The sequence below is a fragment of the Lepisma saccharinum genome, unplaced genomic scaffold (assembly GCF_977018435.1).
Source record: "Lepisma saccharinum unplaced genomic scaffold, izLepSacc3.1 HAP1_SCAFFOLD_444, whole genome shotgun sequence".
In the NCBI taxonomy this organism is placed as follows: Eukaryota; Metazoa; Arthropoda; class Insecta; order Zygentoma; family Lepismatidae; genus Lepisma; species Lepisma saccharinum.
In genome coordinates this window covers 123,007-246,479 of record NW_028143141.1, presented here as the reverse complement: position 1 = coordinate 246,479, position 123,473 = coordinate 123,007, and the positions used below count along the sequence as shown (strand labels likewise).

Here is a 123,473-nt window from a genome sequence, read left to right as displayed (position 1 = left end):
ATTGTTAAAATTAATCCAAGAGAAAATATATATTTTGTGTTGACATGGGAAATATGCAATAAAAAAATGCATGATTAATAGTTAAGGTCAAAATCTAAATAAACAGTGAGGGTGATACACGCAAGCTTCCAGGCATGTGATTTGCACAGAATTAAATATAAAATGAGAGATGGAAGGTTTTTGTTACTATTAGAATTTAAGGACGGAAAATATGTACAGCGAATGAATACTACGTTTGACTAATCGTGAAGATGAGTATCACAGTACGTTTTTTATCGTTCTTATATAAACGTTGAAACGTTCTTATACGTTCTTAAACGTTTCAACGTTTATATAAGAACGATAAAAAAACGTACTGTGATACTCATCTTCACGATTAGTCAAACGTAGTATTCATTCGCTGTACATATTTTCCGTCCTTAAATTCTAATAGTAACAAAAACCTTCCATCTCTCATTTTATATTTAATTCTGTGCAAATCACATGCCTGGAAGCTTGCGTGTATCACCCTCACTGTTTATTTAGATTTTGACCTTAACTATTAATCATGCATTTTTTTTATTGCATATTTCCCATGTCAACACAAAATATATATTTTCTCTTGGATTAATTTTAACAATAATGATGAAAATTAGAGAAAGAGTAGAGAGAGAGAGAGTCCTCCTCCGTAGCTGAGCGAGTTACGGCGTTCACTCGTCTTGAGATTGTTCGCTGCGAGACGGCATAGGCTCGAATCCGGCTCTGGTCGGAATTTATTCGGCCTACGTATAGGGCCGGTAGCAACCCACTATCGTGAGAAAATTGGGGGAGCTATGAGTGACTAGTGTAAGCTGGTTTCAGTTATCTTCTATAACAGCTGAGGGTTCGTCGTGCTGACCAAGATCACCTCGTTGCCAGTTAAAAATAACTCTAGGTAGGATTCCCTATCCAAATTTTTGTTTCGTGTTCATGGCGATAGTGGTGCCCAATGCTACAACTTTTTCTCCCAAAAAAAGCGTCTCTGCTCATGACCCTCCTGAAAGCGACATGCTCCAATTTCTTGTCTGCTTCGTGACGTGCATCCAAATTCGTGTGCGTGTTGTAAGCAATATCGTGATCTTTGCATGCCGCGTCCAACGGATTCACACCCCTTGTCTCCTCTCTCCAATCTTTTCTCGAGTTTGGTACCCGGTCCGCAGTATTGGTAGTCAGGTAAATGCATCTCGAAAAATAACTTGTTGATGATGTCGTTCACGAGTCCCTTTCCTTCGGCAACGTTCCAGAATCTCGGAGGCAGCGTGTTGATAATTTTTATCAGGTAGCCGATACCTTTGTCGTCGTTCACGATGAAGTTGGAAAGTTTGCCAACATTGTAATTGGAGAGTGATGTTACCCCTACAGATTTTACTTCACAATAGAGGTTGTTGACACTCATCGAGACACACGCCCCAGAAGACAACTGGTGGATAGATAGTTGTGTATGCCAGCCACCAGTTGGGCCTGCGATGAGTTTAGTTGTTTTAAATTGTGAGTGTGTGTGTGTGTGAATTGAAACACTACAATTTCTTACCAAGTGGTAATATATCGACGTCTTGTAATCAGTGTGTCCTATTCCGAGTTCCAGTCAGGTCGCATAATCAATATTTCAAATTCCATTTTAAACGTATCCCGAGTCGTGATTAGCCTATGTGTGCAAAAAATAATGTTAAAACAAACTCTTGACCTCAATAATACAAGTTGTGTATTTTCTTTCAGCTGTGGTTCCCTCTTTTTTTTCGCGAGAAATAACAAATTAACCTAATCATTAACTCAACAAATAAAAAATGCATCTCTAAATTAATTAATAAAAAAACTGTTATTACACCCAAACCTCTATTTTATCGTAAATATAAATAAAATATCATCTCACATAGTGAAAACAATGTGAAAATTGTTCTAGTGAGTGATATATGATTGTCAAACACATACATAAATACATTATGTTACAGATTCCACCGATGTAGTTTCCGGTGAAATAATTATGATGAAATTACTTTCCGGTTCTCGTCGGTAAAACCTTTGATCGCACACCGGACACGTTTCAATGTTATTGTGAGATTGAAGTTCATCGCTGGATAATAGGAGCATTTGGTTTCGATTCGCGTAAGAGGCTGCCAATAGTCTCAACCTCTTCAACTATCTTTTCAAAAAAATGTTTGATTACGTCTGGTCCTCGGTAAACATACGGTTCATCTATCCTATCCTGTCGCACAACAACAATATCCGAAACTCGAGGCTTCGTGCGATGTTGTGGAAGAAAATTCGGGGATGAAGAATATACATGACTTGATTTATTTATTTCTTCTCTTGTTTTTTCTGAGGGCATATGCGAGTCTTATTCAAGAACTAGAATAATTGTGCCTTTCGAATCGAATTTATGGAGGGGTAGAGAGAGGGCCAATATGAACAGGTTAGAAACAAGTGATATTATGATGATAGCCGTCGCCATTTCAGAGTGGCAAATGTTTAACATTAATTGTTGAATTTTATTTTAGGCTAGGCATATTGACTTCGTCAATTTTATCAAAAACAACCATTATTCATCCTCATCGTTGCCATTAGCCAAAATAGCCTTGCTTCTTTTCTTTTCCCAATTTTCGTAGTAATCTCCGTTCACACTTGGCTTTTGTAGATTAACAAAAATCGTCTGAAGTTTGAACACGTCATACAGGTGCAACCTGTTTTTGTGATTGTTCTCATCGATTATTCAAAATGTCTAATTTTCGCATATTCAAATACACACAAGTGGAGGGGGTTCATGCCACATTAGTGATTTTAAATTGTATTCTCGGAGCCATGCACACATTTCCTAACATTGTTGCCTTGTAGTCGATGAGTTGTGCAGGTACAGCTGTGAAGTTGTTAATAAGACCCAACACAGACAAGTCACCCAACATTGCTTTTCGACATAGATTTTTAACTAGAAAAATTGTTATGATTACAGTACACCCATATCAGTATTCAATAACATGGTGCCATTTTTTCTGTTTCTGTTGCCAACAAAAGCAAATCTACAGACCACAGGTTCGAGAAATAAGACATTAACTATATTTTGCATACATGTAGGTACGCCCCCGCGAGGTGTGTTAATGGAAGACTCAATACATGTGAGCAGTGGAGTAAATTTTTTTTCTTTTATTTTGATGTCCATGTATTTATCTGAACCCCCTTGTCCAACCAAAACAAAAGCTCCGGTCCCATCTGGAGACTGCAAAAACTGATATGTATGTTTATTCAGAAAAACCATCCATGGACAATACCGTTACGCCCTCCATGTGCATTTTCCTTGTTGGCTGAACGCAAAAATGCCCGAGACTGCTTTCGAAATTGCTTTCAGCCTCGCATCACGATACAGCCGTTTTCTACAATTCTATTAGCCTACTATTATTATCTAAAACTATTTCATCACACACAATCAAAAAAATAAAAAATAACATTTCTCTCCTTCACTCGCTTTTAGCCATCGTCCAGTGTCCTTCTAGATAGCAGGTGAATCGTGACTAGCAAAAATATTGAAATCGAAATATGAATTATCCGTTATAACCCCCCTCCTTTTTTTTCTCTCCCCTTCTTTACATGCCCGCTCGATGACATTGAAATAAGCAAAAACACATCGCTATGCTTAAAAAAAAAAAACATCCATTGTACAACTCTATAGGTCGAGGTTCATAAGCCTCGTACATCTCATGCCAGAGGTTGTATATCTTGTTTACAGTTTATAGTGGCATCATATTCCTTCACTCGAGAGACTTGCAAGACAGCTCATTACTAGATCTGTTTTGTCCATATGACAATGCTTGCTATCAGTAATAAAATATTTATGCTGTTTAACCTAACAGCTGAGGGGGCGGGGCATTCCACATTTACCTTTGCTAGTGCAATAAATATCAATATTTTTAAGTTATGCAATAATTTTTGACATTATATTCATGTCCATTTCCAAAACTAGATTTATATACACAAACAACTCGCTCTTGCAATATATTATCTATTGTGAAAAATTCTCGCATGTTCGCGAAACAGGAAATACACGTCATAGCTTCCGTGAATCGAGCGCAAGGTTACTGGAGCACGCAAAATACCGTATGCCAAAAATTAAATATTCCAAATGCAGGCATCATGCACAAATAGAATAATCGGGTTGAATTTACAGTCTAAAACCACCATGTTCTGGCAGCAAGTATCAAAAACATGTGGTTAGAAGATTTTGATAGGGAGTGAGTGAAATAGTTGTTGCAAGTTACCTTTTAAACCCAGTACATGTGTAGGAATATATTGCGTATAAGCTGTCTCACTCTCTCCGTATGTGTGTCAGGTAGTCGTGTCGATCGTTAGTTGTATGCCACAGCTTAACTGTACTAGGTAATATTTTTACATAAGAGTAAGTTGGCATACTCTGCGAGGGTATATGTTTCAAGCTTCTAGCTGTAGAGCCTATTTGAGTTTGGCTCGTCGAAAGCAACTCAAACAGTGTTGCCAGCTGTAGGTTAATTTTTTCGTTATACAATTGCAAGAGGTGAGTTGCTTATACCCTATCTGGAAAATATGTCCATGGCTTATGTCGTAGGTTAATTTAGTTTGCAATAGATCTTGTGTGTTGCCCCTTACAAGTGATATAGCTGCCTTTCTGCCTTTGAGTCACCTGTAAGGCTATATGTGAGTGGGCGAGTGAGGTTAGTTTAGTTTACGATAGATCGACCTGTCATGCTATATACTACTTCCTGTTTTTTGAGTTACCTGTAAAACTATATGTGGGTGGGTGAGTGAGGTTAGTTTAGTTCACAATAGATCACACTTTGAATTTGCTCACACTCTCTCTGTCTGTGTGTCAGGTAGTCGTGTCGATCGCTAGTTGTATGTTACAGCTTAACCCAAACTAGGTAATATTAACTGTACTTCAAAAAATAAAAATTGTGTGTATCTCATATCAAACTAGAAATAAAAAAATCAAACATTAAGCATTCATGCAGATTAATTAAGCCGTAAATTCAAAATTTTGACCCCCACACAAATCGCATTACATACATACATACATGTGGAAAAACAGAAGTATGCATGTTTTTTCGCTCCCGTAGTGTTTACAAGAGTCCCCTGTAAGTAAGACTAATCAGGGGTGGACCTACAGTTTCAAAAACCACTTGTGCGAGTATCAAATCCTTAAATACCACTGCACCATAAGAGGGAGGAAGCCCGATGAGAAGAAGTAGAAAGCTGGAAACATTAACACCGCTATTGCCAGTTAGCATCTTCTTCATCTTATTGCATACTTATCATCTTATAGAAGATTACGCCGTCAACTTGTAACTTGTAGGTTAGCCTCACCTGTAAAATATCATATATTTAAAAAACAAAAAATTTGTGAAGCAACTAGTCAGTGTTGCCAACTCCTATTGGACGAATCTTCGACAACAACTCTCTCGCATAATTCAAGCACGAAGACTTTCGCGACAGACCTCGGTGCGAAAAATAAATTTCCCTACTGGTCCAAGCACACTCTTCCACGCATACAAAAACATTTCGACAAGCACATGTACAATTTGGATTTCACCTCAACAGTGCTGCAGAATAACAACAATCCAGCCGATAAGGCACCTCTGATCAAATTAACACTGCACACTACGATCAAAATCCAATATAAGTTAGTTCGAAGCGCAAATTAAAAAAAAAATAATAACTCACAAAACTCTACAGAGGCATTAGGCTTTTGATAGCTATGACTGTTAGAACTAGTGTTGAGCACCCACGCACCCTGGCGAGGTTATAGAGGCCAGAAATCCTAAAAAAAAAAACAATTATTATTTGTTTGTTTGCATCACAATACAAAAATAATAAGAAGCACGCGCACACATGTGTGGCACATCGTTCCCGCGAGAGAGGTTTACAAAAATCCCGATATACATTGGCGCCCGGGACTTGGAAATAATGCATATTCGCTCACCACTGTTGCCAGCTATAGGTCTCTCTCCCTCCTCATCTTACAGCAATATTGGTGTGTGTGTGTGTGTGTGGCACATTGTTCCCGAGAGAGGTTTACAAAAGTCGCGATATACAAACATTGGTGTCCCCGGGACTTGGAAGATTACGATAAGGTGCATTCATACTTCAAAAATAAGAAAGTGCATTTACTCATCACGCTGTGTCAGCGCAACAAATAAATGCGCAGAACATGATCTACCCATGATAGATAAATAGGCGCGCGCGTGTGTGTGTGGCACATCGTTCCCGAGAGAAAAAGCCGTGTCCGGATTGGCAAGCACTCCATCCCGTTCTCTCCCGTTGCTCTCGCATGCCGTCGAAGTCACGTCCAAGTCGTCCGAATCTGCATGTCCCCTTGTAGTACGGCTGTCACTTTTCCCGCCAGGTGTCAGCCCGAACTTCACCCACCGCGCTCTGGGGCGCAAACAAACATGACAATAATTTCCACCTATTTACTACTCATATTAAAAATATAACACGCTATTTCATCATTTACAATTTTTCTGCATTCAGTATTATCGATAAAATATTAAAATATAACTGAGTTTTACATCCTCTAATCAGTAAATATTGTCTGTACAAAATAAAAGTTAGAATATGGCTGCCAAGCGCAGCGTCACAGCGAGTTCGTCGCTCCTCTCTGCTCTTCCCTCCAACTCCATGTCTACCGCAAATTCGGACAACAGAGATTGGCTGAGTCCCGGATGGAACAGCGCTCTAGGTGACATCTGTTGCTGATTCGGACGCAGCCCCGGCTACCTCCACTAGTCAGTGTTGCCAACTCCCATTCGTAGGTTAGCTTCGCCTGTAAAATATCATATGGTGAAATATTCTTGAGGTGAGTTGGCAACACTGAACCGCAATTGATGTTGCCAGTGTTGCCCGGGACTTGGAAATAATACGTATTCGCTCACCACTGTTGCCAGCTTAGTCTCTCTCTTTATCTTACAGCAACATTGGCATCTCTATTTTTTTAGTTATAAGCAAGTTGCCAACACACTCTAGTTAATAATGCTACATATTATACACACACACACGCACACACATACTGTGCTACCATCCATCCATCCCTCTCTCTCTTTTACGGCAGTATATATTTGTTGCCGGCTCTCTTGCCCAGTGTATGTTACGCCAGTATATAAATTTGGCTAAGCCCTTGCCAAGTAAAAAAAACTGAAGGTAAATATTAGCAACACTATCGGTTGTTTAACTCTTCCCTCTCTCTCTTCTCTCTTTTTTTTTTTGTAAAAAGCTATGGCAAAAATACCAGTAGGTTGGCAAATTGCTTTATGCACTGTAAAGCCACAAGCAGTATTGCCAGCTCCTTGCTTTAGGTTAGGTTAGACCCAAAAACAAAAACCTTGGTGACTTTTCAAGTAAGATGTTGGCAATACTCCAAGACAAGCCTCAAGCAGTATTGCCAGCTCCTTGCTTTAGGTTAGGTTAGACCAAAAAAGAAAAACCTTGGTGATTTTTTCGAGTAAGGGGTTGGCAACACTGCGAGCCCCACGGAGCCCCAGCTGGCAACACTGCGAGAAAAGCCTCAAGCAAGGTTGCCAGCTTCTTGCTTTAGGTTAGGTTAGACCAAAAAAGAAAAACCTTGGTGATTTTTTCAAGTAAGGGGTTGGCAACACTGCGAGCCCCACGGAGCCCCATTTTCGGTTGGTCAACCGGTGCCACTACTCTACTGCCAGTGTTACCGCGGCGTCTGTTGGCATTACAGAATACAAGCCACACACTGATTTAACATAATTTATGTCTCTTGCTGTCTTCCTCTCTCTCTCTCTCTCTCTCTCTCTCTCTCTCTCTCTCTCTCTCTCTCTCTCTCTATGTCTCTCTCCATCTCTCTCTCTCTCTCCCTCCCTCCCTCTATCTTATTCTCTATATATCCTTTCTTTATTTCTGCTGTATGTAGAATTGAGATGCTATTCATTACTTACCGACAGAGTTTTCTTCAACTTTGTAAAGAAGTAATTTGGGAAACTTTGTTGGAGAAACGAACCTTTTACACAACTCTCTCGTTTTCTACCGAAATAAATCCCCGCGCGTAGGAAAGCTATAAACTGTGTTTGTGGCTCAACGCTCGCTCCACTGGACACGATGCAGACTACCTCTTGAAACTCGACCACAAATAACTCCGCCAAGATCAGAGTTCTGGTTGTTTATGAATGTAGTGAGCTGCAAGCTGCCTTCCTTGCTTATCTTGGTTCGTGCTACCGACATGAGCGTTTCCGGTCAAGATGGCGGCTCGCTCATGTTTCCTTTGCGTTTCGTGCTGGTTTGGAGTTTTAAACAAGCTTAATTGTACAATTGTTCAGACAGGACGTCTCGAAGTCTTTGCCCTACGCACAGGCTTTCTTTTGTACTTTCTGGGAACCTAATTTCTGATTACCAGATGGCAAAACTGGTTGTACTGTAGCTCTCTCTAATCTCCATTTTAAAGAAAAGTACATAGAAAATAGCCAGGTACCCCCCCCCCCCCCATCAACTTTGCATTGTATTACGTATCATACAGTTAACATGGGACAAGAGAACATGTAGACATGTAGGAGTGTACTTTTCTGAAGCCACCCAAATACCATCTCTTCCACGCGGTCGACCTCCGTGGCGGAGTGGTTATCACAGCGCGGTGCGACACCAGGGGCCACGAATTCGAATTGTGCCATGGTTGTCCTTTGTGAGTTTGTATCAATTTCATCCCGATTAGCTAAACGTGACAAGAAAAACTGTGCTAAATAATAAAAATTAGATAAAACTCTCTTCCACGTATACTTTGTTCCAGTTATCTCTTGAGCAGCCGAACGAAAACAAGTCTGCGCAAGTAGTGACGCGAGACGGCTCCACCAATGAACACGTGAGAGGAAAGCGACTGCAGTTACCAGCGTGTATTGCTTCACTCTGCCCCACTCGATTTCCTCCCCTTCTCTGACGCTATGCGCGGCCTTGCTCCAGAGATGGGTGGGACAGGGTATAGTACATTCTGGACTCCATTCTTCTAGATTAACCCAGGCCTTCCCCATGGCGTAGTGGTAGCGTCGTCGGCTTGTAATTAAGGGGTCCCGGGTTTGATTCCCAGTGGAGGCACATAGTGGTTAGGATCCCACTTTAAACTGTAGGTCCAGTCCCGATTAGCCTTCTGTGCATAAAGTGGACTTAAAACACCAAATCAATCAATCCAGATTAACAAGACTGGCGTGTATGCGTCGACCTACAGCTACAACCAGTGTAATCCTATGTGACGCTTGTACTGCCACGTGAGCTTGTTCTTTCATCAAATTCAACTTATCACCACCGTCACTCATCTTCCATCGTCTCGATCAGCCAAAACTGGCAGAGAAGCAAAGGGAAATAAATCAACAAGAGAACATATATTTAAAGAAGAAGTCATATTCCGCAACTTGTGCACAGTATCTGGTTGAATGTGCATTTGTAAAAATCATATCATGGTATTTTTTTTTTGTAACGAAGTTAATTGATATGCAATTTCTATTTATAACACATCGACGACTGTGTAAACTAAATTTAACATTTGCTCTTTCTTTTCAGGAGACTAGTAAAAAACTACCAACCAAAGAAAAAGGACGAAGAAGATTATCAGTACGTATTTTTTCCTCGTTTTTTCATTAATACATTAACATGTAATGCTTGGTAGCACGGCTTTTTATTCTATTGCATGTGCCATTAGTACAAAAACATACCTACTAATGATGACATCTTGATGATAACATAAATTGTTCTTCCTGGTTGAGTTCTTTGGATTACATGTTTTTTTAATAATTTGGTTTGGAAAGAATAGGAGCTTAGTTTGATATATCAAATTTTAAAATGTAGGAAGTTTATAACCAGTGACGTAATTGATATCGTCATTGTTTTGTTTCACATTTGCACATCTTATCTCGGCATGTGTCATGGCGTATTTTAATTACAATTATAAATTATGTCTGTTTGCTTTTGTACTTTATGACGACGTAATTGCGCGAGAGGCATACAAGTATCATGAAATGAAGTGGTAGGTTTTAGCAGAAGAGAATTCGTGTACAAATTGCAGTATGCACCTTTGGTTTTTACTAAAGAATTCATAAAGGAATCAGTCTTACAGGCAAGACATGTGCAATATCAAAGCGAAACAGAGACTGTCCGAAAGTAGAGCCTCATTGTGGGAAAAAAATCGCCTACGTCATTGTTTACTGTGCTACTTATTCAGGCGTACCGAGAAATTGCGGTGCGTAGTTGGTAGTAAGTTCCTTGCCAGACGTAAGATGGCGTCACTGGCTCTTTCCATGTGGTGCTGTGCCTTTGATGACATCCTGTATATATAATGTGTGCGTGTGTGTCTCGATAGACAAGACTTGAGACTGCAGTTTAGAATGGGCGGATTTCCTAATGGATTCGGATATCTTATTTCAGAGGATGCGAGATCCGGGTATTGATTCCCACGGCATTCGTGATTCGGATAATATTCGATTCAGATAATTCGGATTAACATACTTACATGGCCATGAAATTATTGCGAATATCTAGACAACAGTGAAAGCAAACCACATGGAGATTCATGTTCATGCTCTAGAATACAAATTTCTGAACCAAGTAAACCACATCCAAATGAAATAGTGTTTGGAATTCTCAGTTGATGTAGTTTTTCAGTAAGTCTTGAAGTTTTTTTGGCCACATATGATAAATGGATTCTCTCAGGCCATCGACTACTATTGATCTTCAGGGTAGAAATTACTTCTACCCATGGCGTTAGTTCTCGAAAGCCTGGAAACTCCAGAACTCCCTGGTCGATAGCCATAGAGAATCTATTCATTGTCGTAATATCATAATGGTTTCTCAAAAGGAGAGGAAATTTCGAACTCTCTTCGACTTGCAACGAAGTAGAATTAAGCAAGCGAGGTCCTGTACCACTTCGACAGGTGGCAAAGATACAAGTGAAGAACACTTTTCAGTTTCGTGCAGACGGACAGGTCAGAAGTGTTCAAATGAAACGAACTCTAGTGTTTCTGGACCGTTAAGTTTGCAGGATGAGAAATTGAAAGGTGAGGAGAGGGAGCAGGAATCGCTCACGTGCTTGCTCCTGACCAGTTCCTCGTCTTGGAACCAGTCTGACTGGACGCCATCCTACGCCCCCCAGTGATGCAGACATCTTTGCATCAAAAATAGCAAACCAAGTGCAACTTTCCATGGAAATCTTCTTTGTCTGGGCTTCAATAATATTCAAAGGATTGAAGTTTCTGATCATTATTTATTCCGTAGATCTTACTTGCTTTATAAAGCAGGATACGTGTATTGAAGCTTACCAGATGATGCTTGAAGACAGTTAACAGGTGCCTGCAGGTATATTTGAATATGTGTGTGTGTGAGAGAGAGAGAGGGGGGAGGGGAGAAAGTACTTCAGACCACATTGTTAACGGTAGAATCCTGTCTGAGTTGTGAACACCACGACAGCCCACAGCTTACAAGGCATCCCATATGAAGCACGCAAATGGCCATCTTATGTATTTTCCGCATGAATGGTAATTATACATGTCTTCCTTATTGGTGCTTCACGCGTTGCGCTCTGATTTCGTCATTCAAATTGCAATTCCGTCTCTTATGTACTTTTCTGCAGAGTAAGATTTTCCTTTGTGGACATTATCTTTATACCACTTTCTGACATACAATAAAGTAATGCGTAAGTTATCTTGCTGATAAGACGTTGCGTCGCCTACCATTAATGCTAGGAATGTGATGCTGCATTGGTGATTGTACGAGACGAGGCAGCACTTGGCATATTCCGATCTCGTCTCGACTCGAATCTAAATGACACACAATAAGGTATGGAAATATTTATTCAAACAAACCAAAAGTAGAAGTTTTTTTTTCCACTATAACCTGACCAAACACACATTGATATGCACGAACAAGTTTCATGTTAAAGGAGTTGCGTTAGGTAAAACGGCGACAGCGAAAAATCAAGCGAAGGCAGGGCTGACTAGGCAGCTCAGTTGGTAGAGCAATGGCAGGGTATGCCAGAGACCCGGGTTCTAGTCCTGGTCGAGCCTGCATTTTTCGTTGAAATTTCTACTTAAAGAAAGTGTGGTACCAGAAATTTTCATGTAAATTATCGAATGAGAATCTGTATTGATTTTCGAACGACAGTGTCACTGTACCCTTCCTAATGCTAAGTATTATACACATACTATTGTCCTAAATAATTGCAATATATGAGATTAGCTCGATGAAACAAAAACTTAGTAGTGTCAGATGATTTGAATTCATATTCAAACCCTAGCACAGTTTTTTATTCATTTTTTTCCTCTGAAAAGTGTGTGCAGGATGGAAGTAATGGTTCTAGTCCTGTGAACATTTCTCATTCAAGGAATCCCATGTTCGATACGGTGGAGGCACATAGTGGTTCGGATCCCACTTTAAAACTGTAGGTCCAGTTCCCAATTAGCCTATCTGTGCATAAAGTGGACGTAAAACAAAGTGAAAGCAAGTTTCGACAGAAGTGCGAAAGCGAAAATGTGTGTGGAAGATACACTGAAGCGTAACTACTTAATGGACACCAAAGTCCTTGTACAGTCACTGACACTTCTGGGTTGTAACTACCGCATTCATTTGCAGTGGAATCATTAAAACCAAGAAGTGCCCGTGACTGTACATGTTGCTACAGCTTTGCAAAGATAATCGCTGATGCATGCTGGTGTGCGCGCTCTTCGATCTTTAACCACATGTCGTGCAAGCTTGCCTTTTCGTGCTCAACTTGAAGCTCAAGGTTTAAAAATAAGAATTTAGACAATGCACGACTAAATGTGTACTTTTTTTTAGTTTTTGAATTGAGTTGCATGTCACAGAGAACGAAAGGGACATGCAAGGCGTGCTGATAACTAGATGGCGAGTTTATGTGCACTAAAATTGTCAAAATGTTAGTGGTGCTCCTAATTACAACTGCCATAGTAAGTCTTTTTCTTTTTGATATTGCTTATTGTCTTATCAGAATAAAGTAATTTGGGGGGCAGCTACAATTTGTGAGAATATGTGCCCTGAAAAAAAAAAAGTTTTCGCTGGAAGGCAGGCACCTTGAGGGAGTTGCATTTACAAAACCCCATTCATTAACCTAAGGAAGATTTCAGACGTGTCGCTTGGGAACGAGCCAATCAAGAGCAACGTTTCGTACCGTAACAGCTTGACACGCCACACAAGCCTGCGTTCGATTGGTGAATATACTTCAAGCGACACATGTCGCGCGTCGCCTTATTGTGAAATCTGCCACAAGTGTCATAAAGCAATTAGCTTCATTTTAAACCCACATACAGATATATATATATATAGCGTCGATTATCCGAACGTCGGTCAACCGAACGACCGCTTAACCGAACTGTGTACTCGCTCACTTTCAGATATCTGTAATGAAAAAAGTACATGACTTAGCTGCTCGTAAGCGTGTAGGCTTGCTTAGACAGACCAAAATAAAGGATTTTTTTAAACGTTAATTTTGTGTACTGTGTGTATTGTTCATGCAAAATGCGTATGTAATATGTACATATTTTTGTTTAATAAACTGTACCACATACTATATATTCCTACTAAAGTTGCCTTTGTACGTTACTTTGTACAGTTTGTAAAAAAATAACTGCATCACTTAGCTTTGTGGCCAAAAAAATCCTTATTTGCGTTATATGAATTGTGCGATAGGGTATAACATATTTTAAATGTAATCAGGGTGTAACTGGATATTTATTGTAACTGTTGAAACATATTTTCTACATTTGGCTACAAATGAAGTATGCATGGCAGATATATACTCGTATATACATATGTTACACAATATACGCTATACAGTAATTGAGAAAACTAACGTATAGAGTTACATTTATCGAGAAAAAAGTTTCTCGTGATGTCCATGCGCATGAATAACAATATTTTACCACACATACCTCATCATTTGTGAAACTGTCCTTCATTTAGTATTTTGTATGGCCTCCTTTAACCTTCCTGACAGCCTCAATTCTTCTGGGCATGCTGTGAACAAGATTGCGGCATGTTAAATTATCTAAATCATGGTACCAAGTGTGTACAATTGCTGCCATTAGCTGGTTTATGTTTTCAAGTTACCTTTCTCGCAGTTTCTTGTTCATAATATGCCACAGGGTTTTGATGGGGTTTAAATCTGGTGAATTAGGAGGCCACCAGATTCTCTGTATACCCATCTCCTTAAACCAATTATTGACTGAACGAGATCGATGGCAGGAGGCAATGTCATCCTGAAAATAAAATTTGTTCAAATTTGCACCTGAAAAATAATTCCTAGCTGTGGGAATTAATTTATGATCAAGAATGTCTATGTACTTTTCGCTGTTAACAGACCCAGTACAAATTTCAATTTTCCCAACTCCTCTCGATGTGAAGCAACCCCACAACATAGCACTTGCGGAGAACTTCTGTGTCTCAGATACACATTCATCAGTTAATTCCTCCCCACTACGCATTCGAAGCTTCACTCCAGCATCGTTTCCAACAAGATTAAACTTCTTTCGTCCGAAAAAATCACACAATCCCAGTCCTCCTGTGTCCAATCTCCGTACCTTTGCACAAATGTTTTCCTTGCATCCTTATGTTTCTTTGTCAGGCGCGGCTTCTTCTTGTGAAATCCAAAAGACTTCAGTCTAGACACTACTGTTGAATGGCTTACTTAATACCGGTCTCCAGTTCAATTTGTGCAGCCAGTTGACTTGAATTTATGCTTCTTTTTTGTAACGACGTTAATGACTTCAGTTTACGATCAACCCTCGCAGATGTTTTCTTTTTCCTTCCACACCTGTTTCTCAAGGAACATTTTCCGAACTGTTGTTGTTTCTTAATGACTCTTGATACTGTTGACTGGTTCACGTTAACTTTTCTACCAATTTCTCGTTGACTCACCCCTTCCTTGTGTAGAGCCAAAATTTGTCCTTGCTTGCGAGATGAAGTGTCTTTCAAACTCATCATTCCTCAAATCAATCACAATCCACAGCACTACTTAAACTGCTTATGTGTTCGTAAACTTCACAACACTATAAAAGCAAACAATGCAGCAACAATCAGGCAAACAATCACGCGATAAGAACAACATTCGATACTTTGTCAATCTCCCGCCGAGCCGTATATGAAGTTTCTCAAGGACACTAGCCAACAACAGAGACACCTGGAGGGCAAAAGAGGTAAAAACAGACAACAAAACAAAAGACGTGCTAGAGGACCCCACGATATTTGTTTTTATGCACATTTATGAATGTGCATCCCTTCTACAAGTAACTATTGTTACTCTTTAGATGTCCTGCCATACTTTTCCCAAGTGATGCAGTTATTTTTTTACAAACTGTAATACATACTTAAAGAGATGCCTGTTTTTATGAATAAATTTACTGTACAGTACTTCTTTTTGGCAAATAAACATGTACAGTTCGATTATCCGAACAAACCAGTTTTCCGAACACCCATGTCCCCCAATTACTTCGGATAATCGACGCTCTACTGTGTATATATATATATATATATATAACACGTGGGTCTTGTTGTTTTTCTCTCATCTGTTTCATGAGCTCGGTATCCTTCTGTTTGAGATTGCTTCAGAATGCTAGATGGCGACACAAAACCATAGAGAAGAAGTGTAGTGTCATTTTTTAGTTAATTTGTAGCGTAGTAAATCTAGCTGCATGCCGGAGTGTGTTTAATTTTGCTCTTGTGGCCCACATCCTGGCTCACGACCTGCATCTATGCAGAAAGTACAAGTCAAACTGAAAGCCCTTACTTCATGCACCAGTTGAGATCGTGCAGCGTTCCCAATCGTGACTTTGGCAGCCTAGAACTTCTTGTTCCCTCGCTCGAGATCATACGTGAAGTGTCCTCCGTCGTGGTTCAAGTGGGAAAAGCGTCTGAATTCCCAATTTAGTGCATTGTTTTCAGAGTACTGGTTAGCTAGGATGACTAGAATACTCCAGTCCTTCGATGTCCACACACTATAAATGGCGGACGAAGGGGAATAGGCGGATCCCAAAGATTGGAGATTTGGATCTCGAGCAACGAGATTCGAAATTCCAAGTCACTTGTATCTGTAATTTCATTCAAACAGTTAATATCTACATTGAAATAAAATTTTGACTTCCCTTTGTTGCCTTGATTGCACATAACCACTTTTTAAAGTTTGCATACGTGATATCCATGGGATATCCAGAAGTGGATATGTTATGAACATTTCCGGATCACTTTTCGAAGTGGGACGGTATCTGGACATTATATGCTTTGATTTAGACATTATTTGTACGTACTTTGGATATTGTATGAATACGAAAAGTAAATTTTTTAGACGAAATTTGATCTTATCTGGACATTATTTAGAAATGCAAAGAACATTTTGGACTTGTATTTAACATTTTCTGATGTTATAGGGTTGTAAGAAATGTGTTTTATTGATTGGATTGGAGCATAGTCGTATGTCAAAAGGAATGCTTTTTCATAACAGAAAATGATATCTCTACTTCGATAGAAGTAATTTGAGACTATACTGAAACAAGTTATTGTAGCTGTATTCATATCGTCAAGAAAAAGAGTTTCGACCTTTAAGAATATCATAAATTCTTTTCAATTTTTCTGAGTCCACTTTTGCACTTTTCTGCAACAGCTGCTGCACCGATTTCTCGAAGACTTTCATGGATGCTGGAAGAATTTCACCCCTTTTGTTCCAGCTTTGTAATTCTCTGGCAACACCAGAATGATTTTTCTTGTATGTACGCATTGCTTGCATTGTAGAATTATTTCTCTTGTAGTTTGTGGTTATTACAAGCATAAAAACACAGTTTTTTGTTTCGGGAATGTACGTACCTCTCTCCCTGTAATAGATGAATAATGTATAAAACTAAAAATAAATGTCCGATGAAGGGAGCGTGTGTTCTCCTGAAACGTCACAACGAAAAACTGTTTTTATGCTTGTAATAACTGTAGACTAATAACACCATAATGCCATTAATGTTTCAGGAAAAAAATAAGTTGTATACATTTTTTAAAAAAATCAAATTTTATTGAAAATGGCAAAAGAAGCATTAAGATTAAAGTTTGGAAAAGCTTCTAAACATTAGCAACAACATAAGAAATATATATATCAAGGAAAATTTTTATCACTAAATGTAGCATTTGGCCAAACTTCCTGGCTATAGTAATAATTGTTTGACAATGAGCAAAACTTTTTTTTGGAAGGAGGAAACACAACACAGCGCAGGAACTCTTTCAAGTTTATACTTTTCTTTGTCCAAATTAAAACACAAGAGATCGATCACCTCCGGAGTTACCTGTGATGGAGGCTGCTAGGGGAAAAAACATTGTGTTACCATCTGTCTGCAGGCACGCGCCCACAGAGGGGAGAGTGACTAATCCAGTCGCAGTTGCTACTCTGTCACACAAACTATATTTTTTCACCCGAGTTGTCGGGATGAATCACAAGTACTCTCTACCCCCCTTTCCTCCCTGTGCATGTGTTTGAACTGGGAACCACGTGTGTCGAGAGGATGTGAGAAGACGTTGAATCACGCATCCCTGGGTTCGCATGTGCAGCGTACTTCAAGTGTAAATCCAAGGTCATTGTAACGTTCGAATATTTTTTTTTTATCTCCCTTGCTGGAAACTGCTGAGTTGTGTAGTTTTGTTCAATATGGAAACTCATTGTACAAAAAAATCAATAATTACGATGCATGTACATGTACTAGAAACAATCCCGTAATAAGTATAAATAACGGGTTGAATTCCCGTAAAGTAGTTTTTTTTTTCTGATAACGATGAACCAGTCCCAACTATTAATCAAGGCTCTGTAGAAATATGGGCAATGATTACGTATAAATCTTGACAGCTAGACCTAGACTATTATTTTTTTTAAGTCCGGACAGTTGCGACCAGAAGGGCTGAACTCATCTCCCGTCCCCAGTACTCTATAAACCACTTCGCTCTTTCGAAATGTATTTCTTTGTTTTCTTAGGTATTGATTCGCCAACCTCCGTAGCAGAGTGGTTATCACAACACACTACGACGCCAGGGCTCTCTTGTTCGAATACCGACTTAGAGATTGGTGTGTTTGAGTGTCCATTCATCAATTTCATCACTCATCTCCATCTTCGCAATTAGCCAAAAGTGGCAGAAAAGCGAAGTAAAATAAACCAAATCAATAATCTTTCCGAAAGTGTAAGGAAAGCGACGATAAATAACAAATGAAGTGTTGATTCTTTGTTTATTGGTAATGAATTACAGCCGACTTCCGTCCTGGGCATGGATGTTCTTTGTGAGTCTCCCTTCATTGATTTCATCAAATCATCACTCATCCCCATCGTCGCGATTAGCCAAAATCGCAGAAAAGCGACGCTAAATAACAAGAATCAGGTGAGATTGTTGCTTACTTTTTTGATGTCGAGGGGCTAAGGAAGAGATGGATCGTCTTTTGTAAACGCCCCAGGAGGAGAGAGTCGTCGCTCGTCATTTATGTTAATTGTTAGTTTTCAATGTCTCGGGGGTCCATGAATTATTCACATACTTAGATGAAACCTGTACGCTACGAAGAAGTGAAGGAAGGCAAGTATATGCTTTAGAAGTGTGGCTATGGAGAAGCGTAGACAAAGTAAGAAATAAAACTGTGTTGGAAAGAGTTGGCGAAGAAATACCTGTTAAAAGAGGAAAAGGATCCGGGGAAGAAGATTATATCAGATGATAGATGATATTAGATTACGTGGATACTACTGACACAAAGCGACAGATAACGATGAATGTACGATGATGATAATGAACTTCATAAAATGTTGGTTTGCATTGTTTCATTATAACAATTGGTATTTGAAATAAGTCTTGAACCTTTCCTCGCGTGAATAGTCTCTGGCTATCGACCAGGTGAGTTCTGGAAAAGTTTTCGAGCTTGAGACCTTCTAACCTGAAGATGAGAGTGACGTTAGCTCTCGAAAGCTCGGAAACCTTTCCAGAACTCATCTGGTTGATAGTCTTGAGAATCTATTCCCAACAATTGGTATTATTATTCGCCTTGAAGATCTGAACGTATACTTGAATTTTATAGCTGGATCATTGAATAGTCACCCTGTAAAAACATTTGAGTCCGATGAAATCGTGGCTTCAGCCCATAAACGCCTTTTGAACGCAGAAATGAGTGTCAGTGCTCATACAGTAGGGACGAGTTTAATAGCTATCGTCCCAGACCTCCAGGTGATGTCATAATCATCATAAAGTGTTTAATTCCGACAGCGTGTGTACTACTATCATATTACTGAAAGTCACTTTTTTTAGCTGTACTGAATACTTGATCGCCCTCACTAAATTATTCCTTTCCTTCATCTAGTGGCAAGGATTGTCAGATTTATGAAAATGTACAAGTTAATGGTATTTTCTGTTAACCTCCTGGAAGCTGAGGAGCAAAATAACGAGTAATTTTTATGATTTTGCAAATGTAACAGTTACTTATCAAAATAGTCCTGGATGATAATTTTATGGGCTTGGAAACTTTGTTCCCCTCTCCCACAAAGTTCGATTATGCCCCCTGCCCAAAGTTAGATTTCACGTTACGTATATGAAATATGGTGCACTTTATAGCAAAAGTGACTTGGAACCAGCTAAAGTAAATGAATTATTATGGAAATATATTCTGATTCCCTCCTCAGTCTTATCTCACGTATTGCACCATGGTGCCAAGGTGTGACCATTTTGGCATGAATTTTAGAAAATGTATACATGTTGAATGTTATATTATTTTAAGGAACTCTTCCCTAATGGCGTGGCGCCATTACCCCCACCCCCTCGAGGGCACCTCTCGATCTACGTATGACAACCACTCTTGCAGGCAGAAATTGGGCCCAATAAAATAAAAAAGATTGCGAAGCGAGCGTGGCATTTTATCGAGATACATCGACACGTCAAAACATCTTTGGAAAGCACCCCCGGAGCTTTGGATCGCAGAGAAAGGAGAACGAGCTACATTTTGAAGTAGTCCCGAGCTCTTCGCGTAGAAAGGCTATGAAAGTTTCAAATGTGTTTTCACATGTGCGTGCTTTTTGGAGGGGGGAAGTGGCACAGAAGGAAGCGTTAAGGTCGTAGCTTTGCTGTGAACAAAACATATGAAATGAGCATGCGCGTCTCGTAGTGCAAGTGCGTGGAGTCACGTGACCTGCTCTGCGGCGAGGCGTTATTCGGGCTCACACAGCACACTTGTAAAAATGTTCTGCCGTTTGTTTTGCTGCGGCTTTGCAATTAGGTTGCAACGTGCTCAGGAGGTTGGGTAAGAAAGGAAACGTGATATTTCGCGGCCACGAATTTAAACCCTGAATTATCACCAAGGCCTATTCGTTCGCTGTAAGAACGGAGTCAGTGTAAACAAATACATGTGGTTTCTGAGAAATCCTATTGGATGTTCCAATGAGAGCCGTGGAAGAATCTCGCACGTGATAAAGCTATACCACTCAAAGCTGCTGTTGACCTCCGCGGCGGAGTCGTTAGCACAACGCGCTAGTCGCCATGGGTTTCGAGTTCGTGTCCCGGATTGTGCATTGGTGTTCTTTGTGAGTGTCCCTTCATCAATTTCAGCATATCATCACTCATCTTCATCGTTTCGATTAGCCAAAAGGGCCAGAAGAGCCCAATCAATCACTCAAGGTAGCTGCTATGTTGAAGTTGTAGGAACTTATATTATGAGCTGTACAGTTACTACCAATAGCAAACTAACACATAAGAAAGGAACTTTTCTCAGAAGTCACGTGGTTTTGTTTACATTAACTTCGTTCTTGCCGTAGATAACAAAGTAGTACATGATCTCTTTATAACCAAATTTAACTCCTTAAAATTACCCCATATTGAGAATTCTTGCCGAACTCATAGCCATATTTGTCGTATCAGTTAACTCGGAAACCACCCTACGCAGCTTGGGGTTCCGAGCGTGTTGACTAGTCGACTCACGGTGTTGGCATGAGTGTACCTTTGTGAGTGTTTCTTCATCAATTTCACATAATCGATTCATCTTCGCCGTCATGCATGATTAACCTTGAGATGCAAGACGTAAAATAAAAATACATACGTGGAACTGTTATGTTTGCTTGAGGTCACAACTCATAACCAGAGCTAGGAATTTTAGGTGCTGCACCTTTAATTTTTTTGTGTGAAAATGGGTAAAAAAGTGACTCATCTCCAAAATAAACATGTATTGAACTCTACTGATGGTGTTTCGGTTGCACCTTTTTGCACCTTTTTCACAATCTCAGAACCTTTTCCACCTTTTTCACAATCTCAGAACCTTTTGCACCTTTTCGTCCTTTTTGCATCTTTACTATCATTTTTTTTAATACAACTCGCACGCTGTTTAACCCCACCCACATTCGAGGCACGGCTTCTTGGCACGCAATTCTTGTTTACCGTACAACAATGAATCGTCTTCCTTCAGTTCTTGGACGTTAATGTAGTAAGCGCGCGGACTTTAAACAGTGCCAACAATGACGCGTTACAATTGCTAGAAGTTGTGCTCTTTTTGTCCTATGCTGTATTGTTTACGAATTGTTGTAGGAAAGCTGTTTTGTTTTAGTTTCCTTCTCCCGCCTCAGCTAGCAAGGTAACTGGAGTCTGTGATCGACTGATCGATGCATCGGATTTGCTTGTTCATGCCAAAACATAAAGTAAATGTTGGGAAACTGCAGGACATTGTTAAACAGTTTAGCGGTGACGGCATTCAGAGTGATGGATCTGTTCTGAGGTGTGATGTGTGTGATATTTCTATTGCTGTTGATGACAAACACCAAGGCACTCTGGTTGTGCAGCATCTACAAAGTGGGAAGCACGTCAGGAATAAAGAACTACGAGATGGTAAAGGTGCGAAGCGACAGCAATTCATTGGTGAGATGCTTGCATCTTCGAGTTCCAGAAATACAAATGAATTTTTCAGTGAGACAGCAAGGACATTTATAGCGTGTGGAATACCTCTTTCGAAACTTAACAATCCTGTCATGAAATCATATTTGCAAAAATATACTGGGAAGTCAGTTCCAGATGAGAGCACCTTAAAAAAATCTTACCTTCAATCTCTTTATGAAGCTAAAATCTCGCAAATCAGGCAAGTAGTAGCTGACCATCCAATCTATTTCATATTAGATGAAACCACAGATAGGCAAAACAGGTATGTTTTGAACATTTTAGTAGCACCTCTCAATGGACATCAAGTGAAATCCATGCTTTTAAAAACTTATTTTCTCGGCAAAACAGATAATGCAAGTGTAATGCAAAGTTTCAATGATGCATGTTTTGTATTGTGGCCGGAGGGCGTAAAATATGATAGAGTGTGGTTAGTTCTTACAGACCAAGCATCTTACATGTTAGCTGCATTTTCTAATCTGAAGAATATGTATCCTAACTTAAAACATGTGACCTGCATTGTTCATGCTTTGCATGGAGTTTGTGAAGCTCTTAAAGATGAACGAACGAATTTGTTTCTAGCATTAAGAAAATACTGAAAAAGGCTCCTTCTAGAATACAGAAGTACGTAGAAATTACGAAACTTCCACTACCACCCTCTCCCATCCTCACTAGATGGGGTACATGGTTAAAAGCTGCAGTGTTTATTTGCAATGATTTCCATACAATATCGAAATTTTTAGATGCTTTGCCTAGTAATTCCTCAGCTGTAGAAAAAGCCAAAAAACTTGCACTTAAACAGGAATTGCAAGATGAACTCTATATTGTACATGGCTTCTCTTTCCCTACTACTGCAATCACAAAACTGGAGGAGCAGTGTCCTGAAAAGGAAGCGCAGTGGGCTGTTTTGATGGATGTGCAACGAGAGCTGCAAGGGGTTGGGAAACAGAAGTTAGAACAAAGTTTAGCCAAAAACCCTGATGTTCAAGAAGTCGCAACCAAAAAGGATGTGGATTACCGGTTGAAAACAAAATACGCACCAATTGTGTCTGTTGACGTTGAACGTTCTTTTTCAACTTACAAGTATCTGCTTAGTGACCGCAGATGTAGCCTCACTCAGAAGAACATAGAAATTTTGAATGTAATCTATTTTAACAGTTTTCTAGATGACTAATTCTAAGCAAGTAAGAAGAAGCATGTTTTCCTTTATGTCGCTTTTTAATGTATCAGAGAATTTTCTTTGCTTAGTTATATTAAACAATTTAAAACCAGAGAATACTCTATGTTTATCCAGACAAGTTGAATCATGTATGTATGCCTTGCTCACAATAAATTTTACATCTGAAAATTAGCACCTATTTTAGAACCTTTTTTGTACAAAAATTGGCACCTTTTTTGCACCTTTATTGGCAAATTTTTGCACCTAAAATTCCTAGCTCTACTCATAACTGCCACAGCATAGAGATCATTATCAACTTCGCCTAGCACTGACGCCAGAAGGGCATAGGACTCTGACCCCTTGACCATGGGAGTGCGAAGGGGAGCACCCCTTAACTTCCACACCCCTTCATCACCACTTTTCCAAAACCTATGTTCATCCGAAAATTTTAATTCTTAGTGTCATTCTATGTCATTGTCACATTGAGCAACGAATGTTAGGTATTGAAGTGAGACAGTTGTTCTTAACCTCTCTGAAAAACTCCTCCGGTCGTCCATGCATGTCATTGACCTCCCTTTAACAAGCTGTTCCTTTCAAATTTCTAAACATGTCGTTGCTGTGCTAAAATCAATCAAAAACTATGCAAGTCGCCAGTTTCATTGGCATATTATCATAGATGCCTACAGCGGCGGCGCTAAAATTAATCATCTAGGGGTGCTGAGGGTGTGCGGAATGATATTTAGGGGGCACGATGTTGAAAATAAAGAAAAATCCCTAAATTTCATTCCGCACCCCCTCAGCACCTCAAGATGATTAATCCTGGCGCCCCCGCTGCTCTACTGACAATTTTCACGGAACCAGTTTATTTTATCCGTTCCACCCCTATTTTGCCATTGGACTCGTCCAGTCAGCGCATGCGCACCTGCGTCCATGTCATGACCAAGGCAGACTGACTATATATTCTCCCTATCGGCTTCTAACACAGTTTCCATTCGGCTCACCCAGAACACAAATTCTAGTAATCTCGTGCCATGCATATTATGAAGAACAATTAGTTACAGAAAAAAATAGCTTTGCTCGTTTTATAGTGTTGATACTCTGAATCCACCTCCACCCCCTGCTAAACCACCCCACTGATAAGGGAGGAAAAATTGGTTGTTCTGCCCCTAACACATCAGGGAGGTCCCTCGAGCACTAGCGGGTTGTAAAACACCTCGAAAGAGCTGACCTTCATAACTTTCTCCAACTTTGTTCTGTAAGGGGTGACCTTCTCTATAACCGATAACTCAATCTCCCTCACTTCCACGCAGTACACCCCTGTAACTGGAATGTTGCAGGCCAACGAGACTCTGGCGTCTGGGCCTACAGCCAGTACAATAATCTGTAGGGTTGTGTATGTTCTGAGTGCCCTTTACAGCCTCAGCTTTTAACCTACGTAAGGAAATTTTTGTCCTCTTGAGACAGATATAGATTTTAGCTACGCTAAGGGGCTTGACCTTATTTGTATTAATATTGTTCTAAATAAAATGTTGTATGGCTTAATTGTAACCCTATTGAGATAATAATAAATAAATAAAAGGGTTCAGACAACCAAAGTACTGACGCAGAGCTTGTCTTTCAGTTAAATAACATCACTTTGCTATTTCTATAGGCTAATCTAGACAGGGGGTTAATGATTATTAAGATCGAAAAACACACATTGCCTGGAATTCGAATAACTCTCGATCCATTATAAGAACGAAGTAATGTAAACAAAACCACGTGACTTCTGAGAAAGAGTTCCTTTCCTTCTGTTAGTTCTGATGTTATTTTGCACATGAATATATTAGTCGTGCCTGAACAGCTCATAATTTAAGTCTTATGGCTTTATCACTGGCAATATTTCTGCGCAACTGTCTTTTGAATAACCAATATGGTTTGTTTACACTGACTTCGTTCTTACGGAGGATGGAGAATAGAGCCGTATACCTTCATCAATTTCACCATATCATCACTCATCCTCATTTTCGCGATTAGCCAAAAGTGGCAGAAAAGCGAAGTAAAATATACCAAATCAATCGATCATAATTAGTAATAAGTGCCGCTTATACAGCTTGCCACATGTGATTGCCGATGACCGCGCAGGCAGATAAACACCGTGGGAGGAGCACCAATGATGATGCTGGAATTCGTGGTGGCCACACCTTCGCTGAACTAAGCTTCAATAGAAGGGACGCGGATTGGCTATCGTAGTCACGTGACTCAACTGTGTGTCGCGCATACGCTTTTTTTTTTTTTTTTTTTTTTTCTCCGGCCATCATGTATGGGGAGCTGTATAATTTTGAGTTTCGCCGTTGTCAACACCTGCCCTCAACATGTTTACTCCACCTGCCGGACATTCCGGGTGGCAGAAGGCACTATACCGAAGTTGAAGAATTCTGCATGATGTTCAAGTCTTCGTCGAAAAAACAAAACAATATATATATATATATATATATATATATATATATATATACACAGGGGATGGACAAAAATATGGAAACACCTGGTATAAAACAGGTAGCCATTTCAAACACGATTTGCGTCTGAATGGTAGGTGGCGCTGTGGTCACTGGCACTTCCTGCGAGGTGTACACCCTGGCCAACCTGACAGATGGGCCATTTACAGTTCAGCGACCGATCCGTGCAGGTTATCGTGAATCATGTCTGAGCTGACAGTTTCAAAGAGGGCAAATTGTGGGTGCGCGTATGGTGGGAGCTTCCGTGACGAAAGTAGCGGAAATGTTTGGCAAGAGGCACAGTCTCGAAGATCATGACTGCCTACGAGACTTCCGGAAAAACCGCATCAGCGAAGCACCAGCGTAGCACCAGCGTGGACGCAAGTGTGTGTTGCGTGACAGACAGACGCACATTGGGTAGGATTGTGACCAAGCAGAAGATCACCACGGCTCCAAACGTCACTGCTGAGCTGAATACAGTGCTTACAAACCCTGTTAGCGTCAAAACAGTCAGAAGAGAACTCCACAAGCAGGGTATTCATGGCAGATCTGCAATTCCCAAACCACTCGTGACTGTTGACCATGATGCTAAACGGAGACAGTGGTGCAACGCCTATAAAAACTGGACAACGGAGCAGTGGAAGACTGTAATCTGGTCGGATGAGTCATCCTTTACATTGTTTCCAACTGCTGGCCGAGTGTACGTATGGAAAACGCCATCACAAGCGTACCGAGAGTGAAGCATGATTTGGGCAGTCATCTCCTGGTATTCTGCCGGACCCATCATCATCCTGCATGGACATATCACTGCCAGGGACTACGTAACCATTTTGAGTGACCAGCTGCATCCCATGGTGAAAACTTTGTTCCCAGATGGTGATACTGTGTTTCAAGATGACAGAGCCCCTGTTCATACAGCTCACATCGTCCAGGACTGGTTTGATGAGCACGAAGATGAAGTGTCACATCTGCCATGGACTCCACAATCGCCAGACCTCAATATTATTGAGCCCCTGAGCCCGCTACCCACCATTGTCTCTACAACAACTTGCAGCTGCTTTGGAGGAAGAATGGTACAACATCCCTTTGACAACCATACGCGACCTGTATTTGTCCATTCCACTTCGACTGCAGGCCGTTCTGCGTGCCAAAGGTGGTTCTACTCGATATTAATAAAGGTAATGTGCATTTCTGCAGGTGTTTCCATATTTTTGTCCACCCCCTGTATATAAGAACCAGAGTTGCATGTGAAATTTATACGAGTCGTTCTGCATATGTCTGCTGGTCACAAAGTCGCCCTGCAGGCAGAGGAAGTGAGGTATATTTTTGGTCATAACTTTCACAGACTTATTTTATTTATTGATCAAAGCGCGGAGGGGAATCGATGACAGGAAGGAGCTAGTCGAGTGGTCGGCTCACCAACTCGCTGCTATCGATTCGAGCCCCATAATTGTCATCCAATCATCGTTCAGCGTCATCGTTGCGACTAGGCTATACAGAAAGATAGATGGTGCAGTCACAGATAGAAAGAAAATAAAACGTGAAGCATATATTTTAGGGAGTTTTCAGAGCGAAGCGACATGGGGATTTCACACCGGAGTGACAAGCGACAAGGACGCCATGCAGTGGTGTTGGGGGGGGGGGGGGGAATCACTGCCAATAGACCGAGGCGACACGACGCACAATATTAAAAACTGTCAAATCCGAGCGACACACAAACGACAAGTACAGCTCGTCGTGTTGCTTCGGTTCGAAAGATTTAATTTGTGGAGAAGCGAAGTTCTTCGCTCACATTATCTGCATAATATTTCCTTAGTGTCAGGTGGAAAATTAAGCATTTTCATAATTATTGAATAATCTTGAAGGGAATGTACAGAAATGTCAAGCGTGAAAGAATGGTTATACATTGTATTTGTATTGTATTGTATTTGATCAATTTACCTTTTCACTTCGTCGCTCGAAACTAGATGCAATAATTGGAAGCTAGCAATTCATATGCTTCTGCGTGTTTGTGTACACTCTATCCCCCCCCCCCCCCACCTGAACCCCATCTGACAAGTATATCAAAACATGATAAATCAATTGTGTCCAGGTGTGAGGACTGGCTTTAAAAGAAGTAAATAGTTTTTGTTGTTTTTTTGCATCCTGAACTTCCCCGGTCTCCAGTGAGCCTAATTTGCTGTCCTTTCTCTTGAAGGAGTTACGGCTCTGAATGATGCAGTATGCGTAAGTTGCCTGAAGCAAGAGGGGGACACTTTGGGTATTTTTTAGGGCTATGCCGATGTATTGGTATCGGTATCTAAAAGTATCGGTTGGAATCCATCTGCCGATACCAGCCGATACTTATTCGGCATATTGGTCTTTCACAAGGTCCGCAAAAAAATGCCGCGCGACACTTTCAAGAAAGAGAGAGAGAAAGGAGTATAATTATCCTGGAAATTATGCAAAATTCAAACTTTCTTTTCATTTTGCACGAGAAACTATATTTTGTGACTACATAATATATAATTTAATGCAATTCTTGAATATTCTAAATCAAATTTCTTGGTAAATTGATGCATATAATTGGTGAAGAATATTTACACACCAATATTGATCAATATTTTGAACAAATTCCCTTGTATTTTTTTTTAACCTTCTGGAAACCGAGGTTCATATTCTACCCTCACCCCCCCTCCCTCCTACCTCCTCCCCTCAGGCCTTAATTTACGCTGCAGGTTGTTCGGTGATTTGGGCACGTGGTGGTTACAGATCTTTCCACACAGTTGGACTGCCTTTCAGGAATCACATTCAGTTCTTCTGTGAAGACTCCCATTATCGATTCCTAGAAAAGGCGCTCGCTTTCACAATCTGCCGTCGCCCCATTGTCTTGGCTACTCAGGCGTCAGGTATGCGCCATTGTCTCCAAGTAGTTTGTGCCCAAGGTTCATGTTGACACGTCGCTGTATGCATCGCCCGAACGAGCTTGCGGTTTGCAAATAGCAACAAAGGTGGCAGACAGCGAGGGGAGGGTGTGTTGGTTGAGGCACATCTTTTGTGTTCGCGAACAATGCACGTTTCGCTTTTCACGCATAAAGAGCATTGGATTCTTACTTGTGTTCAAATTTTAACGTGACTTCTTTCCGGAAAAAGGAATGGCAGTTCATTAAATTTGTGTGCATAAACTCTTTGACTATTTGCCTGACTATTTGCCTCTGCCGCATTTCGGAAAGAAAGGGCAGAAACAAGAATTATCTAGTGGTTGGCAACAATGACGTGTTTGATGGACGTATTAAGGGTATTTTTATTAACCTCCTGGAACCTGAGAAACAAGAGTCCTGAATTTCATTTTTATTGGGTTGAAAACTATACGATTCTGTCCACCCCCTGAAGTTAAGCTCCAAATTTGATTCTGTTCCCCCATCAAGATACGCCCCGGGTATACGCTGGAAAGGATTTATTTTTCCAACCAATTTGAACATAATTTTATATTTGTCAAGAAGTCTAAACATAAACTATTCAGCTGCTATTTATGATTATGCCATCAATTAATGGATAAGGTTAATTAGTAAGATATTTACGAATAAAATTTTAGAATGGGGGCATTTGCCTTAAACAAAATCTGGCCACCGTCTCACAAAGATCGAGAACCAAGGGTATAGACGACTAAACTGATTGTGTATGTGGGTGGAGCTCACGTATATTGTTGCTACAATCACAGGAGCAGTTTTCCCTTTTAAAGGTGCTAAAATATCCCCTCTTCATCTCTGGAAATTAATATCCACAGTGACGTAATGATTTGCCATATCCCGTGGTCACGACTGAATTTGTTCGAAGGTTTAAGTATCTTCATGTTTCTGGGAGTCCGTCTCTGTAATGTGATTGTTTCCATTTGGTGGGGACTTTGACGTTTGTGACGTTTGGACCAGGCAAATGCTGTGTGTTGAATGGTACCATGTAGTGTATAGAGGTTATTGGCTGTCCCTCTTTACTTTTTTCCATATGTGGCAACGTCGAACTTCTTTCCAACCGCCTTATTTTATGGACTCTCGTATAGCTTCTACAAAAGCCGCTCAAATGTTTCGTTTGACTCTATTCTTAACTATTCATAAAATGCTGTTTTTGATAATTGTGTTCACAATTCAGACGCGCATCGAAGTAAAGGACGAACATTAGTAACATACAGAAAACATGGGCACACGCTGTCTGTACCCCTGTAGGTATAGGTCAGTTTCAGGTAGCTTATGTTTGCTGTTCGTTTAGTCGTATTACCTCATTGCTGGCAACACTGGCGTTAGCTTGTCCGTCAGTTACTTTCTGCTTCATTTGCGTCGTTAATACAATTTGCTGCGCTCATTGTCACGGGATATGTTTATTAGCCGTGAACGAGTCCGCTAAATTTCATGTAAAGGTAGCGGAAGTTGGAAATTCCCCCACCCCATTTGTATTCTTCCGTTGCGAAGAACGCTTTTCGACATGAAATGCGGAAATTTCTCAACAGCCCAACTCGACTTCAGCCAGGTACGTAAATTGGCTGTTCAAGCTTGACTAGCGTTTAATATGAAGTTGTTGATTTTACGTCGCTTTTTCTTCCGCTTTCGGCTAACCGCGACGATGGAGATGAATGCTGATGAGGTGATATGGGTGAAGGAACAGTCGCAAACACAAAACCCAACAGAAGATTATCCTGGGGGTGGGTCCTGTCGCCGGAGTCTCGTTAGCCTGCAATGATTCAGTCTTAATCCGTACTACGTGAAAGAGAGGCCAACATTTAGGTGACTAGAAAAATACATCCCGTAATTTTCGTGTTTTAAGTGGAGATTAGTGCCGATACCCAGTGGCGTACACAAGATTTTCGAAAAGGTGGGGTGTTAAGTAGATATATATTTTTTGTAGTTATCATTTTGCCATATTTTCCTGCCTTTGACGTTCTTTTTTTAGGAATGCCGGGCCAAAAGGGTGGGAGTATGACTCCCACCCCCTTGGGCACTCCACACCCGACAGCAGGTATATTTTATGAGTTTGGGAGCATGAGGGCTATGCAGAGCGTGTGTGCACAAAAAAATCCCAGAACTTCGAATATTACATGTATTAATAATGACACCATTAAATATTGATAGTTAAAGTAAAATAACATATGAACTGGAGGGCACCCCCATATGTATTTCATTTATTATGTCCGTCAGATGCCTAATCACATTAATATTTGTCCATTTCAAAGCCTATTATTTTAATTTTCTGTCATATTTCAGAGGAGTTTTTCTCTGGTGTAAACGCTCCTAAAATCCCGGCCGATTTATGGAAGGCGTGTCCCAATCCACACCTTTAATGCCGCCACTTGTTGAATACTTCCCATTCTGCCTATACACGCTAGCGTACGAAGGATATTTTTTCGGAGGGCCGGAATTGTAAAGGTGATTACATGGTTGCGTTCTACGGGGTGAGCGTTGCACACTATAGAATATTTCTTTATTACCATTTTAACCTTCGTTTTAAAAAAGCGTTCAAAGCTGAAAATAGTAATCGAGGCCATTTGAAGGTGGGTTTTTGCATGTACCACATCAGTTTTGAAATTTTGTCTCACAATTTCGCTAGGGGCTGCAGCCCTCATTAGCTCCTCCCTGCGTACGCTCTGTGTATACACACGTCAGTTGGGAATTACCGATGTAACGCCATTTAGCTACATGAACGAACCTTCGCCGCCGCACTTCTATTTTAGTTGATTCCTCTTGTCAGTAAATTGTGATGCCTCACCTGTCAGACGACATGTTTCATAGACACCGTTAAATTAATATGTATTATCTATCGGATGTTTGGGGCCGGGGGACCAAGACCAATTCGAACTACAGTTAGCCGTGCGAGCCGTTAAGCGCAATGGGTCACGCTTCCAAGAAGGACGTGGTGGCCATCCTCTTCCAATCAATCCATCAACGCTCGAGGCGCCATCTTAGCAGGCAACACTTGCGTGAGGGAAATGCTAACGGAGATGTTTTGGAGTTGACACTTGCACGAATGCCGAGAGCTGTACACTTCCTGACCGCTGACTTGTTTATCAGTAAGGGGCGGATTTCTGTTCTCCATCCTGGGTTTGATACCCGGTGGAGGCACGATTCGGATCCCACTCTAAATTGTAAATTACAGGGAATCAAGATGAAATATCTTGAAATGCAGGAAAATCTAAGATCCGGGGAAATTTTATAACAGTTTGCTCTATTTTGACCATGAAGATTGAATGTATGTAATGCGGCAACGTAAAATCGGGGTTGCACTGTATACATAAAACCACTATTGTCGGAATCAGTTGGACAGGGGCCAATAAGCCAGAAACCTTTTTGTATGTGGTAAAATTCATACTACAGACTGTCCAATGTAAGAACGAAGTTGTCGTAAGCAAAGCACGCGATTGAGGAGCTGTTGCCGTGTGGTCAATTCTGAGTTAAAATCGTCCATTCTGTATTCGTAGTTGCACAGTTCTTAAAATAGTCTAATAACCTCTCCATACCATCTTAGTTACGTGACGTGTTCTAGCGAAACAGCTGCCAGAAAATATTAACCAATAGTATGCCTCGTAAGTCACGTGTACTTGTTTACAGTATGCTCTCCTAATAATTCAGAACTAATGATGCCAATTATATTCTATCAGGCGGTGATATGTAGTGATTACCACTTTCATGCCTTTTGGTGTGGTTCAAGACCTGGAAATATTGTGGGAAGGAAGCTTTCGGTTTCCGAACACGGCCGAGGGCAGGTCGAGCGTGCAAGTGGAGGGCCCTGTGCGTGCAGTCGGTGGCATCCTTGTCCACTCCGAATCCTTTTTTCTCACGATTGGAATTTGACCTCAAGGAAGACTGGACGGCAGTTTTCGTTCTTGCTGTGGGCCCTTTTATTTTGCATCCATTGAAGGTAGTTTCCGTTAGTTCGGAAAAAAAGAAAGGGTCGAATTAAAGCTAAAATTGCTGCTGTTGTAAGTTCATTCCCTCGTCCAGTGACGTGCCAGGGAATTAGGAATATGAAGGAGGGGAGTCATGGCTCATGGTTCCTCATTTTTTGATATTAAGTACTGTATTTTTTTTTTTACCTGAATCAAAACCAGGACAACTTCATTAACCCAAACCGTTGCAGATCACAAAACTGACATGAACCATAAGCATTAACATGGTGGCTACTCATCGAGAATTCCTTGAATTCCAGGAATTTTCCGTGAATTTTTCTCCTTAGACGCGAAAAATTGCATCTTTTATTAATCCAAATCCCATTGAATTTGCACATTTATAAATGCCTTGAGGCAAGTATTTCACAGATTAGCTTTTATTTTTCGAAGAAGGAGAAGAAAGCGCCGTGGATAATAAAACAGAATTCTCTCAATTCATTTACTTTGCTAGTGTCCTTTACAGAACAATCTATCAGACGGAAAATGATTGCAAAATTAGATATTCGAAGTTGATTATATAGTGTGAAATTCTTATGTGTTTGTAGATGTATTTCGAGTCTGAGTATGTGAAATGGCAAAAGTAAACTCCGTACCTTAAACTAAATATTTTAAATATATGTACTGTTTAATTGAATTGAATTAGAATTTTTGAATACGTTGGAATCACACAGACCCTTTATGTTGTTTGTAATAACTAATGTTGAAATTGAGAAAGCATCTGCTTTTGTCCTTGAATTTTTGGGAAAGTTCCCCTTGAAAACCGATAATTATACTTAAATGTTATCATGGTTCTAGAGTGGCCACCAGATATACATGGACATTTTTTACAAGGGTGGGGGTCGCAAAGGAGGCATATGTTCCTCCTCAATAGTGTTGCCCTCTCAATAAACATTCCTTCAGTTTTGAAGTTAAATGTTCCTGCTCTGCAACGCCCTTGTAATAAATAACATACATTACTGTGACTGATATGAAAGTACATGGGTGAAATATATAAAACTTTAGATTGTCATTAATTTTTACAGGGCTCCTTCCAAATGCCCCCCCCCCCCTCTCTCCGGGTTTGGACACACCCACACGCACAAGAAGAGGCATCTGGACCATACTGGAAGTGATGTGTTAAACACCACTCTCTGGTCAACCCCCTTAAAAAAACATTGATTAGAGGATGGGTGAACCCCAGAAATTATTATTATTTGAAGTATGGTTACACTTCAACTTACAGTTTACTTTACACTGATTATCTTACTATAAAAAAACAGCTTAGAATAGAATAATTCTCACTTGGAACACTCACCGCAGGTCTCTCGCTTGGCAGATACCCTGTTGAACCACTCAGTATTTTGACTTTGCTGTTATACATTCTTAGGTAAAGAGAAAGGTTTGTATTGTCCACACACTGTAAGAACGAAGTTAATGTAAACAAAACTTCTTGAAACTACTAGTTCTTTTCCTGTGTGTTAGTTCTGATCTTATTTTGTTATAACTGTACAGCTCAAAATATGAGATACTCAACTTCAATATAGCAGCTACGTTGAGCGGTATGGCATTATGGTATGTACAATATCCCTATCCACAAGATTCCTGCATGACTACCATTGCAACAACCAATAGGACTTATCAGAAGTTGCATGTATTTGTTTACATTGACTTCGTTCTTATAGCAGACAAAAAATAGTTGCTCTATTTTCTGGGACAAGGTGTGATGTATATTCGGAAGAATTTGCATAAAATTCCGATCCTTCATTCTTTCACATTTCTTCGCCGAGAAACAGGGTATTGATAAATTCAAGATGCAAGGTTGTTTTTCATTATTGAGTGTAAGTTGTAGGAGCTTCAGCAGGTTTCTAAGAGCTGTAATTTTATCCTGACTGCATTTAAGAAAAACTGTTTGAATTGAAAAACCAAGGCGGAACTTATATGTTATTTTGTTTCTGCTTTTCAGATTCACCCCATGCAAAGCTTTCAAGCAGGTGATGACTGAAATAAATGACCTGGCTGGACAGCATGAAGTGATAGCGGAAAATCTTCAGTCCAATGTCATCAGAGAAGTCACAATCCTTGTAAAGGACTTCAAAGATGAAAGGAAAAGGGTAATACACTCGCTTGATTTTATTGTGCAACCATATTAATTCTGCTGTGTGTGTGGGTAACAATATTAACGCAGAAATTTGCATTTATACACAATCCTTAATTTTTATTGTTAAAAATTGTTTGGTTACATTGTGAAAACAGCAAGGAATGGATTTGTGGAACTTATTTCCATTTGCTGGATGATTTTTGCAAGGATTCAAGTTGAATGTTAAATAATCTTCGAAAATTTTGAAGAAATAGGGTGTCAAAAATAGCTTGGAAAATTATGTTTTTAATGTTACAGGTCTTTTCTACTCTTACGGCGGGCGTTCTGTATGTTCAGGGAAGTGGGGAGCGGGGAATACGCAGCAGACCAACCAAACAACAGCGGTGGCACCGAGAGTTACGACGTCAAGGGGGGAACTACTATGTGCACCTCGTTCTACAGGCTGCTGCGTTTCTTATCGTGCCGGATTGGTTGCTTCCCCACTTCCCTTGCCAGCATATAGAGTGCCCGCCGTAAGACTAGAAAAGAGCTATAGAAACATTGTATATGAACAGGAAAGGATAACAATGCAATCAAACCTAATTAACCTAATGTACTATAAAATCCTCCAACAATTGGAAGATTGTTTGAACATGATCTGATGTTAGTTGATGCTGTTATGTCATTTTTCACAGAAGTAAATACTGTATGAATGCACTTATGAGAAACTATAAAATTTTATCTTTTGTTTTACATCCAGTGCTCGAGGGGGGCCCGGATGCTATCTCCCCAGTTAAGAAAATTTTCATAAAGCATCCCTTCGAGCTAAGATAATTTGAACAAACATCCTCCATCTACCACATTTTCTCCATGTTCATTCATACAACCGCTCCTCTACTTATTCCAAAACTGGAGGAGCCATCTCCCCAGCTAGGAATGTCCACTTCCAGCACTGGTTCCATGTCCATATTCAACGGGAGTGTTTAATAGGTTCAAACTCATCCCAACAGTTGAATACATATTTGCATTATTGATATAGTAAATTCATGAAAGCCAAGAATTGGGACAAGACCCTACAGTAAGGCAAGGGGTTTGGAAACTTATTTATGATATATGCTCATATAGCTCATATAAAGGGGGGGGGGGGGGTTCAACTCTTGGTTTAATTAGGATTCCTATATTTCATAAGTGAAAATCCGGGACACTTGTTAGGCAGCAAGGGGGGCTGGACCCAATAAAGTTGTATGTATGTACAACATAATTGTCATTTACATCCTTAGCGTCGTCACCTTGTAATCAAGGTGTCCCAGGTTCAATACCCGGTGGAGGCACAAGTGGTTCGGATCCCACTTTAAACTGTAGGTCCAGTCCCGATTAGCCTTACTGTGCATAAAGTGGACTTAAAACACCAAATCAATGAATCAAAAATCAATCCTTTACATCCCACATTGTGTGGCAACTTTAATTGAAAACTGCAGACTGAACAGATAGGCACCAAAGCACTGACTCTTTGCAGTATGCAGGTTACTATGCAATGGAAGAGAATCAATCGTAACTGAAATTCAGCACTGCTAACAGACGGAAGCACCATCGTGAAGTCAAAGATGTTTGCAGTATCGTCTGTATGTAGTTAACTCTTGTATTATGGAGAGGGAGTGGTTCAATCTAGAGTTTTTGTAAAATGAGCATTTTAAAAGTATGTCCACGCATTTAAATATAAAAAATGTTCAGGATTTGTGCATCCCGAAGAAACTATTCGGAACACCGGGACAAATTATGCCATTCCGGGATTGTCCCTGGAAATCCGGGATGTATAGCTTCCTTAGGTATAATCTGGCTATAAAAATCCACTCTGCCACCACATGAAAGGTCACACATTTATTAAATTAATTAAGTCTATCTACAAACTTCTAACTTTTCTACATAAAATGAGCAGAAAATGTTTTTGAAAAAGCTAATCCCAGCTTCTCTTTAAAAAAAAGAATTACAATGTTAGAATTAGTCTTTTCCTCCTTGCTAACATCATCAGTGTTATTTTAATATTCGTATGTATGCACACTTAACAGTGCAGGTTCCATTAGTCGAGGATCTCCCATTGAATTGCGAGGACATTATTTCATCCTCCTTAATGTTAAACACATCCTCTCGGGTGTTGAAGATGAAACTGGCAGTATAACCAAGATCACCAACAATTTGTGCATATTTGAGAACAAGAGCTTGTCACAATTTTCCATTGCCTACAATGCAGACTCTAGACATGTCTTTTCAATTACTGTTTGCCACATTTTTCATTCAGATTTGAAAATGTAAAAAAATATCAACCAATCAATCAAACATTTTGACGCACTGTTTCAATGAATGAGGAATGGGCATTTCATATTGGAATAAGTTATTGCAATTTTTCAATGTGTTGACAGTGTTCAGAGAAACTTGGGTTCATTTCTACTACAAAATGGTCCAAAAATGTTGATTGAATTGTTGTTTTAAGGCCACTTTATTCACATAGAGGCTAATCAGGACTGGACCTACAGCTTAAAGTGGGATCCGAACCACTATGTGCCTCTACCGGGTATGGACAACAGTAAAGTTTCTACTATTAGTGTATATGATTTCACAAGTCACCCTACTGAGTATTGATACTTTTCTGTCCATCTTGTGTAAAACAATTTGAGAACATCACAGTACTTCCCTAGCTATCTTGCACTGCATTTTTTTACAACCAAATTACTTTGAGAACATTGATTTATTTGCATTATTTTACTTCGCCTTTTGTGCCACTTTTGGCTAATTTCCGAAGATCGGGATGAGTGATGACATGATGAAATTGAAGAAGAATGGACACCCACAAATGCCCATGCCCATTCTGGGTTTCGAACCTGGGACCCATGATGTGCTAACCACGGCGGACCTCTCCTTCGTGAAGACTCGAGGGGAAGAAATTATAACTGATCTGACAGTCTCAATATTGCAGAAATCCCACAGAAATGAGCAATAGCCAGGGTTAAAATATGTGCTGAACAATGTACAAAAATTGCTTTTGGATACTTCTCTGAAATTATCGATCTATTTCACCCCTTAATTCTACCACCCATTAAATCAGCATCATCACATTCTTCACAAACTATTTTTTTTTCTAAATCCTCACCCACTCAACCCAGAATGGCCTCCCCGATGGCACAGTGGTAGTGTCGTTGCTTTGTAATCAAAGGGGCCTGTGTTTGATACCTGGTGGAGGCACATGGCACAGTTGTTCGGATCACACTTTAAACGGTAGGTCCAGTCCCAGTTAGCCTTACTGTGCATAAAGTGGACTTAAAACACCAACTCAAACTCCAATAGGGTCAAGTTTCCCATTCCGATCTAGAGTTTGGAAAATGATTTTTAGACTTTCGGGATTATCAAACAGTTGAGAAATTTCAAATTATCAAAAAATTAGAACCTGAGGAATACTTAAAACTTGAAACAAACTATATCGGGAACTTCTAATGAAATTAAAATATTCACGCTATAAGTTCACAAGCAGCTGCGTCGAGCAGAAATTACATGTATCATTATAGAATTTGCAAAATGACAGGAGTTTTCAGAGTATTTTCCAGAGAAATTCCGAAACTATCAGGAAATTACAGACATTTGCTTTGCAGTCCATCTGGTGTGTGGAATTAATTTCTTTCCCATCCGTATCCTGTTCTATGCGCTTGTAATTTATGGGAACAAAATAAGTCTGAAGAAATTTTTACGAACAAGTCTCTGCTTATAACGGATAGAATAGGAAATCTGGTAATTTTACTGAACCAAAAGGGTTGGGGGGGGGGGGTGGAGCTGTTGAACTCCCCCTTAAATACGCCCATGTATAATATGCTACTCCCTTTAAACAATTATGGTAATGTTTCTTCATAACCTGAACATATCTGGTGCATGTCTGTTAAAAAATGTTGGAAATAAATGTGCTCCCAGTCCATGCAGAGTGAAAAATCTCCTTTCACTCATTAACTTCAAATTTTCACTTCACAGATTCAAATAACCAGACCAATGTTTTGACACTCATCTAGGCGAGCTCTTCAACCTTCCTTCTTTCTATTCATGTATTTTGTGGGGTTATATTAAACATGTTTCTAGGTTACTTAGACAGTATGCCTCCCCGATGCTGTAGTGATAATGCCGTCTACTTGTAATCAAGATGTCCTGGGTTCAATCCTCATTAGGGGCACATAGTAGCCTGGATCCCACTTTAAACTGTGGGTCCAGTCCTGATTAGCCTATCTGTGCATACAATGGACTTTAAAAAAATGTGACTGTCCTAAATATTAAGTAATATAAAAAATAAAAAAAAGGTAAAGTACTCCCCTGTGCTTGGCCATGAAGGCATATAAGGGGTGGGGGGTAATGCCCCACACACTCTTGATCTGGTCGTGAGTGGGGGTGATGTGATCAGCATCATGCCCCTGACCGCCTTTCACCCCTGGGCAGGTGCCGGTGCCATTAGAAAAGTTCCCGGATTTGAACTGGCCGGGGATCGAACCTGGGACCTTTTGAATGGTAGTCAGACACATTACAGACTGAGCCACCGCGGCCACTAAATAATAATACTTTCATAAATACCCATGCAAGATAATTGCTTCTCCCCCGACATGAGACATGATAGATTTCCCTGTCATTCAGTTCTTCTTGCTTGCAGAAAGAAATTGTGCCTCTCGTCCTTGCATAAAAGGAGAACCCTATGACTGGTTCCTATCCGTAAAAAATAAGAAAGTGCTCTCAAAGGGGATGAAAGATGTATTTTGCTCATTTTCCTGAATGGAGTTGTGTCGTGTGAATGTGGATAAGACTCCTACACTTATAAGAACTACATATATTATGTTTTATGTACCAGACGTGTTTTTTTAATATTCTAACCTAAAAATACTTCTTGGTCTGTTCAACAGCATTTGCAGGACGGATCTCGGATGATGGCAAACTTGAACAACCAAATTGCAGCTTTGGACAGGGCAAAGAAGAACTACGAGAAGGCCTTCAAGGAATCCGAACGGGCATTGGACAACTACCAGAAGGCAGATGCGGATTTGAACTTGTCGAGGGCGGAGGTGGAGAAGCAGAAAATGAACATGTCCATCAAGTCCCAACAGTGCGAAGACAATAAGAATGAATACGCCAACCAGCTCCAAAAGACTAACGAACTCCAGGTATATTGTTGTGCATTGGTAATAGTAGATTTAATTTGCTTCATTCTCTTGTGCTCACTTTCAATTAGTAAAACAAGTTATGCAGTACAAAAAGACTTTTAGGTGAAAGTTATTTCAAGAACTTTGAATCAACTTTTGAGCCTTCCCACAAGTTCCACTTAACTTTACAATGCGTTTTTACATCGTCTATGTGTCACAAATTATTTCTCGTAGCTGATCCAGTTAAATTATTTTTAATGCAGATAGCAATAAGAGGTCAAAAAGACTAAAGGCAGTTTTGAGACTGAAGAGACATAGAGGTTGCATACTGAAGTGACAATTGACATGGGCACCTCAAAGTCTGTAAAAAAGCATCCACTGTGCAAGCACAATCAACAGACAGAGGTGATGATACAGTATGTGCAGCTTGTCGAGTCACTGGTATGAAAGGTTGTTTTTTTTTTGTTGTTTTTTTTTAGGTTTATTCCCAAATATTGATTTTTCCAGCTCCCAGCACATGTCGCTTGTCTCTTCAGCCTGATCAAGCTCCCTTAGAATGTGACCTATAAGGTGGGGCTGGCTGATCTGCAGTAAAATTATTCTCGTTTGTCTTTGAATGATGCTATGAAAGATTGTTTTTTTATTATTATGATTTATTATATACCAGTCTGGAAAACCTGGATTTTCTGGATAAGTCATGGAATTTACTTTTCTGTAAATGTCGGGGAAATTAACTTTTTCTGGAAAAATCAACATTTTTGTGGTGGTGCACTAAAAGTAGGTTTTTGAACAAAGAATAATAAAAAAAAAAGAAATGTATAATTTGTTGCAGACAAATTATACTTCAGTTTCATATACTAAGTATACTATGTTTTGAACTATTTTCATGTTGCAATCTATTACAGTGACTAAATTTTTGTGTTGTATGGTTGATGTTACTAAATTTTACTATAATTACGTATTATTTATGGTATAATTATTATATGTTTTTTTATAAAAGCACACCTCTGATGCCCCTCTCCAACAGTTTGTTTCTGTTCGGTTATCTAAAATGTAGTGACCTTTTCACGCACATATGTAAATACATGAATTGCCCCAATGGCTTGGTCTGGCAAATGTGGAAAAGTCGGGGAATTTTGTATCTACGAAATTGTAATAGACATCCTGTTATATTATGTATTGAGCCATACATTTATTTTTGTATGAAGAAACATGTGAATATAAATCAGTGTTTGTACATTAAAAATGCATATTTGTCTTGACTGCATTTGCACAATTAGAGTACTTTATTGCATGTTGAATATTATCCATGCATCATGACAGTCTTTTGCACACAATGTAGCTGGTTTTGTGAAGCTAAATATAATATTTTTCTTCTGAATTTCAGTATCAACATTACAACTCAATGATGCCTGATGTATTTCATCAGCTACAGGACCTGGATGAAAAGAGAATTAAAAATATTAAAAATTTTATAAAGCATTCAGCAGAAATCGAAAAGAAAGTTTTTCCTATTATTAGTCAGTGTTTAGAAGGTATTATTAGAGCTGCTGATCAAATTAATGAGAAAGAGGTGAGTAATATTTTTATATTGTAATTTTAATTGTCTCTACTTTCAAAATAATCTAAAAATTATAACTAACAAAATTCTTAAAATATGCATTCCTTCACACAACACAAACTGCAGCCTGGAAACAATCTACAGTGTGTCCAAGAAGTCTTTGTACACCTACTTCCATGTATTATGTTGCGACTGTGTTCATAATTGGCGGGTATTATTTAATGTTCAACTTTACATACACTTTATCATCACAGGACAATTGGTAGTGAACTAACTCAACCTATTGATTACAAGCCTTAGGACTTCAATAACTTTAGGTATTAAATATTATTAGAAAGTTTTAAGTATCCAGACATGGACTAAATCGCCATAATTTAAATTTTTATTTTTTTATATTCTTGTTCATTTTGTTCACTCACAAGTATGTTATAATTTAAATAGATAAATACATATCTATCATGGGGTAAAGTGTCCTGTAATCTAGGGGTACAGGAACTTCTCAGACTCTCTTGAGAAGCTTTTGCAGGTTTATGCAAGTGCCCTTAGCTCGTGGAAAGATTTCAAGTTGCAACAGATCAAAATATCAGTGTGCAAGGTCTGTAACGTGTTGGCCGCGTACTAGAAAAAGGGGCAATAAAGCCTTATGGGAAGCGTGAAGAAACAGGTCCGGGATCAATTAATGTACGCGCTTTAAATTAAACAACAACCAACAGTTACAAGTCGCAAGTTGTTGAGGTTATTGGCCTGCGTTTAACACCGCCACCTCAGTCTCAATGGAGAACCAATGATAAGACTATGTCTAAAGAACAAAGAAAAATATAATCCTCCGTTCTGGTCTCACCTTTAAATCAATCAAAATAAATTTATAGGCAATAGCGTTCACAAAATATCGTGGAAAATTTCACTCAGGTTTGACAATTCTTCAAAGTATCCTGCAATACAAAAAATACACACTAACTATTCACAAAAAAAACTGTAGGATCAATACTACTCAATAAAGTTCATAATTTCCTTTCTTACCAATAGCAACTTCGCAGCTTCACTTTCTTATGTGGAAGGTTCGTGAACAAAATGTATAGAACAGTATGTACATTTTAAAGACTTGAGTCAAAAATTTATTAGATTCAATCTCGAACAAGGAACGATTAATATCTCAATTATCAACAACATGAGAAACATTTCATCATGAACAAACCCAGTTTAATTGCATTAGAAAATCTCTCCAATTGTAACTTTAACAAATCTTTCTTTCGATCTACCACCCGTCATTTGACGTATCAGGAATATGTATTACAAATTTAAACGTTAATAGCAACATGAATTACAATCACAATTAAATCCCTTTCCTTTGTACACATTGTAAAATCCACTTGGGCATCAAATCGAATATTTACAATTAATTAACAAATGACTCACTTTGGTCTGTTATCCTTTTGTCACAATAAATTATACAATTCTCCCTTTTTTTACATTTGATGCTCCCACTATTTTAATTCGATATTGTGCCACCCTAATATTAATTACTTCAACATTCAAGAATTCGCGACGATGGATGGGAATTGTCACGCGTACGCCTCGCTAAATTTCAATGTTACGCGAACGTCGCAAGTTCCATCATTTTCATTGTCGTATCGCAATATATTCAACAAGTCGTGTCACATTAATTAGCCAACATGCGTTAGTTGCAATTTAGAATAGTTTAAACTTTCGTCGCCCGTTCTTCCTTCGTTTACTCATTTAAGTTTTTGACTCAATCGTGATAAAGACACGGGATTCTAACCCAGTTCACGACTTGGACTTCGCAGAACTAAGAGAACGTATCGACACTGTACATACCTCCATTAAACTCCTCCAAAATGTTCCAACCTCCAATTCGACACTGCAAAGGGTGGTCAGTCAAACAGAACTCTGTCTTTCTTCTCGTTCTGGCATCAGAATATTGGGGTAACTTCTGGAAACGTCCATCAAATTCGTCCCTCGGCTATAGCTCTGGATACAGGTCCGCGTTGCAGGAAACTGACGAAATCTAACAGGGCATCGTTAAACTTCTCACTCCAATCAAATGCAACTTCCTTGCAAGCGTATAAGGTCCGTCCAAAAAAGGTAGTTCTGTCTCGCGTTGACGTGCCGAATTTCAGAGAAAGTAGCAGTAACAGAGCGTGCATACACAATCAGAAAAAAGTTTAAGTCTCGCCCGCGAGACGATTTGCACACTTAAACCAGCACCATACTCTCTGCCTGTCTTCCTCTCGTGACCCAAGTCACGCTGACAGTTTCGCGTAGGTCTGCCAAGTCGGAACTGATACTGCCGTTTTTTTTGTGTCTGCTCGAGAAGCGAGCGCCGAGCGAGAGGTCAGTGGAGGCCTCTAGCGGGGACTAGTATAATCAACCAAAGACAAACGAGACGCAAGGCGTACGAAGAATGAGGAAGTGTGATGCTTTTCCACGCGAAATTATTACATAATACTTTTTTGTACGCAAAGCGTAGGAAAAACGTCACAGGTCCTAGGGTGATAAGTGCAAAAAAAATGGATTAAGTTAAAAGCAGTTTATGATGTTATCAGAGAAGCTGTAATTTTATAAAAATCAACAAAACTGAGCCATCATCAAGAGATCAGATATGCAGATTTGGGAAAAAGCATTCTTACCTGGTTTCAGCAATAACGTACCGCAGCTCTAGTGGCGACGTGTTGAAGATAAAAGTGATCAATAGAATACCTTGTTCCTCAAAATACAATTATGATATGATATGGTATCTAAATCTGATTTGTAAGTAATTCTCAGTTATACGTATTATTTTCTCTTCACCTTGACATACGTATAACTCAAGTTCAACTGTATTTGTACTGATGATGATGGTAATAATAATGTATACATTCTGCATCATTAAGTGTTTTTTTAATATCTTGTCGGCAATCACCAGTACAAATATTCATTGTGGCGTTAGATTTGGGCTGCTCTTAGATAAATCTTGTGTGAAAAAAGTATCAGGATGTTTATTCTTACCGAGGTGTACATTTCATTATTGTTGGTGACAAAGTAGAGTTCTGAGTGTTTTTTTTTTCTATTGTGCTCTGTAGGATTCACTGCTTGTGATAGAGAGGTATAAGTCTGGTTTCCAACCTCCGGGAGACGTTCCGTTTGAAGACCTCAGCGCAATAAAGAACGGGGAGGTTCCTCCGCCGTACCATGTTGCAATTCAAAGCATCAAACCTGAGGCTCTAACGATCAAAGGAACAATGTCTGCAGGGAAGTTGAAGAAGCGAGGGGGCATCTTTGGAATATTTAGTTCAAATAAGGTACAGTTGCATGTTTTGGTAGAACTTTTTGTAGTCATTTCTGCATTGTGATGACATGTACAAATTCTCTTCCTGCATTATGATAATACTGAATGTCATAATAATGTACTGTAATTGAAACATGATAGCATGTGAACAAATGGACAAGAATTGTTTCTGTTATATATACAAAGGTTTTATTTTGGTGTCAGTTTTTCAGTTTGCAACCTGAGAATAGTATTGCATAATATTTTTTTATTGTTAGTATTTTCATTGTATAATCATTCATATTTGCTCATTTTTAACAACATTTTAGTTTCCACTTTATTTTTGGGAAAGGGAATTCACCTCACTTCATAAAGAAGAAGAATGTGTATGCATAAGAACTTAACGACCACATTCATTTTCAAGATTGACTTTTCTAACCTGCCTTTATGGCTGTGGGATTTGGAATTAAATATATACAAGTGTAGTGGAATTGAATCAAAATAATATAGGCACTTGAAGATGACAAAAAATTAAAAGATGATAATTATTCCATGGGAAGCCTTGTGACTACGGAAACATCCTATATTCTCTCAACAGTATCTTTCATACACAAACATCTCCATAATAAGCATTTAGGTATACTAAATTATTTGATTCTTAATTTCTATTCCTACATAATAAAGTGTGTACATGATATAAGCTATCAAATGCTCAGCACATTGCAGACAAAAGGAAATTACTTTAACTGTAGTGGTATGGTAAACAAAACTATTCATTTTTTTGAAGAATGGAATGTTACATAGACAGGGGTTCAAAGTTAAGAACTTTTCAGCCAACAGGTTTAATCTTGATTAATAGAAAGGGTTTATACTTGCAGTGTTAAAATTATCTCGCTTTTATTCAGTATGAGAAGTGTGATAACGTAGACAATTGCTAAGCACTTTAGGTTTCATCTTTAAATCATGATAAATAAATGCATACATATAGACACAATTATAATTGCAAATATAATAATAACAGCACTTTGTGTAATCTTAGAAATACTTAACCAAGAAGGTACCTTTTTGTTAATTTCTTTCCATTGTACTCATAAAAAATAATAAGTTGTAAGAATTTAAAAATAGATATATTCATAATAATTTAAAGTAATTGAAGAATAGATCGATATATCATGAGATAATAAAATTTGCACTGTTAAAACTTAAGACCATATTTTAAAAAGCTCTCAAAAATGCATAAACGAAGTGATTGCCTTATTTTTTTCAGTTCTAGTCGAGCAAGTAATTAAATTCTGTTAATAGTAGTAGTTCATTTAAAAATTTATTTCATGCACAAGTAAGCACATAATGTATGTATCTGTATAATGTTCAGCAAAGTTAAACTGTGTATCAGTATACGTTTGGTAAACTAGTACATTGCATGTAATCGAGTAAGAATAATTACCAGTTTAAGAGAAAATCATGGTCTGTACTAAGTTGTATTTGTTTTTCTTATTTTCATTTTTTTCTTCAATGTCTTCCTTATTGGTGACTGGTTGGTGGACTTCTTTTTATATTGCTGTAAGTATGGAAGTCCAGATTTATAATATCATGCATCTCATTTGTTTGTGAGCGTTGCATGGATGACTGACGTGATTGCACCGTGTTGTGTAGCTAGTGTGATGCATCAAAATAGGATCATTCAGGTCAACCACCTAAAATTGTTTGTTGCATGGTGTTTTCCTGTATGTTGTGAAATTTGAGAAGAAATGTACCGGGTGGCCAGAATTAAAGTTGCCCAACTCAGAGTCCTCTGTAGCCTGTTTGAGGCATAGTAGAACTCTGAAATTTGGTGAATCCACTATGCAGACCATGTGAAAGAGGATGGCGATAAAAAAAAGTTCAATTATCCACAACCAGGTTGAAATGTGGTGCTATACTTCCATGATGGGTTGTAATAATGACGTAAGCTCGTGCACTAGTCGCAGAATATCGCCACTGCAACGGCCACTTCGGCAACAACTTCTTCTGCAATCGGCCAGCAGCCCCTTTCTGCTGCAACACCCAGATCTCCAGTTTCTTCAAATTTCTTCATCCTTCTTTCTTAACCCATGCGTCGTCATGGGCCCCTTTCAAAGTCCTTTCGCATGACGATAACCTCGCAGTGCAGATGCACTATTACTACCACAGCGCCTTGAATAATGTAGTGTGGAAAACGACCAGGCGCGGCTCTTGCATTATTTACCCGGGGGTTCACTGAAGTCATATGACATATATTCAGTTTCCGCAAAATATACTTCCTTCGCCTAACAAAAGGATGGGGGGAGGGATTAAAAGATTTGTCCATATTTTTTTTATCTGGGAGTATAAGTTTTTGTAGTAGGGGTGTGCGAATAAATTTAGGGATGAAACTACAATAAATTGTGCCCTTATGAAAAAAGTTGAGTTTTGTTGGAATATCATGGACGTCCTCAAGTAGGGGCAAGTAATATATTTTTTTTCCCAGGAGGAGCAAAAAACATTCCTTCAGTCTGAAGTTACTGCAATGCTTTTATAATAATTACCAAAAATCCCTGTGACTGAAATTAAATTGTATGCGTGTAATATATAATTTTTGGTTGACATTCAATTTCCATGGAGGTGGCCCCCTTTTCCCCTTCCAGACGTCCATGCCGACTAATCAGAACTGGTCCTACATTTGTTAAAGGGAAATGGCAACTAATGGCATGTGCATACTAGAAATCGAACCTGAGACCCTGTCATTGATACGCGACAGCTTTGTTCAAATTTGTGGCTGGTCGACCAGCACACGATTTTTTTCAGTGGACAAGGAAGTTTGTTTACGTTCATTATGTGCATTTCTATCAGTCATTTCTTGCCTGCGTGGACAGCAACGCCTACACTGCATCAAATGACATAACCTAGGTAAAGTCCATCCCTCGCTTCACTCACATCATCATGTAATACTTTCCAACAAGTATCCAAGCACTTCAAAAACTAACAAACTTGAGACATTGACACCGAGCGACAGCGAGTCACGTCTTCGCGCCTTCTTTCTCTTTCGCAACCCGAAGTGTTTCCACCTTTAAAGAAAAACCTCTGAATGCATGCACGAGCTATTTTGTTAATGTATCTCCTTTATTTTAATTCATCGCATCTAATTCCAGCTTTTATTTGTTTCCACTCATCCATCTCTGCCACAATCTTGCATTTATTCAAAGAAGTTCAGTGCAAAAATGATACAAGAGAAGATTGAATATGTAATGCGTGCGCTTCAAACTTGAACCCCACACAGCAACACTGGAAGGGAGAAAGCAGTGAGAAAGGAGCCTTGTCCCACGGCTTCTGCGAGAGAACGAACTGCGCATGACCGTTGGGTGGAGACATAGGTTCTGCAATATCCCGTTCCATGTATTTTGTCCTATACCCTCCTCGAGCTTCTACTCCCGCACGGAGCTTTCACAATGGCACGAGCTGTCCTGTGGGGGTTCAACTGAGGGTCTGTATCAGGGCGGCCGATTTGCGGTTTCTTCTTCTCAGCAAAAGAGTTCGCCGTATTATGGACACAAATACATGACTTATTGTGTAGAATTTTTAGCGAAATAATGTAAAAATGTAAAGACATTGTTTATTGTTCATTCTCGGGGTGATTATCGTATATTACTGGGGGTTCACTGATCCTGTGCGCTATAGGGCCAACCGCGCCTGAAAACGACCCAAGAAACTAGTTCCCCAGATGGATGACAAACATAGATGGCAGTGGGATCGGACCAGGTGCTAATTTTGTTATGAAAGTAATGTGGCTTAGTTAGTTTTTGGAATATATTGTGTAGATTTGTTTGTCTAGAAAGGCAGTAAGTGAATTGATGGAAACAGTTATATTTGTGGAGTGATTTGCAGTTACGAAATGACATTAATTTGGAAAGAAAAGTAAAATAAAATTAATAAATAAATAACATGCGTAACACAAGAAGAAACATCGCAAATTGATTCCGGACGTCAGGTGTTGGATTGTGTACTAGAGTTTTATTTTTCTATGTTATTAGAATATAAATAATATCCTGATCGATATTTCATACCGAGGCGACAAACCACAAGTGTCGCTTGGAAGCGGCCAGTCCATAATCAATGCAGCCTTTCAAACCATAGGGACACAAGCTCTGACTGCACCGTTTCCTCAAGGAGATTTTACACCAAAGTGACACGCAACAAACGATACGAGGATTTCAAACCAAGGCGGTCCAAGGCAACTTTCATACCGAAGCGACACATGTTGCTTGGAAACGAGCCAATCAAGAGCAACATTTCACATCACAGCGGCATGACAAGAAGCACAGGCCAGCCTTCGGTTGGTGAAATCCTCAAGCGATAAGTGTTGCGTGCCCCTTGTCCCTTTGATGCGCAATCTCCCTAAAGCAAGACACTCATTGCATCGCGCATGCGCGAACAACAAATCACGGCAACATGTTATTGAGGAAATGGCCCAGTTTGAGCGATGCACAAGCAACAAAGCGACACGTGTGGCTTAACGTGTCGCCTAGATCTGTTGTTGTAATGTGCGGTTTGTCGTGTCACCTATCTGTTGTTCGCACAATTAGCAGCGAACGCTTGCCAATAGACTGAAGACACCATGTCGCTTGTCACTTAGTTGGGAACTCCCCCTGTAGTGCGTCGCTTCGGTCTCGGCACCCTTCCTTTAAGGAGCTGTCCGACCGAAGTAACAAGTAGCATGCGAATACGCCATATGAAAGTGTCGTTTGCTGTTTGGACCCTCATGTGCAATGAATGCTATTTTACAGTCTGGAAGTGTGTGTCACTAGTGTGACAGTGTGAACATCCCGTGTCGCTTGTCCCATTGGTTTGAAAGTTTCTTTACACTCATGTTGATGGCACTAAGAAAGTTTTGTGGGGTTCCCCTTGTTGTTTCATGGAATGATCATTATCATCATCGCCGCGATTAGTTTAAAGCAGAAGAAAAGAGTCAGTAAATATCAAAAATACAAATGCTTCAGTGTGTATATATTTAAAATGATGATGATGATAATAATAATAATGAACCTAATTCATACACAAAAATTTAGTTGTGAAGAGCATTCCACACATATTTTTTCTCCCATATTATTAACGAAAGTATGACGATAACAGGACGTGGTCGACTGTCTAGAATGTTCGTTAATATCTTCGCGACCACTGTACCAAATATCATAGCAATTATCACATTCATAGAAATGCTTCATGTAAAAGAATCAGACGTTGCAGCGAAAACTCCATTTACTTCCATTATAAGCAGACGAATACCAAGCACCGGGTCCAACAATAGCGCCTCTAGTGGATCATTTTCGAGTGGAACCAGCCGGAAAGCGCAGAACCATGCCGTTTTCCACACTACGTTATTCAAGGTGCTGTAATTACTACCATTCTGATAAAACAACTTCACCAGCAATGCACGTTCTTTCTTATTTAGTGGCATGGTGATCACTTCTGAACTTTTGTAGCACTCACATTAAGTGATTTAGCTGAGTTATTAATTAGAAAGACATTTCTTAGTGGCTGGAAGCTGCCAAAAAATAATCTCTCGTTTATTACAAGATTGCAAAGTAAAGCAAATTCATAACCAATTGGAGCAGTTTACGTCATTATACAACCCATCATGGAAGTACAGTGCCACACTTCAACCTGGTGGCGGAAAATTGAACTTTTTTTTTTTTTTCTTTATTGCTATCCTCTTCCCCATGGTCTGCATAGTGGATTCACCAAATTTCAGTTCTACGATGCCTCAAACAAGCTACAGAGGACTCTTTGAGTTGGGTAACTTGAATTCTGGCCACCCTGTATGTAATACTGACAAACTCGTGAGTGTTTCTGTAAAGATGATGTGAGTGTAACATGTGAGAACGATTGTCTACTTCAGCTGATAAAGTTGCAACCTTGTAATGTTTTGTTTACTGTAATTGGTGCCATTCAACTTTTCTCGGGAGGGGCATATTGAGTCCCCCTCCCCTCATCCTTACTAAAGGTTTAATTGACACTGCATGGTTGTGCTTGATATGTTAAATAAGTAACTTTCATATAATGGTGTGCCTAACAGATATTAGAACATCCACAAATCAGTATCCCAACATTTTCTAATACAATCTCCCAGCTATTTTCAACAAATCCATCTAAAGCTATTTCAGAGGTTACTTAATATTTTACACAACTTTTTTGGTGGTAGAATGGTGCTGAAAATTAAGATTGATGATGAACTGTTGAAATGGATGAAGATACATACACATTAATTTTCCTGTATACTGTTGCTAATTCAAGTCATTAATGGTAGTATTGGATGGTATTGAACAAGGCTTGAATAGACAACAACAAGTATCCCATCACCTTTTGTTTTTAACCTCCTGGGTGGTGTGCAAATGGATGACACGTAGGGTTTGACTCGGGACAAGATAAACACAGGTACTTAGGCAAACATTGTCTGGATTTTACTCTTGTGAGCTCAGACTGTGGCTGGATTTTACTCTTGAAAGCTCAGACTATGGCTGGGTAGTACCTTGAGCCTGACTAATGATCACTAGGTTATCAGGTCAGGATACCCCATTACATTGTAGAAATTTTAGTGAAGAATGCGTGCTCGACCAGGACTCAAACAGAGGTGTCTGGCATATCGGGCCATTGCTGTATCAACTGAGCTACTGAGCCAGCCTTGTTTTCACCTGATTTGTCACGTTTCGCCGTTAACTGTATGGAATTGTCTGTGCTAGTTTTCTGCAACGGAATCTGTTGCCTTTAGAACACTAGTGACTTCGACAGTGCCTAACTCAGTTGGTAGAGCAATGGATTGGATTGATTTGTTGTTTTAAGTCCACTTTATGCACAGTAAGGCTAATCGGGACTGGACCTACAGTTTAAAGTGGGATCCGAACCACTATGTGCCTCCACTGGGAATCGAACCGGGGACCCCTTGATTACAAGGCGACGACGCTGCCACTGCACCATCAGGGAGACCGGTAGACCAATGGCAAGGTATGCTAGAGACCTTGGTTTGAGTCCTGGTGGAGCCTTAATTTTTCACTAATGTTTCTACATTGTACATCCTGTATGCACTAAATCATAAGATCATATCACATTAGCTCGATTCTACAATCTTTAATTCTCACCTCCTCATTTTGTAAGGTCTACTGACTTCCAATCTTAATGGCATTCCATTCGCAATGGTCCATTAAGATTTGACCTGTCTACAACATATTAGGGATGGACTGGTATGAATTTTTTGTCAATAGCAGCAACTTACCTTAACCGATGGTCAGTATTGTACTAGTCCAATGAAGAGCATTAACTTTTCAGTCACATCTCAATTAATATCTGTAACTGGTGATTGAGTGGAACAAGTTTTACCTTTGGAAAATGAACTACATATTTACACGTTTACATTACAGGGGATATGTAAAAATAACAAATTGGTAGAATTTTACGCTAAATTACAGGCTACTTAGAGATATATCAAATTGGTAAAATTATTGGTACTTTTACCAGTAAACTGATATGCCAATATCAACCAATACCCATGGGAATACAGATTATTCTGCCCCAACCTACTAAGTATTAAGTTTAACTGCATGATTGGCTTCCAACAGCAGCTACAATAAATTTTGTGATTAAAATAGAAAGCTTCATTCCAAATTCACTGATTGTTATAATTTTTTCTGGCAGCATACTCCCAAGCAATAGAATGAATGAACAGTGACCAGCTTGAATCAGCTTTTGATGTATCTGTTACTTTCATTTTCATGTTTAATTTCGTTTTAAGATGATATTAAATGTTTTCCTGCATCCTACAATGTAAGTTGAGATATTTAAACTTTGGCTTGTGATGTGCCATTATTATCAGTATCACTTACGTACCTAACTAACCTTTTTCGTACTGGAACTAGAATATGGACTAGTTTGTCTAAAGAAAGTTCATGTTTTAGCATGTAGACGTTCGTTAGTAGTTAAGAGAAATCATATTTTACAACTTACATTCTCCTTCATACGAATCAAACTTCTAGAGCATTAAGCATACTTCATACACATTGCCAGAAAAGAATCTACGGTACTATAGTGTGTGTGATATCCAGTGACCTCATAATGAGTGAGGTGTGTTCAGAATGTCCAAACCTGCACATGTTTAAAAAAAAAAAAAAAAAAAATCTAGGGTAACAATCATTCTCGAAGAATTGTAGACTAGTGGTGAAAAGTACTTGTATATATGTTTATATATACAGGGTGGTGCAAAATTCCGTTTACAACGCTTGGGAGGTGATTCGACAAGTAAAAATAAGGAAAAAATGCCATGTGAAAAAATGTCGAAATCGGCACCGTTTTCGAGTGACAGGCGTGCGAAAATCGCCTCACACCATGTTTAAAGCACAATAACTCAAGAAGGAAGAAATATAGCAATGTCGGATTAAAATAATACAAAGAAAATCGTACCTGGCGAATACAATGGTGCAGCAATTGAGGCCCAGTGTAAATTGCGCAAGGGGACTCACAAAGAAAGTGGGGAATCCCCTGATGGAAAATACAGGAAATTTACTACTATTTTCTACATAATGGTGAGATCGGAATGTAGCCAGTAAAAAATGACTACGTATGTCCACATGTCCCACTACTGCTGGGACACCCACACTCGGGAAATAGGAAAATAACTGCAAATCTCCTGTTGCACATTGTTCACATTGCGGTACGAAGAAGAAAAGAAACCAATTTGTCGAATGTCCCACTACTGCTGGGACACCATCCCAAATGGAAAAATATGGGAAAACCAAGAAAAAAGTATTCAATTCCCTAATGTTGACACACTACTTTGCAGTACGAAAAACAAAAGTTAAACAATGACCACATGTCGTCAGGCTGTACATACTACAAGAGAGCTCCCCAAAGAAAGTGGGTAATCCTCGAAAGAATGAAGACGGAGAATGGCGAGAAAACGCACACAATTGCATGTAAAATTTCCAGGCACAGCACATCTTGAAGGGATTATCCTGAGAAGCGCACAACATCCGCACATGCAGATCGACGGTATGTACTACAGCGATCTCCAGCATCTTCACTCGCACCTTTCACTAAAGGACACTATGCGGTGCTGATAGGGGCTCACAAACACTGGCATACTCAGAGACGTTGTTGAAAATGTCCGCCATTGACTTTAAGACAAAGATGGCATCGGCGAAGCATTGATTGTCTGGTACGCGCAAATACCTCTGGCATGTCACCAAATGTCCCAGCAGCGGCACTAACACGAGCAACGAGGTCTTCGGCACTTTCCTCAGGGGTTTCATGCACAAGCCTTTTCATTTCTCCCCCCACACAGAAATCCAGTGGAATGAGGTCGGGGGAGCGAGGTGGCCACGGTAAAGGTCTACCCCTGCCAATCCAACGATAGCCGAAAAAGCGTTGAGTAAGGCCCTGGTTCCCTGGTCAAAGTGCGTGGGGGCGCCGTCGTGTTGAAACCAGATACCTTGTGTATCTGCCAGTGACACGTTTTCCAAAAGTTGAGGTAATACGTCATGTAGAAACACCCGATAATTCCCACCACACAAAGTAGAGGGCAAAATTTACGGGTATATCATGTGGTCACCTACTACGCCACACCACACATTCACTGCGAACCTATGTTGATGATGGAGCACAATGATTGCATGCGGATTGTCCATATTCCAGACGTGGCTGTTGTGGCTATTGAACATGTCGTCCATGGTGAACATTGCCTCATCGGTCCACAAAACTCTTGTTGGGAAATCTGGAATGGCAAGAGTTAGTTGCACGTACTATTGGCAGAAATTCATGCGTAGGGGAAAGTCCGTGGGCAGTATGTAGTGCACCTTATGCAATTTGTATGGGTGCAATCCCTTCTCCTGAAGATCGCAGAACACATTGCTATGGTGGGTTTGTCGCGTACGAGCAATGACACGTGTGCCGGTGCCAGGAAGGTCTCATCGCGTCCAAAACGTCCTCTTCAAATTGCAGAGTACGGGGTCTTCCACAATCCCACCTACGGGATAGTAGAGATACAGTTTCACGCAGTCGATCATCAGGTCTTTGAAAGAGTGCATGTGCTGCCAACCGCCTATTGGCAAAACGTTCGTGAAACGAACGCCGTGCTTCACGGTTGTTTCGGTTTGCATCTCCATAAACGAGATGCATATCAGCAAGCTCGTGGGTAGAGTACTCCGCCATTGTCCTGTTCGAGAACCGACCAACAACGGGGGGCACTTTCCCTCCGAGTGACGGATCACAACTACCGTGATTAGCACCCACGTAATGTTACACATGTGTCCACGCAGTTGTTGCAAACCGAGAAAGAACACTGGAATACGTACTCTACGTACAATATTCCTTGGAGCAATACAACCACACACACACGCCAGACTAAACTCCACGCTGCGACACGCAGAACATGCAGGAAGAACAACGGTCGACTACACTCTCTACGTAGTATCCACCAATGCTAATACGTAACAGGTGACCTACACTCCCAGCGCCTCTAGTGGGGCTTTCTGTATCAACCTCAGCGTAATCTGACGACATAGCGTTATTTTCGGGTGAATTTCCTATTTCCCGAGTGTGGGACGGTGTCCCAGCAGTAGTGGGACATGTGGACATACGTCGTCATTTTTTACTGGCTACATTCCGATCTCACCATTATGTAGAAAATAGTAGTAAATTTCCTGTATTTTCCATCAGGGGATTCCCCACTTTCTTTGTGAGTCCCCTTGCGCAATTTACACTGGACCTCAATTGCTGCACCATTGTATTCGTCAGGTACGACTTTCTTTGTATTATTTTAATCCGACATTGCTATATTTCTTCCTTCTTGAGTTATTGTGCTTTAAACATTGTGTGAGGCGATTTTCGCACGCCTGTCACTCGAAAACGGTGCCGATTTCGACATTTTTTCACATGGCATTTTTTCCTTATTTTTACTTGTCGAATCACCTCCCAAGCGTTGTAAACGGAATTTTGCACCACCCTGTATATATATATTGTAAGGGGAAATGAATTGATGAGTTCTGGAATGTTAGCTAGAATAAATTAGATAAATCTAGGGTTAGAAAGGAAAGAATTCAGCTATGTTTTTCTTCTTTAGAAGCTGTAAATTCTAAGTTTGTGTTCTTTGCTCCCATTTTTTTAAAAATTCTTTTTTGTAGTGCGCTTTCCCTTACCAATCTTATTCTGGTTATTATTTTCCTCTAAGTACTCTTCTATGTAAACTATGTTTCAGTAGAGTAGCTCTGTGTAACCATAATGCCTAGACGTGTTGCCAAATATATGTTGTACTTCCTTATTCCATGCTTTCAGAAGCTCACTGAAGTGTGCTTTGGTTTGAAGGTAGGTTTTTCCTCAGTGGGATTTTAATTTTTGCTCTGAAGCTGTAGCAGAATCACATTCCAGTCCTCATGAGTGTAGTGAAAGTAACAATGCATGTTGTACTGTAATAATTGTTGTAGTGCTATTTAATTCGAAAGTAGATTTTTTTTTTAATCCATGTGAGCATTGAAACAGAACTGTCCTGGTTCAATTTTTGGGGGATGGTAGTTTTTTTTTTAAATCCATCCAAATGTAGGACAGAACTGATCTGGTCAATTTTTTTGGGGTTAATGTTGTTTTTTTTTAAATCTAATCAGAGTTTGGGACAGAATTGACGTGGTGCCATTTTTTGAGATGGTAATTTTTTAATCCATTCTTAGTGTGGAACAATTTACCTGTTCCAATCCATTGGAGTTAATAGATTTTTCAAACCAATCTGAGTTGTGGACTGAATTGACCTGATCTCCCGGTGGAGGCACGTACTGGTTCGGATCGCACTTTAAACTGTAGGTCCAGTCCCGATTAGCCTTACTGTGCATAAAGTGGACTTAAAACACCAATTCAATCAATCAATTGACTTGATCCAATTTGTTTACGATATTATGTTTGGTACATATCTTTTATTCCTCAAGCCTTGTGTTGTAGCACAAGCAACCACTGCAATATTCTTTACATGAGTTTAGTGTATGCTGATTAAGCTACCATGTTTTATTTTGTGGTCTGCATTAAATGGGAAAAAGAACTCTACAACCAATTTGTCAGCAAATTATTTACAAATATCCAACTTCTACAGCCAAAGAAGCCACATGTGGTCCACTTTTTTTGTTTTTCCCACACCAGTGTTGCATTGATGTTATACACTGTGTCAGCCAGATATTGCTGGGAAACCAGGCTATGCACAAGCGATCCAGTAATGTACAAATATACAACACAGTGTTACTTTACTAAAACTTAAAATACAACAAAGAAAGTGAAATGTGGCAACAGTGTATGCATAAGCACTGTTCTGGTTTTCATTCACTCTGACTGTTCACTGTGGAATGAAAAGCTGACTGAATTGGCTGTCACCCCTCCCCCTCCCTTCCAAGGTGTTTTAATTATTTATTTTTGAGATTATGTATATTAGCAGTGATGTGTATCATCACACCAGTTTTGTATCTGCCATAACACTCTTGAATACAGTTAGAGTACACCTCTGCCTTGCCCAACATTCCCACATATTTACCAGATTTCTTTACACTCTGGAGTAGCTTCTGGAAGCATTTGTCAAACATGAAATAACAATTGCTCCATTGTTCAATGACATTTTTTTATCCTTGTTCTCAGGATATTAATATTTGAATAATGTAGACACTTGAAAGCATGCAGTTGAAGCACAGTTGCAGGCTGTATGCAAGGCATGGGTTTACACCATATCCTGACATTCACGATTGTAATTGTTGTGTGTTAGAGTAAGCACATGTTTTCCTGCTCTTTTTCCTTTGTTTTATTCTTGCTTGTGTGCCTGATTTTCTGTGTGAGATTCACATGATACACAAGAACTGGTGGCAGGTGTTTATGACCTATGAGTACCCAGTTTTTCTTTTCCACATTTATAGTTCTTGGTTCTTCCCAAGCACAAAAATCAATCTAATTTCAAATTTTTGTTGTACAATTGTATTTAAGGTGAAATAATTTTTTGTTGTACTTGGTTAAATCTTGAAATAGATGAAATTATGTATTGATGCTTTTTTTTATAATGGACGAACACGGAATTTTGGCCAATACCAATAAAATGCAGATATCAAATTTGTCGATTACTAATAACCAATCTACCGATCCAATATAAAGTTCAAAATGGTCCTTGAACAACCTGAATGATTCATACCGGTATTATATATTAGATCAGAAAAGTTATCAGTAATTTTACCGATGCACTACTTATCCCTATATTGGCTGATACTGGTCGAGTACGATTAATCTGTTCCACTTTAATATTTTTAGTGGATGTTGTATAAGTTTGTTGTTCTCTGTATTAACGGAATATTGTGAAAGCCAGTGTCTTTTCCCATACTTGTCAATTCCTCTCCAGTACAGTTGTGCTAGATCCTCTGTTGAAGGTGTTGGAAATATGGGTATAGATTCTGTGCTTGTGTGATGCAATTAAATGTACTTCAAGGGCTCTGGAGCTCTTTGAAAGTTGTACCATTCTTTACTGTACGTGTCTTGGTTTCTGATCAGATTGTTCCACAAACCCTTGTGTATAGTATGTTTGTCCAGAAGCATTTATTGAAAAATCTGAGAGGTTTTAAGGCATAGGCTGTTTGAAATGTGCAGATATGTATCAGAAACAATTGTGGGAGAACTATTCGTCATAGTGAGTTGAAGTTAGTTTTATTTGGTGAGAGTCGGCAACCACAGACTTTCACAGGAAGTGAAATTTTAACATTCCATGCTCCCAGCAGGTACAGGTAGGAGGAGAAAGAATTTAATTTTACACAAAAACTTCCTTGGAGGAGTCACTATGGCTCACTACAATAAACCAAGGTGAATAATAGAAATCTAACATGGACCCCTGCTGATTACGTACAATTGTGCCAAGTTCATTGAAAATTGTTCAGTAGTTTATGAAAGAAAATAATGTATAATGTAGATTATGAAAAATGCAGTGCAGCCTCTTCCCAAAAATCTATTCTTGAATCGGACCAATGTAAGCTAGGTGCCTGAATTTAGGTACCACAAAAGAGCTGTCAGAATTTTTGGTGAGCTAGCAAATGATTTTGAACATAACTTCGCACTTTTGTAGGCTCATTAGTAATTACAGTACTAAATTTTATAAATTTTTCATTCACTTTGATTACTGCCAGCAAGCTGAAATTTTTGTGTAAAATTTTACATTTTCTTCTAACTCTGCTTGATGGGAAGCAGGTTTCAAAATTTCACTTCTCATGAGAATCTGATTCTTGCCGTGCACATACGTGTGGGTATGTTCATGTGTGTGTCTATGTTCATACGTGTAAGTTGAAAACCTTGCAAACCTTGAAGTGGTAAAGGTGTACTAAAAGTTTCCCTGAGGTTAAATATTAAGAGTGGTACATGAACCTAGAAATTACAACTTTCATTTTTCCATTATTGTCTTCTGTAACTTGCTGTAAAAAGGGCCCATATCTCAGAGTTGTAACATGTTCTATCTCGATTGCATGAAACATGATCTATCAATGAAATCATGCTATGATCAGAGTCCGTTATTCAAGAAAATTAATTTTAAATACAAGATCGGGAAATTTGATCTTTTCATTTTAATTTTAACAAATAATTAAGGATTTAACAGTCAAAATTGAACTTCACTGAAATTAGGAACCATCAATTGAATATGTTCCTTATAAACCATTCATTATACAATTTAATCCCCTATATATTTAATAAACTGTTATGGGCAATTTGTGTATAGTGGGAGCAGCCATATGATCGAGAATTCTAATTGTATACCTAAACAAATATAAAATTTAATAGAAATTTAGAATATGTAAAAGAATCTAATCTAGAACAAATTAATAACTAAATAAACTATTAGAATTTACAGGGAAACCAATCTACATAAATTTCCCATCATATCACCTCACTCACCATACACATTGTTAATCTGAGCTTTACTAATGTGTCCCGTTCCCCGGGATGGTTACCTCAAGACAAAAGATGCTAGTTTTCTCCTCAATGCTCTGAGTATGCCAGCCAATCAACCTGAGGCATGAAGTCACACAATGGTACAAACTTATTTTTGTGGGCAGAGGGTTACACTTTTTATTTCACATCATCCCCTCTACTGGATACACGCCTTGCTGCTTTGAAGTGTCAGTGGCGTAGTCCACACCATTAACTGTGTTTTTTATGTCGTATTTCTGTATGTGCTTATATCATGGTGATAGAGGGTAGTCACTGAAGGATAGACTGTTGATTCGTTAATTCTAAAAATGCAGTTTTTTTAAATGTACACAAATAGTTAAATTTTAATTTTGATTATCATTGTGAAAACGTGTATCAAAATTCTAATGCACCTTGGAAGCTGTATTATTTTGAAGATAAGTGTCTGGCGAGGTATTCCATATATTTTGATGTTCCCTTGACTATTTTTGAATGCCACATGCCAATATTTCCTGGTAATTCAACATTTACTTTTTCTTAAGTCTTCTAACTGCTTTTGCCCATTTATCCTAGTGCTAATAACTGCAGTGTATGGGAATAACTTGTTATTCTTTTTTAAAAATAAAAACCATAAATATAAGGAGAAATTATTTACTTTCCCAAAAATAACTTCCTTTATTCTTCCAAAATTGTTTAGTGTCAGCTTAAAAAAAAGTCCCATCTCGATTCTGGGGGTGATCTGTCTGATAATTCTCTAGTTTCTGCAGGCTTTGTGGATTTCTTATTGAAACATTTTCTTTCAAAGTTCTAGAAATCACAACCAGTTTCAATTATTTTACAGGATGGAATATTTAAACTAGAAAAAAATTCTTTGGTAGATTTTCCATGTTGCCAAATAGTTATCACTCTCACCTTTGGTGCAAGTGGTCTTGGGTTTGATGCTTGTTCGGAGCTCCAAAATTTCAGTGTTGACCCAGCATTGTGAGATCAATTGAGGAGCTACTTGAAATCAGTAGTATCAGACCTGGTCTCAACAGTGGAAATGGGTCTCGATGCGCTGACCAAAGGGTCATTGTGCCACGAAGTAGTAATTACTTCTGTGACACCGTTCTCTTACACGCATAGAACCAAGTAACGCTTGCCTTGAAAAGACAACATCTGTCTTGTGTTAATGTAAATATTTCAGCAAAAAATGCAGGCTCGACCACGGCTTGAAGCCAGGTCTCTGCCATACTGTGCCATTGCTCTACCACTGAGCTACCGAGCCAGTCTGGCTTCGCCTGATTTTTCGCTGTCGCAGTTTTACCTGTGTGGAATTGTCTCGGCTAGTGCTATTGCAACAAGATCTGTTGCCTTTGGAACACTGTAGACGTCGACATACCTAGTACCTCCCAGCGTAGAGATGTCAATTCAAGGCGATTTCGTTGCCATAACACTTGCACAGATTATTCCACACAGGTAAAGGTAAAACAGCGGCAGCAAAAAATCAGGCAAAGCCAGACTGGCTCGGTAGCTCACTGGTAGAGCAATGGCCCGGTATGGCAGAGACCCAGGTTTGAGTCCTGGTCGAGCCTGCATTTTTTGCTGAAATATCGACGACGTACATCTCCTGTGTGTGCCTAATTTCATGAACTGTCTGTGTTATATTGAAATTGTCTTGTGATTCGCAGGCACCAGAAAGCAAAAATACCATAACAGCATTTCCCCAGCTGCTTACTAACTCCCATATATGTCTAATGTTTTTTGCAAGTTTTAACATTTTAAATTTCATTAAGATGATTGCAACTGGGAATGTGTGGGAGTTTACGTAGGTAGTGGATATATTAAGCATGGTCCTTATGTTATGTAATTCAAGCCTTCACAATGCATTTGCCTGACTGTTTGTTTATATTTTTGTTCGTATTATGCAAGAGTATATTTGCATGTATGCACTAGTATGCATGTGAAAGTTTTTATTACTTTGAAACTTTCATAGTAGTGTTGTATATTGCAGATTTTTATTTATTATTATTATTTTTTGTATATATTTGTAAATTGGAAATATTATTGCAAATCCCCATAAACATGTAAATACTCACTGTCAATATTATGAAGGAATGAAGTCTGTTTTTATTAAAGCATTGTCTTATCTATTGATAATTTTAGCAACATTTCTGAATAGGATGGAATGGGGGGGTTATTTATTAGGGGAGGGTATTTAGTAAAATTTCGTCTCTCTTGTAAAAGTGAAGAAACGATTCAATTGTCTTGTTTCTAAGGCAATGCAACACTATGCCCAGATGACAATTTCCACTTCATGATTTGTATGATCTGTTCTTGCTTCGGCTATTACATGGCATAGATTTCTCACATTTTCATTTTCTTTCAGAACAATTTCTCTTCGTTTGACTCAAAGGAGGATTACAGCGACTTGCCACCAAACCAGAGAAAAAAGAAGCTCCAGCAAAAGCTAGATGAAATCAACGCAAAGCTTCAACAGGAGACTGCTGCTAGGTATGAAATGACATTTGTCATACCCTGTTTATTAAAATTATTTGATGTCTTTAATTTCATAGTGCTTTTAAAACTATTTAGACCGGAAGTGGTTCAAATTTGACTGATGCCCATCCAATTGAAGAACACAAATGTGTAGGTTAAAGTAAAGTTTTTCAGGACGTGTCAGTTACCAATGACTCAATAATACAATTGGAGGATTTGTTTGAAGTAGAGGCTGTGCAAACATAATCACAGTTGGAAGACTGAAGTAAAGAATATATGTATGAAATAGAGGAGAACTTCTCCTGCTTGCTTGTCTTAATTTTGAATTTATATGGACCAGTATGAAGATTTTATAAGTACTAATGAAATCCTGACGTAACATTTACTTTCAAATTACTCAATGTAAAACAATAAACTTCAAACCCTGCATCATGCTGTCTCTGTAGCCGAACATATTGAGTGATTGACTTGTGATCTTGCCAGCAAGTTCCTGGGTTCAAGTCCGGGCCTGAGCATATACGTTCTTTGAGAGTGTCCTGTCATAAATTTCTTCTGATCATTGTTTATCCTCATTGTCACAATTAGCCAAAAATTCTCAGAAGAAAAGTACAAAACTTGCATCATATCAGTATACAAGGTCAATAAAAATTATTAATGGGGTACCAGTGGTCTATAATTATTTGTCAATGTTCTCTTCACTGCTTTGGTATCTGAGAGATGACACATCAAAATGGTGACTGATGTAAAACAATGTTGTTGTTTTGTTTTGTTTTTTTTTGTTTTGTTTTTTTTTTAAACCAGAGTCAATTACTGCCATGCAATGTTGTTACATAACTCAGGATGAAAATAATCCACCTTAAGATAATTTGAATTTTTGTTATTTAGCATCATTTTTTTCCCACTTTTGGATAAATGTGGTGGTGACGTGAGTGATGATTAAATTAAACTGATAAAGGGACACTCACAAAGAACAAAGCATAGCTTGCCCAGAGTGGGACTCGAACCCAGAATCTTCAGTAGCAGGATTGAAAGTTTGCCCCCTAATGTGCTGGCATCTGTAGATACTCGTAATGCTATCCGATGTTGGTTAAAGCTGTTACTAGAGACAAGCAGTGTTTACCTACAGAATATTATTTGCAGGATTGACTCACCGAGAATTCCTAGAATTGTCTGAATTATGCAGCAATTATTGACTCCATGAATTACGCAACGTGAATTGTCTTCTCAAAATGTGAAGAATTTCATCATTCGATAATCAAATCTCTTCAATGTACATAAACCGATATTGAGAGTAATATTGCATTCAATGATTTGTTAGTGTTTATGTTTACTGCAGGAAAGAAACTCCACCCACTCCTTATATTCTCAAGTTTGCTTTAAAAATAAATTTCAAACTTATATATATTCTTGCATTTAAGGGTGCTTATTTTTCATTGTGTAGAAGTTATAGTTTAACTAAAAATGGAAAGCAGTTGCACCACAAAGAGGAATAATTTTAAAGTTGAAACTCTGCTCTTGGATACAGTGGAATAAGCTAGAAATGTTGATATTTATGTACTAAGCAGTAACAATAGAAAGAAATGTCCTTGTACATAATTTAATTTTTACCATTAAAGCCTGGAATTATGTTTGAATTACATATACAGTAACAATTGAGCAGTGTGTACCTATGATAAGTAATTGCAAATAAATTTTCTTTTCCCACAGGGACGGCCTGATGAAGATGAAGGGAGTGTATGAGCAAAACCCTGCCTTAGGTGATCCAATGTCAATTGAAGGACAGTTGAACGAAAGTGGACACAAGTTGGACAAATTCAGGCAAGAGTTGCACAAGTATCAGTGTTATCTGGACGAGATGGATGGGAAGTCATCCTCAGTGCTAACGAATTCTCCAAACCAAAAACCTGCCCACCATCATACAAACTTAAACGGAGCCTCGCCTCGCGGTTCGTCTCATTCGCACAGGAACAGTGGGTCGGACGAATCATTAAGTCGCAGTGCCTCAGACTCGAGTGTCTCGAATCCGGTGAATCACAAACAGTCTGCACCTGGAACACCACTCCCATCACACGGGTAAGCATCACAATTAGTTTCTGTTCGTTTTCAAGAGGGGATGGCAGTGCTGGCAAGTATTACTTTGATTAATTTGAAGACATGCAACAATCAAACCTGCAGATATTTTGAAATTTTTAACCATTGATGATGTTGCCAGTCAGTACAAATTTAATGTCACTGCTGCAAAACCTGGGTATCTTACAGGCTCCACTAAAGAAAAAAAATGTTCCCTTAAATATACGCAAATATTGTGTGAAAAGTAGAGTTAATAGCCCTGTCTAGTTTGCTGCACTTCATGACACTCGGTGTAGTGCAGGCATGCACGTGCACTCCGGTACAGCAAGGCCAGCAGTGGTGGCACACAGCATAACTGTTAACTGTTACAAATGACTTCTTTAACTTTTGGTTTTTCATTATTTCTTCCGGGTTGCCTCAACAGAATCAACCTACAAGCCTCCAAGGTTTGTCCTTTTCCGATATGGTGCCATCAACACCCTCTCGTGGCGTGTTGACAAAACATCTGCATAAGCACCCTGGCCATCCTGTAGCCTGCAATGCCACCATGGGCCCCGAGAAATCCCCGGCGACCTTGAAGGTCCAATGGGAGAGTAGGTTGCGTGGAGCCAAATTTTGTTTCCAACTGGTAACGCCGAAAGAAAGCCAGAGTGCCAGTGCTTCAGTATGTTGATGTCCTCAGTGTTGCGAACTGCACAATTAAGTGTCTAAGGGTATGCAACGTGCCACCACTCGTGACTCCAGGGTATGGAGATCCGAATTGGCAACACACCGCTCCTTGTTCCACCTGGTCAGTTGGGAGCACCAGTTCTCACCCAGGGTTCGGGATTAAGACAATCCACCCTTCCTCCAGGAAGGAAACCACCGAATTGCGACACATGACAGTAAATAAAATTCCAGATACTTTATAATTAAAATGTCCAAAATCTTTAATCACGAATCGCGGGCGTACATACTGATTCGCACAAGTTAAAAGTTATAATTTGTTGGGTCATACATGCTCGCAGGCAGTGATAAGCAATTTATTTAACACAAGAGTCCGCGCACCACCTTCACAATTAATAGCAAGACCTCAACTGCTACCTCAAGTGCGAGGTGGAGCATAACAGATTGTTCTAACTTACAATACAAACTCATAACATAAAATAACACAAGAAAAACTGATAATTTATATAACACATCAATGTTAATTAGCGATAGTAAGCTAAAGTTCAGGTTGGCAACAATTAAAAATGCCAAAGTGGAAGTTTTTACATCGCCAAGAACACGAAGGGTGGTTCCCCCACTCCTAACATAAACAGCCAATAGGAAAACTATATTTTATTGAAAATGAGGGAGAAATACTTTGCTATAATATTACAATATTAAACTATATAGAAATAACTACAACTGATTTTATCAAATAAATCATATTTGCCCTTGCACATAAAAATGATTAAATAAAGACTTAGTTTATAACGAAGACAAATTACTTCAATCTTGTACATTGTTGAACAAAAATCAATATTAAGAAGAGATGTATTTAACTTGTGCTTGAAAAACAATGAAAACGTTGCATATATTATTTGGGATAATTATTAGCCTATAAATTCTGAATAAATGTTGCAAAAATATGCAAATAATATTATAACATAAGATAAAACGTAAATATATACATGAATTATAAAAACAAATAAGTATAAATAATTTAATCAGAGTTCTTAACTTAAAAGTATATGAATAAGATAAATGCCAATATACAACTGAAATCTGCCTAACATGGTCGTTACAGGTACTGTATACTGTCAGCGATGTAGCATATCCACTAAGCTAAAATTTATATTCATAAATAAACTATAAAGTTTCAAAATACAGGAGAAACACCAAAATGTGATTGCTGATATACGAATGACATTCTATGTGAAGATAAAAGTTTCCGAGCGTTCGGTCTATTAAGACAGCTAACATATCCATGGACACATCCGCCAAATAGAGTTGGTAAAACTCGCTGGCCACGCTAACACTTTTTTCAAGCGCTTTGGGAGGTGACAAGTTAAGTTTTTTCAGGCGGGTGAATTTATATTTGTTTGTTTCAAAAACTTTGTGTTGACATTGTTTACTATGAACTACGTGGTGCCAAAGTGGATTTGTGAATATTGCAATGTGTGAAAATCTTGAAAATTGTTTCAATCATCCACGATCGACAACAGACCAACTGAAATTCAAATAAATGAACAACTGCGCCAGGACAATCATTTTTCCCTTAGAGACATTATGGAAACAGTATCAGGTACAGTGCTAATTTTTTTCAGTATAACGTACATTCTTGGTTCTTTTAATTTTTCGGATCTGCTTCTCCAATAGAAAATGTCACCGCACACCACTGAGTGCAGGTGTATTCCAGTGACAGGGTGGTGCAAGGAAATTATGTTCAACCAAGTAGATGGAAAGCAGTGTTAAAATTCAGAAAATGCAACAAATACCTGTCTGCTGCTTTAAACGTTAATTTGATTAGTTAGCACTCACCACGTGATCATACACCAAACGTGCACTGACCCAGAACGTAGGGCAAACAGTGCAGACACCAAATACACTACGTGACTCCAAATCAACGAACTAGACGACTCTGTGTTGCACCATGTAACCAACTAGATGCTTCGGTGCAAAGGGAATCAAAAAGAGCAGCGAACTAGACGGGGGCTAATAACAGCTATTTTAGTCATTTGATCATGTCATGTGAACATACGCATGTTTTAAAATTAAGAACTATAATACACCTGAATAAAGTACAGCATGTTGCAATGATTATCGGAGTTTCATAGTTTTTAATTTCCCTTATATGTACATGAACAAAGCTTATGTGGGAGTAAACAACATAGTGTACCTTATAAATGTTCAATATGAGTACCTTTCATAACACTGTACACATCCATCCGATAGTCCAATGCTTCTCGGTGCTTTTGTTCGACACACTTAGGCATCCAGAACTCCTTCCTTTGCAGACACATCCAGTTGTTTGAAACTTGTTAAACCATCGATGAATGTTGTTATCGGGCTGGGGACCAATTTCAAATTTCTGTCAAAGCTCACTGAACTAAAACTGCAGAACCACACCTTGCAAATTCAATGACACGAAAGGGCTTCTGTATGGGAATCGCCATCTTGTGCTATGACTGATGGGAAACTAAGCACTCAGGGTAGCAAACTTCCACAGCCGTTCTTATCGTACATGTACGATATAAACATTCACCTTTGTCTGTTGCAATATACCAACTACTGTAAACCCCGACATTTTGGGACATGGTGTACTTGCATATCCATGAAAGTGAAACAGTATCATATCAACCCACCCACCCACCTACATTTAAAGTCCCTCAGAAATGAACCAATACCAAGTTTAACTTGATTTGTTTGTGGTCAGGTATGTGTATTTGTTTTCTCCAGTGTGTACTATTAAAATACATACAAAGCAAAGCAAATCCATAATATTTCTCTTGTAGCTTTCAGCTGTTACAAACATATAAACATTGTTATAACATTTCAAGAGAACACATGCTTCCCTCATTAGACATTTCTTTGATTAATGATGCAGTTATAACAATGGCATAAATTTAACAAAACAAAATAGAAGCAGTTATACTATCTTGTCAATAATGTTACATGTTGTGGAAAATGAGTCTCGTAAGTACATGTAATACAGTACACTTAGTGTTTCATGGATATCAGAAAACAAATGTGTGTCTTTCCAGCCTTAGGCTCGTTGCTTCTTTGTGATGCTGCTGAAATAATATTGTTATGCACGATGCATTGATAATAAGGTTTGCTTCTGTAAATAGGCAAATACATTTTGAAAATACAGCATAATTTTTTGCAACTAAAGCTTAGCTGGGCCTTGTTATAAGGTGCCTTTTAAAAAAAATCTGTCTTCAAGAATCTGTGCTTAAGATGAGAGTTCAAAAATACTTTACAACAGGGTTCACTTTATGAACTTTTTGTGTAGATGAGCAACATCAGGCTTCAACACTTTATTTTGACAATGCTTGCACATTTTTTACATCTTCAGTTGATTACTACTGCTGCACAATTTTTTGGGCATGCATGCATTTATTTATTTTTTGTTTTACTGTAATTTATGAACAAGTGGTGATTATTAGATATGACATTTTATTTACTTACATAATTTATTAATATGCATTGTATTGAATACGCAGCAAGAATAGATTAAATTCTGTTTACATTTTCTTAACGTTTTATACCCAGAACAATTCTCTATTTTAAGTAGACTGAAAGTTTTTATTTTCATTAAGTAATTAAGCGTTTTATAGATATGCATATATTTCTCTTGTAGTTATGTATGCTATAGTGAAGTTTTCACTAATATGTGAGTGAATGTAGTAAAGTTATTAATTAAATTATGAAAATTATTTTTTCACAGCATCTTAAGTAAATATATTGTATATACTGCATGCTGGAGCTAAATACTATAATGAGCATGTATTTTTTTTAAATGTATCTACACTAAACTGTATTCTAGATATTTTTCTAGTCAAGTCAGTCAGTAGTGTAGTTTCCTAATTTTAATTTTCTAGAAGTGAGAATATTGAATACATATACAGTTGTTAATAGAATAAGATAAAGTGTGTACAGTAGATAGTTTTGGCTAGTCTTAAAATGACTGCTTTAGGACAGAGAATAATATTACATTGGCTTTTTTATTTTCTTTTTTTTTCCTGTAATTTTGAATAAGAGCAAGAAGCATGTGTGATGCTCCTTTTGCCTGCAGAACGATTGTTTGTTGCTTGAAGTTGTGCATTGTTGCCTGCTCTGTTGCTAACTGCCTTGTTTCTCTTTCGTTTTTTTGCCATGTTACCTAATCTAGCTCCTCAAACAGCCCCGAATCAGGTCTCGGAACGTCCCACACGAGCCTGCCCGACTCTGACGGCGAGCAACAGGATCCCGACCTTGTTGGAGTAGACTACTACGATGGAGAGAGCCTGGCGCCACTCGGAACGTGCAAAGCAATGTATCCGTTTGAAGGTAAGCTCTTGGGTTGCTTCAGAAACAAAAGGCTTGGGCAAATTCTGTCTAAATTGGGTTAATAGGAATGTAGCTTTCCTGGCAACTTGGGTTACAAGCCAGCTGCATTTACTTCCAACATTTCAAGCACATGCCAGGCAATATTGATTAGTAGGGGCATGCATATTTCGTTTTTGATGAAAAAACGAAATTTGAAAAACCACATTGTAGTGTTAATTTTTCATGTTTTTGAAAGGTGTGAGGTGCATTTTGTGACCATATTTTGTCACGAAATAATGCGAAATGAACTGCAAAAAGCGAAATTAACTCTTAAACACGAAATTTACCGTTTATATACCGACGCGACACCTTCCGAGGTCTGAATTATCCTGAGAGTTATGCAATTCCCGGAAAATTGATTAATTCTGCTGTTAATATTGGAGAAGCAAAAATGGACTCCTTTACACAGAAATAAACTTAATACTCTGATAACTACATAAATGTGCTATTAGAAGTGAAATGTTAATTCTGTGGAATAAGTGTAGTTTTTAAATCAAATTTAGGATTATTTTCTCAATTTTAAAACCAATATGTCATTTTATATACCACTTTTCATCCATTTTTTCACCGCTATAACACCGATATTTTATTTTATTTACCGCTTTTGAACCCGAAATTGGCCCAGTTTTTGTACCGAAATTTTGCCTTTTTATTTACGCCTCTATTGATTAGCATCCATTCTTGGTAGCTTAGCATAGTTAGTGGGGAGTTTACGCCCGTAGACTATGCCTCCATATGTGCACCTATCACAGGCTGAAGAATGGGTAAGGTTGCAGGCTGGTTTTAAGATAGCAGTGTGGTCAGGGGTTCGATGATTCTGGCTGGTTGAAGTTGCCGGCGTACTCATAGATGAACTTCATGTTTTCCCACAGGGATGAGCTTTGATTTGGTGATATGATGCTGATTCCTAATTGAACCAAGGCATCTTGTGGGTCTCTTCTCTTCCTATTTGCTCCTTGGCACCGCCTCCCTCGTTTTCAGTCCTAAGTTTCCATCGTCGTGTTTCTCACAAAGGAAGAATACATTCCTGCTATTGGTCATCACTCGTGGGAGTTCCGCCCATCCAGAACGGCGGCCACGTAACTTTTCCTCCCCAAGACGTGGCTAGCAGCATAAGTCGAAACCATGTCTCATCCGACCCTTCATTGCTGAATTGCACTCCCTCGCAGTTTCTCTTTATCGAGGCCACGTCGGTACACACTTTATACTTTAGAAGGAGGATCGATATTGACTAAATACCTATACACAATAAAATGGATTATTAAGGTAAAAGCAGGATAGTCACGCATTTTTAACGCTCACTAGTCAAGAATGGTTTGCACCTGCAAACCCCTGAAGTATAGCATAAGTAAACAGTTAAACTGAAGTTCCAAATTAGTAATAAAATAACAGAGACTGGAAAATGGGACAAAAATATTTCATGAAATTTAGGATCCTTCGTGATTGATTCAATTTTTCCATGGCCAGGCGAAGATCACTCCATTCAGGCATTGGTTCTGTACTTGACGGAATGAGATTTTGTCTCCCCTAGTTAAAATGTAAATTCAAATTTGAAACTAATCTGGATTAATCGTGAATATGAAGAAAAATTTAGAAAACATTTCTTGGCTATCCTTGAAGTAAAATTACACTTCTGAGAACAAAAGGAAAATATCCAAATTTTAAGGCATTGCGTTAACCAGAAGATAAGATCAGACTACTCTACGTCATGCTATAGTCCGCTGTCTATTTTCTATTCACTTAGCATAAATGCTTGCCGCGTAAAAGAGATTACACTTGACACATGACAACTGTAGGCATCTAGATCCAGTGTTTTGAGTTTTTAGCCTAACAGGGTAAACAAAAGATAAAATAATACTACTCTTTATGATCACCTGGAGTCAAGACAAATAAACTGAACCATAAACAAAACATAAGATGCCAGGCTGGGAGAAGAAAGTATAGGATTTGAACACGTTCCTTTTGTATGGTAGGCTTTCAACTAGATTCTATGACGTGTGGCAACATTATTGACCAGTCACAATTTCTCTCACTTCAATTCACCTCAGAATAAACCATGTAGTGATAGCCACTGAGGCCTTGTCGATTTGTTGCACCGTTGGATTGCGATGCCCAGAACTTGGTTATTTCTCAAAATATGAACTCGTACAGTGTCTCCATGTCCAGGTCTTCATGGAGTTGCACTGACATATTGAAGATGGACAATCACATGTTGAGTGGCAGAATTTGGCTCAACAGTGGGTACAGATGGCATTCTCTCTGTGCATCTTTGTCGTGTTCCAGATGTGTTACCTGAGAGCGAAGCCTTTATCTAGAAGAACTCCAAACTTTCGTCACAGTCTTGTAGTGGAGGCGAAGGCATGAGGAGATTGTTTGGTTCTTTTCATGAAGAGAAGAACTGAACTTTTTGTTTAGAGACTAAGTGTAAGGTTAAATATGCCTAGATGGGGAGGTGAAGCTTAGACTCATTTGTATGATTTGTTTGCTCTGGATCCTGATGCTCCATTGGATGTCATGCTTGTACAGAGAAACTGACAATGTACAGTCAGCATTCCCTGATGAAGAGAGCAATGTATGCACTTGAAATGCTGGAAGTAAATGCAGCCTTAACCTGGGTGGCAATTCAAGAACACTTGACTATCAAGCATTGCTTTCTAGTTCCAAAAAAATATTTGGAATAGTATAGGAAATTAAAAGGTTCCAGACATGATATATCGTCTATCAGTGAATTGGGTGATGTAACTCAGTAAAACAAAACTGTAACACAATGATAGAGGTTCTCTCGAGATATCAGCCGGGTGATTTCCGGATCCCAAAAAAACGAGAAATATCATTTGCTGCCAGTAAAGCTTCAAGAATTATAATGACATGATATGCTTTACCTTAAGGGGAAGTACATACAATAGCATTTGTCACAGTAAGTAAATCCTCCGAAAAGAAAAGCTCCATTTTGCTGTAGACACTCTTGTGAGCCTCCTGTGCACGTTAATAGTTTTTCAGGAGCATGTTCACAGGAATTATTCTATTTGAAGGTGTGTGGTTTTAGTGCACACAACACTATCCCCAGAAGGAAACATTTTCAAGTGGTGAGGTTGGTTCCCCTTTGTGTCTAGCAGGTATCATCATACCTGGAGATGAGATCTTGAGGAATCAATAGTTGCAAGATTTCCATTGGCACGTGTGCAGTGTGGATCGGTAGACCTGCAGGAAAACCAGTAACATTTGCTCATAATGCTAAGCATACACTGTGTAAGGATTTTTGATATCATATTCAAAGGAGAAAATGAGTTTGGTATTTTTTTACAAAATTCTCACTGGATAGTCTCAAAACTATAATTGCTTTTGTAAAATGTTTTAAGAGAAAGCACATTAGCACAACTATGTGACTCCATGGTTACTATTGTTTTGGAATGCCCTACTACATAGCAATATCAGTTTTCTTTTTCCTCCACTGAAAGGGCAGGAAATAGTGTGTTGTCAAATTAGCTGATTCGTAGGTGGACCTGTATTTCAGAGAAAAACTGCTCCGGGAAGAACTATTACAACTAGAACTCTGTTCTCTATGATAATCATATTCTACTAGGTGCATTCAAATGAAAAGGTCCATTTCCTTGTAGAAACTTTATTACAGTAGTTGGCTACACATATTCACCGTATGAGGTAAGACACTTGTTCCACTTTGAAACAAGGTTATGAATTCCTTGGTAGAAGATGTCCTTGTGCTGGGAATGAAACCATTCCCTGATAGCTTCCTGCAGCTCAGGACTCGAGGCAAAGCGTCGTCCTCTGAGGTGTTTCTTCATAGGTCCGAAAATGTGATAATCACATGGACTCAAGTCAGGACTGTAGGCAAGGTGGTCTAGCACTTCCCAATGGAATGATTGCAACATATCCTGTGTCTGTCTGGCTGTATAGGGACGAGCATTGTCCTGGAGTAAAATGATGCCTTTGCTGAGTTTTCCTCGACGCTTATTCTTGATTGATGTCCGTAGACGATGCAGTGTTTCACAGTACGTGTTTGCGTTAATTGTGTGTCCCTCCGGAAGGAACTCCACTAGCAGTGGCCCTTGGTCATCGAAAAATACGGTCATCATAAGTTTGCCGACTTTAGGTAGTGACTGGCTTTTCTTTGGTTTTGGTGATCCTGTATGCTTCCATTCCATACTGTCCCTCTTTGATTCTGGCTGGTAATACGGGCAGATGGATTCATCTCCAGCAATGATTTTGCTGATAAAGTCCTCACCTTCATTCCTGTATCGCATCAAATGAGCCAATGACATTCCCATTCTGCACATTTTTTGTTCCTCTGACAAACACTTTGGCACCCATTGTGCGCACACTTTCCTGCAACCCAGTCTGTGCCTCACAATGTCATGCACACTACCTAATGACACGTTCACTTGTTCGCTAATGGCTGCCAGGGATATTTGTCTGTCTTCTTGAATAAGGTTGTCAATAGCAGCCACTGTCCAATCAGGAATGCAATTTTTCAAATGTCCCAGCCGAGCATCGTCCTTCAATGTGTTTCGTCCACCACGAAAACGCCTACACCATTTTCTCGCTGTTTTGTCCGATACACATTTTTCATACACAACTTTCATTCTCCTATGAATGTCCGCTGGATGTACTCCTTCGGCATGAACAAACCGAATGACGCCCCGCTGTTCTTCCTTGGACACGTCCCTTAATGGCAGCTCCATTGTTCAGCACAGCGTTCCACCTTGGGGGGAAGAAAGTGAAGGTGATTAGATAACGGACACGTGCTACCTGGACACACTTGCGCATGCGCAGATGCTTCATTACTAAAACGTCACATATACGTGTGGGTATACAAAACACATGAAATTACTGTCTCGTATAAAACGCTTTTTCAGAAAAAATAAAATGGACCTTTTCATTTGAATGAACTAATATATCCAAAGTTAATCTAATCACTTGTAGGTTTTGTGAGCATGATGGTGCTAATTTTATTGCTCGTATGAATGAATAGTTTCACCATACTTTAGCTTTGGTCATAAGTTAACCAAGGCATAAGATAAAGCATTGACTGTTTTAGCATTTCACTAGATGTTGTACATAAAATCATGCTTTTGCCAGCAATGCATAGGAATTCCCCCTTTCCTCATAAATATGTTAGGATTAAGTAAAGGGAGATAGCAGGATTTCCCAGGTATATGTTGTTAAGCAAGGGATGAGAGTAAAAATGTTTACTTTACCATGTTGCACCACAAAAATATTAATTTGGTTTGTATTTTGTATCTCTATCTTGCAGAGGACACTTTACAACAAAAGAAAATTATAATTTTGTAAAAAGCTAAATAAAAGGCAAATTTTGAAATTTTTAGGACATAAGTATGTGCATATTTCTAAACATTTATGTCAAAAGAAGTGAAAGCCCTAATTATAACCTATGAAAGTCACCCAGGTTAAAGCCCTTGGCAGCTAAATTAGCCCTTAAAGTGCTGTTGTGCCACACATTATCCTTTCCTCAGTTTTTTTTTTTCTGGGGTACAGGTAGTAATAGCATTTTAATACTGCACTGGAACTTTTGCCTTCACCCAGCAGTCATTCTCAAAATTTCATCTTTTGAAAACCCACTATAATATTCCAAATTCTGAAATATTCATCAATTTAGAATTCCTTCTAGTGCATTCAAGTGAATTTTCATGTGCGTTGGTTTCATTGTTGTCTGGATATGTAATAGTTTTCTGACACAATGAGTCTATCATGACTGACTGGCGAGTAAGCTTTGCACAATAAAATGTTATTTTCCAAGATTGAAAAAAGTCCATACATTTTCCTTCATTTGGCAAAATCTGTCCCTACATGGGCAAAATATAGTGAAAAGTCCCTATGCGTAGGGACATGTCCCTAAGGTTGGCATCACTGCCGACAGGTGTCGCATTCATGCAGTATGAAGCACCCTCTCGCGGCTGACAACTCCCCCGATAAGCTGCCGGCACTCTTGCGACAACTGAGGAGAAAGTAGTGATGTCTAATCTAAGATTAGATGTCAGAAATAAGGCGCCAGAAATATTTGTATTTGGGAAGACACCTTTTCCGGCATCCTTGTGACAAGGTACGTGCTTATTTCAATTGTAATTGTAACTGTAATTGTGAAAAGTTGAAACATTACAAAACAAGTGGTTTTTGTTACGGACTTCCTGTAATGCAATTTGCTGGGATCTGTTGCATGAAGGGGCTGCGAGCGGCCGACACTCTCGCGGTAAACGACTGAAATAACCTCCCTGTATCTTAGTAATTGAAATGTAATAGGTTTTTAAGACACACTAAATAAATTTTCGAACCAGAGTTCGGAACCCAGCAGTGGGTCATGCCCCATAGGTTGAGAAACTATGCTCTAGAAGGAATTCTAAGCAGATGTATTTTTTTTTTCTCTCCTCTCTTTCTCTCGAAAGAAGAGAAAACTTTGAAAACAGCTTCATTGACATCACAAAAGGTCCAGCTGAACCTTGAGTATCTGTGTTCTACTTCCTCACTTATGCATTGCTAAGTATGGAGATTAATTTCCTATTTCTTGATCCACAGCCACGAGTGAAGGCTCTATTCCAATGTGTGACGGTGAGGAGTTGTACATCATAGAGCTAGATCAAGGGGACGGATGGACAAGGGTGCGGAGAACGAACGACACTGAAGAAGGATTTGTGCCAACATCATACATCGAATGCCAACTGTTCAACAGTTGCTAGAAATACTGGTATTGAGTGACACTAAGAAACTAGACTGATTTTTTAATGAAAAATCATGTTGGCCTTATTTTAAGGATCAGGACGAAAATGAAGTGGCTTTTTTTTTAATGTTTAGAGAAGTGTTGTACATAAGCATGGTGTACATAATGGTTGCCTCGTACTCTTGTGATAACGGATTATGAAATTAAATGGTGTATACTATATTGCTGCCGGAAAGCGAATGATTCATTGCAGATTCTTTTATATTATAATTATATATATATACTGTATATGTTTGAATACTGTGTCATATGTGTGTGTGTGTGTATATGATGCTATCTGTGGATCCATTTTTTTATGTTAATGATTTTTACGTGGATTTTATTTTGATAAGCTACTAATGCAATGCTGTTTATCGTGTATAAAAACTTATGGTTGTATGTATGTAAGAATGGATGTTAATCGTGAGGAAGATAGGAGCGAAAGTGTTGATTAATTACTCATGTAGCTGAAACTAGATGTTGCCATATTGTTTATTTGCTGGCCTCTATCATTCCTTAGCGTGAATGTCAATTTTTTTTTAAGTGTGAGTTTTGTCGACAGGAAAATAAAAGTGCCAAGATATTTACTCAAAAGAACAAGGGACTGTAAGACCAGCCATGTTTTGATCATTTGATCTTTGTAACATAAAAGATGAATTTCTGTCCACATCATTGTCTGCAAAGCAAGAATTTTTTTAAGGAAAGAATAAATTTATTTTGGTATAATACACACGAACTACTAGATTGTGTTTAGTAAGAAAAGAGATTTTCGTTTAAATGTTGCACTAAAATACATTTCAGTGATGCTCAAAACTTTGTACAGTGCTACGTTTGTAATGTGTGCTAATGTACGTCGCAGGAAATAATCATAGATGGCACAGTTGCTAATAGCACAAAAGGACTTCATATTTACTATTTCAAAAACTGAAAGGAAATGTGTGTTTCTCTTCTAAACTGAGTTGTTAGTGGTGTATGTACTATGCCCTCCCTTCCCCCTTCTACTTATCTAAACATCCAATCTCTTTGACTTCATGTAACATACTGTTGATTCTGTTGCAATGAAATGCACACTTCTGTGAAGTGTTGTATCTGATCTTGTTCGCGCAATAGCTTAATTTTCAATGTTTGAGCATTTTACTATTTAACAAAGTCAGGAGTTATAGTATTTATATACAGGGATATAAGTTATAGTGATACAGCAATCAGGTATGAACATGCAGCTATTTTGTATTAAAACTCATTATATCATGTATTATGCAAATTGTGAAAAACAGCCTTTCAATACCTGGGAAAAAATGTAGTTCTAGCAGCACAAAACTTGACATGAAAATGTATGTTATATGTAGATGAAAGTTTTAAATGTGTTTCTAAACCATACAACTGAATCAAGAGTTCGCATGTTCATATTGTCCTGTAATATTATCAGATATTGTAATAATTTTATTATACTTAACGATTAGCTCATGGCTTCATATCGCAGAGTAGAATTGTACATAGCAAGTTCCTATCTGTGTTTTTTTTCTTTTTGAATGAACTAACATCCTTTTTTTAAAAAGTAATTTTGTTGTATAAATTTATACGTATTGTTTTTAATCATACATTTAATGAAAATCTGCTGAGAATATATGTGAACATATTATTTTGGTTCATTTTCCTTTTCCTTGTACAGATGCACTTTTGATGTCCACAAAGAAATAGAAACTGATAACACTCATGAGTGGAAGTAAACTTTTAAGTTTTAAAAGTAACTGTATCAGCTTTGTAGCCATAGTCACTCTTATGGATAAGATATGACTGGTATTAGGTCATCCCATAAGTGATGTTGTTTTTCGCATGACATACCTGGAACAATCGTCAGCCATCATATACTCATCTCCTGGTTTGACAATCCTCTGCCACCTGTCAACCAGTTTTTTAATGCTGTGCTTTTTGGCAAGTAGCAGTCCACTGTTTGCTACACGTCCTCCATGTTTCACAGTGTTTTTCTGTCTATGATTTTGGAGGCTGCAAAACAGACTATCTGTAGGCACAGGGTACGTCCAATAAGGTGGGTAAGCCATTTTCGCTTATCTAAATTCCAGTAATTTCTCACAGTTGCTCCTTGCCATGTGTGCGGGTGTTGTGTCCATGGATCATCACACCCTTACGATTGACCAGTGCAGAATATTTGTCCAACAGTGCAGCCCCATAGTCATTCAAACTGTTGACGGAAGACCTCCGCAGTGAGTGTCTGATTCAGTGGAAGCAATTGGAAGTGGTTTATATCGTGCATATCTCAGTAGAGTTCTTGTTTTGCCATTGTTCCCACCACACCTCACCACCCACTAATGTTTGTGCTTAAGACTGTATATCATGGAAAGGATTTTTCCGAATTCACCTTCCTTCTGCCGGTAGAGCGCACAGCGTTTACACTACCAGATGTTTTGTCCAGGCCCGCTTCACGAGGCTCCTCAAGAACATGCTTCCTCCGGTATACGGGCAGTTAGTGATTGACAGGTCGTAAAACCCTTGTCATTTCTTTCCTCAGACATGTCCTAGGTTTTGCTGTCGGGTCGATTGGCATCTTCATTGCCAAAAGCTTATCTTACCATTTCGTGTCAAAATTCCAGGAACAGTATGTGGCTTGCAACATACATAATTGTGGAAGCTTCTCTTCAACAAGTAAGACATGGATGTTTATGTTCTGAATGTGAATGTGAAAAAATATGGAACAGTAAAAAACTGATATGAGAAAATATGACATCGGACTGCCACATAGTAAACCCAGGTTCAATTCTCAGTGCGAATGATTTCAAGCGGAAATTTTTCCAACATTATCCTTGCATAAAACTAACTCTGGGGTTAATCCAACCTCTGTGAATGTATTTGATCTATTTTTATAAAACTTTCACTGATACGTAATATATGCACTAATTTAATCAAACTTGAATATTTTAATTAACATTATGTCTAAAGCAAAATATGGTTATTTAATACTATGTGGTCCAAAAAGATAATAATTGACAAAATGGTCAACTTTTTTTTATTTATATATATTTTTGTTGTTGTAACTCCTATGCAAGGGTAGTATTTTCCTAAACTTGACTTCGTTTAAAAATTTCAGCCATGTTTGACTTATGATTTGTGACATTTTTAGCCTTTGTAGACACTTGCGGTAATTATGATAACTCATCTAAGAAAAATGATAGCTTGGGTAAAAAACATTGTTTTCAGTACATAACAAGCTACATTGTATGTTACATGTATTTTTTCAACATTTTGATTTTGACCAAAATTCAAAGTTTAGAATTTTTTTGTTAGGGAAGTTCTGTAATATCAGAGTATTTCGGCTGAATTACTGTTATAGCTCTTTGATCGTTCCTTGTTTCTCTTTTTCAAAATTTTGACCCCAGATGTCTCCAATGGGGGAGCTAAAAAAAATTGATACCAATATGGCTGGCAACTTTTGCAAAGCAACAGAAGAAAAACATTAATTGACATGCAATCACTTGATAGCAAAACACCCAAAAATTAACTGTAGACAGGGATATATTTTAAAAAGAGAAACATTAAGGCAATGCTAGAAAGCAGCATATAACATTGGAATGCATAAATCTTATTACTAGGCAAATTGTTGTTCTCTTTTTTTTTTCAATTTGATCTCTTCGCCTTTGTTTGTGCCAGCCAGGTAGTTTCCAAAAATTCCTCTCCCTTTGAAAAAAAAAACACCATATTCTCCCAAATTACATGTCTTTGGGGCCTTCGAGTGAATCTTTGTATGGTTTATTTTCAGTATTGTCTAGATATGTGTGATGGAAAATCAATTTATGCTTCCACGAACTGTTACAAATGTCTGGCAAGAAAGAAAAACACACAAAAATTCACCTTAAATGCTTAATTTTTCAGTTTGGATTATCATGTCAGTTTTTCAAAAGGAGGGGAAGTTCCGAAAACAACTTTGTTGGTGCAGGCCAAAAGTCTAGTGGTGCCTTAACGAATGGAATTTTTTTGATGCACCTGCAGAAGGTATCAACAGTGTCATAGCTATTTTTGTGTTGTTTCTGGAACCTCTCACTGTGTAAGTCAAAGTGATTGAGCACGGAGGTGGACAATTTGCATGGCAATACTTATCATTAGCGTGGTATGCATGTCTGGGTTCATGGATCCCAGCAAGCATGCTGAGAGGTCAACTCCCATTTCCCACTGAAGGTTCTGGGTTAAAAGTCCCAGCCTGGATACAGATTGAGAATCATGATTTCATCATTCCTCACCTCACGATTAGCCAAAAGTTGCAATAATCCACACTGTTTTAAAATGAGTACATTGGATACAGTTACTGCACAATAGTAAACAGTGCATGCTTGCCTGCTTGTGTGGGTTCTCAAGTTTTACTTTGAACTAGCTACAGGAATAAAGCAAGTAAAGTTTCCAGTGCATATAGTACCGTACCATGAAGGCTCATTTAGGGGATGTGTGGTTAGGACCCCACACATTCTCAATATGAGCGATTTTGGAGATGGTGTGATCAGTACCTTGCTCCAGCAGTCAGATGCCCTACCAAGTAGACCACCGTGGCTACTCATTTAATATATGGGTGCCCGTTTAAATTTTCTAGTCACCTTAATTTTGACTGTGCCTGGAAGGCAGATTACTTGTGCCGTTTTACTGTGTGTCCAGCTCCATGATGTAAGACACTTGGGACCTTCCCATGCAGGCAGAACAACATAAACAAAATAAATTGGTAAAGAACGTATCATAGGAGAGGCAACTTTGTATGCAAGGATGCCAGGAAATAGAGTTCAAGTCTTCATTCGGCATGATTAAAGGGTCAGGGGGAAAAAAATGGTAAGTCTATGTTCTGTTGTAAGCAAGGTAGTGATGTCATTTCCTGCAATGTGGACACTATACTGGACTTTACAACATGCTTCCTTTCATTTCATACATTTGACATTTCTATTCATCAAAGCGTATGTTTTTTGTACTTGTTTTATTTACATATGAAGTAGTAATAACCCACAGCGCAACAGCCCTTGAAGGGCCTTGGCTTACCTACCGACTGCTGGTCTCCCTCCCACACTGTTCCTCAGTCACCTGTTATAGCGTGGAGATCTTAGACCAGTATTGGGGCGACGGGTGGTCAGCCCGATGAACCCCCAGCTGTTGTAGGTCTTCTCGACCGGGTTACCGCTCACTCACTCGGAGCTCCCCAATTTCCTCACGATGGTGGGTTGCCACCGGCCCTATACGTAGGCCGAATAAATTCCGACCAGAGCCGGATTCGAACCTACGCCGTCCCTCAGCGAACGATCTCAAGACGAGTGAACGCCTTAACCCGCTCGGCTATGGAGGAGGACCATATGAAGTAATATTTGCAATTAAAAGTTCATTTTTCTGGAGTTGGGCAAGTTGACTTACTTGGTTTTATCCCCTGACCCTACAATTATATTTTTTGTGAGAATTTTTTAAGTGATTATCTGGAAACACTGAGGCTTGCTATAAGGTTGGTTAAAAGAACAGGACATTGATATTTTAGGTTTCTATAATATTTTTTTGAGTGATGACTGAAAGGATCTGGTAATCTTGAGGCTTGCTATAAAGTTTAATTGTAGTAAGCACACAAGAAAAGTGGAAGCTGTTGTGACAATAGTCAATATTTTTTGTGAGGATTTTTTATATGATCTGAAAGGATCTGATAACACTGAGGCTTACTATGAGGTTGGTTAAAAGAACAGGACATTGATATTTTGAAGGCTCCATATTGATTAGGTTTCTATAATCTTATTTCTTTGGGGATTTTTTGAGTGATGATATGAAAGGATCTGGTAATATTGAAGCTTGGTATAAAGTTGTGATATTTAGAAGGTTACATGTAGTAATGGAATAATTGTAGTAAGCACAGGTTCAAAGTACAAAGAAACATACATAGGAGAAGTGTTTTGACAAAAATCATTCAGTGATGTACTGCTATTATTATGAATTCCTTCGATTAACATGAAGTTTTGATGCATTGAAGGATGAAATCGTCTTCTTGGAATGAATTCAGGTAAGTGTAATCCTTATTCATCCATGTGCTCAGATGATGATAACATTTAAATATGCAAGATTTGTGTTCTTTGGTAACCCAACTATAGGGTGACTAGTATATTTAACACAACTAACCTTCATGCAAGTGAATAACCAGCTTTTAATAATTGGTGGCCTTTTCCATCTTGATGCTTGGCATGATGAAGTCTTCTTTATAAGAGAGAATCATCTTATTTGAAGAATTGGCACTAAATAATTCAGAAACGAGACAAGCTGTTTTTAGCAAAATGGTTTAAGCACAGAATGTCTTTGTTAGTTAATGTAACACACAAGTTTTGTTAAACAACAATTGTATATAATATTTTCTCTCTGATTGGTCAACCAGCAACTTGACTGAGATCACACAAACGCAAACGAATATACAAATATTGTATCACTGTTCATCCTCATCGTGATAGCCAAAAGTGGCAGAAAAGCAAAGTAAAACAAACCAAACCGATCAATTATATACAAATACATTCAACATTGTTTAACTCTAAATTTCTGTTGTTTTAGCCATGGGCATTCTTATGTGAAAGCTATTGTGCTATAACTCATATTTTTGATTTGTTACAAAAATTTATCAATTTACCTACTGGATCAATCAATCGTCTTCTCTCCATTAATTTTGAGTGTCATCCCTCGGAGGCAAGCAGGATGTAAAGCAATTATCAAAGTTTCTCTCATTTTAGCATTTCAGAATTTTCTGAGCCCTGTTACTTTAGCAACACGTTTCACAAGATTAAGAAGATTCAGAGGTTTGAGCTTATTTTGAGTTAAATACACACTGGTTGTTCAATCATTTAACACGTGCAACACTTGTTTGTAGATTCCAAAACCTGTTTTGTGCACATAATTCCATCATTTTCCTTCTGATTGTGGTTCTTGCCGATTTCTCATCCGGTATGACCCAAGAGGTAGAATAACTACATAAAATAACCAAAATAGGTAGGTTTATCTGTGGATTATACTGAAGGCAAGCAGGAAACAAAAGTTTGTCAAGAATTTTCAACAACACACAGATTATTGGCACATTTTATTTTCCTGCATTGCAAAGCATGTAAAATAACCAGTATCAGGAAAATTCATTGAGGCATACTTTACAGCATATTAGGTTACCTTCCTGAGTGTGAAGTCACATATGTGTGGTGTTGCCTCAAGTAAAAGGTTGAGACCTTGCAGTCCCACAAACTCCATACCCCGATTTTCAGGTTTATGAACATTTACAAGTTCATTGTACTTTTAACATCCCAGGACATGAGGAGCTATGTAATGAGTTTTTTGTTATTATTTTTCAAATTTAACACTTATTTAGCAAAATAGTCCTGGGTGCTATTTTCTGTGGGATAGAAAAGTTTTTGATTTTGCTCCTCCAAAGATTGGTCCCAATTTATGCCCATGGGTTGAAAGATCTGCCTCCCCCAAGATGGAAGTTTTTTTTTTTTCATTTTTGTACAGGCTTGGCAAATAAGCATTTTCTACAAGACCTGCTGTGGAATTTAGATGCAAGTTCTCTAGTTGTGAGTATAGTAATTTTAGGCAAGATTATTAAATGCTATCGTCATGACACGCAAGTATTTATGGCCACGATATGCAAAATTAAACTTTAGAGTAAAATTCAATTATATTCTGTATCGCATGTGACTATTGAGTATCAGATGCCATATTTCAATGCTAGAGGGTCTGACTTCAGTTCTGGGTTCAATCTTCAGTGGAGTGAGGAGATTTGGGAAGCAAGAATGAAAGAGAAGTCTGCATTTGGAGATGTGTGTTGACATTTTTCTGGCAACAAACTAGCCTTTTGCTAATTTTGCAGGGTAATTTAATTTTTTTGTTACCAGGAGAACACTTGGAACTACAGGTGGCAACTGTCCCCAGTATATGGGCATCATCTGTTAGCTGCAATGTAATTCTACAACTGTGAATTGAATCTTCACCCATTTTTAGGGTGAATATTGACTTTTGGAATCAGGAGAACTTAAGCGATGATGAGCATTTTACAGATAGAGTTTGCTCTTTAAATGATAGGTGACACTGTCTTTCCAGTAACAGGATGCCATCTAGTGGCTGAGAAATAAATCAATACATAATTTTTTTCTCTTGGTATCAGAACAACAGTGTTGAAAATGTAATTATCATTTTTTTTCAGGGTACAGGTTTTCATAAGAATATTGTCTTAGAGGTTGATCGGGTTATATACAACCGATATGTTAAGTCTATTTACCCTATGAAAAGCCGTGCCACCACCACCGGTTGTGTTCTATAGGACCACCAGCATTATAGACTATCGCCCGACATCGCAATTTCCACTGCAACGAACTATGTTGGAGCACATGCATAGGAATTTCATCCCATTCCTCCTTACAGGCTTTCCATAGGCCAGTGAAGGTGCGGGGCTGCGATGTTGTAGACGTCGTTTTAACAGTCCAAATGTGCAGAAATCATTTGGTCTGGCATCAGCTTTTGACAGGAATGCCACGAAAGGGAATAACACGGATTCCTGTTTCCTGCTCCATGTCCTGATAGAACCGGAGGGTTGATCTAGCAGTGTGGCTGGATGCTTTGTCCATGTGGATCCACACCTGGTTCTTGTTGGTTCCATACAAACGAGGGATGGCTATCCGATAGATGGGGGCCATAATGGATTCCTGGAAGTAGGCAGCATTCATCTTTGTGTTTTTCTCCACTTTACGTATCACCAACTTTCCCTCACAACCGTATCTGGCGACAATCATGATTCCCTGCAGGAAACTTTCTCGGCACGGGTGGTAAAACTCTGTACGTCCCTTGCCAGAGGTGTCATGGTACGTAAATGTCCTAATGTTACCATTACATGTGAGATGAATGTATGCCTCATCCAATGCGACAACTGTCTTCCATTTTTTCCCCGGCAAGTGTCATTCGTACAGTTTGCGGCAGTTGGTCTTGCGTTCTGCAATGTGGCATGGGAGGAGGTTGGGAATCCGGCCCTTACGTGGTGGATTCTCCTGGACTGCAATTCGCCAAATTCTGCAAAGCACCTCAGGCGACACTTTCACTGGCAACCTCGAACGGGCGAATGTTTCTGCATTAGCACCACTTGTGTTTGCCTGGCCACAATATCTTTAGGTGTGATCACTCCGATGGTTAACCATTTTCCAGACACTGTTTCACTATTCGGTTGTACGAAAAATGAGCATAGAAAAGAGCCACGATGTACCCTTCCCAATAATGGTTAATTTTCAGTGGCTTTTCACTAGCATGAACACTGCAAGCTCAGACACAATACTGGTTTCAAGGTTCTGGCGCAACTATACACGTGGAAGCAGCATTGCCAAATCTGTCGGATATAGCCTGATCAGCCTTCTTTATATTTTGTAGAGATTTTCAACCAATTGAAACTTTGTGCTTCAAATTATTGGCAACACAAGTTAAGGATTGGCAGAACTTTCAAATAATTAAATCTGTTTAATGACCCATTACAATTTAAATTCTCAACTAAATACAAGAACATCACTTCCAATAAGTGATCACATTACTTGAAACAAAGTGCAAGACTAAGAGTGCTGATAACTATATTTCTCAATGTGAAATGGGGCCTTCCCGATAGTGTAGTGGTATCGCCGTCACCTTGTAATCAAGGGGTTCCAGCTTCGATACCCAGTGGAGGAACATAATGGTTCAGATCCCACTTTACTGTAGGTCCAGTCCCAGTTAGCCTCTCTGTGCATAAAGTGAATTTAAAAACTCCATTTGTAATGGATAATTTTTCATGAGATGTAAAGGTTTTGTTTGTTATATCTAAACTTCTCTTTAACCCTAGCCATGATAAAATTAATAAAAAAATAATGTATTCCATTTCTTCACTTGACCTTTGCCAATACCATCCACAAGTATATTTTTCAGCCATGATGGTGTTTTAAAATGTTATCCATTTTTTAGCTTGCAGCACATGACAGAATAGAAAATTGATGGTGAAGCAAGTTTTATCCTTGTGCAACTTCTGTATTGCAAGGTTTTTGCTGAACATGGAGCTGATTATTCCTTGCTGTGTGTACATTTTTGAATTGGGCCACTGGAAAAACATTCATACACCAACAAATTGAAAGAGAATTGACGAAGGTATCATATCGTTCTAAATAGTGAATATGGAATTTGTCAACAGAGAATGAGCTTAATAATTTCATCAGTTCCACATGGAAGGATTGGTGGTTCAGAGCCACAAATCTGTCTATAATTGACTGCAACTACATAGCGAAATAATTCAAATTGCAGGATGTGTATGTCTAAACTTTCTTCTTGCTTTTCCTCTCTCAGCACTCCTCTCTCTCTCTCTCCACGGACCCCTCACCCTCCAAGAGAGAGAGAAAGAAGCAAAAGAGGAGAGAAGAAGGAAGAGAACAGAGAGAGAGAGAAAGAGAGAGGGAGAGAATGGTACTTCTTCCTCCTCCTCTCCTCTTTTCCCTCCTTCTCAGAAAGAGAGAGAGAGAGGTAAAGAAGAGGTTAAGACATGATTCAAACAAGCCAGGTTGAGTCAATGCTCCCTTCCAACATTCAGGATTAGAACAGCATCCACCAAGTGTTCCTGAAATGTATTTGGTGGTTGTGCTGAATGTGCTGGTTAGTCGGACAAAAGAATAAAAAAAAGTCATAGCCATTGTCCAAGAAAGCACAAGAACAGGGATGTGACTCTCCGGCTCAGTCACACCTGAAATCCACCTCTCTGTAAAATCATGGCATCCACCAATGAAACACCAGGATCCAGCCCAAACCAATCACAGGACAGCATCTAAGCTCTGCATCCTCATCAATGTCTATTAACCTTACACTTTGTCTCCAGCCAACATCCCCTGCTGATGAGAGCATTGTATGCGCTTGAAAAGTTACAAGTAAACAACAACTTAACCTGACTGGTAACCTGAGAACACTTGTTTGAATCACATCACCAAGAAAGCTAAGCTACAATTCCTATTGACAACATAATACAAAACTTATATTTGAAACAATCCTTATAAAAATATTTTGCTATGAGCAAATACAAATATTCACACCTGAAAAATATCTACAGCAACTGAATGAGCATTAGCAGAATTCCATCAGCAAAATTAAATGGTTCACTGTGAGAAATGGGTACAATAAAAGTGCTTTACAACTATATGCAATTACATACAAATGTATTTCACCACAGCTCATAAATACATCTTTCTAATCAACACATTAGAAATCCTTGAAAGTAACTTTAGAAATTAAATTATGCAGTCTTTCAGTATTTTCAAATATACATATACATTGTTTATTGCATCCGTGATTCTCCATATGATTCCATATAGCATTAGAATTAGACAATTCTGCCCATCAAAAATTAAATCTTGCATTTGTTATCAATTTTATGCAAACTTTTTGATTTGCAACATTTAAAAAAAAAGCATTTGAACACAATCACTTGGAAAATATGATAAAATTGCTATAATATTGCTTATATATACATGCATATGTACAAGTATCACATGAAATTATCAATTGGGTACATTTGTCTACATCACAATCTTCATCCATTTGTTTTCCACTGCTAATTGGTAATACCAAATGAAGATATTCTTTCACATATATTTTCCCTGACTATAACAACAAATACATACGTTCAAAAATGATACTTTAGGGAGGCTCAAAACATGAGTCTACCCACAGAATAAAGTTTCTGAGCTGCACTCCACATGAAATATATACCTATCTAAAAATACACACTTTTTGCATTACGTTATAAAGAAGAATGTTCAATAGTGAACATTAATGATAAGTTATGATTTTTTGGAATTTCACGTACCCTGTAGCACTTTCAATGATAGGAAGAATTAAGGGTTCTCTGGACTTTTTGCCTGGAACTTCACTGACTTGAAAAAAAAATAAAAAATATTTCAAATTCCTTCTAGTAGTGCATTTGAATAATCTTTACATGTATTGACTGCATTTGTTTTTGTCTAGGTATGTCATAGTTTCATAGCCCCGTAAGCCTGTTTTCTATTGCAAATAGCTAGAATCCAGTGAATGCAATGCAAACAACGGTTCTCTAGGACTTATCTATTTTTCAAAATTTGAAACATCAAGGTAGATTTTTGAAGTGAATTTTTAAAAAGATAGTGACACAAGATCCACCAGTCAAGAACAAAAAATAAAAAGAAAGAATATATTAAAACAGATAAATTATGAAATTGTTTTATCCTTTTTCTTTACACAACCTTATAGTTTCTTATGCACGGAAAACAGTGTATTGCTGCCTATGGGCACACAGTCATTTATATGTACCTTCATTCACAACGCAGTAATATGCTTCAGAACTCTCCAAATTTCAAAACAAAATTTACTGGTATACAAGTGGAAGAAAACACACCATTACAACAATAAAATTCTATTACTCGCACCAAAATTATAACTTTACATGCCTTTTTCTGTTCAGGAACAAAAAAAACTACAATATATATCTGTACAATAATACTTAAATTCAATAACAATTTGATGTCAAGTGCAGATAGTAAGATCATGTAGAGTACCTTCAAGGAAAGAAACCACTTCACAAACACATACGAGACATCTCTCCTATTTACATAATAGAAACAAATAGACACTATCAACAGTAGTGGTCTGTCAGTGAAAACAATTTCCAGTAAAACATTTACATACAATTGTTTAGGAATGTTTATCTAATATATGTCATTTTACCATTTTAAGGTGAATCAAATTAAGATTCATTACAATAAATTATGGATCTTAAAAAAAAAAAAAATCAGAAATCACACACTGTCTATTAGTAGTCTTACTTTACACATCAGAGAATGTATCTGTTTTCTCATCACATTATTTTGACGATTTCTTCTTCAGCACACACTGTATTATGTCTACAACTTGTTCCTTCACGCAAAGATGGTTGATTTCAGTCACACATGTATAAAACTCACCCTCTGAAAGATAACAAGATGTAATTTAATAAAAACTACATATGCAAATATGTTTACGATAACCAGTCAAATTCAAGTATATTTTTTTAGCCCATCATTTAGCTATAAAAGACAACAGGGTTCACAATAATTTTGCCTAACCAAATTCCCAGTTCAGTAGGAACCATGGATAAGAAAATAAAGTATCCTAAAATAAAGAAATACAAAATAAAGACAACTGACAGTGGCGTGACCAGGACTTTCTAAAAAAGGAGGGGGGTCGGCCACATTTTGCGATCTTTTCCTGCGTTCGACTTTATTTTTTTCAGGAAAATTTTAGTAGTCAGCTACATTTTGCCATCTTTTCCTGCGTTCGACTTTATTTTTTTTAGGAATACTGGCCAAAGGGGGTATGATGATTTTAAATTCCCCCATTACAGTGTGAATACTTCTCAAATTGATTTTAATTGTCCTTTTATTACAACATTAATAATTTACTTGAGGAGTGCATTTATGTATTTAAAAAATGTGGGGCTAGTTGGTGCTTAATTTTATATTATGTTACTAGTTATAAAGGGAGTCCATAAAGCCCTGCAAAAAACTAAAACTCTATAACTTGAAAACTATTAAGTTTATTAACAAAATATTTTGTGTGTACTTACAGCACGGTTCAAAGTTTATTTCCTGCTTGTTAGGTTCATCACCAAACCTCCAATTGTGCACCATTCATGTCCAAACACTGTTGCAGTCTTTTTGTGAAACCGAGAATTGCGTGCTGACGGTGCTCTCCTGGGATATTCAGAATCACATCTCTTATTTTTTCTTTTAGGTCATCCAGATTGGCTGGTTTCTGTGAATACAGCTCGGTCTTTACATGTCCCCACAACCAATAATCACAAGGTGTCAATTCTGGTGATCTTGCAGGCCAAGGTGTGGGCCCTCTTCGGCCAATCCATCTACCTTGAAATTGTTCGTTAAGAAACTGCCGAACTTGTAAGGCCGGGCCTTCACCTTTTTGCGTACGATCTTGTGTAATGTTGACTTCAGTATTCCCAGTTCAGCGATTTCAATGGACTCTGATGCAAGCTGTCCTGCACTGACTGAATCACATCGTCACTCGATCCTGGCCTTCCACTGCATGGCAAATCTGACACACTTCCCGTTGCCTTGAACTTTTCATACCATCTCTTGATACTTGCATTTGCTGGGGGTGGTTTTCCATATGTTCTCTGGAACTTTCTCTGCACTGAAACACAAGATTTTAACTCTGCAAACCACAGAACACACTGTGCCTTTTCCTGGATGGATGCAATCTTAAGTCACATGATCACGTGATTACCAGTGCAAGCGTCACTGAGCAGTGTGGCCAGAACAAAACTTTAAACTTCCACCCTTCTCACCCAAAAAATGTGTATTGTTAAACGCAACAGCTAAAAAATTATAGAGTTTTAGTTTTTTGCAGGACTTTATGGACTCCCTGTATATTACGATGAAACCAGTAAAAAAAGCACCAGCAAACCTCATTCACAAAAAAGTGTATACCATATTTACGCGTGTATAATGCGCACCCTGGTTTTTGATGGGGAAAAGTGACACAAAATTTTCTCTCGTGTATAATGCGCAGTATAATCCAGGTTCAAGAAATGGTTTTCTTAAAGACCTACAATAAAGAGCTAGTGATATCATACCAATTCAATGAGTTACCTGTTGCTATGTGGACCAAGAGGAAAATATCCTCTTGTGTAAACAGTAAGTCACCAACCCAAGCCCCCTCCCCCCCCTCCACTGTGTTTAGAATCCCAAAGCTTTCACTCTTTAACCACCTTATTTATTCTGTAATAATAGAAAGGGTGATCAAAATTACATTATGCATTTGCAGTGCTCAGGAAGTTATTTTCCATTATTTCTTGCCCAACAAATACCGCTGATACACATCGCATCACATGTGTCGCAGAACATTATATTACAAAGTGAAAAATCGTGGAAAAATGCCCTTTAAACTTTTATGCTTGATTTTGCTCATTTTCCCTTTACTTTCTCTAAAAATAAACCCTTCGAAATATATACTTTTCCCATGACTGACGTAACATTTATAAGAGGCCCATTTAGGACCCTCAAACTAGAAGTTAGCAGAACAAGACTTCTTTCATTAAGGCATTTACAAACTCCTTATGTCATATTATTTGGCCAGTAATTATTATTTTCTTTCTTCTTATCTTTTCTTTCATCCAAAGTACCACAAAAATCGGAACGTTCCTTCATTTTGTGATGAGCTTATTTCAACTGAATTGCATATTAGTGTTGCCATCTTGAACGGAATACTGTTGCCATATTCAGAAACCACAGAATTCAAGCTTTACAACAATATATAACATGATAGGGTTCCGTAAACATGAAAAAAAATATTCCGTGCATAGTATGCACCAAAGCTTTTGGGTGCAAAAAAGTGCACATTAAACATGAGTAAATATGGTAATTTATCACATTTTCATTCATTTTATGCAATAAATTATGGACCAATATGAAAATTTAACCAAAATAATAAAATACAGATGCAAATTCTCTACAGATCTCTTATAAAATTGCAAATGTTTCATGAAGAACATGCATACCTTATTAATATTTTTATTTAATGTGTGTAACCAGGACACTTAAATAGCGTTTGCCTCAAAAAAAAGGAACATGCCCACTCAGATATTACTTCACACAGCTATGCCTTTGTGTTCATAAAAATGGCAGAATTTTACACCAAATTACAGGCCATTTATAGACCAATAAAACCCTCAATTGGCCATTACCAGCAGTATGTCAATAAATAACCTGCTAACAAATACTATATTATTTTTCAATTAGTAACTGGCAATACTTACCACAAAGTGTTGTGATTGGTAAAACTGCTAAAACAGCTTCATCAACTTTTGCATCTTTAAGTTTTAATGCCATTTTATCTACTTTATTCAGGAAGTCTAGGATTTCCTTATTCCACGACTTGTAACCTATAAATACTACTGCAAACTCTTGTTTGTTTGGTTTCATGAAACCAACCTGAAAAACAGAATAATAATTTTAAATTAATGAAAATTCTTAATTAACTCTGAGCTGACACCACCATAAATTTATACAAATAGTCTTACAGTTTCCCACTGATACAGTTGCTTCAAATTGTAACAATTAAAAGTTGTTCAAAATACTGATTAATATTAGTGTGTAAGTAGTCCACTTCTGTTATATGCATCAATTCCTTTCCACAAGTTCTGTTTTAAAATATTAACAATTACATCAGGATATTCAAATCCAGTTTTCACATAATACTGGTGTAATATAAATGGAAACTTTGAATGATTTCTTTTGCATGATTTCCAGGATAATTACACTCTCTCAAAGTGTCATGCAACATTTTCCTAGACTAAAACACCAGAAAGTTTTCGATAATTGAAATTCCAACCAATACTGGAAATTTTACCTGATATTAACTGTTTATAAATTCAGTCTGCATTATACATCTTGCAGTAATTTACATTTTCAAGGACGTATTGGGTCTGGACCCCTCCTCCCCTGGGAAGACTTAATAAGTACTAAAATTAAATAATGAAAATATACTTGTTGTTTAATCGAAGGTTATTTCCGCTGAACTTATTGGAAGGCAAGAGTTATATTGGGATCATACGACTTTGGATGACAGTACCAAAGAAGATTTATGCAAGATTTACTACTTATAATAATATGTATAAAATATTACCAGGAACTTTACTTTTCGTCCACTGGATCTAACATCTTTTTTTGATATTCAATCAATATTCAATTCTTTAACTATCTGACATTAATTTTCTTGCCAGGCCATTTTCTTTATAAATCTTGCTAACCTTGACTATACGTAAGTTAGATGATGAATACATGCTGTTATATCACTATCGTTATACAGCCTTTTTACCTATTCATGTATAAAAATATAATTATAATGTTTTAATTTAAACATTATTATTAATATTTTGAGACACTTGATTCACCCCCTCCCCAGAATGTATTTCTGGATACATGCCTGGCTGGATTGTAATATATGATGATAATGAGACATAAATAACATTTTAGTCAAACAATAATGTCTTGAAAAGAAAGTAGCAGTGGCGCAACCACAGGGGGGGGACCCTAACCTTGGACCGAAATGAGTTCGGGGGGGGGGGGGGGGGGCAAACATTGATGGCCAAGTACCTGCAGGGGGCAATCGCCACCCACAACTTCAAAATTTATGCAAATAAAAATACTTTTCGTAAAATTTTCTTGCTTGCTTCGCTCGCAATACCTGCCTGCTTTTCTTAGTCTTATCAAGTTCAGAACCGTAGTTAGGTTGCAGCGGGGGTCGGCCCTGGGTGTCGAATGATCTAAATGTAAATAAGTTGAAAGATTGATTGATTTGTGGTTGTAAGTCCACTTTACGCACAGAAAGACTAATCTGGACTGAACCTACAGTTTAAATTGGGATCCGAACCACTGTGCCTCCACCGGGTATCGAATCCGTGATCCCTTGATCACATGGTAACGATGTTACCACTACACCATCAGGGAGGCATGAAAGTTGTAAAAGAGAGAATGCATTGGCGGCATCCCGTAAAATTATTTGCACCCTATTAAATCAATATTGATTTCAGCCTGCAAAAAAAAATTGGATCCAAAAATTTTCTTGCTCGCTTCGCTCACAGTTTATTTTTGTTCTCTGTGATGTATTGTAAATTACCAGACAGAGAAATAAGACTTGTCTTCATTGATTTTGATTTAAATGCATGGACAATTGTTTCGAGGAAAGGGAGCGTGCACATTTGGGAAAATTTATGTATTGATTGATTTGCTTTATTATACTTCGCGTCTTGTGCCACATTTGGCTAATTTGCGAAGATGGGGATAAGTGATGAAATTGATTAATGGACACTCACAAAAATCACTGCCAAGGCCAGTATCCGAACCCGGGACCCCTGGCATCGTAGTGCAACGTGCTAAACCAATCCGCCACGGGGGCCGGCTGACAATTTATGTAATTTTTGCTGTTGCATGTTGTGAGATGAATGAATAGGTTGTGTAATGTATTTAAATAATATATGTTGTATATAATATGTATTAAATAAACTTTGAATACATACACAATTTAGTGTCCATGTCGCTCTATGTTGCATATATGTGAAACATATCATGCATGAAAGTTATACATGTTAACACTGTAACGACGGACGGGTCTTTTAGGCCCGGTTTCAATTTTTATACCTGTCTAATTTTTTAATGCTGCAAATTAATGTGTTCTCCTTCCGTGACTTTTCGTCAATTTCGAAGGCCTTTGAAATCATTTATTGTAATCTTTGGTTATTTTTTATGTTTGGTCAGAAAATGTATTACTCGCGTTGCAGACGGACGGGTCCTTTAGGCCCGATTTTAATTTTTAAAAATATAGGTCTATTTTTCTACTGCAGAAATATCCCTCTTTGCCTCTGTAACTTTTCAAGGATAGTCACAACCTTGAAAAGCGTATTCCTGGTCCCCTTGGCTGAGTGGTTAGCACATCGCACTGTGACGTCAATGGTCCCGGGTTCGAATCCCCCTCGGCAATTTTCTTTGTAAATGTCCATTCATCAATTTCATCACTGATCCCCATCTTCGCAAATTAGCCAAGAGGCACAAACCGCGAAGTAAAATAAAATAAATAAATCAATTGAAATTCTATACAGTACCCTTTGCCTGTTCAGTTTACCCAGCAAAAGCAAATAACCTAAGTTGCAGACGGATACTGCAGAAAATGTTTCTTTTTGGTTGTCGACAATAGTCTGCATAACTATTGTTGGTTATTTCAGTTTGTTGGTTTCAAAACACAGGTGCCGCAATTTTCCAGAACTTTCTGAACAAATCTGCATGCACACTTTGTTTGGTGCAGAGCATCTGTGTAGTTTGGACGACGAATTTGTTCGTTCTCACGAGTTCTTGTGTATAATTGAAGAAATACAATGGCTCGCGTACCAAATACACGAAAGCTTAGGTCTCGTGTCTCGTCTCCAGGTAAGCTCGAACCTATAAGAGATGTATTCGAGACTTGGACTGTTTACCTCCGAGAAACGTACATTCCTGATGGCATCATGACTGTATATGAACAACTGGTCAATTTTAGATAGCGATGCCCTTTTATACAGTGCATGCCGTCGAAATCTGCTAAATACGGAATCAAGCTGTGGCTGATTTGTGATTCTCAAACAGCTTCTGTTTTGAAGGCTCAAATCTACAAAGGAAAGGAAGCTGGAGTTAATAGGGAGAAAAATCAAGTAGAGAGAGTAGTGAAGGACTTAGTGAAGGAAATCGAAGGTAGTGGAAGAAACATCACGTGCGATAATTTCTTCACCAGTGTATTTCTTGCAAGGGATCTACTTGCCAAGAAACTTACTCTGGTCGGCACGATGCGAAATAACAGAGAGCTGCTGCCAGAGTTTACTGCCACAAAGCAGCGAGTGTGTTGCTCCACTTTGTTTGGATTTCAAGATGATCTGATGATAGCATCATATTGCCCCAAGAAGAACAAGGTGGTGATTCTACTTTCTAAGTTCCATGAACAGCCGAAAATCGACGCTTCCACAGCACAGCAAAAGCCTGATGTTATAATTACTTACAATAAAACAAAATTTGGTGTTGACCAAATGGTGCGAAACTACAGTGTGAAACGAAAACCTCGGAGATGGACAATGGTTATATTTCATGACATGATCGACTTCAGTGCACTAAATGCATTTGTTTTGTACCAAACAGTACATCCGTAAGAATTGGGAGCCAAATCGGGTAGACGTAGAAGGTTCTTGCAGTACCTGGGAAAGAAGCTCAGCGGCAAACTAGTAATGGACGAGCAAACCAACGGGTGTTCAAATGAAGAGCAAGGTGTACAGAAGCAATCCAGAAGGAGGTGTTATATTTGTCCATCAAAAATCGATCTGAAAACAAGGACAGTGTGCTCGAAATGTATGCAAACGTTTGTACTCAGCATTCACGTGTTCTATATAACACATGTTAATTGAAGTTGTAAGTTATTCTTGACAAAAAGTAGATAATAAAAATATGTAAATTCTTACAAATCATTACTGATAACTGGACGTATGATAAAAATGTTCCAAATGTAAGAAAACTATTACAATCAAAACTCAAGGGTTTCTTTATAACATATGTTATTCAATGTTTAAATTTCTTTTGTAAATCATGTTACAAATTAGAAACATGTAAATGGTTAAATGTCATTAATAAATAACCTGAAACATTATTTTCAGTCATTGATATCAATTAGAAAATTTGAACGCCTGAAAAAAATGTATAATATTTCCCCGGGTCGAATAGACCCGATCCGACAATAACGTATAGTCATTGTAGCCGTCGTTATAGTGTTAATGTAAACAAGAATTATATTTGGAATGCATTTATCAAGCACTTTCTGTCTTTCAAAAATAGTCTGTGTGCTTGTTTTCCATTATTAATGTCAAATTGAACGTGTTGAAAAAATAACTCAAATTGCTTGTTCGAACACAAATGTTTTAGCACCAACTTCTACCCCTTTTTGGATAATTTACGAGGGTAATAACATCTTTGATACTACTACTACTACTACTACTAATAATAATAATAATAATAATAATAATAATAATGTTGGTCCCAGGTTCGAATCCCAGCTTGGGCATGGACGTTTGTGAGTGTTCATTCATCAATTTCACCATATCATCACTCATCACTATCTTCGTAAATTAGCCAAAAGTGGCACAAGAAGCGAAGTAAAATAAAGCAAATCAATAATAACAATAATAATAATAATGTTATAATAATAACACTATTATTATTAAAATTATTATTATTATTTGTACATTTATCCTGGTACTTGCCCCCCCCCCCCAGACAAAAAATCATGGTTGTGCACACAAGGGGACAATAATAAAGAGAACTAATTTATTTCATTATAAACAGAAATGACCTTGTTTAATAATAAGCTGCTAATCTTATAAAATAAAAAGTAAAATATTTTGGTTAAGATCCACCACCACACTTGAAACCCTGGCATGGTGCTATCTTGGCAGTAGTAGCATTTGATGGCTACTGCTTATCAGGCTGTTTTCTGTTTGGAGATGAGAAGTCAGCTGATCGAGTCATCTTGAATATTCTTGTCTGACTCATTGGACCATCATGAAGGTGCTTAGGGAGACTAGAGCTAGGACCCCAAACATTTACATTCTCTGCCACTTTTGAAGGTGATCTGATCAGCACCATGCTCCAGCATTATCATGGATCAACACCAAAAATTGGGTTGCTCACCAGGAATTGAACCTGAGATGCAGCTAACCATTCAGCTGTGTGAAAGCCAACATTATGGTCAATACTAATGATGATAATTCGACCCAAGATATTGTCCTATGCCTTCGGCTAGAAAATTCGTTTTTGCATATTATTTATAAGCCTAAACAGCACAAGTTTAAACTACTGGCATTTTCTATTAGTATAAAGATCAAACTACAGTTGCATTGTACAGTGCTTGCCATAGTTTGACATTCTTGTTCCTTGTTGTAATCCCATTACATTTCACGTTATTGTGAAATGTCACTAGTTTGGTTTATCTGCTATATATTCTCACAAATAATCACTAGAAAATAATTTCTTTTGAAAAAAATACTAGATAACTTATACAATTTCTATTATTTATGTGATATACAGGAAAGCACAAACAGAAGATGATGGAAGAAAATTAGGTATGTATGTTTAATTAATAATAAATAATTAAAATTAACTAGAAAATCAACAGCAACTGATTAGCCAATTACGTGCAGGCAACAAATAATTTATGTTCCTACAACAAAATGATTGAAAAGTGTAAATTTGAAAATTCAACCAGAGGTGGATTATATGCTGAAGAAAAATTTCTGTACAATTTTTGACTTGCAAATGCTAATTAGATTCATGAGACAGAAGGGTTTAAATTTTACCCTCCTCCATGATGTCATCATGAACTAACAATTATAATTTATAATAAAAATAAAACATTATAAATATTCACTATTTCCTCAAATCTAATTAGTTTTTTCCGTGTTTTGGCGTCATGTGCTGCCTTTACAGGTAATCTGTCTTGAACAAAAATCAAACTATCATAATAATTATTGCATGAATGAAGATAAATTGCAAATTTTACGTGAAGACCCCAATTGGTCATCTGATCTTCATTAATGTATGTAAATGTAACCAGATTACTTCAAAAGATTTTTTTCTTAGAATATGTTTACACTGAAAAAAATATCATTCTATTCCTTAAAAAGTGCTAATTTACAGAACGATTCGATCAGTAAAACTTATTAACAAAAATCTGTTGATCCCAACCAAGTTCTAATTCATTCTTACTGTTAACATGCAAAATAATTATGGTGTTCTAAGAGTACCACAATTGAACTTACTTTTTCAAACATGTGACTTAGCATGTAGATTATCCCTACATTGAACTGGGAGAGCATGGGATATCCTTGCACAATCAAGTTATCCTCTCTCCATAAATCATCAACCGTATCCATAATATCACAGAATGCTTCCCTTTCCACCTCCTGGTTGGCACCTTCCATGGACTGCCAAAGCTCCGATCCAAACTCTAGAAGCTTCGTATCACCTCCACACTTTAGCTCCGGGATCTGGTCTCGAAATTTCTTCACCACACACTCTTCCGACTGCTCGTACAACTTGCGAGCACGCGATCGTGTGATGGCTCCCACAAATGATGCTTTCTTCTCTGGTTCGTAATGGAAATGTTGCTTGGCTATATCTCTCACTTGATTTCGTATTCTCAGCAAACGCCCAAGGCAAAACTTCGAGCTGTGGACTGTCGAAACGGGTTTTCCAGTCTGAATCTTGAAGTCTCTTAAAGAACCATTAAACTGTAACAGAAATGGAGCACTGTGTGAATGTAATGTAATCAAGGGATCGCGCAAAGTTCTTTAAACTGTATATCCAGTCACAATTAGCTTTTTGAGAATAAAGTGGACTTAAAACAAACTTTTATATGCTAAAAAAAAAGTATTTAGTGTTAAAATGCACATGCTATTCAAAACAATTAAGTTTTTTAAACATTACTGAAAATCTATCTATATATATACAACCTTAGTGACAATGAAGTTCGACCAGTCACAAATATAGGAGTGCGTTGTGAAAGAAGGAGAACACATGCATATGCTGAACATATTTTATTCAGCAGGCTACATGGAACAAAGGAAAACATAAATTTCTGCTTCAACGCAGCAATGTATGGTGTCCACACAAAATAAAACATTTTCGTCCATCTACACGTGACATTGAAGTTCGACCACTGTTAGAGGGGATCCTGTTTACCATGGTGTGACGCCGCCCCGTCGGCGAATAACTGTGGCAATGCGTCGGGGCATGCTGCGGACGAGTCGTTCAAGGTATTCCACATCGATGCGGTGCCATTCCTCCTGCAGCCACTGTCGTGGGTCCCCTCTGTTGCACACGTCGCTTAAGAACACGCCACACATTCTCAATGGGCTAGAGGTCGGGACTCGATGGTGGCCATGGCAGAGTTCGCACGTGATGGCGAGTCAACCATTCTCTTGTCAGCCGCGCTGTATGAGGCCTGGCATTGTCGTGTTGAAAGATGAGACGCCGCCTGTGGAACAGGTGCCTTCGCACTGTGGGAAGATGCCGCTCCAGTATGCGTGTATAGGCGTGTGCATTCACAATGCCCTCACGGACGTGTAGTGGGCCAACCCCAGATGCCGTCATGCAACCCCATACCATCACTGACGCAGGTTTCTGTACCCGACGTGCATAACATTTTGCTTCATTCTGTTCCTCCTTCCGACAAATGACTGTTTTCCGTGTTTTCCCGTACACAACATTGAAAATGGATTCGTCCATCCACAAAACCCTGTTCCACTGTCGAAATGTCCATCCCCGGTACATTCGTGCCCACCGTAGTCGATTGCCTTTGTTCAACATGGAAAGGAAGGGTTTACTTTTCGCCTTGTACACTCGGTAACCGCATCGCTGTAGGTAACGGCGAATGGTTCTGGTTGACACTTCAATGTGAAAGCGTTCTCGAGTCCACAGTCGTAATTCGGCCACAGAAACATGATTGTTGGTCTGGATATAGCACCTAAATATCCGTAGGTCACACACGCTCAGCAGGCGTTTTCGACCGGGGGCCTTACCTGGCTGGCTCTGTAGTACCCGTATTTTGGTGGTGTTTGATGATGCAGTGGACGGTTGACTTGGGTAAGTTCAGTTGGCACCCTATTTCCCGTTCACTGAGGCCATCCCGTTGCAACTCCACCACTCTTCTCCTCACGGTGTTGTCAATAGGTTTGCCCCTGGCCATGGTGATGATGCACTGCGGTTCCTCGGTGCACAGCACGTGCTTATATACGGCGGACTCCCTTATCGTGTCCGTGACGTCATGCTTCCGTTGAATGCGCCACTATCTGGAATTTTCCGTATGGGTCTGGTGCCTGGTCGAAGTTCAATGTCACGCGTATAGTTCCCCGTTTTCGTTCTTTACGTGACCTTGGGTGCAACATCCTGGGATCACGATTCTTGCCTGCTCACATGCCTCCTCTTACACACATGCGTCACTTCTGCGGGTCACCCATTCCACCGCCTATGCCTCTGTGCATTTAATCACGTATTCCTTTCTGGTCGAACTTCATTGTCACCAAGGTTGTATATAATAATGGATGTATGTGTGTATATATGTATGTATGTTTGTTCCGGCATAACTCTCGAATGACTTACAATCTGGAAAGAAATACTCTGGGGGTAAGACCCCTGGCACCCCTAGGGTTGGGGGTGGGAAGGAAAGGTGACATGTAAAAATAATCGAAAACGACGGAGATTAGTGTGGAATCCATACTTTTCGGGGTTGCTAAGATGGATAGTGACACTCCCAATGCCATTCAACTCCAAGTTCATCACCTATTGGCATGGAGAGTGAGAGGGGATGAAAAGTAAAATGTCAAAAATGACATAACTCTCGAACGCCTGGAGCAATTTCAACCAAACTTTGTACACATATGACTTACAATCTGGAAAGAAATACTGTGGGGGTAAGACACCTCTGGCACCCCTAGGTTTACATATAAAAATAATCGAAAACGACCGATATTAGTGTGGATTCCATAGCTTTCAGGGTCGCTAAGATGAATAGTGACACTCCCAACGACGTTCAATTTATTTATTTTTGCTCCTCGAGGTGAAACTAAAAATGTTGTTTATAATCCAGTTCATTATTTTCCTGTCTAATTGGATAAATAAATACCCGGGCATTGCCAGGTAATCAGCTAGTAAATTATAAAAATCAACTACACAAATCAACATATATGTTACCTGTCAGCAATAGGCCAGTTCAAGAAAAAAGTTAAATTTATTTTCATTCCCAAATCCTGGCAAATACAAAAACACTTAATTCTTTGGGACTTTTCCAATATTTCCTGGAACTCGGCTATGTTTATGTTCAGTGTATCCAGAAATCCCCATACTCCCAGATTATACAGAGCATTCCCTGACATTCACTACAAGACTTGGCGGCAAGCAACCCGGCATCAGCACTTGTCTTTCCCGGTCTGCGACAGTCGCTAGAGTCGGCTATTAAAATTACAGTTTTCATATTGTATACTAACCTTGACTACAGAAGGTGTTGAAAATGATGTCCCTCTGCTGCAACACATTCCTGGCATCTCCGAAGGAAATTGGCATTTACACGTGCAAGTTTGTCTACTGTAATTCTCCCGATTTCTCATACAATACTCTCTTTTAACTCATGGATGGTGTGCAGATTGTCTTTGTATACTTTATTTTTTAGATTTCCCCACTTTTCTTTCCACTTTTATTCAGAACTGACCCTGTTATTCTAAACTTTTTTACAAGATTTAATATAGTGTTCCTATGTGGAACGGGAACACCAGGAAATTTCGTTGCAAAACGTCGTCGCACTTCTCCACAATTCCTCTTTCCGAAGTAACACTCAACAAGATAAATCCTTTGTTGTAATGTAAACTTTTGTGGTGCCATATTAAGCCACAATCTTCAACACAGGGACACGACACAACACAACATCCGAGGAAGGATTATACTGGCGTCAGTCTGCAACGTCAACAGAAAGGGAAAGAGGGCGAAGGCAGGGAGAGCAAAAAAAACAACAGACTGTGCAACTGTCGCGGACCCGTTCACCGGGAAAGACAAGCACTGACGCTGGGCCGCTTGTGGCCGAGTCTCATAGCGAATGTCAGGGCATGCTCTGTGTTACATAATATATATTACCCTTAGATATATATACATTTATTTATAACATATGTATTTATGTATTTACATTATAACATTTTTGCAAGCAAACAAAATCAACAAGTCAGCATGACATCAAAAATAAAAATTTAAATTATGGCAAAGGAGCCCATATCTGCATTCTGAACCTTTCTAATAAGATTAACACCTAAATTCATGAACGTCCTAGGGCTTGTAATCAACAGGTTGAGTTAGTTTACTACCAATTGTCCTGTGAGGATAAATGAATGTAAAGTTGAACATTAAAGAATAACTACTAATTTTCAACACAGTCCCAACATGATACATACAAGTAAGGGTACAGGGACTTCTCGGACATACTGTAGATTAGAATCTAAGATAACCAGTGAAACTATACTCACATTCATCCATTTTATGCAATTCTCTTCCCTTCTTTTCGCTGCCTCTTCCGGATTCTCGTCCTGTTCGCTCTCTGCAGACACTGCCTTGTTACCATACGGCCACCTGATCCTCATGCTCTCTATCTCTTCCTGAAGAACTCCCAGCAGTTCCACCGGTTCAAGCTCTCCTTTCTTGCGCCGGTCGTTAAAGGACCCCTCTTCTGTCCTTGGGTCCAAGTTTAGAGTGGCTGTGTTTTTCTACAAAACCCAAGGAAAGAAAATAGAAGCTATTACTAAGAACATGCAAAATGCATGAAGTACACACTGTACTGCTAACTTCAGGTGATTTCAAAAGATGGACAGTGCATTTTCTTATCATATTTTGTCACGAAATGTTGTAAACTTACGTGCAAATTAGACTAAAGACAACATTTGTAGTTAATTTGCCAACGTTAACACTTTGTGTATGCATAACTCCAAGAGCAATGATGATTACTAATGAAAAATGAATATTTCTGTAATGAAAATGATTTTTATAATATTCCATGTTTTTCACATCAGTGATAGAAAGTGAATAATATGCATATTAAGTTGGAAATGTTTATTTTTTACGATAAGTGTAGATTTTCCAAATAAAATTTGAGATATTTTTATCAAAATAAAACCCACATGTAATAATATTAAATATAAAATTTGAACAGGAAATTTAACATGTTTTGTAGCGTAACTTTGCAGTTTCAATTACTTTTATGGAGACAGGTTATAACTTCAATCTACTTTCTGATCTATTTCATAAATTACTTATTACTTTTATGTAATATGTCAGGGAATATTAGTAAATAGTATAAATGCAAATGGGCTCCTATGTAGCCAAGTTGCTAATGCTCTCGCCTTTGGTGCGAGCAGTCCCAGGTTCGACTCCCAGTGAGAACCCCCAAAATTTTGGCATTGACCCAACGTCGTAAGGACAATTGGGAAGCTGCTTGAAAAGAAGTAGCGGGCTCCAGTCACAAACGGCAGAAAAACAGTGGTGATGGGATCCGATGTGCTGACCATGCGTCACAAAATGAAAAGCCACTCTGGTAGTTCAAATGCTGTTGCGCCACAGATTTTAGTTTTAGTTTATAAATGCAAATGATTTTCACTGTGCATGTATCTTTGAACACAAATGTAATGTGCAAACATTTCAATTATTGTCACATATCATCCAATACATATTAACCTACATTAACGTATCTTATCTTCTAAAAAAAAGAATAACAAGCAGGTGTATGATCTTATACCTAAGCAATCTACGTACCAATGCACTGTACCCCACAACTTGTTCCTCCTCTTCGAGCGGTTCCATTTCATACTTTTCTAGAAACATATCTACAACCATATTCTTCAGCTTCTTTATGCGAATATCTTCATATTTTGATTTCTTTTCATGAAACAATCTTATGTTATTTTCTATAACTTCCACCTAGTGCAATTAGGGAAAAAACATTTATATTTATAAGAATGTATATTATATGTATATTGTTTTAACAGACAGATGCATTTAATAATTAAGCATACTTCAAATAGCAGAAGATATTCACAATTCACAAACAAAACTTGTTTGATGCCTGTGATTGAAAAACAAAAATTACAACAGAAATTTTTGAAAGTTCACAGCAAAGTCAGTATCATTTAGCTTTAAGAGCCAAAAGAAAACAAATTTAATCACAATTTGTGTTGCTATGCCTAAAATTTGTGTTTGTATGCCTAGATTTATAAAAGAAAAAAGATCTTATCTTACCAGTTTTCCCTTTCAACTTATTTAAAGCCTTAATCCTTATCAGGTAAAAATTTTACACTAATGCTTAAGATGAAGTAATATACCTGGTAGTTCTTGAAAGTCTGAGAACATTTCTTTAACTGTTCCAGAAAGTCTTCTGGTATGGATTTCTTTGGAAACATAGCTTTACTCGGTATTTCTGGACCTACAAGAGAAACATTATTTGAATGATTTATCAATTAAGACACTTTAGTCTTCAATTGGCCATACTTCAAAACTTGCTCTACACACACACACACACACACACACACATCATAATTTCAAGAATGTAGTGACAAGGAACATACAAGGTAGTGATTGCTGCTACAACTGTTTCAAGCATTCCCATTGGCTGGTAGCTTTTTGGGGTAGTAAATAATCTGTGGTGGTTAGGCTAGGCTTGTTGGGTTTAGTTCTTAGAAGACGACGATGACAAAAATGGTTGTAGCAGCAATACCAACCAACATACAATGTGGGAGGGAGAGATTACACATATTACATAAAATAAAAGTTTCCTACTTTAAACAGGCATATTCACAATCTTCACCATCTATGACCTACAGACTATTTAAAAGATGTGCTTTCTAATCCAATATTTTGGTAGAGAAATAATACATTTTCCAGTATACTAGTCAAGAAAAGTATTGTATCAGCAAATAAACTGCAAGTTTCATGTTCAAGAGTTCGTGTTGCATCATTTCATGGCAAAATGAGGTAGAAAATGTAACCCTATCTTTGAAAATTACTTAAATGGAAATTTCCATCTTTCTAGTTACCTATAAATTTTACACAGTATCGGCAATTTATATTTCCACTCTCATAGCATCTGATAACTGTTTAAAATATGTGAAAGTTAATCCTTTAGTGCTCTAATTTATTTGATTTTAAATTAAATATTTTCTTGTCTTGCAACATTTACATTAACTTTGCAATACTGAAAGAGGTTCAGTTTCAAATATGTTCTGCTCATTGTTGATATGACATCTTCTAGTTCACGGACATTAAACTTCCACCAAAAACAAATAGAGGTGGGGAAGGTGCATGCTCTTTCCGTGCAGTGCTCACCCTAAATAATTTCCAGTTCAATTTGTATCAAATGTTTGCTTTTGAATTTCTGGACTTATTAAAAATGTCAGGAGCAGCCACTATGCCACTACATGATGGTTTTATTTGAACAGCCATATTCACACATTTATTTTGCTTATGTTTACTTCCAAGAACTTACCAAAGTGTTTCCTTAGAACATCAAGCCATGGTCTTGCTTTCTCTTTCCCAATATACTCCAAACAAACAACATAAACTTCAGAATTTCCTTCTTTGCTAGTAGCTGGCTTACATACATTAACAACTGTGAACATACAACAGAGAAGGTAGAGCAAACAGATTGTCGCCTCTTCGTAGAACGTAAACATCTTCAACAGGAAGCTTCCACCTGAAATCAAAAGTTAATAATTTATAAACTCATTCCCTGAGTTTATTACTCTTTTTTTTTCAAGGAGGGCAGGGAAATTTAAACATTACTTTCTTTAATTTTAAAAGTTTCAATTGCTTGCAAGATTTCAACCTCTGACAGTAAAGGCATTATTAATTTTAAGCAGCGAGTAAAATCAAAATTATTCACATACGATTCCTGCTTCAACACTATAGTGAACTCTTACCCCTAGAAATTTACTTTTCTCAACATTTCAACACAATATACAATCTTTAAATATTAAGGCTGAGCCGATACCACTTTGAACAGATTTCTGCTGATACCGATACTGATGCTTGAAAATTGTAATTATCAAAGTTGTTTAAAATATCGATTAAAATTAGTGTCTCGCAGGATTTTTTACGAAGCCCGTAAAAGACCAAAATACCAGGAAAGTAATGGCCACTATTGGTAAATGAATTCCACGCGATACCTTCCGATACAGATAACACTGGTATTGGTCAATACCAATACACCAGCACCAGTATCAGCTCAGCCATATTAAATATATATATATATTAGGTGTACAAATTCATTCTCGGCCCCTAAAATAATTCACCTTTTAAACTTTACTGTTGCAACTGTTCAAATTGAAACTTTCCCCACTACGTTGCTGCATGATAATATAAGGCTCCGCATGGCAAAGGAACTAAGGAGATGCTCTATTGATTGGGCTGGGAAGTTCTGCCTCATGCAGCTTATTCCCTGACCTGGCCTTTTCAGACTACCACTTGTTCCGGTTCCTGCAGCACTAGTGTATTCCCACTTCAGAAGCCTTCAAGAGGTGGAAAATAGCATTGTTGAGTTTATAGATGCCAAACCGCTGTTGTTCCATCGCCAGGGGGTTCACCAGCTGCCCAAAAGATGGCAAAAGTGTATAAATGCCAATAGAGATTACTTTGCCGATTAAATTGTAAGACAATTTTCATATGAATAAGCATTTTCTTTCTTTAAAAAAGGCTGAGAATTAATTTATACACCTGATATAAAGACAATCGAAGATTTCTAACATGCGATTTCATTCTATTACACAATTACCATACCACTTCTAAGTCTTTAGAACAAACTTTCATTCACTATTCGCAGAAAAATATTATATTTACCTTCTGCCAAAATATGTAATGCAGAAACTGCTTCACAATAATGAAGAGGTGCAACTATATTCTCTTGTTCGCCAGGGTCTTCTTGACAGTCAATGCTACCATCAGCAGTGACCTAAACACATTATAGCAACATTAAAACAAAATGAAAATTTTAAAACAATAAACTAACACTGGTCAAAAGAGGCTAGTCCAGGAGTTTGTCCAGAATTTTCCATATGGAGGAAATGCTTCAGATACAGGGATCGACATAAGTCAGTTTATCGAAAATGCACGTCGTAGGGTGCAGCGGTAAACTGACTTATGCCGACTCCTGTATGTTTGTTCATTCAATAAGTTAACCTTTTTGCAGTCTATTTTCATACATGGGTCCTAGGGGAGACGAAGTTGGCATAACAACTCAATACCTATGAGTATGTTTCTGATTAATTGAGTTTTAGTTTTAAGTCAACTTTATGAACAGGTAGGCTAATCACGACTAGACCTTCACTTTAAAATGGGATCCAAACTGCTTTGTGCCTAACAAAGTATCAAACTGGGATCCCTTGATTACAAAGTGATAATTGATTGTATTGATTTTATACTTTATATAATGTGCATGCTTGTATAATGGGGTTTTTGATGGGAAAAGCAACAAACAATTATATCTTGTATATAATACGCAGCACAATTCAGGTTCAAGAAATGACTTTCTTAGTTGTAGGTCGTAAAGCTGTTGCTATGCTGATCAAGAGCAACAAATGACATCATACCTTTTCAATAACTGCTGCTATGTGGACCAAGAGGAGAATATTGTCTTATGTATACAATGAGCCACCAACCCACGCAATCCCAAAGCTTTCAGTCCTGCAAACACCTTGTTTTCTTTAGTAGAAGAAAGTGAGATCAAAATTATGTTTTGGATTTCCAGCACTCAGAAAGTTATTTCCAATTATTTCTCACCCGACAAATAGCGTTGATCGCCGTCCCATGTGACGGGAGGTGCATGCTCGAATTCTGCCAGTACGGCAGGGCACTGCTTTTCTCCATATCACAAAAATTCACTTTTATAATGTTTTTTTTTAATTATTATTATTACTAAGAAATTCAACCTGGTAATTTGTATTTGACCTTGTTGATATATATGGAGTGACATAGTAAAAACATGCATGGTTTTAATGTTGGCTGTCAGAATTATTCTGTGCATAATACGCACCACAGATTTTGGGGCAAAAATTTTGGAAAAAAAAAAGTGTGCATTGTAGAGTGGAACCACAAGCAAAGAAAAGCTTGCGCAGACCTGTGACTCCTGTGCACCGTACTCTTGCGTGGAGGGGAGGTTCCGAGTGGAGCATGCTTCCTTATGGCCCGAGTTCAACGGAAGAAGGGGGACGTGCACGGAGACTTTTCGCCATAGGTTATTTTGTGTTTATTGGGGAGACCCTTGAGTATATATAAGTACACCAGTACAGTCTCCACATGAGTTGTGTTGCCAGAAGTGGAATTAGGTTATTAATTAGGTATTAGTTTATTTTGAGCACGTAATTAAATGTTTGATGGGCAAAACTAAACTAATATCTAAATACAAACATTGGACATTACAAACCATTTAGTACTTAATAGCAGTTTTTTAATTAGCAATTTTCTTGATTTTAAATGAATAAAGTTGATGTTTAACACAGAAAAAAAATTAAAAGTTTGAAAGACACTTTTGAAGAAAAATTAATAATGATTATCATTACGGTCAAGAATGATATATATGTAACAATATAAGTGAACAGAGCTAATAATTATATTGTACTAAAATAGTAAATATTTCGAAATACTCAAGGACACATGAATATTCTGAATTGACAGTTATTCAGGCTTCAATATCTTCAATTTCAACAAGAACATCAAAATTTATCTAATTTCAATCCACTTATACTGAAACAAGGCGATTGCATTCTTCATAGTGTACAAAAATGTTATGAGAGTTTGAAAATACCACAAATTCAATACATATAAATATGTATTTTTGTTATAAAAAGAAATTTAAAAAAGGCAAAACAAACTCACCAATAGTACTTCACCCATTTTGTCAGCCATTTCCACTAAATGATCCAGATTCTTCACATCCATCAAATTCCCGGTGTAATCCGCACCAAAGGTCCAGTTCTGGAGGGTTTTCATGATGAACCTATCGTCATTGATCATGCACGAAAGAGGATTCCCTTCATAGTATGGGTTCAATGTTGTTGCTAACCAATTCCACTAAAAAAGCAATTTTAAGATGTTTAAATAATGAAAGATTAGTTGAAGCATATATTCTATTGATTTTTCTTTCAGAGGTTTGAAATCATTCTCTCTTTAATATTACTTATTTATTTTTATTATAATGAATGAATGAATTACAATTTTTTAGGTGCATTGGCACATGTGGCCATTTTGCATGTTTCATTGTATACGGGGAAATACCCCCTTACCTACAATCCTTACCTTTAGGGAAAGGATAAAAGTATGGGTTGTAAAGGGACCTGTACTGTACAACACATTAAAAAGGTAATGATACACCAAAAACTTCTCAAAAAGCTAAAAACATTAGTTAAAGCACTGCATTATCTTCCAAGATGGATGATAAACAGTTCTGAAGATTAAAAGTCTGCCTAAGGAAAGTAAACTTGGCACAAAGAGAATATGCCCAACACTTAAAATAATATTACACATACATTGGTGGAGCGCACCCTAGAAGCAAGTGAGTATAAACACACACACACACACATTACCTTCAATTTATTTCCATTTACAAAATTCTTCTTCAGATAATGATTCAGAGATGTTATGAAAGCTCCAGGTGCTTCGCACAAGTGAACAGAATTAAGTTCCTTCGTTTGAACAACGCATGGTGGAACCAGGTTGAAAGAGGAGGCATTTTCATAAAACTTGCACCATGCCTAAAACATAAAGCAGCACTGTTAGAAAACAAATGAACAATATGAACGACATGGCAAAATTGACAAACTTAAAACTATGAATTCTACAGTCTAAGAAATTATCAATGGGTCGAAGAGATTTTTTAAAAAACAAAGAAAATTGGTAAACTTCAGTAACTACTGCCATCCTCTTAGGAACTTGTACTGTTGTTTGGCAAGCTTCTGTTTTTAGTTTTGCAGCCTGCCACTAGGTGAACAGTGAACACAAAGCAACAGTACAACAAGTATTTATTTTCGGTATATTAATTTACTACCATGTTTTTCATTCCCCAAAGCACGGACTTCAACAAATGCTTATAATACAAGCAAAACAATATATAAATAATAACCCACGGCGCAACAGTGCTGGAGGATGAGGGCCTACCAACCGACTTCAGCTCCCACATCTGGTCAGCACGACAAACCCCTAGTAGTTGTTTCCATGACCAACTTTCACTACTCATTCATAGCTCCCCAATTTTCTCATGATTGTGTGTCCACCGGTTCCATACATTGGTAGACACCTCAGAAGAAAAGTTATGCTTTCCCCAGGAGACAGGAAGCAGTAGGGATCCTGTAGCCCGATTCCAAAGCTTGACACTTTGGACCACACAGCCAGGGACTAAAAATGTGTGGAAAAACTGTACCTTGTGATTACAAGACTAATTTTAATATTCTGATCAAATTCTTGATTATTTTGAACAAAAACCCTGATAAATTGATACATGTAATTTAATTCATTACTTACACAATATTTTGAACAACTTTTGTTTTAATTTTGAAACATCATTGTTGAGTATTAGGTCAGTCCTATTGGAAACAAACATGAACTGGTAATGAAAACAACATTAACTTGCCTAGCTGAAACAATGAAAGTTTTTCGAAAGAACAGAATAAAAATACCTGGGTGAGAAATTCAGGATAAATATTTTCTCTCAACGTCCACTGAATGCTACCAGCCTTGTTTGTGAATCTGGTGTGTTTGTGCCACCTATCCAAGTTGTAATCATTTAACTTATTCTTCACAGCATTCAGTTGATCTTTCATCTTTTGCATATGCGGGATCTAGAGAGATAAAGGTTAAAGAAAATTATAAATACCAGCCTGTGGAGTCTTCCTACTGGTAAACACAAGTCATACATATATTCAGTACATAAGCAAACACACTTTTCGAAGTTAATTGAAGTTATATGAACAGAATAATTTTTGTTACCTACACCTATGATACTTCAGTTCGTTCCTTTCCAGACCATTGTCTTCTGAACTGTTGTAACTTCGATGAAAACATTCTCTCGGGCTATCGACAAGGTGAGTTGTGGAAAGGATTCCAAGCTTTCAAGAGCTATCGTCACTCTCTTCTTCACTTCTACCCTAAAGATGAGAGTGACGTTAGCTCTCAAAAGCTTGGAATCCTTTCCACAACTCATCTGGTCAATATCCCGAGAGAATCTATTTGTCATTCGTTACCAGGAAAGCTTCACGATTGATTGATAGATTTGTTGTTTCAAATCCACTTTTAGCATAGAGAGGCTAATCAGGACTGGACCTACAGTTTAAAGTGGGATTTGCCATTGGATATCGAACCTGCGGCCCCTTGAAGAAAGCTTTAAGACTTACTACTGTTGTAACTATGTTATCTGTTGAATATCAATTTTTTTTCTTTCACAGGTACCCCTCACAAAGTACTCTTTATGCTGTAAATATAAAGTTTTTATTAACTTCCCAAGCAGATATCTTTGGGCTCAAATTTTGATGAAAATTGAGCATTTTCAAAGAGCTGTAACTAAAAGAGAAAACTAGGTACAGAGTTAAAATATTTTCGGCTACAACTTTGGAAACATATCTGTCCTCTAAAAATATTATAGCTCTGATATTACATTTCTTCCATGATAAAAAAAAATAATAAATAAATAAAGTTTTGTTCAAAAGCAAATATCAGTTTTGGCCATACATTTCAGTCATTTACATTAAAGATGGTTAAAAAAAATACAGGGCATAAATTGTACTGAAAACAATGTTTTTTATCCTAGATTTCTACGAGTTATCAAATTTATTGCAACTGTTGGAAATGAAAAAAAAATGGCTGCCATTTTAAAATGAAGTCGCATAATAATTTAAAAACCCCTGTCTTGAACTACCCTTCTTTAGAGGTTATTACAACAAAAATGGTCAAACAACCTGTGCTGGATCATTTTATATGAACTGACCCTTTTATTTCTTGTTTTGTAGCCTAGAAAGTACAGAAAATCACAGTATGTCATTGTATACAATAGTTTTGGCATCTGAATTTTTTATATTGAATTGCCTTTTCCTGTACCTACATTAGAGTACTGCATGAGACCACTTTCGCTCGATCATACTTGTTCGAATCTCGAACACTCGAGTGTATAGAATCAAATATAATTTCAATGTGGTAAAAATCATAGAAATATATGTGTAAAAATCCAAAAAAATAAGCTATCAATTCTGTATGCTATCTAGTGTCGTCCATGCGAACTACTTGCAGCTTGAGTGAAAAACGTTCATTGCAGCACTCTAATCTACATGTTATGCATTAGTTGAATGGTACCTAAACAGTGAAGTCTAGTTTTGAAATGCCAGTTTAGCACGTTGACATTTTCTTGTCCACTAATCTTTTTTATCTTAAGTATGGAAACACTCACCTCCCATTTCTTGTCTTGGAACATCATACTAGGATCCAGCAGGTGCCATCCATGCAAGGGTGGGATGAAAAAAAACTTTTTACTAAAATATTCTTGAACAATTGATTCAAGTTCAACAGGGTCATCGAACTGTCTATTCTGCCGTGACCCAAATGCTTTGGGCAGGTCGTACGAGTTGTCGGAATTACTTCTCCTCCAGTGTGTCCGGCTTCCAAATGGTTCACTAGAAGAAGGTTTGTTCTCCTTGTCGCTGGAGTCGCTCAAGGGAGGGGAGAGAGGAACACTCGACAATTGATCATCTGGGCCATAAAGGCTGCCAAATCTCTGCCTCTTTTGTGCTTGAGGTTGGCCATTCGTATTATGTTTGCTGTTTGAGCACTCCATGCATAGTTTAAGACCATTTATTGTGCCACAGTTGCCTTTACACTGAGATCTAAAGTTGGGTGGAAGAACTTTATCAGCACCGTACTGCACATTTCTCCTCTCTCTTGTTTTTCCAGACATTTTGTTCCCAAACTGAAACAATAAGAAATCAACAATAAAAATGAACTATCGTATTTCTCTGAATCTAAGATGCACCTTCTATTTTCTTTCGGGTTTGGGATGTTGAAAATTTTGCTGTGCCTTGGATTTCATGGCATCTTGAATTTGATTATACCACCGCATTACTGTAATATACAATATACACTGTGTTGCCATTCGTCACCGGACACCCCATACCAGTACGTGAATTCAGTCGCAGCACTACATCAGTATCGTGTAGGGTCACCTTTCGCCGCAATGATGTCCGCAACCCTTCAAGGAAGAGTTTCCTCCAATTTGCGATATGTGTTGATGGGAATCTTGCCCAATTCCTCCTGCAAAGCGGCAAACAGCTCAGTGGTGTTTTTTGGGCAGCATGGCCTGGCTCTCAAGCGGTGCTCCAAGTCGCCCCAAAGGTGTTCAATGGGGTTGATATATGGACTTTGGGCTGGCCAATCAAGTTTTTGCACACCCGGGTCCTCGAACCACGTGTTGATAATGCCTGCCGTATGACATGGAGCATTGTCGTGCTGAAACAGGTATGGGCCAATACTGAATTGTTCCCACAATGTCGGTAGCGCAGAATTGTCCAGAACTTTTTGGTACGCATCGGGATTCATGTTTCCCCTAACTAAAACAAGAGGACTAAGACCATACCATGAAAAGCAGGACCACACCATGATGCCACCTCCACCGAATTTCACTGTGGGTACGATACAGTCCTGTAAACAGCGTTCACCGGGCATATGCCACACCCACACACGTCCATCAGACCACCACATCTGGTAGCATGATTCATCACTCCATAGGACGAATTTCCATTGTTCGGGAGTCCAATGGTGGCATTCCTTGCACCACTGTAACCGACAGGTTGCATTGCGGGCTGTGTTATGTGGCTTGTGAACTGCTGCGCAACCATGAAAACCAAGTGCGACGATCACCCGGCAGACAGTATGATCACTTGCACTACTGGAAGCCGATCGAAACTCCTGTGCCACAATCTGTAACGACGCCTTCCGGTTTGACTTCACCACACGTTTCAAGCATCAACGGTCACGATCTGTTAATATTTCCGGTTTACTGGGTCTGGGTCGGCATGTCATGACCCCCTCTTGCTTCCACTTCATGATAACATCACTCACTGTCGACCGGGGTATCTGAAATTTGTTAGAAATCTCACGGGTCGAATGCCCAAACCTGTGGGCTCCAATGATCATCCATCGTTCCACCTCACTCAGTTCGCGTCGTCTGTCCATATTGACTGCTGTAGCGTATGAGTGTATTCTCAACCGGCAACGCCTTTTATAGGTTGTATGACGTGTACAGACGATCCCAAGCACTTTTTGAGGGGTGTCCAGTGACGAATGGCAACATAGTGTAGAATGGAGTATTTACTAACCCGTGGCTCGACAGCCCTTGAAGGGCCTAGGACGATCTCTCCCTCCCACAATCCTACCTAGTGATGTGAATTTCTTCAACAGGTAATGGGGTGATGTGGGGTCAGCCCATTGAACCCCTAGCCATTATAGGAGATATCAGAGGCTGGGTAATGCTACTCACTTGTAGCTCCCCAATTTCCTCATGGTGGTGGGTTGCCACTGGTCATATGCACAGGCCGAGAACCCACAGACTGAATCCATGGCATCCTGCAGTCAGAGTCCAAACCACAGCACCTTATACCACACGGCCATGTAGGAGGACAGAATGAAGTATTTAATAATTAACTTCTTTCCTCAATGTTTTACGAAATACTGGTATTGATGAAAATCACCATTAACAAAATTCTATTATGGTAATATTATTAATGGTACATGTAACAATAATGCAAATGTAATACTACATGGTCCTAACAAAGTACCAGTATGTACAACTGTGCACCTCAAATTGGTTGGAAGTATTCAAAAGGTGCACCTTGAATTACACTAAATATGGTATTATAAAAACAGTACGAGTATTTATACAATGATAAAACATTATTTCTAATTTCGTTAATTTAGATTACTTTTCTACCTCTTGCATTAATCACATAACGATGATGAATTGATAAAATGGTGACAGAACAAACACAATGATGCGTTCATGCCTGAAGACAGCTCGAACCTGGGACCTCTGGCTTTTTGTATGTTACGCTAGACACTCTGCCAAGGAGAGTGGCACGAGGAGTCACTTGTGGCATCCATAACTCATTTTTAATAGTAGAATGATCTTGTGAGTGTTATGTGGTATGGGGAGAAAATATACAAATTGACACTTATGAAGATAGTTTACTTGCTACTATTGCTAGTAAGAAATGACTGGTGTAAAATGTTTGCTGGCTCCAATAAAAGAGTTGCTATAAAATCTACCAACATGGATAAGTTATATTCTTTCGCAAATGTTCCTTGAACAAGATGAAAAGTGCACAACATGTGTAATTTTTCTTGTATGTATTGCTTGCATTGCAGAATTATTTCTCGTGTAACATGTTACAAGCATGTAGACACAATTTTGTAACATTTCAGGAGAATGTTAAACTTAAAAATTAACTAAACAAAAAATAAATATCTGATGAAGGGAGCATATATTCTCCCAAAACATTACATAAAATTGTGTTTATGTGCTCGTAACAGCTGTAAATAATTATACCAGGTGACTGTAATAGATTTTACATCAATAAAAAAAAATGATTTGGTTTATTTCATTTTGCTTTTCTGCCATTTTTTGGCTAATTCTGAAGATGAGAGAGATATAGTGATAAGATCAAATTGACGAAGCGACACTCACAAAGAACACCCATGACTAGGTTGGGATTTGAACTCGGAACCCCAGGAATCATAGCTTGATGTCTTCATAATGCAGGGTCAAGGCTCTGGGGCCTGAACTTGTAGTCAGGATAATCCTCTGTAGGGTTTTGTGTTCTGTCCTCTCTGTGTGTTTGTGGGTGTTCCTTTATCCACCTGATCACCACTCATCCTCTCTGGCAAAGATTTTTTTTGATTTCTTGATCACATTGGCACTACCCATCCTACTGCTGGCTGCCACTGATAATGACACTTTACTATTTAACATGATTAGTATTATGTATATTATACTACACAAAATGTTTCCTATTTCTGCCTATAAAAACTATTGAATTTTTAATCAAGAGAAATTTAAATGTGTTTACAGTTTACATTACATTCCCTTTTGTATGAGGTTCACCCATCAGTACATATATTTTGTTTCCTTTCTTAGAGCGTAATAAACACCATTAATTCATTACGAGATTAATGAACTTTCACCAAAAGTGATTCTGATATCTACAAAATCCTTATGTACATTATTCTATAAATTATTTTTTCAAAGCGATATAAATCAGTGATTTTTTTCAGTTTTGTTTTAAATCAACCTGATTGAAATCAATCCACACTGTTTCCAACTTAATTTTACATCTAACTGATTTCTTGAGATACAGTAAAATAGTTTGTTTAATATATTATTAGAGATCATTTAATAATATGAATTACCCCCTATTCTGTGAATAATGGTAGAGTTTGACTAAGTGAATAAACATCTCAGTTGCCAAAATACTATAAATACAACAACGCATTCACTTACATGTCCTGGATTCAATACAGAATTCTATAAACAGTTCTCGTTTTCCATGCCCAACCTGAAAATAAACAAGATTTGTAATTTATTTACTAACACCAGAAATAACATTAAATTTACGGTAACATTAGCGTATGAGGGAAACGGATTCCTTCAAATTTACAGGAGAAAGTACTTACAGAAATCATTTTCTTTAGCATTGTGGAGGTTCCTGAATGTAGATTTGATCCATTTTAATGTGAATGCGTGTTGTTTTCTGCGAAAATCTTTGTCCGACACGCTGTTTCTGCTCCCCCCCATTTGCTTTCTGCACGAGAGTGCAATGTTCCGTGTGTTAAGATGATGCAACCCTGTAGCCAGTGTTCCAGCCTTGTCGTGTTTTCACTAGAACACGACGTGTCGAGTATTTTTTTTTTAAACTATGCTTGCCTAACCTTACGGAAAATGGTTTTTGGGGCTAACGTGAATGGTTTTTGGGGATAACGTCAATGGTTTGTGTGGCTAACGTCAATGGTTTGTGAGGCTAACGTGAATGGTTTGCAACATATTAGCATAATTTCAAATCTGGGCACGAAAGTAGATATTTTCCGGTTAACGAGGTTGCAACACTGCATAAATCGACAAAACACTCTCAGAACGCCCCCTAAACCAGTACGCTATCACGGCCATAATGTGTTACAGATTCGAAACAACAAGTAACAGTAAGTACTCGTAAGTCTAAGAAATAGACATTGATATGCATTATTTTACTTTAGGAAATGATCCACATTCGAAAATAACACGTTAGCAATGTATAGAAGTCCGAAATATATGATTCGTAGGTGTTTCCCTCATACGATAATAGTACATTCGGGTCGGAACCATCTTTCTTTCGTAATTCGTTATTTCTCTTCCTTGCAATCTTGAATATTGACGTCAGACGAGGAATGCCTACGTGGTTAGGTTAGGCCTGTTAGGTTAGGTTCCATTAGCATAAATACAAAGAAAATTGTGAAAACAGCTCTCTCCTGTGACGTCGGAACACAATGTTGCTACAATGTTGTGCGATAAGTGACACCCATTCGGGGGAAAATTGCTTGTTCCGAACTCGACAGTTGGTTCTAGTGAAAACACGGCGAGGCTGAAACACTGGCTACGGGGTTGCATCGTCTTAACACACGGAACATTGCACTCTCATGCAAAAAGCAAATGGCGTGAGCAGAAACAGCGTGTCGGACAGAGATTTTCGCAGAAAACAACACGCATTCACATTAAAATGGATCAAATCTACATTCAGGAACTTCCAAAACGCTCAAGAAAATGATTTCCGTAAGTGCTTTCTCCTGTAAATTTGAAGGAAATTTGAAGGAATCCGTTTTACCCATACGATAATGTTACCCAGATTTATTTCAACACGTAAAGTAAGAATGCAGCAGTACATAAAGGGACAAAATATACGATTGGTATGGGCCTGGCGATGCCTTTAAAAATTGGAAACCATCACAAAGTGACAGTTCAAAGTGAATTTTACCCCATTTTATCCGAAATTTACTGACTTAGGTTAGTTATGATTTTAGTACGTATTACACTGTACTTACTTAAGACGATGACACGTAACTTGACATGTCACTGTTAGAGAGGAGCAAAATTAGGGCACGTTCATTGAATCTATGTCCCCAAGAGTTCATCCATTTATGGCGACGGTAAATGTGAAATGAAATTATTACACGTTTATATCTTCTTATCGGAAAATACTCACATTTTAAGTGTTCGTTGCTCACTTTTATTCATTCATTTGTTAGTTTTTTTCGCAGTGATATATTGAACAGCACTTCCCAAAATTTCATCAACCCCCGCAATTTTTCCGCAAAGTCCAATTTTGGTTCTAAACTGTGGTTTCCAGAGGCGTCACCTGAAAGGGGTTCACGGAGCACACGAAATCCCAACCGAAAACGGAAAATTGTAAATTTCTTTTCTTTTCTGCACAATAAAACACTACGGTATACCAACACTACATTTCAATATACTTATTTTACAAAGCAGCTTTTTTCGTTCATAAAGTCTTCACAATGCTTAAAATTTACCAATTTTTTCCGACTGTTGACAAGAAAAGCTCACCATATCTGGAACTGTGAGCTACCTAATCCAGAAACACTCAAGGTTGTAGCACAACGGGGTAGCCCTGGAGGCACTTGCTGCCTGGGTGTTGGGAGGTAGCAATTGCTACTTCAGGCCGCAAAGTTTGATTATTTAGCCCAAGGGCCCGGATTTTGATGACCTACAAATCTTTGAAAAATGACCTTTAAAATGACAACAAAAATCCTGTAAAATGACCCAAAAATTCGTACAAAACTCAATCTGCTTATTGAAAATAGTATACATATTCCAAGACAGACAATTTAACAATTGCTTCTTCACCTTGGTGTGTTGTACGGACTGTGAAACTCGACAATGTTGCATTTCGGGATTTTCAGTCAGGCTTTGTTGCGCTGGTAGTTAAACACAGAGTAATTACCGCAAGATAACATTCAGACAAAACAGAAATTGTTGAATTTCTCATGTTTCAGCATGCAATGGCACAATATCAAAAAAAAAAAAAAAAAAAAAAAAAATTACATTTCTTCAACCTGAGGAGGGTCTTCAGGATTTCTGTACTAGCTAGTTAGCAATGTCTACGTTGCACCAGTTAAAAGATGAAATGTCATCAAAATCCGGGCCCTGGTAATAACTATTCCGCCACTATGTTCTCGGAGAATCAGTCATTTGTCTACGGATAATTATGCACTACCAACCAAATACAGCAGTTAAAAAAAAATATATACTGACCCAGATACTGTTCACTACATCAAGTTTTTTTTTGGCGAGAGGTGTGATCATGCTGATGCAACTACGTGCCCAGCTTGAGGCCGTGAACGTTAAGCTATCGACTTTTAATCTCGATGCCTATGTTCCGGGTTCGACTCCGATATATGGATTTGGTTGATTGATTTGGTTTATTTTACATCGTCTTTTTGCCACTTTTGACTAATCGCGATGAGTGATGATATGATCAAATTGATGAAGAAACACTCACAAGGAACACCCATGGCCAGGACGGGATTCGAACCCGGAACTCTTGGCGTCGAAATGTGATGTGTTAACTTCTCCGGGATGATATTTGTAAATGTCCCTTCAAGTACGTGTCCAGTTTCTTTTTGGAAGAAAAATTGGCATCAAACATCGAGGCTATTTTCTGTGTGAAATACATACTTTTCCAAGGGAGCGTGATATCAAGAAATGCACCGTTAATTTAAGAAGTGTGATATTTGAAAATGCATTGGAGGAAAGGTGTATTACAATAATTTAGACAATGATCATGCAAAGTGAATCATAAAGACAACTAAAAATACTGTGGCATATTCCTGTATAAAGACCAGTTCATGCATATATATATATTGTATTCCTTTTATTTACAGATTATTATCTCAGCTACGAAAGCATAATTTTATCTATGTCAAACATTATTACGTGAAAACTAGATGATTTGTTATAGACACAACACCGTTATACAATATTGCAAATTATGCTCACTGATTAACATTGCTGTTCTTAAACCCTCCGTGGCGAAGGGGTTAGCTTAGAGTGCTACGACACCAGGATCCCTGTTTTTTTTTATCCCGGTCTGCACATGAGTGTTCTTTGTGAGTGTTCCTTCATCAATTTCATGATGCCATCACTTATGTTATTCTTATCGTCGTGATTAGCTACAGGTGGCAGAAAGCGACACTAAATAACAAAAATTAAATCAAATAATTATTGTCCTATTAACAATGGCATGAAACTATTTAGGAATAACAATCTCATTCCAAAGCACATTTTCGAAATTAATCTACCTTTCACATTTAGTGTAGCGCATGTTATAACAAAGGTTTACAACCGATAAGATCGCACACAGCCACAAAATAAAAATTGGGTGTTCTGTCGAACTTGAACTCCTAAGTTGAACGTTCCTGGAAACGAGAGAACGCAATGGGGAAACTGAAAATCGGAGCACGTGCGCCTTCCGAGAGATTACTGTCAACAGATGGCAGCAACTATTCGGAGAATGCCTATAGCGGCGGAGGGAAGAGGTATTTTATTTTTCGTTTCGTTTAGCTTCTGTATTGGGGAAAATCATGCAAGCACTGTTTGCATTGTTATAGTAATATCTGATCTTCGATGTTTTAGCCTAATATCTTTCTTTTCCAATACATTTCACAAAAAAATATGGCCGCAAACTTACTCAACAACTCTATTGCAAATAATTGTCGCGCACCCAAAACCTTGCATGGCGAAGGTTTTAAGTTCTAAAACACTATATCACCAAAATTAGCAGATTTACACTTACATCGATAGTTAAAATGTGTTGCTTAAACTTTAGATAATGTAGATGAGTCAAAACGAAAGAAGACTAAGACATTGTTAGCAGCAAATATTTATCTTGGTACACATGTAAAACGAGTATGGATAATTACCAGTTACATATTTTGGAAAATAAATTATAATTGTTATAAACTCCTACAAATAAGCTTTAAAACAATAATTTTAAAGTATCGCGAGTTGCAATTCTCATCATGAAATTTAAGCATTGTCATAGACTTATGAATGAAATATAGGGAAGCTGGTGTGAAATTACAAATAGCTATTTAAAAAAGTCACATATTCGACGGTATAATCATTAGCTAAAATGAGAGCGGGGCTTAATTCTTAGAAGCAAGAAAAGGAATTTCCAAAACTAAAATATAGAGAAAAAGTAATTGTTTATTGGTTTGGTTTATTTTACAACGCTTTTCTGCCTCTTTTGGCTAATCGCCAAGATGAGGATGGGTGATGACATGATGAAACTGATGAAGGGACGTTAACAAATAACAGCATCCATGCCCTGGCTGAGTTTCGAACCCTGGACCCCTAGCGTCAAGAAAACAAATCTTAGCTTCGATTCTTGGCTGAAATTTCGTCTTTTGTATGCTCGTTTAACCAATGTCACTTAGGTTCATTGCAGTGGCGTCGTGTGAAGTAAATCTTTGGGTGTTCACAGCCAGCCTAAAATCAGAGTAAATTTACACCCCCTACCCTAGACCGTAGGGGCTACAAACACACAGAGAAATCAATTATTGATCACCATCGCAGAGAAAAGAACAGTGAACCTAAGTGACATTGGTAAATCGAGATACAAAAGACAAAATTTCAGCCAAGAATCAAAGCTAATATTGCCTTTTATTTCGAATGCCTTTGCCAAATGTCGAAGAAAAGCAACATAAAAGCATGAATGTAAGAGCGCGTGTTTTATCGAGGATACGAACGTGAGACCTTGTATTTGTAGCGCATTGTGCAGACACTGCCAGAGTGATTAGCGTAAAAACATTTACAAAACACAGGCCAATTTTAATCTATTGCGAATTATCGTGTCTGCTTAACACCCAACCCCAATCCCCTCTGTTGCCTGTGAAGACTCCCTCAAAAACATGGAAAAAATACCAAGCTAAAGAATGCAAAAATTATTTTGAAAATTTGAATGATTACTTTTCTCCTCGCCGAACTCCGTGTCAGGGTGGTTGGTTATCACAGCGTCCTACAACGCTAGGGGTCCACGATTCGAATCTGAGCCAGAGCATGGATGTTCTTTGTCAATGTCCCTTCATCAGTTTCATCATGCCATCACTCATCCTCATCTTGGCGATTAGCCAAAAGTGGCAGAAAAGCGAAGTAAAATTAACGAAACCAGTAAACAATTACTTTTCTCTTTATTTTAGCTTTGGAAATTCCCCCGCTCTCATTTTAGCTAATCATGATACCGTCGAATATGTGATTTATTTTTAATAGCTATTTGTAATTTCACACCAGCTTCCCTATATTTCATTCATAAGTCTCTGGCTATGCTCAAATTTCATGATGAGAATTGCAACTCGCGATACTTTAAAATTATTGTTTTAAAGCTTATCTGTAGGAGTTTATAACAATTATAATTTCCTTTTCAAAAAATGCAACTGGTAATTATCCATACTCGTTTACATGTGTACCAAAATTAATATTATTTTCTGCTAACAGTGTCTTAGTCTTCTTTTGTTTTGACTCATCTACATTATCTAAAGGTTTAAGCAACACGTTTAAACTATCGATGTAAGTGTAAATCTGCTCATTTTGGTGATAAGTGTTTTAGAACTTAAAACCATCGCCATGCAAGGTTATGGGTGCGTAACAACTATTTGCAATGGAGGTGTTGAGGACGTTTGCTGCTTAATTTAAAACATAGAAGATTCACTATAACAATGCAAGTTATATATAAGTTATATCTTAACTACTGCTTACTTTTCCCCAATACAGAAGTTAAACGAAACGAAAAATAAAATACGTCGTCCCTTCGCCGCTATCAGCATTCTCCGAACAGTTGCTGCCATCTGTTGACATTGTTCTTTCGGAAGGCGCACGTGCTCCGATTTTCAGTTTCCCCCCTTGGTTTCTCTCGGTTCCTTCGGACAGGAAGAATACAGCAGAGGTAGCGCCAGATGTGCGCCTGGCTCTCGTTGCTTAACCTGGTGAGTTTTCTTATCAACAGTCGGGGGAAATTGGGAAATTTGAAGCATTGTGAAGACTATGAACGAAAAAAGCTGCTCTAGTATATTGATATGTAGTGTTTTATTGTGCAGAATAGAAAACAAATTGAAAATTTTCCGTTTTCGGTTGGGGGTTCGTGTGCTCTGTGAACCCCCTTCAGGCGACGCCTCTGGTTCACTGTTCTCTTCTCTGCGATGGTGATCAATACTGTCTACAAAAACAAAAAAAAAGAAATGTTGAATGTTACAAGAACAAAACAAGCTGTTTCTAGATGTTACTGAGCCCCTGAATGCAGATCTAATTTCAGAATTTTTCCATCGAGCTCAGGTTTCCTGTAAAAATGTTTTTTTGTATTTGCCTACCTCAGCCTATGTTCTATATGTATCCTGGCCTGGTCATGGATATTTGTGAGTGTCCATTCATCAATTTCATCATATCAACACTCATCCCCATCTTCGCAAATTAGCCAAAAGTGGCACAAAAAGCGAAGTAAAAT

At 38.3% G+C, this 123,473-nt stretch overlaps 2 protein-coding genes across 5 annotated transcripts; one reads left to right on the top strand and one right to left on the bottom strand.

Moving 5' to 3' along the window:
* Nucleotides 1–9,544: 9,544 nt before the first annotated feature.
* LOC145982831 (formin-binding protein 1-like) lies at nucleotides 9,545–77,052 on the top strand. Of its 3 annotated transcripts, none has more exons than XM_083116193.1 (9): nucleotides 9,545–9,591; nucleotides 34,377–34,524; nucleotides 39,413–39,670; nucleotides 41,037–41,222; nucleotides 44,291–44,509; nucleotides 61,811–61,908; nucleotides 63,601–63,966; nucleotides 68,822–68,979; nucleotides 75,568–77,052. In XM_083116193.1, exons 2-9 carry the CDS (start codon nucleotides 34,408–34,410, stop codon nucleotides 75,726–75,728), a joined length of 1,563 nt encoding a protein of 520 aa, XP_082972319.1. In that variant the 5' UTR covers nucleotides 9,545–9,591; nucleotides 34,377–34,407; the 3' UTR covers nucleotides 75,729–77,052. The 3 variants fall into 3 exon arrangements, with proteins under 3 accessions (XP_082972319.1, XP_082972318.1, XP_082972317.1); XM_083116192.1 differs by having other exon boundaries at nucleotides 61,784–61,908; nucleotides 68,834–68,979; XM_083116191.1 differs by having other exon boundaries at nucleotides 61,784–61,908.
* An 11,107-nt stretch (nucleotides 77,053–88,159) lies between these two features.
* Nucleotides 88,160–118,281, bottom strand: LOC145982832 (cap-specific mRNA (nucleoside-2'-O-)-methyltransferase 2-like). 2 transcript variants are annotated; one of them, XM_083116195.1, is made up of 14 exons: nucleotides 118,164–118,281; nucleotides 116,432–116,486; nucleotides 112,334–112,849; nucleotides 110,574–110,735; nucleotides 109,485–109,652; nucleotides 108,778–108,972; nucleotides 106,744–106,855; nucleotides 105,395–105,601; nucleotides 104,235–104,335; nucleotides 103,669–103,833; nucleotides 102,390–102,626; nucleotides 98,142–98,612; nucleotides 91,572–91,746; nucleotides 88,160–88,725 (listed from the first exon to the last, which is right to left on the bottom strand). In XM_083116195.1, exons 3-14 carry the CDS (start codon nucleotides 112,835–112,837, stop codon nucleotides 88,622–88,624), a joined length of 2,601 nt encoding a protein of 866 aa, XP_082972321.1. In that variant the 5' UTR covers nucleotides 112,838–112,849; nucleotides 116,432–116,486; nucleotides 118,164–118,281; the 3' UTR covers nucleotides 88,160–88,621. The 2 variants fall into 2 exon arrangements, with proteins under 2 accessions (XP_082972321.1, XP_082972320.1); XM_083116194.1 differs by lacking the exon at nucleotides 118,164–118,281 and adding an exon at nucleotides 118,003–118,101.
* Nucleotides 118,282–123,473: the final 5,192 nt, after the last annotated feature.

Coding starts and splice junctions, on each gene's coding strand:
- LOC145982831 (XM_083116191.1), top strand. CDS start 34,408: ATGACTGAAATAAATGACCTGGCTGGACAGCATGAAGTGATAGCGGAA. Junction 39,671..41,036: donor AAAAGACTAACGAACTCCAG/GTATATTGTTGT, acceptor TCTGAATTTCAG/TATCAACATTACAACTCAAT. Junction 61,909..63,600: donor CAACAGGAGACTGCTGCTAG/GTATGAAATGAC, acceptor CTTTTCCCACAG/GGACGGCCTGATGAAGATGA.
- LOC145982832 (XM_083116195.1), bottom strand. CDS start 112,837: ATGTCTGGAAAAACAAGAGAGAGGAGAAATGTGCAGTACGGTGCTGAT. Junction 106,856..108,777: donor AAATGGGTGAAGTACTATTG/GTGAGTTTGTTT, acceptor TAATGTGTTTAG/GTCACTGCTGATGGTAGCAT. Junction 91,747..98,141: donor TAAGTCACATGTTTGAAAAA/GTAAGTTCAATT, acceptor TCTGTTTTTCAG/GTTGGTTTCATGAAACCAAA.